The sequence below is a fragment of the Muntiacus reevesi genome, chromosome 4 (genome assembly GCF_963930625.1).
Source record: "Muntiacus reevesi chromosome 4, mMunRee1.1, whole genome shotgun sequence".
NCBI lineage: Eukaryota > Metazoa > Chordata > Mammalia > Artiodactyla > Cervidae > Muntiacus > Muntiacus reevesi.
In genome coordinates this window covers 58,831,895-58,976,073 of record NC_089252.1, presented here as the reverse complement: position 1 = coordinate 58,976,073, position 144,179 = coordinate 58,831,895, and the positions used below count along the sequence as shown (strand labels likewise).

Genomic DNA, 144,179 nt, shown 5'->3' with positions numbered 1-144,179 from the left:
TATGTTTAATAATTTTGGTTTGCTCATTCTTGGGGATCAATTTAATAATTACTCACTGATTAAACCTGAACCAGAATCAAAAATAGTCTCATAAAAAAATGGAAACTTTGTTTAATGTAACAGGAGGCAAGATTGGGGTTGACTACATACGCACCAAGACATAAAAGCAAGCGATTTCCCTGGTGGTCCAGTGGTCAAGACTCTGTACCTCCAATGCCAGGAGTCCCAGGTTTGAGTCCTGATCAAGGAACTAGATCCCGGATGCCACAACTAAGGCCTGGTGCCACCAATTAATAAATAATTTTTTAAGACATAAAAGGGAAAACTAGTTACTGAGTATCTAGCAAATATTAAATAGGAAGAAAAATTGGGGTTTGATAGATATAATTTTTGAACCTGCAATTATTTGAGAGGCTTCCCTGGTGGCTCAGTGGTAAAGAATCTTCCTGCCAACGCAGGAGACATAAGAGACATGGATTTGATCCCTGGGTTGGAAGATACCCTGGAGAAGGAAATGGCAACCCACTCCAATATTCTTGCTTGGGAAATCCCATGGACAGAAGAGCCTGGAAGGCTACAGTCCATGGAGTGACAAAGAGTTGGACATGACTGAGTGACTAAACAAACAAAAAAATTACTTGAAATTGAGCAGTTTGGGCTTTTCCTTTTTCAGCATGGCTCTCAATAACCCCATTATTCTAATAATTGCTCCTATGCCCATCTTGATTTCTTACTACACTTTATCTGTCTTTTTCCAGGCCCTCTGTCTCTGGGATCTGAAATGCAAAACAGCTCCATTAATAGGAAGTAGTAAAATGCACCATGCGTATGAGAATCACTCATGCAGCTGTCTGGGGAAGAGTGCCTCCTGCCTCCTGGGCATGGATGGACAGTGATGGAGTAGCGTTTATCTTATATTCCCCCAACCAGTCATCTGAAAGATCTAAACAACTGCCAGGCAATGGTGAATTTGTTCTGCTGTCTCAGTTTGTGACTCTTAGAATATCATTGGTTGAATTTTCTGTAAAAAGATGTAGCTTTGCCTTAAGGGACCTTTCAGGTTGTGTTTGTGTGTGAGGAGTGTGAGTAGGGAGAAGGTTGGGAGGACTGTTCTGATGCAGGGTAAAGAGACACATATGGGAATTTAACTAAACCAGTGTTGCTATCAGGGCCTCTGTGAGGGATTTCTACTTCAAAGCCTCAGACCCCTAATTCTAGCACCATCTTATTGGCTTGGGGAGAATGGAACAGCTCAGAAACGGATATGAAAACTTATAAAGACTATTAGTATCATTGTTAGTCTTTAAATGCCACAAAGAATTGGAACCTAACCTCAATTTCTACCTCCTCTTAATCTAGGGCGATGATATGAGATGGAATGAGAGACACAAGGCAAGTCTGATATACACATTCATTCTACTGTAAATTAAAAAAGCACAAATGGGGTCTTTGCAGACATCGAGGACTATGCCTGGAAGCCTGGGTGTCATTTTCCCCAGTTCTAGGCAGTTGTGGAGCAGGAAGAGCATCAGCGCCCTTTCTCATCCTTCAGTGCCTTCAAGGATATTGTGGTTACCTCTTCCCAGCTGATCAAGTTGACTAGAATATTCCAGGGTTCGTAATTTTGCCTCACAGTTTTGTGGTCAGTTTCATTGTGACTATGATTCATCAACAGAACACTGAAATTACTAATTTAAGGGACTTCCCTGACTGTCCAGTGGTTAAGACGCCCCCTTCCAATGCGGGAGCAGCAGATTCCATCCCTGGTCCAGAAACTACAATCCCACATGCCTCTTGTATGGCCAAAACACATAAAATAGAAGCAATATTGTAACACATTCAATAAAGACTTTACAAAAGGTCCACATCAAGCAAAAAAAATCTCAAAAAAAAAAAAAAAAGAAATTGCTAATTCGTCACTAAGAAAGGAAGGTTCAACAAGGACCCTCCTTCCCATGGAGTTTATTTTGTAATCACAAGGAGAGGAAACAAAAGCATGAGTTTTATTACTTGGATTATGTTATTATAGGGCTTCCCTGGTGGCTCAGACGGTAACGAATCTGCCTGCAATGCAGGAGACCTGGGTTCAATCCCTGGTTTGGGAAGATCCCCTGGAGAAGGGAAAGGCCACCCACTCCAGTGTTTTTGCCTGGAAAATCCCCAGGTACAGAAGTACCTGGTGGGCTATAGTCCATGGGGTCACCAAGAGTAGTTTTTTTTAATTCTTACTGATGTGTAACATTCATGTTAAAAGTTTACCCCTCAGTACCCCCAGAACTGAAAAAGGAAAAGTTGCAAAGAAAAGTCTGTATCGTCAGTCACCTCAGTGGAGAGAAGCACTAACCAGCTTTTGTTCACTGAACTTGAACTTGGGTGGCCCCGTTGCATATTTCCTTTCTAAAATAAGGCCTGGAAGTTGGAGGGTCCATTTCTGTCATCTTTGAGAAAGATTTAACCAAGAGAAGGCTGGTAAAACTCTGGAAGTCATATGATTGTTATTTAATGCTATCTTTAGTAAAATATATATGGCTTTGTGAAAAAACATTTTGAATGGTGTCTGCTCCTCTGAGTTCTAAACCTTTTCCTCACTACCTCATAAAAACACCCTAGTAATTAACTTAATTAACTGAAGCTTAGCAAGGAGAAAGGAATCTTCTCTTTTTGACCAAAATTTCTGTCAGACTAACTTTTTAAATTCCTGCAGCTGTGTTTTAAAAAAAAATTCCCCAAGATCACCACTAGATAGATCAGCTATTTGAGAATATGTGGATGTACCAGAAACAGACTCACTTGCTTCTAAAACATTATGCATTTTAAATAATGAATGGAAATCTTTTTTCTTAGTTGCTAGATTGATTTTTCCAAAGTCAATACCCGTATTTATCAAAATATTGGCTTCAAGATAATTGAAGCTTTGTGATAATGTACTTTGAGCTACCTTTCAGTTTACTGACTTAGGGCAGACAGCTCTTCCTCTTGGGGATATTTGGTGGTGTCTAGGGACACTTTTTATTTTCACGATGGGGGAGAGATGTGCTGATGATATCCAACAGGAAGGGGCGGGGGAGAGCTGCAAACCCTTCTACAAAGCACAGAACAGCCCCTCACAACAAAGAATTCTCTGACCCAGAAGGTCAGTAGAGCCAAGGTTGAAAAACTCTGCTTTAGAATAAGACCTTCCTGAGTTTACTAGCACAGAGATGGTGTGACAACCCCTGCATACAACCGGGGAAATGATGCCAACTCCAGGGTTACTGTAAGCATCAAATAAGATGCGTGGGGAGCTTATCCCAGAGCCTGACCCTGATGGCGTTCCCAGCTGGCTGTTATCATTGCGTTAGCATGAGGTGCTCAGCACACCAGCTTAGAAACCACCCCAGCTCTAGGACAGCAGCATTTTTAGACTCTGGTTATTCCCTAGTATCAGTCACTGGTGGAGCAGTCCAGAGAGTGAAACAAGTCTTTCCAGCTTCTGTGATTGCACAAATAACCTTCAACACATACTTAAGCGTGAAAGGTTACAGCAGGGATCCATTCCCTCTTGCACTGGTTTATGAATTAAAATAATGGGAGGAATCAGTGGGCAGAAGGTTGGGCATCGAAGTTTCAACATGCAGCTCGGCCCTGGTATCTCACCTGCTGCTGACCCACTGAATTTCTAAGGCAAATTCCCGTGAGGAGGGAGAGAAACCATGACCTTTTTGCCTCCCTGTGGTCTCACTCAGGGTAGTGGACAGGAGTGAGTTAATAAGCTGTTTCTAAATGTGGTGGGGAGGGTGATACTGGCGACAGTGTGACAAGCATCCTGGTGGGCTGCCATCATCCAGACTGTACTATTATGTCATTTGTGGGCAGGTCACCAGGGCCTAAGCTAGGACTTCACTGGCATTTCTTTCTGGCTCTTCCTTCTCATCCATATTACTCAGGTATGCGTGCATGCTCAGTCACTTGGTCCTGTGTGACTGCTTGCAACCCCATGGACTGTAGCCCACCAGGCTCCTCTGTCCATGGGATTTTCCAGGCAAGAACACTGGAGTGGGTTGCCATTTCGTTCTCCAGGGGATCTTCCCGACCCAGGGATTAACCCAGGTCTCTTGGGTCTCCTGCATTGGCAGCAGGTTCTTTACCACTGAGCCGCCATCACTTAGGCTGAGGCTCTCTACTTCCGTGTGCACCTGGAATGTCCATCAAAGCTCAAGTGCTGGGCCCCATCCCCATAGTTTCTGATTCAGTAGGTCTGAGTTGGAGCCGAAGATTTTGAATTCCTACTGATATCTTCAGGTGAAGCTGGCATGGGAAACACACTTCAAGACCCACACTAAGGCACAGGATCAAAACTGAAGTTCTGGAAATGTTCCAGCTTAAAGAGCAGGGATTGCAAGCTGTGTTATTTCCTCCCCTGGATGGGATCCACTGAGAGGTCTTCCTTTACATGAGACCATTGCAGTGCAATGTTCTCTTGGGAAAAACAGTTCGCCCTGATGATCGATGACAGAAGTCATGGCTGGTGATGCAATCAAGACTGACCTTATCCATCTGAGAAGCGCAGTCACCCCTTGCCCCCAAACGAACCAGGGCCAGGGCAGTGAAGAGGCTCAGAGAGGAAAAGAACACGTTTTCACTTCCTTGACTGCTGTCCATCTCTCTGAACAGGTTGAAGCAAAAGTCTGCGTCTGCGGCAGCGAGGAAGGCCATGGTGAAATGGAGTACAGGCTAGAGAGGGAGAAAAGAAAGAGCTCCAAGTAGTTTTCTGTGGATATTACACAGTTTCTTTTTTCAATTAGAGTATATTTACCTTACAAAGTTGTGTTAGTTTCCACTGTACAATAAAGTGCATGCTATGTCATTTCAGTCATGTCCGACTCTTTGCGACCTCATGGACTGTAGCCTGCCAGGCTCTGTGCATGGGATTCTCCAGGCAAGAATACTGGAGTGGGTTGCCATGCCCTCCTGCAGGGGATCTCCCTGACCCAGGGATCAAACCTGCATCTCTTATGTCTCCTGCATTGGCAGGGGGGTTCTTTACCACTAGCGCCACCTGGGAAGCTCTGAATCAGCTGTAGGTATACATATATCCCCTCCCTCCTGAGTCTCCTTCCCACCCACCCTGTCTCACCCCTCCAGGTTATCACCAGACACCAAGCTGAGCTCCCATTCTGTCCAGGAGCTTCCCACTAGCTGTCTGTTTTACACATGGCTGTCTACATATAATTTTTATATTCTTTAATTTTTTAAATCTGAGGTTTCATTCTTCAACCTTGGATGTAGCTATCAAATAACTCACAACAAAAAGAAATATTTCTTTTGGCCAAGTATTCTTGCTATCAAAGCTCTAAGACTCTCTTCTGGCAACAATATTATGGTATCTTTTTTAAAAAACATTGCTCTTCTTTAGCACGATGTTTCCATATTTCTGCCTGCGCCCTCATACTCACATCCAGAGCAGAGTCTCACTGTTCCTGGAGGTGGAATTTCCAGCTTCAGCGATCTTTGATCATTCTGTTTTGAGTCCCAAGCAAACACATTTATGGGGCCTACGCTTTCTCAAATCTCCAGATTGCTAAGCTGAAATATAGCAGAAATGCTGTTGCTGTTCAGTCACTAAGTCATATATGACTCTCTGTGAACCCCTGGGCTGTAGCCTGCAGCCTCCTCTATCCATGGGATTTTCCAGGCAAGAACACTGGCATGGGCTGCCGTTTCCTTCTCTGGGAGATATTCCCAACCCAGGGTTGGAACCCATGTCTCCTGCATTGGCGAGCGTGTTCTTTGCCTCTGAGCTGCCGTGGAAGCCCCAGAAGTGATGTTACAGTAAAACAAATTTTACATGAGACAGTCTATTCAAGGGACTATATTTCAGGAAGAAAAATTATGTGTTACATTCTCTCTCTTCAAATAATTTTCAAGACTTCATGTTGGTTGCCAAAAAATCATAGCATTGAAATGAAATTAGTCACCCTTAGGAAAGTAACTTCAAAAGCAAAACCATAATAATTCTTTCTAAATATTTACAGAGGAAATTACATTTAATAAAGCATTGTAGGCACATTAACATATTTATACAAACCCTCTTGGGGGACCTACCTGAGTGGTCCATTGGGAGTCTGAAAGCTATTTGGTAGTTTCATAATCCAAAATACAAAAACACACTCTTCAGTACATTTTTCCTCAGTCAAGTCCCAACTGTTCTTGTTGTTTTATAAATGCAACTTTTACTATTTTACCCCCGGGTGGGAAAGAGACGTTTCGTGTTTTTAAAAATTATTCGTTAAATCACTTTCTAATAAAGCAATAATCACAAAATTTTATTTTCTAATTTTTTAGTCATCCTCTTGACTTTTCACAAAACTGTTGTTGTATTGAAGAGAAGAGAAGCTACACAGGAATGTGTTCATTCAAACAATTAAGTACATATTTTTAAGGCTTAGGTGAAGTCTATGGCAGAGAAACCATACTAGATAAATAATCATTACAGAGAAACATCAGCCAAGAACTTCTTAGATCTAGTCATTCTCAAGCAATAGCTTTTAAAATGATAAACTGCTCTAGGTAATATACAGTTAAATATTCTCGTACAGACATGTTCATACTCTATGAAAATAAATGCCAAGAAGTATGTTCCACTGCACATCACGGCTTTTTTTTTTTTTTCTTTATGCAAGTTCTTTGTAGTTTCCAGCAATGAAAGTAAGTTTCATTCCTCTCATCTGATGCAAAGACTGAATCATACTGGCAAATAAGTACCAATATATATGGCTGAATTACTTGGTTTTCACCCTAAATTTCTGTCAGATGACATAGAATTAATATTAGAAAATTAACATGCTACCAAAACTGATTTTCCTTCTCCTATAATTTCTTCTTCCAGCAACTTTTTAAAAAAATTAAACACGCACAAAAAAATTAAATGTAAACAAACCATCAACAAATGCCCAATGATTTGGGTCCCAGTTAAATAACTAAACTGAAGAGGAAAATTAATTACATCAAACTACAGAAGAAAGTATCAGCATGGTGCTCCCCGGTATGCTACTATGCAGATACAGCAATGAAGGAAAATTCTTTTTAAATCATACAGAAACTTAACTTTAAATTAAACTTTTATTTCACTAAAACTGCAAAAATACTTATAAAAATAATACACAGATATGGACTTAATTTATCATTTTCAAGTTAGCATGAATCAAATACTTATGAAGGTCTTTAGATCCTAAACAGCAAACTTAAGGATGTCAAAGTCCAGGGAAGACTGAAGCCTATTTACTTACTTATGGTACGTTTCAACTTAAGAAATTTTTTTATTCCTTGCTTTCTTTTGTTAACATAATTTTTGTGTCAAAACAGAAAGAAAAGATATGTTCTCAGTAAAGCTTTTTAAAAGTCTAATTAAAAAGTAAGAAAAATAAATTTTAATGCATGAGAAAAACCAGGGACAAACACTTTCAGTAAAACATGAAATTATATTGAAAATATTTCATGGATCTAAGTGTATTATACCAAATTGATAAATTGTGTGTCTTATTATTTGATCAAAATATTATTTCTTCTTAAGATAACTCTTTCTGCACAAGAAAAAGTAATCTTGTTTCATGGTACATTACTGAGGGGAAAAAAAGCCTCCTGTTTTTACTGAACTAAAGTACACATAGAGGAAAAAATTATAACTACAGTTGAACAGACTTAATTTTTACTCTTATCATGTAAGTCAAATGTAATACATTCAAATCTTTCCATTTTTTTCAAAAACATAGTTTAAAATTTTCATAAATTCCTAATCAAATAAGTAAAGATATACAATTAAAACAGAATTCAATTCTAATGTCAAGAATGTGTATACTCCAACATATAATGCCTTAAATAAGAACATCAGAATTATAGAATTCTAGACTTGTCCATTATTCCCTGATCCTATTTCTCTTCTCCAAGATGGAACATGATGTGTTGGGTGGTCTTGGATGCCCTCTGAGTGGCAGGCGCCCCGTCCACAGTGCCCTAGGGTAAGCGGGCAGACGAGCCCCAAGACAGAGAAGCCGGGAGCAGGGCGGGCCCAGGGCCACGCCGAGGACGGATCCTCGGTGCAGAGACGCACTCACTGCCCTCTCCCCAGCCCCACTGCTGTTTCTGTCTCTGTCTGTGTGTGTGTGCTTCTCCCTGTGTGTCTCTCTGTCTCTCTCTGTCTCTCTGTCTGTCTCTGTCTCTCTGTCTCTCTCTGTCTCTCTGTCTCTATCTCTCTGTGTCTTTCTGTCTGTCTCTGTCTCTGTCTCTATCTGTCTCTGTCTGTCTCTCTCTGTCTCTCTGTCTCTATCTCTGTGTGTCTCTCTGTCTCTCTCTGTCTCTCTGTCTCTCTCTCTCCTGTAAGCTGTCTGGCCAGACTTTAAGTTCTGAGCTTTGGAAATATTTACCTTACTCTCTTCATAGAGGAAGTTAGCTGCTGGTTGGATGAGTCTGAGAGAGTTCCTTGCATTACTCTGAAATATAAAGCCTCTGACTCAGACACTCCCTACTTCCTTTTGTAATGACCATGATAATTTTAAATAATGTGATTAAAATAGAGTTATGTTCAGGCCCTTTATAACGCAAATTCAAAGAAGTGTGCAGAGTGTTAGCTGCAGACTCGATTCAAAACAGTCAAAGCGGATATTTTCTAATGAATCCAAGCTAAGCATGGAATTTTATTTAGTTTGATACGAGCCCCCACAGTCTTTTCTTATGGTATATGGCGGCACGAACGGTATTCTGGGCATGGGATGGTGTCCTTGTCAGACTCACTCACTGATCCGTGCTGTTTGTTCAGTTCCTCCCCTTCGAGGAGCCGCGTTCCCTGTGTGTGAAGCTGTCGTGAGGAGCAGCAGGCAGGCCAGAGAAGAGAAGAGAGCAAGTTACTGAGGGCAGAGAGAGCGGGACAGAGACGTCGCTCTGGCCGTGCCGAGGGTTGCCGTGCTCGGGGGAAGTAGGTGAGTGGGCCCTTTCAGAAGGAAGAGGGTTTCACAGTGGCTTTTGTTTTTTGGGTTTTTGTTTTTTGTTTTGTTTTTTTTTTTTTGCTATGAACCATTTTTCATTTTTAAAGTCTTTATTGGATTTGTTACAATATTGCTTCTGGTATATGTTTTGGTTTTTTGGCCACCAGGCCTGTGACATCTTAGCTCCCCGACCAGGGAATGAAGCCACAGCCCCTGTACTGGAAGGCGGAGTCTTAACCCCTGGAATTCCGGGGAAGTCCCCATAGTGCTTCGGACCTTGCCTTACACATTATTTATACGTTTTTACCCTCCCCTCCTCTTCAGTGTGTGTTTTCATTCTAAAATGGAACATCCTAACCGTTTGAGGTCTCCTCAGGCGAATATCTTCTCAGAGGGACAGATGTGTTTGAGCATATTGAATAAGATGTTGAGTATCTGCCTCCATCATAAGAGGAATATGTTAGTGATGAGAGCATTAAAACAAAAAGTAAGAAAAAAGTAAAATGCTTAACTCCAGAGAAATCAAGATTGCACAGGGAAATGTGTATCATATTACACTTTATACCTGGGCTGTGAATAATATTCTCTTAGTTGTAATGATTTCAATAGACTTCCTTGGTGGCTCAGCAGCAAAGAATCTGCCTGCCAATGCAGGAGACACAAGTTCAATCCCTGCTTAGGGAAGATCCCCTGGAGAAGGAAATGGCAAACTGCTCCAATATTCTTACCTGGGAAATTCCATGGACAGAGGAGCCTGGTGAGCCATGGTCCATGGGGTCTCAAAGAGTTAGACATGACTTAGTGACTAAACAACAACAGTGGTTTCAATATTGAGTATTGAACTAAACAAGATTGAGGGTGTATTGATACTGAAGTGATATTAGAAGGAGGTGGTAGGGGATGGGATGGAGAACTGGACATCTAAGGAGTGCATTGTCCTTCCGTGAAAGGAAGGCTACAGATCGTCTCTAAAAGCAAAACAAAAAAGAGCCACCTTAGCTTGTTATTGGATGTCTGGAAAGATACAAGAAGCAACACCAAAAGTGACTGAGATTGGAGATAAGTGTCCACCCATGAAACCAACCCAACAATCAATCATGCTTCAATACAGTGGCTTTTTTTCTTTAAAAAGTAGTGGGGAGAATTGCTCCTGCTGAGAGGGATTAGAGTGGGAGTGGGAGAGGAGGAGCCCGCTGCTTTGCATGACAAACTGTGTGGTCTGCTTTTGACGCCCTCACCACCGAGATCATAATACACTTGAAATAAATGAAGGATAAAGTAATGGCTCTGGATTAAATCTCAACTTGGCAATTCACTGGGCTGCGTGACTTCGAGCGAGTAACTTAATTTCTCTGAGCCCCATTTTCTCATCCATAAAATAAGAGATCGTATCAATTATACCATATTCGTATTTCCATTTAAGATATGTATGTAATATATTATATGCCTAGGTTTTATATACATATATGTGTCTGTGTGTGTATATATGCCTGCCTCCCTGCGCTGTGCTTAGTCGTGTCTAACTTTTACCCCATGGACTGTACCCCACCAGGTTTCTCTGTCAATGAGATTCTCCAGGCAAGAATACTGGAGTGGGGCGTCATTTCCTTCTCCAGGGGATCTTCTTGACCCAGGGATCAAATCCGTGTCTCCTATGTATGCATATAATCACTAGCATAATATTCAGTGCAGGTTAAGTCCTCACTAATTTTAATTTCAGGGACTTCCCTATAGCTCAGATGGTAAAGAATTTACCTGCAATGCAGAAGACCTGGGTTCAATCCTGGGGTCAGGAAGATCCCCTAGGGAAGGAAATGGCAGCCCACTCTAGTATTCTTGCCTGGAGAAATCCATGGACAGAGGAACCTGGTGGGCTGCAGTCCATGGGATTACAAGGAGTCGGACCTGACTAAATGACTAACACACACACACACAGTTTTAATTCTCCCCTACCTGCCCTCCACCCTCACTTTGCCTTTGTTACATTTTATTATATATGTTAATACCATATAACGTAAGAAGTCAGATCACTTCAGCAGTTTTCATGCAGGATTTTACCCTCCAAAATCAGGAAGTTTATCTCTCTAGTGTGTTATCTCCCTTCCTAAGGCAGATAATACAATAGCTTCTTCACAGGGATTTTTGTCACAGGAGGAGTGTGGAGGGCCTTTAGGAATAATGAGCAGCCATGAGTAAAAATTCCAGAATTAACACAGTAGACAGAGAACCCAACTGGAGGTGGATCTGAGGAGGCAAGGACCCAGGTTACCCACTGGTCCACATTTACCTGGGATTTTCCTGGTTTTAGCACTGAAAGTCCCACCTCCAAGGACTCCCCTCGGTCCTGATGTGGTGTCCACTAGGATGCATCCTCTCCCTTCAGACAAAGTGTTCCCAGAGCTTCTCCCGAGACCAAGGTGTGTCTAGTACACCCAAAACTCTGCTCCACACCAGGTCATGGTCACTCAATCTAAACTATCATAAGACACCCAGGACATATTCTGGACACCCATAATTCATCTTCATCTGCTCACTGATGCCCAAAATCACCATGCAGGAGACCTGCAGTCCCACCCACAGTTAGAAGTAATGCTCAGGGAACCAAGTAAGTCAGGAAAAAAGAATGCACACAACACGACTTCCTTGACGAAATGGTCCAACCAAGTGGTCATGTGTGGATGTGAGAGTTGGACCAAAAAGAAGGTTGAGCACCAAAGAATTGATGCTTTTGAACTGTGGTGTTGGAGAAGACCAAAGCAGTCCATCCTAAAGGAGATCAGTCCTGGGTGTCCATTGGAAGGACTGATGCTGAAGCTGAAACTCCAATACTTTGGCCACCTGATGGAAAGGATTGACTCAATGGAAAAGACTCTGATACTGGGAAAAATTGAAGGCAGGAAGAGAAGGGGACGACAGAGGATGAGAAGGTTGAATGGCATCAATGACTCAATGGACATGAGTTTGAGCACGCTCCGGGAGTTGGTAAAGGACAGGGAAGCCTGGCGTGCTATATGTAGTCCATGGGGTCGCAAAGAGTCAGACATGACTTAGCAACTGAACAACAGCCAAAGCAAAACTGGATTCTTAAGGATGCTGACTTACACTGGTAGGCAGACTGTCCTGAAGAAATGATTGCCTCTAGTGGGAAGAGAAGAGGGTTTTTTGTTGGTGTTTTGTTTTTTGCTAATAAGGGAGGGAGACTTCAGAGATTCTGATCAGGTTCTGTTTGCATATACTGAATGCACTTTTATGGATCCAAGTTATCTTTCAAAATTTTTAAAAACAAATCAAAATATAAAGAAAGAAAATGCCTCAGAGATAGGATCACAGCTCACTGTCTATAACTGATAGTTGATCTATTCCTAAAAGCACACTTTGGTGGAAGATGGGCTGGGACCCTGAGCCAAGGTTGAACAGGGTGGCCCCGAGGTCAAGCGTGTGCTGCGGCCAGGAGCACTGGCGCAGTGCACTCGGCAGAGACCAGGGACCCCAGCGCTTCCCAAACAAGGTTTACCGAAGGTAATACAGGCTGATTCCCCAAAGGGCAATTTCCCAAAGATGCGACTAGAGAGATTTCAGGCCTCTGAGTGTGACCACCAGCTGTTTTCTCCACCTTTCTCCAGACTCAGTCAGGAGCTAACCTCTTGCTTACAACAGCAAAGACAGGAGTGGCCTATTTGAATATGCAAAACCATAACACAATTCACACTGCCATCCTGGTACACAAAAGCAGTGATGAGAATCTGATCTCCTTTCTCACTCACAAAGAAAATATTCCCATATTGTTCAGAGTCTAGACTATTCACTTTTCCCCATGCACTTAGGAAGGTGCACGGAATTAAATAGAATTTAATACAATATTTTTTGTCATTCTTTAAACTCAGTCGTTCATCTGGACTCTAAGCTATTTCAGCTGGCTTCTCTTTGTACTCTTCTCAACTCCTTTCCCATCTGCTCTTATTCCCAATTTTCTCTTCTTGGAATTTTCCAGAAGTATATTCGTTGGGTTAGTCATCTCACCTGGCTTCTATAGATGCTTACCTGAATGAAGCAGCTTTAGCTAAGAGCTGAAACTTGGGACGTTAGTTCATTCTTGGCACCCTGCCAGCCTCTTCTCCACCCTTCTGATCTGGTAATGGAAAGTTATATCTATAACACCCAGATCCTCTCTGCTGGAGTACAGGCTAGAGCTCCTTCAAGGGGGTTTTACCTTTGAAAAGTGGCCAGGTATGGGGAAAGGTAGGTTAGGACTGGCTGGTTGCTGACACCTTGGCCATCAGAACGCGGGCCAGCGTCCGAGGTCGGCATCATGTTGCGGAGCGCTGTGTTACACCCCTGCATCTGCTGTGCACAAGCGTGTGCGTGCTGTCACTTCAGTCATGTCCAACTCTATGTGACCCAATAGATGACAGCCCTCCAGGTCCCTCTGTCCATGGGACTCTCCAGGCAAGGGTATTGGAGTGGGGTGCGTGCCCTCCTGCGGGGGGTCTTCCCGACCTGGAGACTGAACCCACGTCTTTTCTGTCTCTTGCCTTTGCAGGTGGGTTCTTTACCACAAGTGCCAATTGCAAACCTGGTTCTTCTGGCTGAATATTTTCTGATGTAAAGCCAGTGGTTAGCCTAATGACTGAGTCCTCTGTTGTAAAAGCTATTAGAATCATAAGGCACCATCACTGTATGGTTGCTTGTCAATTTTATGAGTTTTGCCTCTTTCCTGCCAGTTTATACATAGCCAGTGCTCATTTCCATGATGATTCATAAGTAACATAATAGCAGAGGAAACTATAGTCACAAATAATCCCTGAAACTTAATTTTGATTTAGCATTTGCAGTCAATTTTCTGATGCTTATTGTGAATACGGAAAATGCAAGCTTAGAAATGGATTGTGTCTTCTGTGTTCTGATGACTGTGATAGCTAACTAGAGCAAGCTGAAGCATTTTTAATTTCCCATCGTTTCTGCTGTAAAGAAATATAAAGTAGGGATAACGTACTTTCAGGAGATAAAATGGCTAGGAGGTAAAAGGCAAATGATCCGAGTGATATGCAGACTGGATAAACCTCCTAGAATTACTAAGAGTCAGGCACATTTAAAATTCTTCTCTCCATCATTTTCTTCTTCACTTTAATGCAGACAAGCCTCCCACAACTGTGTTGGCAATAGTTTATTCAGAATTAACCAATCCCAAAGTGACATCTGTCCAGGAAGGAAACTCAGCAGCGGGTCCTTCTCTTTGAGCGTTGCCAAGGAAACAAGATTGCCCATTAACTGCATCCATCACATTGCCTTCCACATTTTTCCTCTGTTCTGGTTCCCCCATCAGTGTCACCCCTGAGGACTCCTCACCTTTGTCACTGCTACTGCTGCTCACTGGGATAGCACTGCTTCCTCGTTAAGAATACCATTTCCTGAGATTTCTAAGCTGGTCCAGTGGCTTCGACTACACACTGCTAAAGCAGGGAGCCTGGGTTCCCTCCTTGGTCAAAGAACTATAGCCTACACACTGCAATTAAGAACCAGCATAGTCAAATAAATAAATAAATATTTTAAAAGAATACCAATTCCTGACCCCTTCATAGATGCCAAGCAGGAAGTCAACACCTGCGTTTGGTCCTGTGAAGAAATGGGAAGAAGGTCCATTCCCCCACTCTTACTTCCTTTACTGACAGACAGCCGGAAGAGACACTACACTCACCATATCTTCCAGAGCTTCTCGTCTAAACAGTTTCTTTGCTTTATGCTCTCCTTGGGAACAGATGAAAAACAGAGATTCTTCCATTCATTCCAAGGAAGAGAGTCCTTCATTCACCCACTGTACTCAGAGATACCCATGCATAAATGTCCTCTGGTAGATTCCTTGTCTCAATTAAAATAATGATTTTAAATAGGCACTTTGGGGGGACTACCAAACCATCATTTGACCCAAATAGATCTGCATTTTCTCTACTATTATCACTGAAATTTTCATCTTTAACATTTTCTATGAAGGCTTTATCTAAAGACTATTCCCCTGTTCTTATCCCTAAATGAACTGCTACCTGTTTCTTCTTTTTAAAAGCATGATACAAAGTGAATAAAAATGTCCACCTTGCACAACAGAAAGATGAGAAATAAAAGAAAGTGGCCTGCCTAAACCCAAAGTCATTCTTTACTCCAAAATTTCAACATCTTACATAACTAGGGAGCAATTGTGTAAACAAGAGGAACCTCTTGTTCCTCTATAAATAGAGGAACCTCTCAGTATCTGGTGGAGCATACATTGTTTTCACACATGCTTTATCTTCATGCTAAATCTACAAGGAAGTGGGGTTTTTTCCCCACATAGCTTTGATGTCATGGCCTCCAATCTCAGAAAGTTTTGATTCTCCAGCTACCTAATGCAGACAGAGGAGCCTGGAGGGCTATGGTCCATAGGGTTACAAAGAACCAGCCATGACTGAGCGCACACAGACAGACAGACATTGTTATAAGAGTCTGAGTCTAAGAAGTCTTCTTGTACCACGACTGTGTTAGATTTTACTCTAGGACCTGCGGTCAGGTGAGTCCACACCACAAACACGGCATGCAGAGTTTCTGTTTTCATAACTTGAGAAATACCACACAATTGTAATTGTCTTGTAATGCAGTTCTATAAAGTGACCCATTTAGAAACACAGGTCAAGCTTGTTCTTTTCTGGGCTCCTTGACCTGAAATACATTCCCGTGTCATGGAATTCCCAAAGTGTGGCATAGTGAGATGTTAGGATTTGCCACCAAAAATAGTCTTTAATTTAGAAAAATCAGAGTGAGTTCATAAGGAACATGATCTTTTACAAAGGGAAGTAGCTATGGTAGTCTTGGTCCAATTGCCACTAATTTCTACCACAAACCAAAGATACCACTGAAATCTGCAGTTCACCTAGACTATGGGTCATACGCCTCTAACCTCCTTCTCTGACTTTCTATTATTTGAAGTACTCTTCACAAATGCTTTATATTCCCAGGGCACCTGAACATAAACTGCTTAAATCTTGGACCAGCAATCAACCCTTTCGGTCATGCATTTAATGAATCTGAATGTTATCAAATTTAGCTTCTGGCTGTGACTTCACCAGGATTATTTTGAACCATAATGGAAAATAATATGAAAAGAATATATAATATATATATGTATATATACATGAATATATAACTGAATCACTTTTATGTATAGTAGAAATTAACACAATATTATAAATCAACTGTACTTCAATAAAATAAATTTTAAAAAATAAAATGAACAAAGCAAACCTATTTTAGACCTGATCATAAATTTAAGTGCATTGTTTCCTAATCTTTAAATTATTAAAAATTAGGCCAACTCAAACATAAAATCATTTTAGGTTGAATTTTTTAATATTTAAGTAATAACAGAAACCCTATAGAACACTTTATTCTAATCACCAAATTACTTTCTGGATGATGTCTTAATTGTTTCCACTTGTTAGCATATTATTTATGCTTGTTAAAAAAAATTAGTAGCAAGGAAATTTGAAACACAAGTTTGCATGGAGGAGACAGAAAATCTTCAACAACTCCCTGTAGCAATTCAGAAAAATTATGTCAGTATTTTGATAATGAAAAACAAAGTTTCTTGTAATATTAGTTAGGGTTTTCAATCTCTTTCTTGAGCACAATTTTCATCCATTCTTTGATTTTTTCCCACAAGCAACTATAAAGCAAGTCTATAATCGCAATTCACCAAAAGCCCAGAGTGATGCGATATGTTTAATGTAGACTACAGAAGTTGGATCCCCCACCCTTTCTTGTTTTGTGATGTGATCTAAAAAGAGGGATATGACCTAACCTCATATACATCTCATCAACCTTTTAATTCAGAATTCTGCTTTCATTACGGGCATGAGGGTAATTCAGTGTTTAATTTTAAATGTTCTATTGTTGTATGTATGAAACTCATGATCAAATACAATCATATTGTAATGATTGATAAAGAAAAATGAATCTAGAATGTGTCGCTGAATACAGTGAACTAAGTCATCATATTAAACAACTCTTCCTCTCCTAAATATTTGTACTCGAATAGGCAAAGATTAAGAAAGCCCTTACTTAGAAAACCAATTTTTAAAGGTAATAGTTTTCATAGCACTTGGCTTTAAAGACAGCAAATGCTCAAACCACAGAACAAGTAAATGTCAAATGTATTCAAAAACCAGGCCTTCTCACTCTCCATCTCCTATACGTGCCAAGGCTCCACCCACATTTTCTTCTGAGATGGATGAGAGTCAAATGGAGCCTGGACCACACCCTCTCAGTCTCCTTCACTGGCTTTTCCTGTTCACTCTGTGCTCTAAATTTTGATCCCTTTTTTCGCTCCACTTTTACTTCCAGAGACTTTACCTTTTCTCATCAAGTCCAAGACTACCTACCACTGAGGACTCCCATATTTGCATTTCCAGATCTCATTTGACTTCATATTCCAGTACCTACTTGACATCTCAGAGGCATTCCCAACTTCACCTTAAAATTTGCCCTCACCATCTTTTTCTCAAACCTGCTTTCCTCTCCAGCTTTCTGCATCTCAGCAAGTGGGCCTTCCAATGGCCCAGTTAGAATGAAACCTGAGATTGATCTTTGACACCTCATCTGCCTCATATTCATGCAATCCGTTGCCAAGTGCTACTGATTCCTCCTCCAAAATATAGCTCAGGTGTCCCCACCTTCCATCATCTCTCCATGGAGAGATGAATCATGGACAGATGAATCACCATAGTCTGAATCCCCACTGGCTTTCACCTGAACCCTGAAGTGGTTGTCTCGTGGCTCTTGCCTCTTTCATTCTTATCTCATGCAGCCTATTTTCTACTATCATCCAGAATGACTGTCCTTAGACATAAGGTGGATCATATTACCCTCCTGCTGAGATCGCTTCAAAGACTTTGTGTTGGCTTGATATTGCCTAAGAGACCTTCCATAGTCTGGACATGCCACCTGTCGACCTATTCTTCACTACTCTTCAGTAGGGGTTGAATTATATCTTCCCAAATGATATATCTAATTCAACCCCCAGTAGCTGTGACCATAACATTATTTGGAAATAAAGTCTTTGTAGACTTAATTAAGTGAAGATTTTCAAAATGAAATAATCCTGACTTGCCCAGATACACTCTAAATTCAATGACTGGTGGTCTTATGAGACAAATGAGAGTGAGATTATAGACCCAGAGAAGGAATGTGAAGATGGAGACAGGGAATGTAACAACGCATCCACAAGACAAGGTAGTCTAGAGCCACTAGAATCTGGAAGAGGTGAGCAGGATTCCCCAAGGCCTTTCCAGAATGAGCACTGGCCCACTGACTCTTTGATTTTAGAATTCTGACCCTCAGAATTGTCAGAGGACACGTGTGTGCTGCTTTAAGCCACCAGGTTTGTGGTAACTTGTCACAGTAGCCCTGCATGTTAAGCTGCTTCAGCCATGCCTGAGCCTCTGCGACTCTATGGACCGGAGCCCACTAGGCTGCTGTCCATGGAGCAAGAATTCTTTAGGCAACAATATGGAAGTGGGTTGCAGTCTCATCTCCAGGGGACCTTCCTAACCCAGGGATCGAACCCGTGTCTCTTCTGCCTCCTGCATTGGCAGGTGAGTTCTTTACCACTAGGACCACCCGGGAAGATCTAGGAACCTAATACACCCCCTAAACTCCCATATGCTGATCTCTCAATTATTTCAGAGTCAGATTTTTCCTGCTGAAAGATTTTTTGCAAATTTCCACCACCAGGAATTAAGGCAGTTTTTCAAAGAGATTTCCTCAAGACCTAATCTAAATCAGGCCCTCCCCCCTGTACTCAGAGGTCTTTCTTTTAGCATTTATAAGAATTTATAACTACATATTTGTGTATTTGTTAAATGTCTTCTATTTTTTACATTCATGTCTCCATGAAGGCAATGACTGTGTCTTTTATGTCACTACAATAACTCCTATCCTGGCATAATAAGTACTAAAAATGTTTCTCCAATAAATCACATTACAGGGATAAAAGGGGACTAAATGCTTTCCTTCTGCTGGTGGGTATTTTGAAAAGTGGCTTACCTTGTGTTGAGTTAGTGGAAATCCACCAGCTGTAATCCACCAACTCAGTTAAATTTTAACTGAGTTATTGATTAAAGGATTTATACTCCATGGATTAATCCATCAAATCCATAGAAAATTAGAAATCACAATGTCATTACAAGGGAAAATACTTCCTGTTGATACATGATCTGCTAGAGAACAGGGCTAAATGTTTGCATGCAGGCACCAACCACCTCATGAACTAGTTGAGATGCCAAGAAACACAATGAAAAGCCATGCCAGGGGAAGCCATGCAAATCGGCTCCTTGGCACCTACAGTTTTCATGAATGTGCCTGAACTGCAGATCCTTGTACATATCATCTCCTCCCATTTCCTTTCATCCCAACAAACATGTCTCAATGCTTTCATCCCAATAAGCAAGGCCCTCATGCCTCCTAACACCTGACACACACGCCCACTCACAGAGCAATCTGTGAGTCAGAGCTCGGCCACAGAGGAATGAATGTCTTGGGTGGGTGAACTCTAAATCAGGGCACAGGAACCACATTTCCAGACACAGGAGAAATGCATCTCAATCTTATTTCAGAAGAAAATTTCATGGACATTGTGCCAATGAAGCCGAAGAAGAGTATTAAATAAGTAAATCTGCCTATTCAAATCCTTCATGTACTGGCATTTCCCCCCTCCAGTCAGTAGTTTCATTCATCTATTCATTGATCCAACAACTTATCACTGAAGGTTGACTAGACACTGTGCCACCTCTCGAGCTATAGCAATACTATGTAGGTAAACATAACCCTGCACTCAACAGGCCCAAAGTCTGATAAGGGAGACAGTGTATGAGCAACTACAAGGCAACATCAAAACAGCCATGAGGAGATGCTGTTTGAACAACCAGAAGACAGAATTCATTGAGTACTAGAACAAGCAGGAAATACTTCTCAGGTAAACTTAGACCCATCAGATAATTTGGGACTGACCACTCATAAGCTGATGCTCAGGGTCCCCTGAGCATAAATGGCCAGTCACTGGATGATATGCAGGAAAAGGTTTTCTCAACCCATTTGCTGAAATATTCCACACACCCACACAGAGTGATGATTCTAGTGGAGTTCATAATTTGAGACAGAAACAGGTAGTAAGATATGTGAGAAAACCTTCCTGGTCTTTACTTTGCATCCCATGAAGTGTATTCTCATTACACAACATCCTTGTGAGTAGGAAACAGCGCCTTCTACTTTTAAACTTCAAAAGTTGGTGTGTAAATCCCTGATCTATTTCTCAATAGATATTGTTGCTATTTGTTTCCACTTTTGGCAATAGGTAATAAAGAACTGGTAAGCCTGGGGACTCCCTGAAGAGTCAGTGGTTAGAACTCAGCTCTTTCACTGCCTGGGCACAGGTTTGATCCCTGATCAGGGCACTAAGATCCCAAAAGCCATGTGACACAGCCAAAAAAAAAAAAAAAAAAAGAATTCTTGTAAAGACTTTATATAGAGAAATTTATATTTTTTATTCATGAAGTGGTACAATTCTTGTCAATAGTTGAATAAAAATCTTTAAAATTCTTCAAAATGCAGACCTATTAAGCACAGCTTGCCTGACTAACTCATCTTTTTAAATAACTTGGGGAGTTTTTATCTATTTACTGGTATTCTTGTTAGTATTACCTGTGGCAACACAATCAGGTTCAGACAGGAAAGCATAATCCAATTAGTTCTCAAAGAATAAAGAAGGAAATCTGTGTTTACTTTGTAGCAAGCCCAAATCTTGTCTTCAGTCTTGAAACTGAATAAAACTTCATGCTTCGCTGGTGTGAAACTTAGTTTTCCATTCCACCCTGTAAGACATCTCTAAAGCACTTTTCAGGCAAGTGGGAGACTTACTTCCTTACAAGAAAAACTTTCAGAACAGTTTTCCTTAATGCCTGCAGAGAAATCAATGTGATTTTGTTTATCAATACAAATATCAATTTCTCTGTTCATATGTTAGTATTCCAAATCCTACCATGATTTTGCATCAACATTTTCCAGACACAACTATAGTTACTGCAAGTTCTCCTCTTGTTAGCACTTCGTTCCTAACCTCCAGACGTACCGTGGCACCTCGCAAATGTCAATCATCCTTCCCCGTGCCCTCTCCTGTGTCATCCCTTGTAAGAGAGCCCCATGTGAAGCCCACTTTTCAGTTATTTTTATTGAGCACAAAAATACTAGCAGACGTGTCCAGGCTATAAATTATCATAGAAGAAAACAATTATAGTACAGAGATATTCTAAAACTTCACCATAACCAGCTTTGGAATCTGGGGAGAAACTATGGTTTGAATAAGTTTGCCAAGCACTCAGAAGTGCCTACTATTTCTAAAAGCAATAGCAACAACAAACTCAAGCCTCTCACCATTATGTTAAAGCTGACAAATACCATTGATATTAACTGAAATATCGTCAATAAGGAGCATCTAAAACCTAGCAGGCTTTTTTTATTTTTTGAGAATTATCATCATTATATTGTGGTCTCTAGCTTTTGTTTTTGACTAGAAAGCTGAAGAACTTTGGATTACTCAAAAACAAAAAGAAGTAGAAAAAGATGATCTAGTAAATACCCATGCATTCATTCACATGCCTTTACAGCAAGTCCCCTACATGTGAATGATTTCTGTTTCGAGAGTGCCTTTGTAAGTCCAATCTGTTCCAAGTCCAACAAAGTTAGTTTAGGTACCCAACCAACACACCTGGATATCTAGTACTGTACTATAAAATGTTTATAATACTTTCACACAAACAATATTTAAAAAACAAACACAAAAAATAAAGAAAACATTTTTTAATCTTACAATACAGTACCTTGAAAAGCACAGTACAGAACAACAGCTGGCACACTGGGACTGGCACACACATTGGCGTCTCTGAAAGTTCGCAACTTGAAGGTTCACATGTAGGGGACTTACTGCATTCAGTACTGTTGTGAAGCCCGGGGTAGAAAGCTCAGATGCAAGCCTTAAATATATTCAGGACTTGTTCAGCAGTTGAAGGGCGTTTTTCATACAAGGTCAAGAATAAAGCTGGTTTTCCTGTATCCAATGCTACCCGTGTGATCACCGCTGCCACCCAGTGCCATTGTAGCCTCAGAGCCCATGGCACAGCCCTCCTGTGCAGGATGGAGAGAGTGGGGGGAGCTCACGGTGTGCTCAGGGGCACAGGAGGCCTCAATGTTACCAGGCAAGGAGATGTCTGACTACAGGACCCAGACGCTAGAGGCGAAGCCATGACAAAGGCAGATGAATGCTCACGACAAGCCTCGGGCTCCAGGGCTTCCCCATCCATCCTGAAAGTCTGAGAGCACTTAGAAGCCGAGAAGAAGCCAGCATGCACGAGGACAACACTTACCTCCTCCCAGTGCCTCTTTGGCCTTCACTGCTGAGTTCCAGTTCCTCCTGCCTCCTCTCACCTAAGATTCCTCACTCCTCCCACCTTGCTTCTGCCAAGGTTCAGAGAAAACATCCCAGACTTCCCATTGGCTCAACCTCCAAGGGAGAGATTGGGATCGACCGTAGCGGCGGTAACAGCAACACAGGAAACGACCTACCCCCCCAGACTGGACTAGGAGGAAAAGTGTAGAAGGAACACCAAGGAGGGACCCCAAATAGGCTTCCCTGTCCAGCTCAGGAAGGCGTGTAAGGGCTCCCTTCTCAAAAGAAATCACAAGGCAGTGGCCTGAGGTCTTGTTTTTCATCGTACTGCTTGATCACAATGAATGAAACCCAACAAACCACAAAACAAAATATTCTAACAGTCTTTTCACTTTCCCTCCTAAACTGTGTGCCTGGATGTGGGGCAGGTCATAGGTTAGGAAGGGGGAAACAGAGCCCGCAGAACTGAAGGCAAGGAGCAGATAAACATGAGAGCAGGCCACAGTCAAGAGGGGCCAAGCTTCGGGTGCAGGACTCAGACCACACTGCCCTCCGTCCAGGACTGGGGTCGAATGCCTGAGTTTTCCCCACTCCCAGGGCAGTCATTATCTAGGGCTCAGTGTTGTCCTGAAAAATTAAGTGACTCAAGTCCCAGATCTGATGATAAGCTTGCAACATATGGTTTTTACAAATAGCATATGGCGATACATAATTCTGGAGAAATGCTGACAATCCACATACACAGTGGAGATTACATGTGATGAACCACACAGCAGGATACGTCTTCAGGGAGGTGCACTTTAGGTGGCAAAATACAGAAGGTGTGGTGTAGACAGAAATTCCAGTTCCTCTCCTTGTACCCATATGACTTTCTGCAAGCTGCTTAGAATCTTTATGTCTTGATTTGTTCACTTGGAAAAAATTGGAATAATTTCAACAAATTTATGGTTGAGAGAATTATATGTAACATATATGTAAAGTACTTAAAATATAGTTCAGTTCAGTTCAGTTCACTCGCTCAGTCGTGTCCGACTCTGCGACCCCATGAATCGCAGCATGCCAGGCCTCCCTGTCCATCACCAACTCCCGGAGTTTACTCAAACTCATGCCCATTGAGTTGGTGATGCCATCCAGCCATCTCATCCTCTGTCTTCCCCTCCTCCTCCTGCCCCCAATCCCTCCCAGCATCAGGGTCTTTTCCAATGAGTCAACTCTTCGCATGAGGTAGCCAAAGTACTGGAGTTTCAGCTTCAGCATCAGTCCTTCCAATGAACACCCAGGACTTATCTTCTTCAGGATGGACTGGTTGGATCTCCTTGCAGTCCAAGGGACTCTCAAGAGTCTTCTTCAACACCATAGTTCAAAAGCATCAATTTTTCGGTGCTCAGCTTTCTTCACAGTCCAACTCTCACATCCATACACAACCACTGGTATTTAATAAATGTAGTTACTATTATAACAATAGACCGGGACAATCCTGGAAATTCAGGATGTGTGAGAACTCTACCGATTGTATTTTTCTATCTCTATATAATTATTCAGGGTCAATCTCAAGTCCCACCATTTCCAACACCTTCCGTATATCATGAACCCATATTGATTTCTTTCTTTCTTGATAATATGCTTTTATTATATATTCTATGAATTTTCCTTTTATTACATGGAATATTATATAGTCACTACTAAGTCACTACTATAAGATTTTTTCCACACTGTTTTAAAATCCCCTTTGTATTCAACACACTATAAGACATCTGGTAAGCATGTGATAAATAAGAACTTAATTCACTGTGGTTCAAATAGTATTGTTGGTTGGACAGACTGTAAACATAATTCATAAATACCTAGGCAATGCCCAAATTATCTCTTGGGGAAAAAATGTTTTGTTTTCATATTGTACTATCATCTGTGTAGAAAATGAAAATCCTAGCTACCTCAAAAAGTTTTTGTCACTTTATCTTTGTTATTAAACACAGTCGTAGCCTTCTGACAGATGGCACAGTAGTAAAGAATCTGCCTGCCAGTGCAGGAGTTGAAGGTTCGATCCCTGGGTCTGAAGATGCCCTGGAGAGGGAAATGGCAACCCACTCCAATATGCTTGCCTGGGAAATCTCATGGACAGAGGAGCCTGGCAGGCTACAGTCCATGGGGTCACAAAGAGTTGGATACAACTTAGCAATGAAACAATAGCATCTTTTATAGAAATGACATCCCTTTAATCTCCCTACCACACATACACACTATGGACACTGAAAAAATCAGGATCATTGCCAAGGCTAGACTTAGGAAATAATGAAACCCATACCCTTCCCCTCATGCTCTCTCATTCAAATGCCCAGCACTCCCACTAAACTCCCCTTCTGTTTTGACCCCCTGACCACTAACAAAAGATGTTCTTTCATAAAGCAAGAAGTGATATTTGTCACTATTTCTGAATCTGTTTCTCAGCATCACTTTCCCAGAGAAACTTTCCTTAGTCATCCCTCTAATTGCAAATAAAAGAGTTTGTCCCTCCGTTAAGGATTTCAACATCAGAAGTAACCGGACAAGTTTTTGAAGACATAGCTCATTATATCTTAATGTAATGACTAGTAAAACAATTTCAAAGCTTTGTGAAAAGATGAGATTTGAAGACAAAAACTTAATTCTCACCCCCTCATCTCTCCCCAATATAACCTTAATAGAAATGACACTTTTAAAATTTAATGAGAAAAACCTCCATCACAATGATAAGGACATTGGTTATATACATAAGTACCAGAAATGTTAAGACAACCAGAGTTTACATGCAAACAGCTGTCACAGAGAGTAGTGAACTTGAGAGAAAAAGAGATGGAGACCCTGCCGCCCTCCCAACCTGAACAGGAAAGCAGAGGATAAAAGTGGAGGGCAGACAGGCAGCAAGCCTGGCCGGGAGCAGCTTCACGTAGGTTCTCTGGTTGCTGCAGACTGGTGGAATTCAAGGACAGAGTGACAGTGCAACCTAGAAATTCAGCCCCCAAGGGGGACTTCCTGAGATAACAAGACACGTCTTTAGAGTGAGTAGTTGGCTGACAAAAACATGGTCTTGAAAGCAAGGGGTTACTAGAAGTTAGACGTAGAAATGAATTATTGGCAAATTTTTGGAAGAATGAATTCCCAAAGTGGCCCTGTTATTAACTGGTGAGTAACAGTGTTTTCCTGCTTCCAAAACCCATTAAATGCCTGGCCACAGAGGATCCTGCATCAGCTTCAGGGCTTCGGAAAGCAACCACCATCAGAGGAGAAAAGCAAAACAAATAGGTCAAAACAGAAACGACTACACAGAAATGACTTCTTACTAGGGCTTGTCCGTGAGAGCGAATCTCATTTTCCGCTCAGACATTTGCATTGCTGAATTAGTAAATGTTAAATGTTGATGACATTTATAAAAGGGATTCAAAAATCAAAGTATGTGCAAGACTTTCTCATAGAATATTAAAGAATATAATTGGGAGAAATGAAAGACAATTTAAATAGCAGGATTTATCATGCATATGGACTGGAAAACTCTAAATACTACAAATATATCGATTCACCCCAAATTTTTCATTGATTTTTTTTTTTGCTATGCCAATCAAAACCCAGCATTTTTATGTGTATGTCTTTGTAAATCTACAGGTTGATCCTAAAATTTATATAAAAATAAAGAAGGCCAAGAAGAAAATTTTGAAGTATTTTTTTTTAAAAGTTGGCCCTCTTTATTTTTATATAAATTTTAGAATCAGCCTATCGATTTATAAAGACATACACAAAAAAAATGCTGGGTTTTGATTGGCATAGCAAATGTAAACTATAAAGTTACAGCAATTAAGAGAAGTGCAAGGATATACAAATAGACTGGTAGAACAGAACAGAGGTCGTGGCTCAGTCGCTCAGTCATGACTGACTCTTTTGTGACCCCATGGGCTGTAGCCCTCCAGGCTCCTCTGTCCGTGGGATTCCCAGGCAAGAACACTGGAGTGGCTGCCATTTCCTCCTCCAGGGGATCTTCCCGACCCAGGGCCCGAGCCCAGTTCTCCTGTGCTGCGGGTGGTCTCCTGCATTGTAGGCAGAGTTTTCACCAATTGAGCCACCAGGGAAGCTGCCCCGACAGAACAGGGAAGCCAGAAGTAGATCAACCAACTTGGTCCTGATTTAAAACAATGGCATCATTAGGTGAGTGTCCAGGCAGGAGCCTCTCTTCTCAATAAGTGTTCTGGATCAACTGGGTATCCATAATTTTAATGACGTCTGACCCCTATATAACAGGAGTCACAGAATAAATTCAGATAATAGATCTTAAGGAAAAGGGTAAAATACTAAAACATCCAGAAGATTAAAAGGAGAATATTTTCATTAACTTGGTTTAGACAAAAATTTCTTGATCACAGAAAGCCTTAGCTATAAAAGAAATGATTGATAAATAGGATTCATTAAAATTGAGAACTTCTGATCTTCAAAGAGACACATTGGAGAAAATGAATAGACAAGCCATAGAAATGTAAGAGCTACTTGCAATAAATATTTCTGACAAAGAGCTGTTATTCATTACATTTAGAGTTCTATGAATTAGTAATTGAAGAAGGACATGGCAACCCACTCCAGTGTTCTTGCCTGGGAAATCCCATGGCAGAGGAGCCTGGCGGGTGTCCACAGGGTCACAAAAGAGTCAGACATGACTGAGCGACTAAACAACAACAAATCAGTGATACGAGGAAGGACAACGCAACAAAAAGTTGTGCCATAGAAGAACAGGTTCTTCACAAAAGAGGAAATCCAATTGTTCAAAGTGTGTAGAAAGTGTCTCAACACTATTAGACAATGGAGAAATGCACATTAAAACCACAATAATGTACCTCTACCCACCCACTAGAGTAACTGCTGTGAAAAGGACGAATAATACCAAGAGTTGTTCAGGAGACAGAGCATCTGGAAGGCCCTCTGATTGCTCATGGAGAACGAACTGGAAAAGCTATTTTGGAATGGCCTTTGGTCACATCTTCTGAACCTGGTCTTAAGTCTGTACCATAAGCCAGCTGTTTCGGTCTGATATCAACATGCATATACCTGTTACTAAAGTAACAGATTACTTAAATCTGTTTTACTAAAGTAACCACATATTCTGTTTCTCTCATCATTTGCACCCTCTACATTTAGTGCTAAATTCTCTGGAAATTCAGAGACCCTAATCTATTTTAAGTTCAACTATATGCAAGCAAGAGCTTGACTTTCAAGTCTACTGTCACCACTGTGAATCTAGAAAATACACTGAGAAAATTCAACAATGTCTTTCCCACATAGTACATGAAGACAGGTACATGGAAACCCAAGAGAGAAAATAACCCTCAAAAATTATCTCAAAATAACCACCTCACCCTAATTCCAAAACCAGACAAAGATGCCACAAAAAAGAAAACTACAGGCCAATATCACTGATGAACATAGATGCAAAAATCCTTAACAAAATTCTAGCAAACAGAATCCAACAACATATTAAAAAAATTATACACCATGACCAAGTGGGCTTTATCCCAGGAATGCAAGGATTCTTTAATATCCACAAATCAATCAATGTAATACACCACATTAACAAATTGAAAGATAAAAACTATATGATTATCTCAATAGATGCAGAGAAAGCCTTTGACAAAATTCAACACCCATTTATGATTAAAACTCTCCAGAAAGCAGGAATAGAGGGAACATACCTCAATATAATAAAAGCTATATATGACAAACCCACAGCAAGCATTATCCTCAATGGTGAAAAATTGAAAGCATTTCCCCTAAAATCAGGAACAAGACAAGGGTGCCCACTCTCACCACTACTATTCAACATAGTGTTGGAAGTTTTGGCCACAGCAATCAGAGCAGAAAAAGAAGTAAAAGGAATCCAGATAGGAAAAGAAATGAAACTCTCGCTGTTTGCAGATGACATGATCCTCTACATAGAAAACCCTAAAGACTCTACCAGAAAATTACTAGAGCTAATCAACAAATATAGTAAAGTTGCAGGATATAAAATTAACACACAGAAATCCCTTGCATTCCTATACACTAACAATGAGAAACAGAAAGAGAAATTAAGGAAACAATACAATTCACCATTGCAACAAAAAGAATAAAATACTTAGGAGTATATCTACCTAAAGAAACAAAAGACCTATACATAGAAAACTATAAAACACTGATGAAAGAAATCAAAGAGGACACAAACAGATGGAGAAATATACCGTGTTCATGGATTGGAAGAATCAATATTGTCAAAATGGCTATACTACCCAAAGCAATCTATAGATTCAATGCAATCCCTATTAAGCTACCAACGGTATTTTTCACAGAACTAGAAAAAATAATTTCACAGTATGTATGGAAATACAAAAAACCTCGAATAGCCAAAGTAATCTTGAGAAAGAAGAATGGAACTGGAGGAATCGACCTGCCTGACTTCAGGCTCTACTACAAAGCCACAGTCATCAAGACAGTATGGTACTGGCACAAAGACAGAAATATAGATCAATGGAACAGAATAGAAAGCCCAGAGATAAATCCACAAACCTATGGACACCTTATCTTCGACAAAGGAGGCAAGAATATACAATGGAGAAAAGACAACCTCTTTAACAAGTGGTGCTGGGAAAACTGGTCAACCACTTGTAAAAGAATGAAACTAGAACACTTTCTAACAGCATACACAAAAATAAACTCAAAATGGATTAAAGATCTAAATGTAAGACCAGAAACTATAAAACTCCTAGAGGAGAACATAGGCAAAACACTCTCTGACATAAATCTCAGCAGGATCCTCTATGACCCACCTCCCAGAATATTGGAAATAAAAGCAAAAATAAAGAAATGGACCTAATGAAACTTAAAAGCTTTTGCACAACAAAGGAAACTATAAGCAAGGTGAAAAGACAGCCCTCAGAATGGGAGAAAATAATAGCAAACGAAGCAACAGACAAAGGATTAATCTCAAAAATACACAAGCAACACCTGCAGCTCAATTCCAGAAAAATAAATGACCCAATCAAAAAATGGGTCAAAGAACTAAACAGACATTTCTCCAAAGAAGACATACAGATGGCTAAAAAACACATGAAAAGATGCTCAACATCACTCATTATCAGAGAATTGCAAATCAAAACCACAGTGAGGTACCATTACACGCCAGTCAGGATGGCTGCTATCCAAAAGTCTACAAGCAATAAATGCTGGAGAGGGTGTGTAGAAAAGGGAAACTTCTTACACTGTTGGTGGGAATGCAAACTAGTACAGCCACTATGGAGAACAGTGTGCAGATTTCTTAAAAAACTGGAAATAGAACTGCCATATGACCCAGCAATCCCACTTCTGGCCATATGCACCAAGGAAACCAGATCTGAAAGAGGCACGTGTACCCCAATGTTCATCGCAGCACTGTTTATAATAGCCAGGACATGGAAGCAACCTAGATGCCCATCAGCAGACGAATGGATAAGGAAGCTGTGGTACATATACACCATGGAATATTACCCAACCATTAAAAAGAATTCATTTGAATCAGTTCTAATGAGACGGATGAAACTGGAGCCCATTATACAGAGTGAAGTAAGCCAGAAAGATAAAGACCATTACAGTATACTAACACATATGTATGGAATTTAGAAAGATGGTAATGATAACCCTATATGCAAAGCAGAAAAAGAGACATAGATGTACAGAACAGACTTTTGGACTCTGTGGGAGAAGGTGAGGGTGGGATGTTTTGAGAACAGCATCGAAACATGTATATTATCAAGGGTGAAACAGATCACCAGCCCAGGTTGGATGCATGAGAAAACTGCTCGGGCCTGGTGCAATGGGAAAACCCAGAGAGATTGGGTAGAGAGGGAGGTGGGAGGGGGGATCGGGATGGAAAATACATGTAAATCCATGGCTGATTCATGTCAATGTATGACAAAAACCACTACAATATTGTAAAGTAATTAGCCTCCAACTAATAAAAATAAATGAAAAAAATTATCTCAAAATATCATTTGGTAAAGTAAACCAACTGAAAACCATACAATCATTAGGAATTGTTTGTATAAATCCTATTATATTCTGTAAATGAATACCAAATATACTGAATACTGGATATATATCCAAAATATATAGAATGCAAAAACTGAGTTTAACATAATATAGGAGATATGATAGTTTTTAAAATGAAACCTAAGCATATATGTATTATATTCTGGAAGGATATTGGCACAATTTTAACAAAAGTTAGAGTTAAGGGAAGAATTATTGAGTTTTTTTCATTATGATTACCTATAATTTCTAATGTTTATGCCACTGGGTAAATTTTTGTAACTACAGATTCTCTTTATATTTTCATTGGATTTAGGAGTGTAGATTCTATTCCATTAGGAGTCTTGGGTTCCATCCCTGGGTCAGAAGGATCCCCTGGAGAAAGAAACAGCAACTGCTCTAGTATTCTGGCCTGGAGAACCCCATGGACAGAGGAGCCTGGTGGGCTACAGTCCACGGGGTCGGAAAGAGCTGGACACGACTGAGCGACCGAGCACACGAGTACGAGCGTCCTCTTCCGTTGGTGAGTGTTGACATTTACTTCTAACATGTTTTTTCAGAAGATAGCCTCTCACTTTAGAAATATTCAGGGAGGTCTGGTTAGGGAATACAATTATACTTCAGTAAAAAAAAAAAAAAAAAGAGAGAGAGAAAATTATCCAAAAACCCATCAACAGGTGGTAGCTGTACATTCTTCTTTCCTCTATGCCCACTGCAGTAGAGGAACTGGGGGTCATATAAGCATGAAAAATGAGGCCAGCAGATGGGAATTTGGCCAAAGGGATAATAGACATGTCAGAGCAAAGACGAACGCTAAAGTCTGTGGTCAAAAGCTTGAGGAGACACAGGATTTGCATAGTCTCAACAAATCTCCTCGACAATACTTAGTAACTACAAAGGAATAAAAAAGTAACTTAACAGTGGAGAAACCTAACAATTATCCAAGCGACCAAGGTAAACATCACCAGCAATAAGACAAGCGAACGTGATGAGCCCCCTGGCAAGCTGTACGAAGGACATGTCACTTTTCTGGTTATTTTGCCCAAAATGCATAATCTCACTCCAATTAAAAAATACACTGGACAAATGCAAATTAAGAGATGTTCTATAAAATAATGCATCACTCTTCAGAATATCAAGGTTACAAAACGTTCACAGACTGAGGTAGACTAAGAAGAAATAACATCTAAATACAACATGAAATGCTGGGCATAAGAGGACATTAGTGGAAAAAAATGGGTAAAATTCAACTAAGATTTGTAGTTTAATAAGTAAGGCTGTCCCAACGTTAATCTCTTATTGTTGATGTCTATACTATGGTTTTGTAAGATGTTAAAATTATGGGAAATAGAGTGAGCAATATGAGGGAATTCTTTTTTCTGTTTGCAACTGTTTCATTCAGAATGAAAGAGATTTCTTAAAAAATAAGTGCTTACAACATGATGAAAAGAAAAGAAAATCTTAAAATTTTTGAGTCCCTGCTGTAAGCCAGGTACTGTTTTAGGCACAGTGGTGAGTGAGGCAGCCAAGTTCCATGCCATCCCTTCTTTGGTAGATCATGCACACACTGATCAAATAAAGAGGAAAAGTAGAACTGTTAAATACAAACTGAAAACATTTAATAAGTCAAAATTTAATAAATATTTATAATGCTCTTTGAAATAACTCGTAAACTATTTTACCAGTAGGATTCACGATTCACAAAATTAAAATCTGTGGTAAACTCCCCTCTCTCCTGCGACAAAGCCTTCTATCTAGTGGTGAGATGGGGAACTGCAGCAATATATCTACAGCCTCGAGGTTCGAGCCGGTTCTCTTAAAATGTTTAGGGATTAAAGCATTTTAAGAGGATCTGAAGCAGAAGTTGTGTTAGAACCTAGATCTCTCAACTGCCAGTCTAACCCCTCTTCCAACGTCCACAAATGTGCTGAGTAGAATTACAGCAATAGTGCAGAGGATGGCACTTGGACGCTGTTTCGGACCCAGGGATGCGTCTCCTACCACTGCACCACCTGAGAAGCCACACAGCCAAGCTGATGAACTCAAATCTTGGCTCTCCAATTAACAGCCTTAGCAAGTTACTGACATTCTCTAAGTCTTGCTCCAAATGACCCAGTAACCTGGCATCACATAGAGTTGCAGGGATCCAACTGGTTTTTAAAAATACTTCAAACAGTGTCTGGCAGCCAGTAACTCTTCACTAAACCTTAGCTCTCCTTGCTCATGACAATCTTCTCACAACACCCAATTGTCGTTACTATTCTGAAGTCTGTCTTCTCTGCTAAAAGGTAGGATTTTGAGGACAAAGATGGAGGCTCTTTGTTATTCACTCTGTATATCTATGGCTTAACATGGTCCTTGGAACCCAGTCGGTTCCCAAGAAATGTTTTTTCAAGAAATGAATCAGGATATCCATGAATAATGAAATGACAAAAATCTCTTAAAATCATTTACTCTGAGCAGCAAATTTGGCATTGGCCAGAGGTACATGCGCCTTTGGGCTTCCCCAGTGCATCAGCGGTAAACAGTCCACCTGCAATGCAGGAACCGAAGGAGATGCGGTTTAGATCCCTGGGTCGGGAAGATCCCCTGAAAAAGGACCTGGCAACCCACTCCAGTGTTCTTGCCTGGAGAATCCCATGGACAGAGGAGCCTGGTGGGCTCGTAAAGAATTTAACACGACTGAGTGACCTAGCACAAGCATATACTCTGTATCAGGACAGCAGTACGAGAGCTGTATTTCGAGCTCAGGATGCCCAGAAGCAGGCATAAAGGCAGCCATATGTAGCCAGTTGTGTTAGCTGGATACCTAAGCTAACTTTGTTGGACTTACAAATAAATTGGACTTACGATTGTGCTCTAGTAATGGAGTTTGTTCGTGTGTAAGGGACTTGCCATAGTGTTGAGGTAGGGAAATCACAAAACTTATCATTGAAACCAGAGCACAAAGACAGCACAAGTGAGCCAGGATGCGGCCGTCACACTAGGATCAAGACTGTCCGATCACCCAGGCTCTGCAAGAAGCAGCACATGGAGAAGGAGACAGATTCCTCAAACGCAGGACTTGGACGGGGCATTTCTCCAGTAAGAAGCCTTTGTTACTGCCACTCCATTCAGCTCCTGAAATTTTCTGAGAAAAAAAGTGACAAGTCAAACATAAAGAGGAAAAACCGGATTTATCGGTAAATACGCAAACAAATCTCTCATTCACCACTGGCCCGAATAGTGCTGGGTTTTGTTTTGCTTTGTTTTTCTCTCTCACTTTGTCATTTAAATTTGCAGCAATTTAACCTGGAGGAGACACCCTGAGCAGAGATGCCTGTCCACGCTGACCACTGATGCACTGTGACTCAGAACCTGCTGTGATGCTACTTACAGCGCGTGGTGGGTACCAGGCTTCCCAGGGCTGAAGGGTGTGGATGTGAGTGCATTAAGCAAGCAGCAATTTTGTCTGAGTCACTGTGACATCTTGTGTCCCAAACACCAGTCTGGAGGCTCAGTGTTCTTGCAACAAGAGGGGGAATAAAAGACCATTGATAAAACTCAGAAGAACGTCTAAGTATCAGAAGGAAAAAAGACAAGAGAAATGAAAATGAAATACCGTCAGAGAACACTTGATGAAAATGTAGAGACTTTCTGGGTTTTTTGAAAGCCAGGTAAAGGATATACCCCTTCCTACTTTGCTCCCCAATTCTTTTATTTTTAAACTCGTAGTCTTTAGCTTTTAATTAATAGTAGTGTTTTGGAGTCGTTTCAGATTTTCAGGAAAATTGAGCAGAGAGAATACAGAGCTTTCACGCACTCTCCTCCCCTCCCCCAGTTTCCTCAGCTGTGAACCCTGCCATTAGCATGACACATGGGTTACAAATCGTAAGCCTGCATTATTTTAGTTATTGTTATTAATTAATTTGATTACTTAACTACATTATTGTTAACTAAATTCCGTAGTTTGCGTCATGTCCGCTCTGTATTTCACATCCTCTACACTTGGCCAAATGCATAACGACAGGTGCCCTCCGGTCCGGTGTCACGCAGAATGGTTTCGTAGCTTGAAGTGCTGGACACAGGTTGTTTCTGTGTCTTGGCTGTTGTAACAAATACTATACTGAGTGCAGGAGCACAGATAGCAATTTCATTTCCTTAGGATATGTAACCAGAAGTGGGATTGCTAGATAATATGGTAGTTCTACTTTCGATGTTTTTGAGGAACTTCTCTACTATTGTCAATAATGGGTGAATCAACTTCCCACCCATGGTGACCAAGAGCTCCCTTTTATTTGAACTTTTGCCTCTTGAACTTCTGTCTCTTTTCAATGACGGCCGTTCTAACAGGTGTGAGGTGATGGTGCAATTTTGATCTGTTTTTCCCTGATGATCAGCAATGCTGCACATGTTTGTGTACCTGCCGGCCACGTGTGTGCCTTCTTTGGAGAAATGCATATTTAAGTCTTTTGCCCATTTTTTACTGAGGTATAATTGACATATAACATTAACTCTTTGAAAACAAATATCACTTATCAATGCATAAATGTGGAATCTAGAAAAATGGTATAGATAAATTTATTTGCAAAGCAGAAATAGAGACACAGTCAGAGAGAACAAATGTGTCAACACCAAGGGAGGGAAGATGGGGTGGGGTGGATTAGGCAATTGGGATTGACACAAATATATTATTGATACAAGGCATGAAATAGGCAACTAAGAAGAAACTACCGTATGACTTGGGGACTCTACTCACTGCTCTGTAGTGACTTAAGTGGGAACGGAATCCAAGGAAGACGGGATATGTGTGGATGTATGGTCGATGCTGGGAAAGATTGAAGGCAGGAGAAGGGGATGACAGAGGATGAGATGGTTGGATGGCATCACTGACTCAATAGACATGAGCTTGAACAAGCTCTGGGAGTTGGTGATGGACAGGGAAGCCTGGCGTGCTGCGGTTCATGGGGTCACAAAGAGGTGGACACAAGTTGGTGACTGAAAAACAGCAATGGCTGGTTCACTTCACTGTGCAGTAGACGCTAACATACTCTAACATTATAAAGCAACGACACTCAAATTTTTTTAAAAAAGCTCTTTGAGAGAGTGAAAATAGCCATGTTCTCCATCCCCAGCACTGGGTGCTCGAGGAGCTCCTGGCTTCTCACAGCAAAGGCTCAGGAGCGCGACCCCCCTCCGCCGTGCCCAGAGGCTGGTTTGGCCACTGCCTCTCCAAGTCCTGTGTCTCTGCCCGGGGCCCATTGGTGCTTTTGAAGCCCTCTCTGTAGTGGTGACCATCAGCTCAATTCCCACCCCTTCAGGGGACTCTGAGATTCTGGAATGGAGGCTGTGACTGGACACTCACTCTGAGCCTCTGTCAGGGAGGGAGGTCCTACAGCTCAGCGTGGTCATCCCCCTGCCCAAGCCTGGTCCCGCGGCTCTGCTGAGCTTCTGCACAGCACGCACCAGGGGCCGTGGAGAAGGACCCAGCATCCACCAGACACTGCCTTCGTTGTCTGTCCTAGATGTGTAAAGTGAGCAACTCATTTTCCACACCCGTCATTGCTGGGCTGTGGCTCTCAGAGTCCTGCAGTTAAACTTGCCGGGTTGTCCCTGGGCTGGGCCAAGGTGGCTCCTTGGCTTTGTGCCGTGTGACACTTGCAGGCAGTAAAGGACTAGTAGAGCACGTGGAGCCATTCCAGTGCCGTGAGGCAAGTTCACACGGCATTTTAAGGAGATATTCTTCAGTCTTATACTCTCTGGAAATCATTGCTTGCTTGCTACTTTACATGTTACTATTAAACAATAAGGGCTTCCCTGATGGCTCAGCCACTAAAGAATCCCCCTATAATGCAGGAGATTGCCTGCAGCACTGGAAACCCAAGTTCGATCCCTGGGTCTGGAAGTTTCCTGGAGAGGGAAATGTCAACCCACTCCAGTATTCTTGTCTGAAAAATCCCATGGACAGAGGAGCGTGGTGGCTACTGCACAGGGTGTCACAAAGAGTCAGATATGACTGAGCATGCATGCATCCTTCAGGGTCCCAGTGGGGAAGCTGAAAACCCATCCTTGTCCGCCACCACTGGCAACAATAAGAAGGTGGCCCATCCCTGCAGGAGGGAATCAATGGCGGTCTTGGACTGACTGTTCTAAGACAGTGTAAGAGAAGGGGGATTTGAGGGACTCTTCTGTGTTCAGCCCTCTGAGAGAGTTCTGGAAGGAAACATTCATCAAGGTGACACTGAGAAGGCAGTGAATGTATTATGGACACTATTATCTGATCATCACTTCATGTTGTCACAAATAGAAATTAAGGAGGATTTCTCTCTTTTTAATTATTTTATGTTGTTTTTTTTGGCCACATCTAACAGCATGCAGGGTCTTACTTTCCTGACCAGGGATCAAACCCCATGCCCCTCGCAGTGGAAGCTCTGAATCTTAACCACTGGACTACTAGGGAAGTCCCTAAGAAATTTTTCTAATAAAATATTCTGATTGATGTCTGGTTTTTTCTGTTGTGAATTTTACTCACTGAATTATTGTGAATATTGAGGGCTTTCTGTTGCTTAGAGGTAAAGAATACACCTGCCAATGCATAAGACACAGGTTCTGTCCCTGGGTTGAGAAGATCCCCTGGAGAAGGAAATGGCAACCCATTCCAATATTCTTGCCTGGAAAATCCCATGGACAGAGGAGCCTGGCGGGATACAGTTCATGGGTAGCAGAAGAGTTGGACACACTTAGCGACTAAACAACTAAATACTATTGAGAAAGAAAGAGAAGGATGGAAGGAGAGAGGGAGGGAAAGTAAAATCTGATTCAATTTAGAGCCTAAGAAGATTTAGCCAAAGATTCTACTAAAACGTGCACTGAATCAGACTTCACTTATCCACAGTCTTTTCTCATGTGTATTGAGCTGCTGCAGACTACTAACAATCCTCCAGGAACCCAAGGCATTTCATGTGTTTATTATAGTCAATACAGAATTCATGATGTTATAGTTACATATACAAGGAAAATAACAGATTTTAAGACCCAGCTAAAGTTGAAGCCCTTACACTGGTCTTCCGAAAGTAAAGTGGCCACTTAACCAAGAGCTCACTGATACAAGCAAGTCAAGAAAATCTAATCTTCTAAACTATTTCCCGCTAACTGGATCATATCACCTGTATAGCACTTAAACAAGGCCCCAAAGATAAAAGAGGCAGAGAGGCTTGTTTGTAGTGATAGCTTCTTCCATGATGGCTATCATCTGAGGCTTCACCAACTCGTGGGATAAGCTGGGAGGTGTCCTAGACCCATTCTGCAGAGGAGCAAACTGAGGCATGGAGGAGGGTGAGGTATGGACCACTTTTAGTCCTGGTTGGTTGCCACATCTCCTCTGTGACCCTGAGCCTTGCTCCACCCGCTCTGCTCAGGGAGAGGCCAGCTTGCCACAGAAGAGAATCATGTTGGTGTGAAAGTGCCTGATGAAGAGCAGGAAGGGGCGGTTCGCCAGGAACTGAGTTCGGACGGGAAGTCGTTTTATTGCCAGGACGTCGCCAGTGGCCGCGGCTGCCTCCGTGCCCTCCTCGTTGACCTCCACGTAGGACTTGTGAATGACCTTTGATACAAAGAGGCCCTTGACTGGTGATATTCCAGAAAGATCTGCTTTGACCTGGCTGAAGATGTCTGTCATCCCGAGGGACTCTAACAAGGAATTGAGCTCGTACTTGATCTCCAGTTTGAATCTCGGGAGATGCACTTCCACGTCCCTCTCCACCATGTTGGATGGGCTGGTCCATTCCTGAAAGGTCTTCGAGTTCAGCTGCTTTTCTACCTAAGAGACAAAACACGAGTGACCCAACGAGAGCTGAACACACGCCCTCCATGTTAAATGCTATTTGTTTTCTAATTCTTGGTGTCAACAATTCAACATCAGTTTCTTCTCTGCCTTTAAAATGTGCTCAAGTCCTGTCTGAAAAAAGCAAAAATGTCACGTGCAGCCACACCTTCCCTCTTCTCCTGTCTACTTCTCATTGATGCTTCATAATTAAACTTCCCCGTGTGTATCCTACACTCTTTTGCCTCATTTCCTCAGCAGGTAGGCATCTCTCAAATGCCCTCTATTGCCGTGAAGTCCTTGTGCCCCATTTCCTGGATGAATTCAACCATCTCTTCTGGGCACGTACATCTGAAACATGAGTCACGTCTCCTTTATGAGCTGGTTTCTCTGGGTCACGCTCTAATCCTCCCGTGTCCTGCCCTCATTGTGCTGGAAGCTTCTGAACCCTGGATGCCCTCTGCCTTCACCCAGCAATTCAGTACCTGTGTCTGTGCTCCGATTTCCCCCCAGGCAGCCTCACAACTCAGACATCTCACCCTACATCCAGTTTCAAGAGTTTCTGAAGCCCTTCAAATTCTACCCTTGGTCATTTGAAACTCTCTGTTCAGACCTCCCTGCAGCTCCAAACCAGTATGTCAAATCCCATCAATCTACTACAGGAGTTGAAAACTTTTTTGTCGTGTTTTTCCCCATCCTGACAGTATAAAATCAGACATAAAATAAAGGCGGTTTTAATTCCTAAGCCCATTTTCCTTCTGTGCTTTTCTGCCCTGATCCAAGCTACCATGACTTCATGTCAGACCCACCTCGCTCCCTCATACTTCTAAGGCATTTGCACTTGTCCTTTGCTGTGGTCGGAGCACCAGGTACTGCCTTTGTTCCACTTCATCTCCTACTTATCCAGTGAGGCTGGCATCGAGATTACCCAACTAGGATACCGTCCTGATCTCCTCACTCAAATTTGGACTCTCTCTGCTTCCACATGGCTTTCTGCAGGGCCTATCTCAGCACTCCTGACACTTCACCTCTGTGTTGTAACCACACATTCATCTTTGTTTCCAGAACACAGCAGAGTTTCCAGCATGCTGTAGACATTCAATGTTTGGTGTATGAATGAATAAATGAACAATTAAATAAATGAATCACAATTTAATAAAAGCCATTTCTGGGACATCCCTGGCAGTCCAGTGGTTAAGACTCCAGCCTTCCAATTCAGGGGGCACAGATTTGATCCTGGTTGGGGAAATTAAAATCCACATACTTCACAGCACAGCCCAAAGGCAAAAAAGACCACTTCTAAACTGCTTCCAACTGCTCCATGCCTCCAAATATCTTCCGCTGAAGCCCACAGACCTCCAGAGACCTGAGCCCCCCCTGCAGTGGCCACACCTCTGACACGCATGCCGGCACAGCCCGCTATCCAGAGCACACACCCCACCCAGGCGTGTCCAGAAGGCTTCCTTGCTCACCCAAACTAGGGTCGAACGCAGGTCTCCCACATGCAGGCAGATTCTTTGCTGTCTGAGCCACAGGGGAAGCCCGCTGTAGAAAGAGGTTTCCCAGATGTCCAATGGCCAGTGCGCGCATGTATGTGTGCATCTGTATGTCTGTGTGTACTGGTACCACAGGCACTTCTGCCTCCAGCTGCCCTTTCTTTAAATGTAAGAGTAGATTGTTCTCCCTAAATACATCATCCTGAAGTCACGGACTTCAGGAGGTCCACCCTTTGCTCTCATAGCACCTGGGCAGAACTGCTGAACCTGATAGAACAAGTGACTGGCAACACTGTGTGGTCATGAAATACGCATTGCGTGTGTGTGTGTACACATACACCCACGTCTTCGCTGCACTTTAGCATTCTCATAACCTCACCTGGTCTACGTCAGCCGTGCCCACTGGAAGCAGAATGATCATACCAAGTGTGTTGTTGACATAGGGCAGCTCCAAAACCTGCATCTGTGGTTCCTCGATGAGGGCCAGTTTAAACTTCCCAGTCTGATACATCATCTCCACAGTTACACTTTTACCCTATGTTTAAAAAAAAAAAAAAGTTGTAATTAGATGGTACAGTTACATATGTGTGTGTACAGGTATGCATGCTGATTTTCCTCTCAGAATAACAAGGATAACTGCATTAGCACCAGAAAGGCAGGGGTAAAACAAAAATGACAAAATACACCCTGTATTACATTGCTTTGCAAAGTTTATAAGTTTTTTTTAATTTTAAAATGTCTGTGTTAGAGCCTGACTAGTTCAGATTGTATACATATTAACAAAAATGATAGCATATATGTTTCCCCAAAACAAAAGCAAGGTCTCTTAATAAAGTGATTTATGTGGGAAAAGAGATTATAGGATAATCTCCTTTTTTTGGATCTGATTAGAGACTTTCTGGGAGGAAAATCTACAACCAACTTTGCTGTGTTTCTAGAGAAACTATTTGCTAGAGAAAGCATGTCTGGGAAGAATGTAGACCCAGAAGAACAGTAAAAAAAGGACAGACTTTCTTCTAGTCCTGAACATCCCATTAGGTGCCCTTTGAGAAAGGTTACCGTCACTTCATGGGAGCAACAAAAACAAAATTCATGGAAGCACAAAGCCTAGAACCAGTATTTTCACTGAAACTTTCTAAATTGTCTTTAATGAAGATGGCATTCTCCAAAATTGATCATCCATCCGAAAATAAAATACTCACCTTACTTAACTGAAAAGGGGTTTTAAATGTCTCTCGTTCCTGAAATTTATTCTGCCATTGTCCTTTGAAATATATGGCATTCACCAGGACCATGACACAGGAGGGCTCAATCGTGCCTTTTCCAAAGAGGTTAGTGACTTTTCCTTGTAATAAAAAAAAAGAATAAATAATGTATTTGGATTTGAACTTATTGATAGTAGAGAGTTGAAGAGTTACAAGAAATCTGGAGCCTTTGTTAAGACTAATTATAGATTTGAGATGCCAGAAGAATTCCTTCATCTGTGGCCATAAAGCATGTCCTTGTCAAATGATGTTTATTTCAAAGAATATTGAATGCTTTGTTACTTCTAATCAGAAGTTGTCATTCAAGGAATACCAAGCATATTAGCTATGAATCAACCTGTCTTGTAACTAGTCATATCCAATGCTTTCTTATACGTAACTGCTTTTTTTAAAAATTCTATAATTCTTTTTTAAAAAATTCCTATAGTGTGTTAGCCGCTCAGTTATGTCCCAATCTTTGGGACATAGCCCGCCTAGCCCGCCAGGCTCCTCTGTCCATGGGATTTTTCAGGCAAGAATACTGAAGTGGGTTGCCATTTCCTTCTCCAGGGGATCTTCCTGACCAAGAGATCAAACTTGAGTCCCCTGCATTGCAGGCATATTCATTACCATCTGAGTCACCAGGGAATCATCTCCTGTGGCTTAATTTTAATATCTATCAGACTTTATAGTTACTAGTACCTCACCAGTTGCAAATATGTTACATATTCGAAAGATTCACTGGTCCTTTCAGTATGCTAACTTTAGTGTATCACAAGCATATATGAAAATACTTAAAGTAAAAATGTATCTGAAAAGTCAGGATTTATAAAACTATACCAATAATTTCTTACTGTAAATATATTGATCAAAATGGAACACCAAGACCTCTTGGAGCATTTTAGAGTGCTGCAATTTATAGCATTTTTTGGAATATAATCTATCATATAATATGAAACAGGGGTATATGAAATATCAGACTTTAAGCTTGATGAGAGCTTTCATTTTTATTGAACTTTTGGACCAAACACAATACCTAGCATGTAATAACCATGATGAACATCATTTGATTATATATATACATATATGTATACATACATATATGTGCATACATATACACAAATTAATGAATAAATAAATAAATACACAAATTAGTGACAAAATAACAATAACAGTCTAAACAAATATACAGCATGGGGATCTGTAATGACAAACAACACTAATCAACCTACGCTCAAAATATTTACAAAACTTTTATGTGCCAGGCATTATTCTAGGCACAGAGCCCTAAATTGAGGCCAGAACACTAACCTAAACAAACACATCTAGTTTCCCCCTTAACGTCAACTCAGCAAGTTTATCAACACAGCTCAAATAAAGTTTGGAGACACGTGGTTGACTTATCCTCACCACCAGTTTTGCTTTCAACCCAAGCATTGATGGTTTTCCTTGTTTCTTCAGCAGACCATTCAAAATCAACAGTTTGCAGCCTGGCTTGATACAATTTCTCAGAACAGTCTAAGTATTGCTGTAAAAGAAAGGACAGTTGCATAACACCCAAAAAATAGTGTAAGGAAAGTTATTGCTTAACTGGATTCTTTTGTGCCTGAATCCAGGGAAAGCTTAATTGAGAGTAAAATCTGGCCCTTGACCCAGTTCTTGCCCTGAGCTGCGTCCAGCTGCGGCTGGAACATGCTTACGTGACTGCTCACAGCCCACGCGGTGGGAATTTTTCCAGACGAATCCTGGGATATCAGTATCTTCTGACACAGACTGAGACAACCTAATGAAACTAATGGGGAGCTTCTCAAGTCAGCTTCTCACATCAGATGTAATCATCATGGTCTCAAGTACAATTACACCCAGATCATGGAAGCTTTGAGGGAGACCAAAGAACAAGAGAGGGGCCCACGGCTGTTAATCCCCTCACTTCAGGTCCTCTCCACAAACGTTCTCATTACGTTGCTAGGGCTATAGAAGGAAATACCTCTGAAATATCTGTGATACCAAGATGGGCCACACTAAGTTGCCAAAACTCTGACAATCCAAATCTTGTATAAGTATAAGACGTGGCCTGCACCTCCAGGCTAGGGAAGAACATTAGAAAGTCAAGGTTGTGTCTCGCTTCACCCAGCTGACGTTTAAGTTGTTGTTGCCCAGTTGCTCAGTCAGGTCCAACTCTTTGTGACCCCATGGGCTACAGCATGCTAGGTTTCCCTGTCCTTCACTATCTCCCGGAGTTTACTCAAACTCATGTCCATTGAGTCGGTGATGCCATCCAACCATCTCCTCCTCTGTCGTCCTCTTTCCTGCCTGCCTTCAATCTTTCCCTGCATCGGGGTCTTTTCCAGTGAGTCGGCTCTTCTCATTAGGTGGCCAAAGTACCAGAGCTTCAGCTTCAGTCCTTCCAGTGAATATTCAGAGTTGATTGACATCTAAGTAACACTGGTCAATCCAAAACTGTGTCACTGAATCTAGGATTTCACCTCAATCATTGCAGGATAATGTAGTATTTAATACACAGGAAGATGGGCTTAGATAGGGATCAAATCTAGGCTTTGTCACCTTATGTCTGTGGCCTTTAAAGAATCTGCTTCATGATTGTAGAACTGATAACAATTTTATAACTATATCTTACAGGACTGTGTAAGGAATATATGAGATTAAGTAGAATGACTGGCATGTAATAAACACTCAGTAAAACTGTATATGTTAATGCCATTGGAAAATGGCATCATTAGTGTTAGAATTTGGGAACTAGAAAGAACATAGTCTAATCCTCTCATTTTACAGGTAGAAGGGATTTGTCCAAAGTCATGCCTCAATGTGAACAGCTCTCTTGGCTCCCAGCCCAGTTTACTTTCCATTAACTCTCAATATTCTGCCATTAAGGACCTTTGAAAAAGAGATGAGAAATATATTTTATTTTCTTTCTGTTTCATAAGGAATAATTATTACCAAATTTGCTTTGTGCTTCATCCATGACCTTACTCTTGGACAACATCAGTGATTTGCAGGAAGTTATGTGACATTTCACAACCTTAAATAGGAGTTTGGTAAAAACCATTTCACTGAAACTCTAACTCTGCTCAAATGCAATCTCTTAAAGATCAACACCATGTTACACTTCTTATCCTTCATTTTATTTTATAATGTGAAATTCAGAGGATGCCAAGAAAGCTGCTAACCGCTGTTCCAAAGGGACTTACCTCATGGAATGCCATCGCCTTTGTCCCGTAGAGTCTGTTGGCGATGCTGAGGATATAGTTAGAGTCTGACCGATTGATCTGGGAGAAAAGGACTCCTAACTCTGAGTGAATCCTTCCAGCTCGGCTGCACTGAAGCACCAGTAAATAAAGAATGGAGTATTAAGTTGCTTGATTTCTTGCCAGTAGAGAGTATAAATAATGTAAAAACAATAACCAGACAGCAAGATGTTAGCCTCTGAATAGAAGGGCCGTGAATATGAACAAAGCCAGAGTTGGCAAGCTGAGAGCATTCTCCTTCTCTAGATTTCCTCTCCCAACAATCTTGGCACTCTGGGACTTTGGCTACAGACCGTGTGCAGAACTGTAAACCACTGCAAATACACGTGGACTTGTCAGCTCTCATGGTTTAATTCAAAACCAGACATTTTAATGAAGAGATCCTAGTTGGGGATCTTTAGAGTGATCATCCAAGTTTGATTGTTGCCTTTGTACCTAAAGAATCATTTTCCTTCTCTATCTATCATGCTCCTTTCAATGTCTCCATTTTCTATGTGATCATTTAATCATATACTGAGCTCTTTATTGAACTGAACTGACACACCCATCTGTCCCTCACAGAAGCAATTCATTTAAGCATGTGGCTTTTTTTTTAATTGAAGGATAATCACTTTACTGAATTTTGTGTTTTCTGTCAGACCTCAGCATGAATCAGCCACAGGTATGCATATATCCCCTCCCTTCTGAACCTCCCTCTGTTTCCCTCCCCATCCCACCCCTCTAGGTTAATACAGAGGCTCTTGTTTGAGTTCCCTGGGACTACAGCAAATTCCCTTGGCTATCTCTTTTGCATACAGTCATATAAATTTCCATGTTATTCTCTCCATATATCTCACCCTCTCCTCCCCTCTCCCCATGGCTTTGATGCATCTGAATTCTTGGAAATTGTAGTGTTTATGCCTATATTCCCCAAAGTGAAAGTTCCCAAACCATGGGCTCTAATCTCCTAACAATAAGGGTTCCATGAAGCAGGTATTCTATGACTAGGCATTTATGTCTTTCCTCAATCAATCACAATCAACATACATATATTTTCATGTGGCAGTTCTATTTAATTTTGATGTCAAAAGGCATCCTTTTATTAGAAAGAACAGAGACCATAGTCCTGGAACACGTGGGCTGGGTGACATCAGGCCCTGTTTTCCTGCTATAGAATTAAAAGGTAAAGCATCGGGTTCTTTCTCAGTCCCCTCATTAGACTGAGGACCTGACCCTGCATAAAAGAAGCTGGCAGACTCACCATGGGGCACAGTCCATAAGAGAACAGAAAACTGAATGAGGATGACAAAACTCAGATGATGAAATCTGGGGGACTTTATTATTAATTTTATTAATAAGGTTGTTATTATCGCTGTGTCAAACCCTATCGGCCATAGTCACCCTCAGGAGGATTAAAGGAGGAACCGGGGTTCACCTCTCGCTCTCTTATGAATCAGTGAGGTGCTCTGCCACTCAGCGCCTGGACTGTGCTGTTTCTTGGTGCTTTTTTATCAAAGAGCACGCGACAGCCAGCAGAGAGAGTATCATACCTTAGCCAAGTCCCTGAACTCTGGTCCTGATGACTCCACAATATGGTTAAAGTGAAGCACCTAGAAAAGAAAAATGAGATAGATTGCCATCAAAAGAAACATATCGTCTACAGAGGCTGACAGTTACAAGTTTTTCCTCTTCAGATAAAGACCAGTGGCGAAAGCTAATGTTTAATGATGTTATATTACAAATCCTGAACTAAGCCTTTGCATATCTTACTTAATCCTCCCGACAACTTTTAAAGTTGATACTGTCTACTAAAGTAGATACTACTATCTTCATTTTCTGTTAGGGAAATTGAGTTCATGAGGTTAGTCCACTTGGCCCCAGACTCTCATTGCCTGTCTGGCCCCAGGCCCTGAGCCTTGGTTCCCAGACTCCTCCGCTCCCCCCGCACTGTTGCCAGGCCAGCACTGACAGTGCTCTTCCGGGCTTGTGCAAAGCGCCACATGGTCTCCCGCTAAGTCATTTATTTAAATGCAAGAAAATCCTAAAAGTGCATCAAAATATGGAATAAAGGACAAACAATAATAATATGTGCAAATACCCTGGGAGTTGTTAACTGACATTCTTCTAGACTTTTCAAGGAAAAAAAAAAATGCTACTCTGTCCATGGAATTTTCCAGGCTAGAATACTGGAGTGGGTTGCCATTTCCTCCTCCAGGGGATCTTCTCTGGCCCAGGGGTTGAATCCGCATTTCCTGCATCTCCTGCCTTGGCAGGTGGATTCTTTACCCTTAGTGCCAGCTGGGAAGCCATATATACATATATATGTACACACGTGTATAAGTGTATACATGTATGTATGGCGGAAAAACCACTGCATGTCAGCTCATGTCACCCGTTCAGTCTCTGCTTCCCCACCTGTAAAATGGAGATAACAATTCCTACCCCTAACGCACAGGGCTAGTATGAACTTCAAATGCATAAAGGAGCACTGGAAAAAGCTAGACAACTTTTAAACAGTCATTTTTTACTGAATTTGGTCATTTTTTTTAAACTTCATTCTTTTTTCATTGGGGTACAATTATTCTACAACATTGTGTTAGTTTCTGATAGATACTCATTTTATTGTAAGTTAAAATTGTAGAGGGCAAGAATCATACCATATATGTGTTCTCTGGCATGTTTAAATCACTGTGAGGATAAACTGTGAAGGTAAATTTCAGTCACTCATGTGTGAAAGCATTGAAGGCAAGAAAGAGATGGAGCAGGCATGCACTGTGTTATCTGCATTATAAGGTATAGCCTTATCTAAGCCATTAGTCCTAAGAAATACGCTTTGCCCACATGTGGCTCTTCTTTCACGAGATGGCAGCGTTTTCTGGCTCTGGAGGTGTAAGTCCTTCTGAGGAAGACCCCAGGCCACCCAGCACTCCTGCTCCCAGTACCTTCTGCATCTGCCCTGCGCTGTTTCCTCTGGCTCCCAGGAGGATCATGCTAAGAGCGTAAAGAAGACTCAGCGGGGAGAAGAAGACATTGTCTCCTGCGTGGTTATCGCTCAGCTCCTTGAACACATCCAGACAAAATTCAACATTTGCTGTGCTGAGGGCATCCATTTTAGGCAAAACCCTACCTGAGAATGGAAGGGGAAAAAAAATCTCAGACTTACCTGGAGGCACAGATTATATCGAGCATTCAGTTATGACATTCCGCGAATGTAAGCATCTGAGCCCACTGGTTCATGAAAAGTTACAGCCTGTTGTCATACTTTCTGAGGAGCTAATAAATGCTGGGATGGGGGAAGGGCCTTCATAGTAGTTTTTTATTCTCATGAAGAGAAGATTTACTGTTCTCTTCAACCAGTATTTCAAAACTCTCTCTCTATTATTTGTGTACATTTAAGAGTGATGGCTAATATTTCTGGAACAAAAACACAGAAGAAATTTGATCTCTTGGCTCTTACTTTCCACGCTTTAGGTACTTTACTCATCCTGGAATTTGTACAGAAAAGTCCTTGAGCTACACAGCCCCGCCAAAAGAGATCCTCCCAAAACCAGCTCCCGTCTCCACAGTCTCCATCCCGTCACTCCTGCAGAACCAAGGTGAAAGACGGTGGGCAAGCTTGGTCTCTCTTGATATTCTCTGCACATTTCTTCTCCTTGCTGAGCTTTATCTCCTGTCTCCTCCACAAAAGTAAGGGGATCCTAGCAAATAGGTCATGCCATCCAAAGGTGGCCAAAGCCCTCAGCCTCACAAGACATCAAGAAAAATGGAGGAAAAGAGGAGGAAAATTTGAGAGGAAAGAAAAGATGCTGGGAATGAGTGTTCTCTAAGGACAGCGGCACGTCAGGAAGGAGGAATTTATTTATTGGATCCCCCAAACATTCACTGAGCACTGCCAAGTGCAGAAACAGTCGAGCATCCTTCTTATGCTCGGGAGTGTTTCACTTTCTAGGACCCTCCATTGCCAACAAACACTTTCTTCCTTTAACTTCCTGGTCATCATTCTCTCTTGCCCATCACTGGATCATCCATCCACACCTTTGGAGCCACCTCAGTCTCTTTCAGGATTTTTCTCACATTCTCAACCTCTGGACACAGTGAAACCTCAGGATGCAAATCTGTGCCTTCTGTACTGTTCTAGTTTCATTGCTCAGTCACGTCTGACTCTGCAACCCCATGGACTGTAGCCCTCCTGGCTCTTCTGTCCATGGGATTCTCCAGGCAGCAATACTGGAGTGGGTTGCCATTTTCTTCTCCAGGGGATCTTCCCAAACCAAGGATCCAACCAGCATGTCCTGCATTTCAGGCAAATTCTTTGCCACTGAGTCACCAGGGAAGTGACCCCCTCCCAGCCTTGTATTACATTTTTAATATATTTACCACATATATTATAAATGTGTGAATTTTATACATTATATATACATGACTTTATGTAAATATAAGCAATGTTTATATTTATTTACATAAATAAAACACATATATGTAGTATACATGTATCTACTGCCTGACCTTCTCTCTAGAGTACAATCTGCATTAGAGCAAGGAGCTTGCTTTTTATGCTTTATTCCAGCACCAGTCCTGACCAATTCACTAAATATCTATGATACACGGATGTACACAGTATACTGAGGAAGCTCAGGGGGGACAGAACTAACCCAAGAGTCACAGGAAGACTTCCTGGAGGAGGTGATGTCCTACTCCCCCTGGAAGAATGAAACAGGTCACCCAGGCACACACATAAAGGAAGATCATTACTGACAGAAGGCAAAACATGAGCAGGGACTCAAAATCCTGAAAGAGAAATTTGTATCAGGAGAGTGCAACATAGGAAGCCAAAGGTGGTGATTGGTAGGGCCGGAGAACAGGCAGAAATGTCCCGGAGGCCTTGCACACCCCACTGAGGAGAGATCGGAGGGAGCCCCAGAGCTCATGAAGTTGGGGCTCCAGGCTACCTGCTCGGAGCTCCCGTTGGCTTTGGGAGCTCCAGCTCTTGGTCTCCTGACTTTGATTCTCTTCTCAGAGGTCTCCCTCCCTCCCTTTTGCAAGCTGCTCTAACAGCCACCACTGAAACTCTCACCCACAATCACTCCAGCAAGCACGTCTCCCCTCTTTTGAACACTTTCAAATTCTCCCCACATAGCACATTTTTTTAAATGTTATTTGCGTGCTATTTAGTCCTTCCCTTCCATTCCCCTATTCTGTGCTGAGAGATGGATTTCAAGGTACAGTTTTCACATAGAATGTCCTTCAGGAAAGCCTTCCCACTCCTCAGGAATAAGCCATGATTGGTTTAAGGCAACTGAGGCATTCTGTATCCCACATCAGTGAAAAAATAATATGAAAGTGTAAGTCGCTCAGTTGTGTCTGGCTCTTTGCGACCCCATGGACTGTAGCTCCTCCATCCATGGGATTCTCCAGGCAACAATATTGGAGTGAGTTGCCATTTCCTTTCTCAGGGGATCTTCCCTATCCAGGGATCAAACCCACATCTCCTGTATTGCAGGCAGATTCTTTACCATCTGAGCCACCAGGGAAGCCCTAAATGGTAAACTTTCACTTATAAGAAGAATAAGAGCTAATGTACAGCATGGTGACAATGGTGAATAATACCGTACTGTGTGCTCAAAAGTTGCTGAGACTAGATCTTAAGCTCGTTCATCAAACACCAAAGAAAGGTTTACCTCTGTGAGGTGCGTGCGTGCATGTGTGCTAAGTCACTTCAGTCGTGCCTGACTTTTTGCAACCCTATGGACTGTAACCCACCAGGCTCCTCTGTCCATGGAATTCTCCAGGCAAGAATACTGAGTGGGTTTCCTCCTCCAGGGGGTGCTCCTGACCCAGGGGTGGAACTCCCTCTCCTGCACTGGCAGGCAGGTTCTTTACTGCTAGCACCACCGGGGAAGCCCCATCACTATATGTTAAATATATACAGTTATTCTTGTCAGTCATCCCTCAATCAAGTTAGGAGGGAATAAATGAATAAAATCTTAAAAATCAGAAGGTATGGCAAACCTTGCCAGTAAGACAGCAGACTTTGCTGCAAGATTTCTGGAAAATTCCTTCTGATAAAAAGAGACTCTCAGAAGGAAATCAATCCTCTTCTCTGTCTTAGGGTTGTTTTGCTTTCATGTGGCCACTGATGCAGCAGCTACTTTGTAACCAAGCCAAGGTGTCAGAGAGCATGACGGAAAGAATCTGAGTGTCTGGTGACACACCTTTGAGTGGATGCATTAACCCACCCGGATCTGCCCTGTCTTGGGACTTTTTTTGTCCTGTAAGATAATAACATCCTCCATCTTAGTTGAGTCTTCTGATTCTTGCAGCTAGAGGCGTTTCAAGTCTCTTTAGGAATTTCTTTACACATCCTTGTCCACCTGGACCAATTAGACCGCTGACCTCACATGCGTGCTTTTTGATATTTTTTCCTTCATTAGCCCCACAGGGAGATGGAATAATTTCTTTCTTCTTTGTCTCATCTTCTAGATCAGTGGTTCCCAACCTTTTGGGCAGCTGGCATTCTGGCTAATGCCAGGGACTGGCTTCGTGGAAGACGATTTTTGCATGGACCAGGGTGGGGGTAGATTTCAGGATGATTCAAGCACATTTATTGTGCACTTTATTTTGATTATTATTACATCAGCTCCACCTCAGATCCCCAGGCATTAGATCTGGAGGTTAGGATCCCTATTCTAGATTACAGTTGTGCCTTCCTTTGGAATCCTAGTTTAGGTTTATATTCTCTAGGCTATTAAGACAGGTGAACAATCTACATCTCCACCTGTGTGTATTTATTTTAGTTACTAACTTACCTTGTTTGCCACCCATACCTACCTGAGCTGAGCTCTTTGGAAGAGCATTCTCTGGTTGTTGATTTAGTCACCGCATATAGTTTCTCACTAACACAGCACTCCATGCACTGGGAGCCAAACAGATCCAAGGGCCAAAGCCTCAGAACTGGGACAGGGAGGAGAGTGCCTGGCTGAGCGTTAATCAGGCAGAGAGACTGAAGGGAAGTGTGTCTCTCGTGGGCTTTCAGAATAATGGCCCATAACATTTATGTGGTTAAAAGATGACCATACATCCCTGTCATCAAAACTCATTGTCCTAACGTAATCATTAAGGAGTAGATGCTGCATGCTCCAATCACCAGCCCACCCAGCCTGGCAGTTACATTACACCGAGCCTAGACCATACACTTCTCTGCTCTTCCCAGTTTTTTAAAGGTTTGGTTGATCTTACCTAATGAAAATACTAGTACGTGCCTTTAACTAGATGCTGTTCCGCAAGTTAATTTCAGTATTGCTCTCTGCAACATGCCTGATAATAACAGTATCTCCTGAAGCTCTTTGTTCAGTTACTTTAATAGCATTTTAATAACGAAAGCACATGCCATAATGAGGCATGTCCAAGCCAGACACGCTTCATAAGGCATTCTGGCGAACGCCAGGTTCTGGGATGCAATTTCTGATTTATAAGCAAATGTGAGTTTATTCTTCTTAAATCTTTGTCTTGTTTTCATTATAAAACATTATATGTTTTCATTATAGCATAGTTACTGTAGCCCAACAGTTACTGGGACACCTAGGAAGAGTTTGGAATATACTGACAGAGTACCTACTGTGCTGTTTTTGCTGCTGTTCAGTTGCTAAGTTGTGTCTGACTATTTGTAACTCCATGGACCACAGCCCAGCAGGCTCCTCTCTCCACGGGATTTCCCAGGCCAGAATAACGGAGTGGGTTACCAATTTCTTCTCCAGGGAACCTTCCTGGACCAGGGATCGAATCTGCGCCTCCTACATTGGTAGCGCTTTCTTTACCACTGAGCCCCCAGCGAAGCCCTTATTATGTACAGGCACCTTCCTTTCATTAAACATTTTGTGTTTGTGTCTGCTTTTTTATCCATAAGCATAAAAAATTGAGGTAATCACATCTCTCCGTTCTTAGCATGAGCCATCATTGGGCTACAGAAGTCATCCTCTCCTTGGCTTATTAACTTCAATCCACAGTTCCCCTTTCTCCTCCATTCCTATAGAAGACAAAGTTTGTTTAAAGCATGTTCTTCTATTTATGTGTTCATGTATAATATTGATTTCTTTATATATGCATTTTGTATTTTCATAAATGAGCTTATGTTGATTTTTTACTTAGTGTTATGTTTTTTTAGATTCATCCGTGGGAACTTCCTTGGTAGTCCAGTGGCTAAGACTCCGAGCTCCCAGTGCGGGCAGCAGGCAAGTTTGAAATCTGGTCAGGGAACTAGACCCCATATACCTCAACTAAGAGCTTGCATGTAGCAAATGAAAGATCCCATGTGCTGCAACTAAGACCCGTGCAGCCAAATAAATGAATATTTTTTAAATGATTCATCCATGTTACTCTGAAAACATAATCTGTTACTTCTGGGTAACTGAGCTTTTATGCTTTCACCACATTTGGTGTATCCACTCCTCAGGGACAGGCACCCAGTGGCTTCCTAGGCTACACCATCAGAAACACTGCTTCAGGCCTCGCCTCCCGCACACTCCCTTACCCACCTGGGTGGGAACTTCTTTGTAATGGACATGGCTGGATCACAGGGCTCAGGTATGCGTCAATCACCACAGACACATTACTCAGACTCTGTCTTGCAGAATGGGTCATGTTACCCTGGTGTTGCAGATGAGACAGTAAGGACTTGGGAATTCACACACTGCCACCATGTAAATATGGGCCCATCTCTTCTGAAGCCTACGCTTTTTCCACATGCTGTCATATACTATTCATATTAGCATTTCTGTGTGTGTGCATGCGTGGGTGCAAGTGCATGCTAGGTTGCTTCAGTTGTGTCTGACTCTGCGACCCCATGGACTGTAGCCCACCAGGCTCCTCTGTCCACGGGACTCTCCAGGCAAGAATGCTGGAGTGGGTTGCCATGCCCTCCTCCCGGGGATCTTCCCGACCCAGGGATCGAGCCTGCGTCTCTTGTGTCTCCAGCACTGGCAGGCGGGTTCCTTACCACTACAGCCGCCTGGGAGGCCCCCATGAAAACTTTTTCTTGAGATGAAATGATCTGATTCTTATTGCGCTGTGACTATTATAAAATAGGGATAATTGTTAACATTTAGGGATAAATGATAGCATTCTACCAGAAAAATTATGTAATTTGTCCATGATGTTAAGCATTAATAGGCTTAATCTGATAGTTAATTAAACAGTATTATTTACCTTACTTCCCAGTTAGATTTTATCATTTTTCAAACATTTAGAGCACAGAACTAAGAAGGAAAACTTCAGGCTCAAGCTTTTCTTAAAAATTATTAGGAATATGTAATTAAAATTAATCAATGAGCGGTGGTATTTGTTTATTTGCAAGACTGAGTTTTAACTATTGTTAACCCAGCACTTGAGAATTCTACTTCCTCCATTTATTTTCCAAAATTCAGCCTTTCTAGCTGTTCAAAGAGTTCTTTCACAACAGAGTCTCCGTGGTAATCTTACATCCAACTGATTTTATGCGGTTACCTTAACTGAACAATTTCCTCTACACCTGGTGACCGTGTGTACACAGGTACTCGTGGATGAGGTCACAGGTTCTCGCTCATTACATAGGCTCGTCTTCATCACTAGATTTAACATTTATTGAGAGGAGGGAAGATTTACCTGGAAATTATCAGTGTCTTGCACAGTCACCCAGGAATCAATATGTGTTAGCAAAAGGGACATTCTACACATTTTACAATTTCTGGTCTCATTAATATTACCCAGTCAGTTTCAGGATAGAGGAACCCTTGGAACACAGAAGCTCCAAGGCGTGTGGATCCCACCAAAGATATAAGCTGCAGTCCATGGAGTCACAAAGAGTCATACACGACCGAGAGACTCACACACACAGGGAAGATGCCACCCAGGCGGGAGGGCAAGCTGGAAGTGTCCTTAGAGGTAGAAGGATTTCAAATTAAACCTCAAAGACAAAGAACTGCAGACATTTTCTTTTAGAGCACCTCTCTATCTGCTTTTAGGATAAAAAAAAAATCCCTCCCAAGCAGTAGAGATGTGTTATCTTGAAGCTGTCATGGGGAAAAAGAAAAGATAGAAAAATAAAAGGATGCCCAAGGCTGCAGCTCTTCTAGGTTGAGAAAGGGAGACTTTTGTTCAGGAAGCAGGAGAGAATGCGCCTTAAACAGGGAGCCTTGCTGGTGTTGAGTCGATAGCTCGTGTCCGACTCTGTTGGCCTCATGACTGTGGCCCACCAGGCTCCTCTGTCCACGGGATTCTCCCAGACAAGAACACTGGAGTGGGCTGCCGTGTCCTCCTCCAGGGGATCTTCCAGACCCAGGGATGGAACCTGCGTCTCCTGCATTGGCAGGAAGATTCTTTACCACTGAGCCACCAGGGAAGCCCCTTAGAAAGGGAATATTGACAACTAAGAGATTGCAAGAAGCCTCAGGGTCTGGGTTTGTCCTTCTGGGGGAAGTACATCTCCCAGGGTGGCTAAGACACCAAGTTCTTAAAACCTGGTGCAGAGCCTGGCTAAATTCTTAACCATTTCATACAACAGCTTGTCTAGTGCCTCTTCTCCTTCCCTAAATCAGGGCTAATCTTATACTCTCAGGCTCTGTCCTTCAAACCTTGTAAATTTCATAATGTGCTTATTGATCCTGGAAGTAGTAGGAACTTTGGAATGGCCACCCCATCACACAAACGTAAACCATGAGATTTTACATTTGTTTACCGAATGCACTTATACCTTAAGAGACTAATGTCAAAGCCCTAGGAAGAAAAGTAGACCCAGAAAACTGAAGAATGCTTCCCCACACATAAAGTTCTTGCTAAGGCATTTCCAGTGAAGTTAAGCTCCTCTAAGGAACTAAGACGTGCTTCATCACATGGAGCTGACAGCCATGTATGACCAGCTGTGTTCTGAGTAAGAGTTATTAGGGAGTTTATAAAAAATATCCACAGAGTTCTGTTTCGCTAAACAAATCGGAAATCTGAAATCAGTTTTCCCTGCCTCAGAGACTTAAAAATGCACACTCTCAGTGACATTCAGACCAGTTAAGGAATGTAGGAACAAAAAACCACCCTCGTTAAGAGAAAGTTTCCCCTCATTTTGGATCATGGCAACCCTCTTCAAATGCCATAGTTTATTGCCTTTATCTGCTCCCCCGTGACAAGAAGCACAGCTGAAATGACAAAGCACAAAGCTACTTCTCTTTACCTTTGTTGTTTTTCAGGGGGGAAGTAGACAGTCGGGCAGATGTGCAAGCTGCGTCTCTGAAGAGGAAATACAAGCCTTTACCTTCTGCCCCTCCCTTTCCCCGTGTGCTCTTAATGATTCAGCTCTCCACCCGCCAGGCGGAAAGGATAGCTCTGAGGAGGAAATCCTTCTCAAAGGCCCCAGAGCTGCGCCGGGAGGCTCTCAGGACGGCCACCAGCCTCCCAACGCTGGAGAAACACGCATATCAATACCCCTCTGCTTTGCTAATGGGGAAGCATAGTCGAGCCTAACTTCTGTTCAGGAAGATAAGCTATCTTTCTCAAAAGAATAACTTGAACCCATTGAAGTCCATGGTGCCATATTCAGCATGGGAAGGGTAGCCGGAGTCATGAGCACGCACAGAGCTACTCCAGGGGAAGCGCTCCAGCTGTGAGCTAAGCTGCCTGACCTGAGGCACGCTCATCCTGAGATCTCCTGAGCCGTCTTGCAGAAGCAGTCTGCTGGCGGGTAACTCCTGTCCCATAAAAAGAACACAAGAATGAGCTAGACCAAGAGTTATTCTGTGGTTTTCATTTAAAAGCTTGCTAGGAGCCACAAGCCACCCCACCTCAGGTGAGTTAGGAGGTGTGATCCAGTGTAAGAGAGACTAGAGATGATGGATGAAAACTGGAGACAAAAAAACAATGTTTGGGATACACAGTCACCGGGATCAGCACTGTGAGTGAAGGCCACCTCCCCCAGGCTCCCCGGGCAGGTGGTATCCAGCCTGACGCTGACACCACTGCCCGGGAGGGCTGAGCTGCACCGCATACCACGTGAGAACGCTCTCCCCGGAGTTTTTCTCTTCATCGGCGGCGTGCAACTCGTCCTCTGTCAGAACTGCACCCTCTACAAGACACAGACGAGAAAAGTCAGGTTTGAAATTAGGCCCTTACTCTCCAATGTCCCCATGAGAGTCTCTGGAAAGTACTTGTACACAACCACCTGCAGAGAATTAAAGAGCCCCAAGCCTGCCCCATCTTCCTCTGCTCAGAAAGAGTGCTTTCTGAAGTCAGCTCCTTCCGTCATATCCAAGTTAAGGCCGATTCTCCACCTTTTCATCTTGCTCTGATCTATTTTCCCTTGTTGTTGAAATGTAGGGATGATTTACTACATCTACATTATTACAATGTAGATGTTGTTTACTATGTTGTGGTAGTTTGAGGGCTACAGCGAAGTGACTCAGATTTTATACATGTACATATATATATTCTTTCTTCAGATTCTTCTTCATTATAGGTTATTATGAGAAGGAAATGGCAACTCATTCTAGTATTGCCTGGAAAATTCCACTGAGAGACGAGCCTGGTGGGTTACAGGTCACAGAGTCGCAAAGAGTCAGACATGACTGAACACACAGAACGATAGGTTATTATAAAATACTGAATAAAGTTCACTGAGCCTATCACTTGAACTTTTTTAAATAGTTCAAGGAATAACCTGGAGGCAACTAGGAAGGCCCATGATCTTAGGGGAAGTTGCTTGAACAGTGTTCTAAGTGCGGAATCTAGGATGCAACATGTGGCAGAGCATATTGGAGAAGAGCCCTCCCTTCGGGTGAAGTTGAGATGTAAGACGATGCTGGAGGAAGCAGAGCTGAACCTCAGCCTATAGAGATGGGGAAAGACAGTGAGTGTGTGTGTCAGAACCTTCCTGCCGGCCTCCCTTCCCAGAGGAAGGAGGTCACGAGAGCAGCTACATGAGCCAGGACCCCTCCTGTGGCTTCGGCGGAACAATCGGTGAAGGGTGAGTGTGGGCACAGAACTGAGAAGCCGAAGAGCTGCCATGGGGCTGAGAGCCTCTGGAGGGATGGAACCACAACAGGAAGGGAAATGGGCAAACGGGAGCCAGTTTAGACTGAGCTAGTTGCTCTTAGCCCCCAGCAAGTGCCACTGAGAGCTGGGACCAGCCACCTCCGCAGGGCCCTGTTTGGCTTCCTGACCCACAATCACAAACAAATGAAATGGTCCTTTTAAGACACTCAGTGCTGGCATCATTTGCTGTGTGTGTTAGTCACTCAGTCATGTCCGACTCACAACCCCATGGACTGGAGCCCGCCAGGTTCCTCTGCCCATGGGATTCTCCAAGCAAGAATGCTGGAGTGGGTTGCCATTTCCTCCTCCAGGGGATCTTCCTGATCCAGGGAAAGAACCCACATCTTCTGCGTCTCCTGCATTGGCAGGCAGGTTCTTTACCACTGAGCCACCTGGGAAGCCCCACATCATTTGCTACTCGTCAACAGAGAATTAAAAGGGTCAAACAAATCAAAAGCTGCCAGAAGAAAGCAGATACACTCTCCTGCTTCTCTTCCCCATCGTGTCTGTCTCTATGCAAGTGGTGGGTATTATATAATTGATTCATGAAACACCAGACCCTGTGAGGGCACATGGCTCTCAGGTTCTGGCCATTCTGCCAGGATCTTGATTGCAGTCCTTAGGGGAGATGCACCCAGTTCAATTATCACCATAAAATTCTTTCCCCTGTAGCTTTATGAGCAGAGTCAAGGATTAGCTGGTTCCCTTCTGTGGCATGAACATGTTCAACTGGCAAACATATACAACAAAGGAGGAGGAGAGATGGCAGTTCCCAGCCTTCCTTTCTAACTCTTCTTCCTTAAAATTTGTCAAAAACCTTACTTGAATATTCAACCAATATTTATGGGATCCTATGGATAGAGAAGCCTGGTAGGCTACAGTCCATGGGGTCACGAAAGAGTTAGTGACTAGACAGCAACAACTAGGTGCCAGCCATATTCTGGAATGCTGCAGGGAAGCGCCCTCTCCCCCCAGATTCCCTGCTTTTTCAGGGGTCTTTCCTGGACCACACTGATCCTCTTGAGACTTTCAGGTTTTGCTTCTGTCCCTCGGCTCTTGTTCCAGGTAGGTCCTGATGTTTTTGTCACAAAAATAAGTAAAGAGTAACAGAGGCACCCTTATTACTTATTAACTGTCAGAAATTCTGAGTTTCCAACTGTATTTTCAATTGTCAATGCATCAACATTGACATGAAGATTGATGTCAATCTTCATCAACAATAGAGATGAGAGGTTTTCCCCCCACTTGCCTAATGTCTGCTACCAGTTACCCTTCGTACTAGAGAGTAGCTCTCTTTCCATCTACAGGCCCCACAGTCCTGTTTGCATCTGTGGTTTTTCAATCGGTTGTCGCTCACTGGAGCGGAAGAACACTGCGTCAGAAGTGAAATGGAACATGTGCATGTGTAGTCTATCAGTCGTGTCCGACTCTGCGATCCCATGGACTGTAGCCCACCAGATTGCTCTGTCCATGAGATTCTCCAGGCAAGAATACTGGAGGAGGTTGCCATTTCCTCCTCTGGGGAATCTTCCCGACTCAGGGATGGAGCCCATGTCTCCTGTGTTGCCTGCCTTTCCTGCAGTGGCAGCTGGATTCTTTATCACTTGAGCCACCTGGATGGAGCATTGACGGTATGCTTAAACTGCAGATATCCAACGCCTCTGTGGAATCCCAGCATAGCCTCCTCTGACAGCCCGGGGCCCTGAATTTTTGCCAGTTTGGCTTACCAGGGTTGATCTGCTTCCTGAATTTCTCAGTCTTTCAGCAAATCACCTCCACCCCAGCCTGGCACCAGCCTCTGGGTTTCCACGTTCCTTAGAGACTACAGTCCGCAGGGTTTGTGTTACTGCATGGGGAGGCAGAGGTCAGCTTCTCCAAGAGAGGCTTACCCAGGAGATGCACAGCCAGACAGGTGGGAGTTACCGTACAGTAGCCACACTGTTGGTTTTAGGTTCCAACTTGTGCATTGACTGTCGCTGACAGCAGGAAATAGTGAATGTTATGTGCGCTTATTATCTGAGGTTTGTGTTTACAATAGAGTCTTATTTGGAGAGGTTAAAAGAAAAGAAACTTTTCCAGGGCTAAGATCCAAAACGGAACATTTGGGGCAGGAATAGAAGTTGTTTTTAGGGGATGTGAGGGGTGGAAGTTGGTATACAAATCACAGAGTAAATGCAGAGTCACTAAGCAGTTTAATTAATGGACTCTTCTGGGGAGCTTCCCAGGTAGCTTTATTGGTAAAGAATCCACCAGTCAATGCAGGAGACGCAGGGAATGTGGATTCGGTGCCTAGGTTGGGAAGATCCCCTGGAGCAGGAAATGGCAACCCACTCCATTATTCTTGCCTGGAGGGTCCCAAAGAGTTAGACAGAACTGAAGCAAACTAGCACATGCACGCACTCTTTTTTAAGTGAGATAAATATAAAATATTTAACACATCCACTTGTAAAATAAAAGAAGATTCAAAACAAAACACTAGATTGAATAAGCATAAGTATACTAAAAATTTCTATAGTTGTTGTTCAGTTGCTCAGCCGTCTCCAACTCTTTGAGATCCCATGGACAGCAGCATGCCAGGCTTCCCTGTCCTTCACGATGTCCCAGAGTTTGCTCAAACTCATGTCCATTGAGTCAGTGATGCCATCCAACAACCTCATCCTCTGTCTCCCTTTTTTCCTGCTGCCCTCAGTCTTTCCCAGCATCAGGGTCTTCTCCAGTGAGTCGGCTGTTCGCATTAGATGGCCAAAGTATTGGAGCTTTATACTAGGCAATAAAAGAAGAGGGGAAGGAGTCAGAAGTCAAGGTGGGGGCTAGAAGCAGAGAGATAAGGGGGAGGGGAAAGATGTGGGTGTGTGTGCTCAGTCCCGTTGGACTCTTTGCGACCCCATGGACTGTAGTCCGCCAGGCTCCTCTGTCCATGGGATTTCTGAGGCAAGAATAACTGGAGCAGGTTACCATTTCCTCCTCCAGGGAATCTTCCCAACCCAGGTATTGAACCCATGTCTCCCAGGTCCCCTGCATTGCAGGTGGATGCTTTACCACTGAGCCATCAGAGAAGCCCAGAAATGTTATGGGAGCCAGAGGAACAGAGGAAACAAACGGAGAAACTGCAGGCTGGCAGGAAGGGAGTGGGTGGGGGTTGTGGAGGAAGAGGCCATGGCCCTTGTGGCCCGCTGATTGAGGTCACGTGACTAGTCCCATCTCCTGGGCCATCTTGAGAAAATGTTCTTGGCCTCATTTTCCTGGGTTGCAAGTCAGGCAGGTGGAGCAGATGGTTTTCTGGAGTCCCTTCTCTGTGCTGGTCGCGCCCGCCTCTGAGGCCTGAGGCTGGCTCCGTGCAGAGGCTCTAACACAGCAACCCTACTGAAAACGCACTGCTGTTCATTTTGCTGAATGTTTAATCTGCTTGTAGATTTTTAACCCTTTAAGTATATTCTGTAATTTATTATATGCTTGCTGCTGACTTCACTGCTAAGGGCCTTCTTAGTTCCAGGAGGCTATGAATTCTTCCTTTGCTGAGATTTTGGTACCAGCTATTATTAATTCTGTGAACCAGGCAAGAAGGTCTATATGGTGTTGAGCCCTGAGATTCCATAACCATCCTAGGCAGGAATGTCAGAGGTCTGCTCTGTTGCCTAACTGGTTGCTCCTCAGGGAAGAGACAAACTAGGGTTTCTTCCTCCAGTTACACAGCACAAGGCGGCCACACTTGTTCGTGCTTGCTCAACTTATTAGAGAACAAAAGCTTGCAGAATCGCTGGAGCTTGTTCATGGGAACCAAGCAGTGCAGAGTGCTAAGGTTTTGAGATTTACTGTACTTAAACAATGCTCCCAGATTCCTTAGGCGGCCTCACAGAAAATCAATGTCACCCTATTGAATGTTAAGTCTAACCACAGCCTATGTCTTGGCCCCAAAAGTTACTTGTTCACATTATTGAATGTGTGCTTATTGGAAGAAATTTCCAAAGAAGTGGTTGAGTAACATGGGAGGGAGAATCTGTCTCTCCTTTTTACATTTTATCTTGTACAGGACCTCAGACAAAACTGGTACTGAGGGAGCATACAGAACATACTTGTTTAATTAGTGACGCTGGATCAAGTTAACCAATAAATGATTAATATACAAATGACTGGGGTTTGCTTGATGCCAGCAGAGATACCAGAACGGGTTTCTATGTCCAGTCTTCCCTGAATCCAGCTGCCTCAATGGTTGGGAGAAATTTATGGGGCAACTTGGCTCATCATTCTAATTTAACTAAGTGTGAAATGGATGGATTTCAGCTTGTACATATGAGAGCTGGACAACACCTCCAAGTTCACTGAGGACAAACTGCTCCTCTGACAGAAGAAAAACCAGGGAAGCTTAGATCTTGTGTGTCTGGTTACGGTCTGACTAGGACTAGGTCCGGCCAGTGGTCAGTCTCCACCTGGACCATTGGAACTCTTTACCTTGTTGATATCTGAATCATCCTTTCTTTTAGCTGCTGCCTATGCCCAACCAAATAAGTCCTGTACGAAATTCTGGGGGATGTTTTTCTGCCTTTCTCAATGAAATATATCAACATATTCCAAAACTTATAGCCTCTCCTTCTGGGGAAGAACCACCAAAGGAGTACTCTAGAAGTTGCCCATACGACTCCCCTGGGAGTCCAGGGGTTAAGACTCCCACCTCCAATGCAGGGGGCACGGGTTCACCCCTGGCCAGGGAACTAAGACCCCACATGCAGTGTGGCCAAAAAAAAAAAAAAAGGTAAAATTTTCCAAGAGAACAGCAAGCTGGTTTGTGACCCCCGGGATTGGAGGAGCAGCACAGCAGTAAAGCATCTTATTCCCTCCCCCAGACAGAAGGGAGCCAGGCCCAGCAATTCCTGATCTTGCCCCCGAGTAGGCTCACTCTTCATGCTTACTGGACAGGGGCCCGTGGAACACTATTCGCTGCATGTCTGGTACGGGGAACTACTGGGAGCTTTGCCAGGGAGAGTATTCTTTTCTGTGGGGACTGCGACCCACCTGCCCTTTCAAGAGATACCACATAGGGACTTCCCTGGCGGTCCAGTGGCTAAACTCCGCTCTCCCAGTGCAGGGGGCCAGGGTTCAATATGTGGTCAGGGAATTAGATCCTACATGCCACAGCTAACAGTTCCTATTCCACAGCTAAGACCCAGTGCAGCCAAATAAAAAAATAATTTTAAAAGAGATACTGCATAACCAGGCAACATCAGCAAGGAGGATCCACCATAACATGGGACCAGTCCTGTGAAGTAACCTTCATCCCTATTGGTCAGAGACGCTTCAGAAATTTCTTTCTTTCATCTAGTGGAACCAAGAGACTCTGCCTCAGAAAACTCCCTTCAGCCTCTGCAGTGGCACCAGTCATGACTAGTCATGACCACTGGGATCCACAGCTTTATCAAGCATCACACAGACCAAAATAACACAGCAAATGCTCTGACAATAGAATTTTCATTGGAACCACAACCCACAAAAATTTGATGCTATTATAAATGGATATGTTTTCTTAATCTCCTTTTCAGGTTTTTCTCCTTTAGGGCATGCAAATACAAACCATTTTTGTGTATTGACTTCATATTGCAGAAACTTCCTGCAATTATTAAATTATCTGTTAGAGCTAACAGATTGTTTTTTAAGAGCTAACAGATTTTTGTGGCCTCTTTAGGGTTTTCTATATATAAGATCATGCCATTTGTGTATAGAGACCATTTTATTAATACTTCTTTCTTTCCAATCGGAATTCCTTTTATTTCTTTTTCTTCCCTGACTCCCTAGCTAGAACTTCCAAAACTATGTGAGTAGAAGAGGAAAAAGAAAGTGCCTGTTCTTAAGGTAGCCACTTTAAGTTTTCACTCTGCAGTGTGACACGAGCTGTGGGTATTTCACAAATATCTTTTATCATGTTGAGGAAATATCCTTCTATTCTAATGTGCTAAATGCTTTTATCAAGAAAACGTATTGAATTTGTCTGATGATTTTCTACATAAATTGAGATGATCACGTAGTGGTTTTTCCTCTTCAGTCTTTGTTTCTGTGCTATTGGTGGTGGTAGTTTAGTTGCTAAGTCGTGTCCGACTCTTTGCGACCCCATGGACTGCACGCCCACCAGGCTCTTCTGTCCATGGGATTTCCCAGGCAAGAATGCTGAAGTGGGTTGCCATTTTCTCCTCCAGGGGATTTTGCTGACCCAGGGATTGAACCTGGGTCTCCTGATTGGCAGGCAGATTTTTTACTACTGAGCCGCCTGGAAGCCCTAATGTGCCATAGAAGCTGATTATTTCAATGTGTTGATGTATCCTTGCATTCTAGAAATAAATCATACTTGGTTATGATATGTAGTTCTTTTAATATGCTGCTGAATTCAGTTTGCTATTATTTTATAAGGACTTTTGCATTAGTATTTATGGGAGATACTGGTATGTAGCTTTCTTTTTTAGTGTCTATTTAGCTTCGGTATCAGGGTAATGCTGCCTCTATGGGATGAGTTAGGAAATACTGTTTCCTCTTTGATTTGTTTGAAGTGTTTGAGAAGGATTGGTGCTGTTTTCTAATATCTGGTAGAATTCTCCAGTGAAAGCCATTAGCACAGGACTTTTCTTTGTGGGGAGAAACAATAAATGTTAGTGAACACAGAATAAGACCACGTCATTTTCATGATCAGATGAAGTATAATCCATCCACCATTCTGTCAGTTAAGCATCATTCTCTCTCCCTGGAGCGTCCCTCTCCTAATAACTTTAAGAAGCCCAGGGTGATCCCAAGTTGAGATATACAGGAGGTTCATCAACCTTACACTTGCTTTAAAGAGGAAATACCAGAAGTCTGTGCTGTCCCGTGAGTCCTGTCCTGCTGAGTTGCTGCTGCTGTCACTGCCACACGGTGTCACCAGTGGTCTGGCCAGAGAGAGGCCGCGCTCGGCCACACGGGTCACCAGTGGTCTGGCCAGAGAGAGGCCACACGGTGTCACCAGTGGTCTGGCCAGAGAGAGGCCGCGCTCGGTCACACGGGTCACCAGTGGTCTGGCCAGAGAGAGGCCACGCTCGGCCACACGGGTCACCAGTGGTCTGGCCAGAGAGAGGCCGCGCTCGGCCACATGGTGTCACCAGTGGTCTGGCCAGAGAGAGGCCGCGCTCGGTCACACGGGTCACCAGTGGTCTGGCCAGAGAGAGGCCACGCTCGGCCACACGGGTCACCAGTGGTCTGGCCAGAGAGAGGCCGCGCTCGGCCACACGGTGTCACCAGTGGTCTGGCCAGAGAGAGGCCGCGCTCGGCCACATGGTGTCACCAGTGGTCTGGCCAGAGAGAAGCCGCGCTCGGCCACACGGTGTCACCAGGGGTCTGGCCAGAGAGAGGCCACACGGTGTCACCAGTGGTCTGGCCAGAGAGAGGCCGCGCACGGCCACACGGTGTCACCAGTGGTCTGGCCAGACAGAGGCCGCGCTCGGAAGCACACAGCCACACGCCGGCCTGAACCCGGCCGCTGCAACGGTGTCCGAACTTTTTGTTCAAGAACAGCTCAGGACGTATTTCCAACCCTCCCGTAGTATCTAGTTGACATCTAAAATTTGTCTGCACTGTAAATAGTTATAAAGGACAGCTCATGGCATACTCTGAGTGTTGCTGTTTCATAATAAAACTGTCACATCACATTTTAAAATGCATCCACTGGAATCAGCCCTAAGATGCTCACTATCATCCATTTCCAAAATACATGACAAGCCCTGAGGCTTTCTAATATGTTACAGTATTCCTTCTTACATGGAGACTATATTTCTACTCCACTTTCTCCAAAAAATTTTACCTTAATTTTATATTTTAAAGTCTTTTACTGATAACTTTGTCATCTTTGCTTTCAAATGAAAATATTTATAAATTTAAAAAATGAAAGATTCTTATTTTCTATGATGATATTTCTCTAAATTTCATAGGTCTCTTTTGGATTGAATTATCCCTACACTTACCTTTACCATACAACTGAAAAAAGAATACATTAAAAATTCAGTAAATGATTATTAAAACAAAAGCTAATTTTTTATTGGAACAGCATTCTCATTCTTAATGAGAGTCAGACCAAAATTATCCATATTGTAATTTAAGGTAAAAATGTAAACTACTAAAAATTCATTGGTTCTGCATCTAACATAGAATTTTGGACTTTCTTAATAACTAACTGGTGGAGTCATTTAACACTTTTAGAGATAAAGTAAAATGAGGAGTCCTTTCACAGGAGAAAATAATCATGATGAGATTTGATGAATTAATTGAATCTTTGATAATATTGATAATTGATAACTGACAATTGATAAAATTAATTGGATGATGCACACCATATCTGAAAAAAAATTTCATGCATTTTATCCAATGAGACTTGAAAATAAATCATCCAGTAGAGCATTCCAGTTGGTTTGGTATTTTCTTGTCACTGACATTAAGTATCAAGAACAGCAGAAAAGAATTTACTACACATAAACTCACTGGTAGAAAATTCATGTTTAATTTCAGTAGATGCCCTCTGCTCTGGTCTCCAGAGGGGCTCAATCTTGACCATAGTCAAAGCCTAAAAGAGGCTAATATTATGAACATATATCATTACTCCCACCTTTCCCATCTTGATTTATATGTACTCTTAATTCAGAACAAGTCAATATGAACTAAAACACCCACCACCACCCCCCCTTTTTTGACCATTCCACGTGAACTGTGAGAACTTAGTTTGAACTTAGTTAAGTTCAACCAGAGATTGAACCTTTGTCCTCTGCAGAGGAATTGCTGAGTCTTAATCACTAGCAAGCAGGCAAGTCCCCGAATACTGTCTTTCTGACCCCCCCATACTTCACATGTTATAGAAAACTGTATGAAAAGGGGGAAGGCAGAAGCCTATGTGTGGGCCTGCACATCTTGATTAATCAGTAGAAGAGTTTTGTCTTTGTTGCTCCCGGGCGTTTCTCATCAGGAAGATCTGAGCGAGGTGACAAGGTCACTGTTCTTTTGTGAAATGTTGACAGGTTAGGAAACCTGTCCCTGTGAACGCAGGAGACTCTCGGGTAACTACATTTGGAGACGAGAACCCATGCACTTGAGATACTGAAAAGCTAGAGCAATAGAAACATCCCTGTAGACACCTCGAGATTTACTCTAATAGAAAAACCACTGTTTTAGAAGATGTGTGGGCAAGGGGAAGGGCCCCACCATCAAATTCCTGTCTCATAGTTATGGGAAATAGCCGGGTGGTTTCCCCTCAAACCATTAAAGTGATTCATCTTGACTAATGAGATCATTATTTGTAGTGGGTTGAATATTATCCCTCAAAAATGTATGTCCTTGGAGAAGTGCAGCGTGTAGACTTACTTAGAAATAGGTGATTTATTAACTGGGTGATGTAACAACTGGGCTTCCAGGTGGCGCTACTGGGAAAGAATCTGCCTGACAAGGGTGGGTTCAATTCCTGGGCCAAGAAGGTCCCCTGGAGAAGGAAATGGTAACCCACTCCAGTGTTCTTGCCTGGAAACCCCATGGACAGAGGAGCCTGGTGGGCTACAGCCTATGGGGTCACAAGAGCCAGACACGACTGACTGAGCACAGCTGCAGCAGCGTGGGTGGAGCTGGTTAAAAGATGGTCAAACGAGCTCAGGGCGGGTCTGAATCCAATGACTGGGGCCTTATAAGAGGAGACACACAGAAAAGAAGGTCATGGAAAGACAGAGGCACAAGCCCAGGAATTCCAGGAACCACCAGAAGCTGAAAGAGGCCGAGAAGCATTTTCCCCTAGAGCCTTCAGAGGAAGTGTGACTGACTTCAGACTTCAAGGCTTCAGAAGCGGGATAGAATGACTAGTGTGAGTCGCTCCACTGTGTCTGACTCTTGGCGACCCCATGGACTGAATGCCTGTCCTTTTTAGCCTTAGTTTGGGGTCCATCACGATAGCAGTTCTAGGAATCGAACACACTGTTTGAGAGCAGAGAAGAGTGCCCTCCCACACTCCCTGCCTGCATTGCTAAACAACCTTAATTTACTAGAGCAAAACTCAAGGATTTTAGCTGTTAAAACAGTACTTCCAGAGAAGGATGTGCATATCATTGGAAAAATACTGTAAATCAAAACAAATATAGACCAAATAAATAATTGAATGTACTGAGTTTCAGGAAAAATTCTTTTACATAGAGTTATGTCATCAGTACTTTATCAAGAGATCCTTGTACTTAGGGAGACACCTCTGGAATCATTTCAAGGTCAGAAGTTTCTTGTGCAGTAATAGACAATTACTGGTACCTTGGGGGATGAATGCTCTCATGCTTGGGCAACTGGGAAACCGAAGGACGTGATAATAACTATTCCTGGCAGTGCTGGGAGATGACTCCCAGAATCATTTCCAGAAATGCGGAGGGAAGAATCACTTCCAGAAATGCAGAGGCTAGTTTCAGAGACAGTGAGATGGAAAGTGCATGCTAATGGAGTAGAGTCTGGCTCAGAAGACGAGGTTTAGCAAGTCACTTGTACCTCAAAGTAAAGGATCCTTGGCAAACCTCTCTCATGAATAAGTCCCTGCTTCTAACATGGATGGACCTAGAGATTATCACAGTAAGTGAAGTCAGACTTGGGAGGGAGAAAGGGAAGCTAAAGGGGTAGGGACGACATATACAGCTATGACGGCTCTGCATGGCTGGACGGCAGAAGCCAATACAGCACTGCAGAGCAATTATCCTCCAATTTTAAAAAAAAGTGAAGTCAGACAGAGAAAGGCATATGACACCACATGGTATCACTCATATGTAGAATCTAATTTTAAAAGATGATACAAATGAACTTATTTACAAAACAGAAAAAGGCTCACAGATATTGAAAACAAACTTATGGTTACCAAAGGGGAGACATGGGAGAGAGGGAGAAAATAGGAGCTGTTCCTCCTTCCCCATGTGCATGCTTCTCCACTGGGTATTATGTCTGAGGATCTAGCCTATCTGATACATGAATATCCAGCTCATTTATGTTCACTGCTGTAGGATATTCCATTATATAAACCTAGAGTATTTATTTCCTTTATTAGCCTATTAATAAATGTCTAAATTGTTTCTATTTCTTGCCACTGTAGACAGTACTGCAATTAACCCACAATGTATGTCTCTTTGAGCACAGCATGTGAGAACATACAGGGTATATGGTTGAACAGAGAATTGCTGAATTTCAACCACATACCACCAAGTATTACCAAGTTACTTGTATTAACAAACATTTTCATCAGTAATTTATCAGTCATTCTCTTCTTCTACATCACACCATCCTTAATTTTTAAGAACTGACAAAAATTAAAGACAAAGATAAAATATTAAAGCAACAAGGGAAAAAGACAAATAACATACAAGGAAACTCCAATCAGGTTATCAGCTGATTTCTCAACAGAAACTCTACAAGTCAGAACGGAATGACAGGATACACATAAAGTGATGAAAGGGAAGAAACTACAACCAAGAATATTCTACCCACCAAGACTCTCATTCAGATTTAATGGTGAAATCAAAAGCTTTCCAGACAAGCAAGACATGCTAAAGGAACTTCTCCGGGCAGGGAGCACAAGACAAGGAAAAGACCTACAGAAAATAAACCCAAAACAACTAAGACAATGGTAATAGTATCATATATATCTATAGTTACCTTAAATGATAAAGGATTAAATGCACCAAATTAAAGACAGACTGCCTGAGCTGATGAAAGCATGTGCATGTGTGGCCTTCCACTTACCACACCACTCTGCTTGACACCCCCCAAGTTGTATGCAATTATTTTATATTGTTAGCTTAACCATGTTCTCATTAAGGCTCATGATTATAATTATCTTTTATTTTTTGCCAGGCTATTGATTGTGAAAACTGATGAACATCTTTTACTATTGTGATTATGTAACTGTTACTCATTAATACCATTATATCATGATTGAGCAACAGAAAAATAATAAAATCATAAAGCACCAAAACTGTCATTTAATATAAAAGCTTGTAATCACTTTTTAAAATCCAGATGCATATTGGAATTATCTTGGAATTTTTTGAAAAATGCAAATGCCCGGTAATGCCTTTTTTCTCCAAAGTTCTTGATGTGTTTCTAATGAGCAGCCACACTTAAAAACTACTGGACTATATGATGACCTTTTACTTTTATCTAGTATGTTTCATTTTTTCCATTTCATATTCAGGGCTCCCATTTCATTTAGTTTATGTTTTCTAATTTCTCCATCTTTTTTCTTTTTTTTAGAAGTTCTTTCTCAAACTTTTATCAAGCATGAGTACGCGTGCACGCATGATCAGTCACTTCAGTCGTGTCCGACTCTTTGTGACCCCACGGACTGTAGCCCACCAGGCTCCTCTGTCCATGGGATTCTTTAGGCAAGAATACTGGACTAGGTGGTCATTCCCTTCTCCAGGGCATCTTCCCAACCCAAGGACTGAAACTGCGTCTCCTGCATTGCAGGCAGATTCTTTGCCACTGAGCCACTAAGAAAACCCCAAGCTTTTGTGTACGTATATATAAATAGTATGTATAAAATGCATATTTTAGAAAATTATGAACTTTTGCCTAACTAAAAGATTTATGACATTTTTTATTCCTTTTGCTTGATTTAGTATGAATAGAATGCTAGATTTCTAATTTAAAAAAATCAATATGCAACAATCAACAAAGGTTTACTGTATAGCACAGGGAACTATAGTTAATATCTCGTAATACCCCATGATGGAAAATAATCTGAAGAATAGCACATGTGTATATGTATAACTGAATCACTTTGCTGTGCATCTGAAACATCATAAGGCAACTACACTTAATATTGTTTTATATAAAGAAAATATTCAAATAGAAATTAAACATCATGGATCCAACTTTTAAGGGTCAAGAAAAGCTTTTGGGGTAAATTCATCTAGAATAGAGATGTAAAATGAAACAAGAATCAATTCAATTGTTGTGACAAAATGAAGGTTTTGCAGTTGCCCAGCACTGGAAGGAGCTGGGATGAAGTGGAAAACCTAAAGGGCACAGAGGTAACAGATCACTCAGTGAATATTAAGGAGTAACGTACAAGACGGCAGGTAGGCACATCCTGAAGTACCTGGAGGGCCAAACACTTAAAATAGGACGCAAGGACAGAGAAAGAACAATGGCAGTAGGAATAAAAGAAAGAGAAGACCATGTTTCCTGGAGTCATGGTGTGAAGAAGGTAGTAAGGAGTTGCCCTTGAGAAAAGATCAGGAAAAGATCAAGATCATGGGAAAATTCATACTTCACATAAAGAAAGGAGAAAGAGGGACAGTCATACTAAAAGGGAGTGCCTTATTGATTTTTCCAGATGGCAAAACAGAAATGCCAGGGTGAACCAGGAAGAGAATTATAAGAGATCAACAAGGAACAGCTTTGAATTTGTTTGAAAGCATAAATTAGGATGACTGTCAAGGGTGGGAATGGAAATGTGGGAATGAGTGGAAGGCTGGAAGTTTTATGCATTTGTCTTTGTCTTACTTGATAAGCCTACATAGGAGACTAATTCGCTAGCTAATATCTTTTTATATCTTACTGTAGTTGGTTCTCCTTTGAGAAAATTAAAACAAAGCTTATTAACCCTATTCTGATGGCATTCAATGTGTGCACATTTGTATCAGTATCTGTAGGGAACATTGCGATCGGCAGGTATCCTACTGATGGATGTTTGAACGATCTTCCCTCCTAACCATTTTCACTAGGACAGGCACAACCACATAATTGGTAAAAAGGAAGGCATAAAACGCTCCCTAGGATGTGCAACTCAGTAACACTGACAAAACTTCACGCCCTTCACAAGGAAGTAAGGTTTAGGAAGACAGAGGAGCTGCTTCTTAACCAACCAATAATGGTATTAGAAAGAGCAAGATGGTTCCTGAAGGTGTGATTGCCTCTTGAGTTTTATTAGGTTCCTTGATTCCTAAAGACATAAATTAGAAAATACAGACTTGCAAAATCCTCTGAGAATTGCTGAGTCTTTTGTAACACTTTTGTGACATCAGGGTGTCATAACCTTGTCTATGAAGTGCCAGGAGCACTTTTCAAAGACAGGCGGAGGGATTGGGGTGGGGAGGATGATGTAGTTTCTATTCGCACCATCCTGAGAGCTCTGCATATTTAGTCAAGCTCCTGGTCTTTACCAGTGAGTGCCTTCTCCTCCAAGCCATACGCTGCGTGACAAATCTTTATAAAGTTTATTCTCAGAATTCAGTCCTGGTTGAAAGTTCCCTTGAAGACCAACTTATCTTACTTTGTCCCCTGGGCCTCCTCCAGGCCCAGCCAGGGCTCCTTGCTTCTGTCTCTGGGCTCAGAGCCCTTTCTCTTTGAGCCCAAAGACGTCCACCCTGCTCCGGCCCGGGGCCCTCCGCTCTCTGGCAGCGCGCGTGACGCAGCGCTGACTGGGCGCTCTCATTCCTCATGTCTGTCGTTTTCACCCTGGGTCTCCTCTCCTGCTGTTTCCTTCTTCTTTAGACTCAGCTCCCCCATCAGACTCCAGCAGACTCCACCCTCGCTCAGCCCACCCGTCTCAGCTCAGGGGTGTCTGACAGGGTCAGGGCACACGTAACCAGGAGGCGCCCTAAGAGCAGCAGGGCTGAGCTCAGGAACCGTCTCTGCGGTTTCGACACACAGGACTCCGCTTCCCCCAGCTCGTGGCTCCATCCCTGTGCTTCCGGGAGCCTGTGGTGGGCGGGTCTTCCTGAGAGTGAGTGACGTGCTGGGACTGCAGACTCGGAGCAGGCACAGTACTGAGCGCGGGGTGAGGGGAGAATTGCAGCCCACACACGCGTGCTCTCTCCTAGCCTGGTGGGAAAGCAGGACGGTGCAGCTGCTGGGGAAGGCAGTCTGGTAGTTCTTCTAAATCAATCATAGAGGAAAATCGACCAATCAATCGATCCAACATAGACTTATCATTAACCCAGAAATTCCACTCTTTGGTTAATGCCTAAGAAATATGTCCTCAGTGAAATTTCTACATGAGAGTTCATGTTGGCTTTATTCCCAACACAAAACCCAAATGAATATCCACACATGAATGGATTTTTTTATTTTTGTTTTCTTTTTTTTTTAATCTTTTATTTTATTTATTTTTTTTTATTTTTTTATTAGTTGGAGGCTAAAGTGATATTTCATATGACGGAACATAATGTAGTCATATAAAGTAATGCACCATTTATTCAACAGCGTGGATGAACCTTGAGAATATCATGCTGAGTGAAAGAAGTCTGATTAAAAGAAGCCACATACTGTGCAATTCCATCTATACAAAATGCTCAAAATAAACAAACCCATGGAGACAAGAAGCAGATCAGTGGCTTCCAAAGAGGGGAAGGAAGAATTGTGTAGGGATCTTGTTGGGGAGTAATGAAATTATTCTGGAACAGATCATGGCCATGGTTGCATAACCCTATCTGTGGGCCAAAAGCCAATGACTTTTACAGTTTTAAAAGATGAAATCTACACTACAGACTGGAGAAGGCAATGGCACCCCACTCCAGTGCTCTTGCCTGGAGAATCCCATGGACAGAGGAGCCTGGTGGGCTGCAGTCCATCGGGTCGCTACGAGTCGGACAGGACTGAGCGACTTCATTTTCACTTTTCACTTTCACACATTGGAGAAGGAAATGGCAACCCACTCCAGTGTTCTTGCCTTGAGAATCCTAGGGACGGGAGAGCCTGATGGACTGCCGTCTATGGGGTCACACAGGGTCGGATACGACTGAAGTGACTTAGCAACAGCACACTGCAGACATTTCCTGAGACCTGTAGGAGACTGACTCAAGGATACCTCAATTATATAGAAATACTCAAATACCTTCTATGAAATGACATATAACCTACATACATTCTCCTTTATACTTTACATCCCCTTTTGATTTCTTATAATACCTAATACACTTAAAGGCTATTTGAAGAGTAGCAAATACAGTGGGAAGTAGTTCCTGGTGTGGGGCAAATTCCAGGACTGTTTTTTGGAACTTTTCAGAATTTTTTCCAAATATTTTCAATCTGCTTGATTGAGTCTATGGGTGCAGAACCCTTGGGTTTGGAGGGCTGACTATGTTAGTGTGACTCGGTTGGAAAGTCAGTCCACAGTACAAGCACTCCACACCCTTTCAAAGGGGAAATATTGGACCAAATGCCATGGAAATGCAACCCTTCCACTGACAGCCATGCCTCCAGGAACAGTGTACTCTGGAGAAAAACACGTTCTTTTGTCCACCTTTATTCCCTTCCCACAGTGACTCATTTCTGCTAATCCCCAGCTGGACAGAGCAGTCTGGGGGAGTGCTGAGTAAGCACAGTTTGACCTTCTCTGTAAGCCACATCCCCAGAGGAAACTGCTCCAAATCCATTCCCCATTCACTGTGATGGTGTCTCTGGGTGGACCCAGCGTTCTCTCTAGTGACTGTGGGTCCCACAGAGAACATGGAGACCCATTCCCACCCTTTCAGATTTTGTGGGATGAAGTGATATCTCTTGAGAGGGCAGAAAAACAGGTTCTTTGCATCTTGACACAAGGAGACAGGTCAGTAAAATCCCAGAGCCTGTCTACACTCTTGCCTGTGCGAGTGAGTACACACGCAGCCTCCTTGGACCAGCTACTTGCCTGGAGAAGTCACGAGAAATTCACTGCCTTCTACACCTGGGCTTCTGCTCTGCTGCTCTGTGCCTTGCTTCTGGCGCTTGTGAAATGGGGAACACAGAGGCAGCATCCTGGGAAAGGTGGCAAAGAGGAAAATGGGTCAATACATACTCCCTCCGTAAAAATCATATTTTCTTGGGCCCCAAAATCACTGCACATGGTGACTGCAGCCATGAAATTAAAAGATGCTTGCTTCTTGAAAGAAAGCTATGACAAACCTAGACAGCATATTAAAAAGCAGAGAAACCACTTTGCCAACTAGTGATAAAAGTCTGTCTAGTCAAAGCTGTGGTGTTTCCAGTAGTCATGTATGGATGTGAGAGTTGGACCATAAAGAAAGCTTAGCGTCGAAGAATTGATGCTTTCAAAATATGGCACTGGAGAAGACTCTTGAGAGTCCCTTGGACAGCAAGGAGATCAAACCAGTCAATCCTAAAGGAAATCAACCCTGAATATTCATTGGAAGAGCTGATGCTGAAGCTGAAGCTCCAATACTTAGACCACCTGCTGTGAAGAGCTGACTCACTGGAAAAGACCCTGATGCTGGGAAAGATTGAGGGCAAAACGAGAAGAGAATGGCAGAGGATTAGATGGTTAGATAGCATCGTCAACTCAATGGACATGAATTTGAGCAAACTCTGGGAGTTAGTGAAGGACAAAGAAGCCTGGTGTGCTGCAGTCCATAGGGTCACAAAGAGTCAGGCCCGCTTGAGCAACTGAACAACACCAACAGTATAAGTCTGCAGTTTTTTAATATTGCTCTGTTATGAGAATGAAGCACCCTTGTGGAGAAGATAGCTCCAGTGACAAGATAGAACTGTAGTGTTCAAAGGACAATTTTTATCTTTTTTTTTAAACCGGCATTTGATTCTATTGTCCTGACCATGAATCAGAAGCTGGTTTGTTACAGTTCAAGCTGATGGAGAAATGTCATGAATCTGGAGCTCAAACAATTTATTTTTCTGATACATCTTTGTGTAAAAATCAGAAAACTGCCGCCCAAATGCCCCCTGTTTATCCATTTTTCTCCTCACTGAGAGCAGGTGACTGCAGGGAGACAAGCTTCGCTCTGACCTTCGAACGTGGGGACCCTCAGGACGGGCTGCCAGGCAGGCAGTAGGGGCAGGAGTGGAGATCACGGGCACCGAGGCCGCGGTCCTGCCTTTAGGGGAGGGCGAGGAACACCTGTTCTCCAGGCTTCCCAGGGGGCGCTAGCGGTAAAGAACCCACCTGCCAGTGCAGGTAGAAGTAAGAGGCCTGGGTTCGATCCCTGGGTCGGGAAGATCCCCTGGAGGACGACATGGCGACTCACTCCAGTGTTCTTGCCTGGAGAATCCCATGGACAGAGGAGCCTGGTGGGCTACAGTCCCTGGCGTCACAGAGTCAGACACGACTGAAGTGACTTAGCACGCGCGCACCCGTTCTCCACCTACTGCTGCTAAGACACTTTGCCAGCATCTCTCAAGCTGAGAGTCTGAAACATTTTCCTAGTGATACAGAATAATTGTTAAGGAAATGGTGGTCAGGCTGGACAAACTCTTTCAGAATATAGATTAGAAAATGTAATTTTCTAATTGTACTTTTTCATTAATTACTAGAATTGTACCAGAAGTGGCCTTGAAGACAATTCAATGTGTAAGAGAAGAAAGACTTTTTAAGGGTTCTCATTGGGAATAGTAGCTTAGGACACATGAAGGAGTTGGAGTTTAACTTTATTCTTGCTGGTCTTGGAAAGACACGTACATGCATGTCATATGAGCTAATGATTGCAGGTCACAATTTCTTCCACAAAAGAAAAGGACATACAGGAAAAGAACAGTAACTTTGTCTTTACTCATAGAGACTTCATGATCATGAAAGTGATGGATAGCCTGCTGAAGAAACCAAAAGTTGATTTACTTGAAATACCAGCTTCTGTGAAAAAAGGGAGGAATCGCTAGAGAGGCATATATTGAGGGACTGAGTGCTCACAGCACAGGCTTACAGACCGCCCGCCCACCTCCGCTCACCAGGAACACAGGTAAGCGCTTCCAGCAGCTCTGCTGAGCCACATGAACCTTTTCTGAAAATAACAATGATCTGTTATTTATCTATACAATTGTACCTCATTTATCTGTTTCATTTTGTCTGATTGTATTTTATTATTTAGCCAGGGCAAAAGCAAAACAATTTTTCATCTGCTTTAATCTTTAGGTAATTCATTTATTTCCAAAAACAAATGCTTCTTTAAGAGGAAGTGTGATGAGGGGTAGGAGGTGCAGCACACACAAACCCTTCAAAAAAAATGCAGGGCTTCCCTGGTGGTCCAGTGGATGAGAATCCGCCTGCCAATGCAGGGGACTCGGGTTCCATCCCCGCTCCGGGAATATCCCACATGCCAAGCAGCAACTAAGCTCGGGCACCACAGCTAAGGAGCCGTAACTCTGGAGCCCGAGCTCCGCAACAGGAGACACGCCGCAGAGAGAAGCCGTGCATCTCACCCAGAGAAGAGTCCCCATTCTCCAAAAATTAAGAGAAAGCCCGCTCACTGCAACAAAGACCCAGTGCAGCCAACTTTTCTTTTTTTTTTTTTTTTTTTAGTTTTCTTAAATTAAAAAATGGCAGAGAGGTGCCTCATGATAGATGGCTGGATGTTATCACATCAATCTTTGCTTTGGTATCTGATATAAGGTCTTCTCTACCCAGTCTTAGTACAGCAGGTAAGGAAGAAAAGATACAGATATTCTATTAGTTTTTACAAAAGTTTTTTTATAGTCTTCTAAGTATGAAGTTGAAATTGAAAACAACTTTAAAAGTAAAAGGAAAGAAGCTATAGTTCCAGACGGCGCAGTGGTAAAGAATGCACCTGCCAGTGCAAGGGACATGAATTTGATCCCTGGGTCGGGAAGATCCCCTGGGGAAGGAAATGGCAACTCACTCCAGGATTCTTGCCTGGAGAATCCCATGCACAGAGGAGTGCACCAGGCTACAGTCCCTGGGGTTGGAGAGTGGGACACGACTGAAGGGCTGAATACGTACACACAGAGTTGGCAGAATCCCACAACCCACATACAGGACATTACTTTTAAGAAAATTTTATTATAGACTAACAAACTTCCCTTCACTAGAGTGATTATAAAATGCATCTGATGCTCTTCCAGGACTTCCAGACCACATCCGGCCACCATGAGTTCCCTCGGTGAAGCAATCATCCACCTTGCAATCGATCTGTTCCACCAGATCAGAAAATCAAAGAAGGAAAACATCTTCTATTCCCCTTTCAGTATCTCGTCAGCCTTAGCCATGACTTACTTAGGGGCCCGAGAAAACACCGCATCAGAAATGCAGAAGGTAGGTGGCAGCTGCCTTTCCGTCACAGGTTTGCATGGTTTGTCTGCTGGCTGGAGTGCAGATGACCACAGGTCTGGCTGTCCCCGGGGGTCCCACGGGAAGCTCAAGCAGCCCCACGACGGGGTGGGCGCAGAGAGGGGCACACACTCTCCCGCAGGGCTCCCCACCGCCTTCCTATGCCTGGACTTCCTCTGGGGGCTGGGATGACCCCCCACAATCGCCCAGCAACCAGAGGTGAGGCTTTAAAGGAAGAGTTCAGTAGAAGTGAGGCATTGACTAAAACCCATGTTTTTAGTGTTTTTTTAACATATTTCCTCAACAATGGTTACAAAATAGACCAGGATTCTTTGAAGTGACTTGTTATAAATTAGTTTTGTGCTTTGTGCACACAGTTTGTGTTTCCAAAGGAGCAGATGCTTGTATTGAACATTTCTTTGATTCTCTTTGGTTTTTTTCCCTTGGTTTTTTTGTTTGTTTGCTTTGTTTTGTTTTTGTTGTTGCTTAGCAATTCGTTTTGCTTATTTGGATTCATTCTTTCCTTCCTTCTTTATTTCTTTTCTTATTTACCCTGAGTACGTAGGTTTCTAAAGTTTCCTTGTCCCACTCCCTGTCTCCTCCAGGTCCTTCACTTCAGTGAAATCACAGCCAACACAAAAGGAGGGGCCACAAAAAATCCCGTGAGTCACACAGCACTGGATCTAGAGGGAGGTCATATATCCAAGAGGGTTATTGGTTAAACTGGGAATTTCAGATAAACTGGGAAAAGTCAATTTTTAGAGGACATCCTAGGCTAAAATGCTCTCCTGTTGGCTCAGCGGGCAAAGAACCCACTTGCCATGAAGGAGACACGAGTTTGGGTTGGGAAGGTCCCCTGCAGAAGGCGATGGCAACCCACTCCAGTGTACTTGCTTGGGAAACCCCGTGGACAGAGGAGCCTGGTGGGCCACAGTCCGTGGGGTTGCAGAGTCAGACACGACTGAGCGCACGTGCACAGGGCACCTGGCAGAACAGACCAAGCAGAGTCATTCCTGACGTCACATTGCATATCAGACGCTTGGTTTCTGCAGAGAAGCCTGTGTTTCAGAGCAGAGGGTCTAAGGAGCTTCATGTTGAAGGGCTCCTTTTGTGTGCTGACCATGCCGTCTGCACGATCTTAGTTCCCCAACCAGCGACTGAGACAAGCACTGGCTCTGTCTCCATGGAGAAGTCGCTTAGTTCTCTGAACTCTCTTGTTTTCATGTGAACTGAACTAAAGACTTAGAGATGCTGGTGTACAGCTGCTAGTGGTATACCGGGCACACACTCTTCCTACACCGGAAGTGTGACCACTATGTGTGATCATAGTGAACAGCCATAGAGCACAGTCAACCGGTCTTAGAAGATAATCTCACCAAGGAGTATAGCAGGACTTCATGTCGTAATCTAGGACAATACACAAATTGCATGTTCTCATACAGTTGATGACTCTTAGAGATGCAGTACGATGCATTAGGCCTCAAGAAGCTCAAGTTTAATTGATCCCTAAACATTCAAGGGGCTTAACTGGTGGCTCAGATGGTAAAGAACCTGCCCGCAATGTGAGAGACCTGGGTTTGATCCTGGGTCAGAAAGATCTCCTGGAGAAAGGAATGGCTACCCACTCCAGTATTCTTGCCTGGGAAATCCCATGGACAGAAGAGTTTGGCAAGCTGCAGTCCACGGGGTCACAAAATGTCAGCAATGACTGGTGACTAACACACACACACACACATTTAACACAGTGAAGACACAAGGCAAGGGTGAAATGGTGCTGCACGTGTCGTTCAAACGAGGAAAGATTGGAGTCTATTGGAGAAGGAAGAAAGAATTACCTGAAAGATTGAATGTAAGTTTATGAAGTATATTTCTGGTAAAATACACCAAATATGAGGAAAGAACAACAGTCATCCACAGAAATACCAAAAACTAGGTACTGATCAAGTAGACTTCTGTGGGTGCAGTATTTATATTGTTAGAGAATCCAGTGAGCTCACTTTTTGATGTTTGAAGGTTGAAAAGCCAGAAAACGTTCATCATCACTTTCAAAAGCTTCTGACAGAATTAAAGAAATCCACTGATGCCTATGAGCTGAGTGTCGCCAACAGGCTCTATGGAAGAAAAGATTTTCCATTTCTCCAGGTGAGTTTCCTGGTCTGTCACACCTTTAGTCTGCATCCCGGGTCCTTGGGCCCCATCTCCTAATGTGGGGGGGGCAGGCAGAGGGGCCTGGGGACCCACACAGGGCATTTCCCCCAGGGGCGCCGGGCTCCCCAACCACAACCCCACCCACTGGAGTGTCCCAGAGGCTGATAGCACACCGATGAGGGGGGGCTAGGCATTGGCTTATGAACGCTGCTTGATCAGGATTTAACACATTTAATTTAATTTGGGGATATCTACATAGTTACTGATAAATTACTCTTCATTCTTCCTTTCTTCCTGCTCATGTCATAGGAATACATGGATAATGTTCAGAAATACTACCTGGCCAGTGTGGAATCTGCCGATTTTGTCAGTGCGGCAGAAGAAATTCGAAAGATGATTAATTCCTGGGTGGAGAGCCAAACCAATGGTAGGTTATGAGAGAGTCACCCATTAAAAGTCACTGCTGAGTCCCTGCTGTGTGTGAACACAGTGCAGGACCCTGACGGGGCTGCCAGGAGCGAGGTGAGACGAGATTGCTGAGGGTGGGGAGGCCCTGCAGGGAGTGGACGGTCCACGTCAGTGCGGAGAGAAACGGGCCCGGGGGTGGGGGGGTTCCCAGGACCAGCCCCCTGCAGGCACAGTTGAGTCTGGATGACAGTGTCTTTGTGGATCCCAAGTCTCTGCTCAAACATTAGGTTGATTCATAAGTTTTTCTTTTAATTAGAGGCTTAACTTCTGGATTATGATCCCTAAGAGAAGATATTATAAAGGGTCCCTTTGTTAATTGGGAAACAACCTTCTCTCCCCCAAACCACCCTTTTTGAAGAAATGACCACATGCCGGAGGAGCCTCCTGGCCCACGTCCCCCTCCCAAGGCTGTCACAGGTGTCCTCCCCACCCGGGAGGGGGCTGGGCAATATCTCCATCCCATGAACCTTATCCTATCTCCTTTTCTAAATACATGTCTAACCTATAGCAACTCAAAGTTGAGAATAAAGACAAATACACCCCAGGGAATGGTGTCTGGGCACGTGTTCTAGATTTTAGTGTTCCTATCATTTGTCCTAAAGAACATTCAGGCCCATTTCCTCTGATTGCTAAGTTCAAATTTGAAAATAGCAATCAAACAATAAAGTGAGGAAGAGCAGAAGAATAGAAGGAAGAAAAAAAAGAATAGAAGGAAGGATTGAGTAAACAAGAGATAAAGCTATTGAGCAAACAGGAAGGGAGGAAAAGGAAGAAAGAAAACTGACCAGTAAAATCAACTGAAATCAGTTCATCAGGATTCCTTGTGAGATGACTGATGCTCCCACACACACAAACCGAACACCTTCCCAGTTAGGAGCAGGAGCGTCTCCATGATGACAACTCCATCAGGCTGGAGCCATGAGCAAAGACTCGCCTGGTGAACCACTGGGCATGGAGTCCCTCAGGGGGTGATTTGTATGAATATTTAATCATCACTTGTAACTTTCAGAGCATCTTACAGACAAACCACTTGTGCCTTTCATAATTTATAATTTGTCTTTGCAGGAAGAATCAAGGATCTATTTCCCCAAAACTCTCTTAGCGGCTCTGTACTGATTCTGGTGAATGCTGTCTATTTCAAAGGGCAGTGGCAAGAGGAATTTAAGAAAGAAAATACTGTGCAGGAAAAATTTTGGCTGAACAAGGTATTGTCTATAAGTTATGCATATAATGTAACTACATATGCACTGTGAAATGTAAATATGTATTGATTAATATATAACTGCAGGTAGAAGATAGAATTCATCAAGGCTTATTTTTTGTCTTTTTTTTTTTAACTTTATTTAGTTGGGATCCCCCGAAAGAATTCTTGTCTCTAATTCACAAAATTTCCAGATCATCTCTTAGAAGGAGGATATGTTTGGTATCTGAACAAGATTATCTTTCTTTATGACTTATACCCATTTAGCACTTTTTGCCACATGAATTTATTGCAGGATACAAGCAAACCTGTGCAGATGATGAGACAAACCAATCATTTCAATTTTGTGTCACTGGAGGACGTGCAAGCCAAGATCCTGGAAATACCGTACAAAGGCGGAGAGCTAAGCATGATGGTGCTGCTGCCCAATGAAGTAGATGGTCTCCTGGAGGTAAAACCTGGTATTTACAGTGCTTCGTGCTATTGCTTAAATTTCTAGTAATGCAGTGCTTGTCTGGCCTGCTCATAGTATGATGATAGTGATTGGCAGAGCTCAAGCACATAAGCATCACAGTACAATATGAAGAATGTATAAAAATCTGCACACGATGGGTCAGAATAATATTCTGATGAAACTATTCAATGTCAGTTGACAAAACAATACACCTAGGTACAAGCATGAGTATCTTGTAACTTGTATCTTGTAACTTGTAAGAGTATCTTACAACTATAAGAATCTCCGTTGTAATCCAGGTGACTCATCTGAAGATGAAGAAATTAACACATATATAATTGACACATGGAAATATTTGCAAGTTTATTCACAAACAAAACAAGAAAATTAAAGCAACAGAGTTTCCATCGTACTCATGCTCATGCTCCATCATGTCCAACTCTTTGTGACCCCATGGACTGCAGCCCACCAGGCTCCTTGTCCATGGGATTCTCCAGGCAAGAATACTGCAGCCAGTTGCCATTTCCTCCTGCAGGGGAATTTCCAAACCCAGGGATCGAACTCGAGTCTCCTGTGTTTCCTTTGCAGGCAGATTCTTTACTTGCTGAGCCCCAGGGATAGCAAAGTTTCCTTATAGCCCACTAATTCACAGAGGTTTCTTAGACTGTGAGCAAATGGATTTATCTTGAATCCCAGTTTTTAATTTGGAAGTATTTGGTTTCTAAGTACTCAAAATTCATTCACAGTCTCATTTCTAGGAGTTCAAAGGTGGGAGGAGGGGGAATTATACAATTTTCTTCTTAACATTGCTATCATAAAGCTAATATATAAAACGACCAATAAGACCATCTGTCAAAAAAGGACATTCCATGAAAGACCACCTATAAATATTATAACAGCTGATAATGATGCAGAAGAGGCAGTAAATTTGCCACACTCAAAACGCATACATGGTAACAATGGAAATCAAAACTTCACAGGGAAAGTAAAATTGCAGTCAGTGTGAAGAGTCCTCAGAGTACTTGTCTCCTGCTCCAAATTCCCCATTATCAGTGACATTGTGAATATCTGTCCTAGGATTTTATCCTATAGCAACAAGTTGAAACAAAGGAAAAGTTGTTGGACATAAGTGACTCAAAATAATGAAAAATTTTAAATAAGAAACAATGGTATGTATTTGTATTATCTTATCTTTGTTTTGAAACTGACATGTAGTGAATGCTTAAAAGATATTACTTAAATAAATAAAGGTGTATACTGAGTATCAATTTAATGACAGTATTATGTAGCAATGTAAACTTGATTAGAGAAATATTTATTGAAAAATTTTACAAGTAGATCAAGCAAGAAAAAGGAATAAAATTAGGATGTAAGCTGTAAATGCACTATGTAAAAAATTTTGGACAAAAGAAATTAACAAGAGAAGTCTACTGAAAGCAAGCATGCCAGAGATAAACAGCATAAGCAATGGCAGTTCATCTTCTACAAATAATTCTATTTAGCCATCCTGTAGCTGCATATACACGTGTATATAGACACATTTGCATCTTTATGTGCATTGCTCTGCTGTGCTTAGTCACTCAGCCATGTCAGACTCCTGGCGACCCCACAGACTGTAGCCCGCCAGGCTCCTCTGTCCACAGGATCCTCTGAGCAAGAATACAGGAGTAGATAGTCTATCCCTTCTCAAGGGAATCTTCCCGACCCAGGAATAGAACCAGAGTCCTCTGCATGGCAGGTGGATTCTTTACCAGCTGAGCTACCAGGGAAGTCCTGGGTATTTATACATATGGATGCATTGAGTACATAAATAAAGGGGCTTCCCTGGGAGCTCAGACAGTAAAGAATCAGCCTGCAATGTACAAGACATGGGTTCTATCCCTGTGTTGGGAAGATACCCTGGAGAAGGAAATGGCAACCCACTCCAGTATTCTTGCCTGGAGAATCCCGAGGACAGAGAAGCCTGGTAAGCTATAGTCCATGCGGTCTCAAAGAGTTGGACACGACTGAGCAACTAAGCACGCAAGCACCCATGTAGATAAAAATGGCAAAGTCATGAGTATATCAGTTCAGTTCAGTCACTCAGTCATATCCGACTCTGTGTGACCCCATGAACCACAGCATGTCAGGCCTCCCTGTCCATCACCAACTCCTGGAGTTTACCCAAGCTCATGTCCATTGAGTCGGTGATGCCATACAACCATCTCATCCTCTGTCATCCCCTTCTCCTCCTGCCCTCAATCTTTCCCAGCATCAGGGTCTTTAGAAATGAGTCACCTCTTCGCATCAGGTGGCCAAAGTATTGGAGTTTCAGCTTCAACATCAGTCCTTCCAATGAACACCCAGGACTGTTCTCCTTTAGGATGGACTGGTAGGATCTCCTTGCAGTCCAAGGGACTCTCAAGAGTCTTCTCCAACACCACAGTTCAAAAGCAACAATTCTTCGGTGCTCAGCTTTTTTTAATAGTCCAACTCTCACATCCATACATGACTACTGGAAAAACCATAGCCTTGACTAGATGGACCTTTGTTGACAAAGTAATACCTCTGCTTTTTAATATGCTGTCTGCTGCTGCTAAGTCACTTCAGTCATGTTTGACTCTGTGCAACCCCATAGACGGCAGCCCACCAGGCTCCCCCATCCCTGGGATTCTCCAGGCAAGAATACTGGAGTGGGTTGCCATTACCTTCTCCAATGCATAAAAGTGAAAAGTGAAAGGGAAGTCGCTCAGCCGTTTCTGACTCAGCAACACCATGGTCTGCAGCCTACCAGGCTCCTCTGTCCATGGGATTTTCCAGGCAAGAGTACTGGAGTGGGGTGCCATTGCCTTCTCCGAATATGCTGTCTAGGTTGGTCATAACTTTCCTTTCAAGGAGTAAGTGTCTTTTAATTTCATGGCTGCAATCACCATCTGCAGTGATTTGGGAGCCCAAAAAATAAAGCCAGCCACTATTTCCACTGTTTCCCCATCTATTTCCCATGAAGTGATGAGACCAGATGCCATGATCTTAGTTTTCTGAATGTTGAGCTTTAAGCCAACTTTTTCACCCTCCTCTTTCACTTGCATCAAGAGCCTCCTTAGTTCCTCTTCACTTTCTGCCATAAAGGTGGTGTCATCTGCATATCTGAGCTTATTGATTTTTCTCCCGGCAATCTTGATTCTAGCTTGTGCTTCTTCCAGCCCAGCGTTTCTCATGATGTACTCTGCATATAAGTTAAATAAGCAGGGTGACAGTATACAGCCTTGATGAACTCCTTTTCCTATCTGGAACCAGTCTGTTGTTCCATGTCCAGTTCTAACTGTTGCTTCCTAACCTGCATACAGGTTTCTCAAGAGGCAGGTCAGGTGGTCTGGTATACCCATATCTTAAGAAGACTTATTTGATTGTATAATATATATCGAGGACTCTTTTTGCCTCCTAGGATAAAACCTAATAAACTGAATCTCCTGTATTCATGTGTACTGTGAAGATAATTGTTTTCCAGACATTTCAATCCAAGGTTAGGTGAGCTCCATGACCACTGAGAATCCTGACATTTGTTCCTTTCCCACTGTTACAGGTTGAAGACCAGCTCTCTGCTGAGAAGTTAATAGAGTGGACGAGCCCACAGAATATGGGGAAGAGACAAGTGGATTTATACCTGCCTCGGTTTAAAATGGAAGACAGCTATGAACTCGTGCCCACACTGCAAACCCTGGGGATGGTGGACGCCTTCCGTGATGGGGTGGCCGACTTCTCGGGCATGACCGAGAGGCGTGATCTGGCGGTGTCGACGGTTGTCCACAAGTGCTTCGTGGAGGTGACCGAGGAGGGCACGGAGGCCGCGGCTGCAACCGGTGGGAGCATTGGTACCACATCATTACCATTTCATGAGAGTTTCCGCTGCGATCACCCTTTCCTGTTCCTTATCAAGCACATCGAGACCAGCAGCATCCTCTTCTGTGGCCGCGTCTCTTCCCTGTAGACGTCCTTGGCCAGCAGTCACACTCGGGGACGTTCAGGGAGCTGGTCCCGGAGCTTGAATGCTGGCGTAACAGGTTCCCTTGGATTCATTTTCCTTTCCAATCTCACAGTCACCACTGAGCATGTATTGGATAAAATATTATGTTTGTCTGTCTCTCTCTTTCTACAAACACATGTAACCTACTCTATTCCCCATGAAAACTCCTTGGACAAAATGTTCACTATATTTTAAAAAGTTATTTCCATACTCTATCTTCTACTAAGTTTGAACTATCATAACTCCTATTTCAAAAGTTATATTTACTTTTCAAACCTAGACATTCACATTTATCTGAGTTCAGGTGGTATGTGGGACCCATACATGTCTAAATTTTTTAGTTGTCTGAAATGCATTATCAATAAAACTATGATTTATTCATGTCGGTTGTTGCTCATCTTTTTTTTCTCTTCTCAAAAAACTACAAGTGACCCACAACACATAGAAAAGATCATATAGAAAGATATTATCATATATAGAAAATCAAAAGAGTACAGCATGATGAGGTTAAAAAGGTAGACTGTTATCAGAACATGAAAGACTTGGTAACCCATGTTAAGAGCTTAAATATAAGCGTCAGAACTCAGAGATGGGATATGAACTGAATCTCTAAATAGATAAGACAGATGATATAAATTTTAGAGTTACTGAGAGAAATATGGTAATTGTAGCTGAAGAAAAGATGGGATAAGACTGGGAGAGCATATGGTGAGAAGAAGGGCTGACATATGACCCTGAAGTCCACCAATCCATAAATGTCAAGAATCAACAAATTTTATTTCCTAAACATAACTTTTCTCAGGGCAAGAGGAATCATTTGGAGGTGATATGTTTATTACATAGATTGGCATGATGGTTTCACAGGTATATACTCACCTCAAAACTCATGACATTCATACATTAAATATGTACATCTCTTTATACATCATTCGTACATGAAGAAAGGTATTTTTGAACAGAAAGTAATAAAAATCAATATGTGATTTTGAACATAAAGATAATAGATGCTTAATAAAGAATATAATGCATATACAACACAGGACAGGCTTCCCTGGTGGTGCAGTGGTAAGGAATCTGACTGCCAAGCAGGAGACCTGGGTAAAGAAAGAGTTGGACATGATGTAGTGACTAAATAACACTACACCACAGGGTACCAACTTGTCCCCATTGGCTTGGAGACAGCTAAAATTAAAAGACTGGTCAAACCCTGTGTGGAGAAAATGTGGATCAACCGGAACTCTCCCACACCACTGGTAGGAACATGAAAGCTGCAACTATTTAGGAAAACAGTCTTGCAATTTTATTTTTTCCATCTTTATTAAAATATTATTGGCCCACAGCATTGAGTAAGTTGAAGGTGAACATGTGGTACGCTCCTTTTCTACATACCAATCTGATACACTCATTTCCTACAAAGTGACCACCAGTGCAGTTTGCACTAACACCACTCTCCCATCACAGTATTGTCATTTCTCTTCCAGGAGGGATGATGCTCAAGAACAGCTGCCACACTGCTGATCTCTAAGGGAGAGGGGAAGCTGGGGTCTCCTCTGCTGCCATCTGGGCGATGTCTCCAGAAAACCATGCATCTCCTCGGCTGAGCGATGCACGTCTAGAGAAAGTCTTTCTCAAGTATACAAAGTGGCACATATCAGTACTTGCTTACAAAGTTAAAAGCATGACCAGACGATTACCAGACCATTAATTCCACATCCTGATTTTGCCCAAGAGATATGAACACATCAACCACAAAAAGACTAGGACACAAATGTTCACTGAAGCCTTATTCATAATGGCCAAAAAGCTGGCAAAACCTCAGATGTCTAACAGCTGAACAAAACAGGTGAATGAAATACAAACCAAAGAATTGTACTGAGAGATAAAAAGGAAAAAACTACTGAAGCAACATGAGTTAAACTCTTACAGGCTATGCTGTGCAAACAGGAAACAGAAAAGAATGAGTACATAGTATGTAATTCCACTTACATGACAATTTTATACTATGAACAGATGCAGTTGGGCTTCCCTGGTGGCTCAGTGCTAGAGAACCGCATGATAATTCAGGAGACATGATCCCTGGGTTGGAAAGATCCCTGGAGAAGGGAATGGCTACCCACTCCAGTCTTCTTGCCTGGAGAATCCCATGGACAGAGGAGCCTAGCGGGCTACAGTCCACGGGGTCGCAAAGACTCAGACACGACCGAGCTACTAATCAACAACAAATGTAGTTATATCTCAGTACAAGAGACCTTTGAAACACTTAGAACAATACGGTCACAGGAAATAATAGTAAAAAATACAAAAAAGTGATAGACAATTATAAACATGAAGGCTAGTATTCTATTGAATGAGATGGATCAGAGCATAATATCCCTGTGCTATTTCACTTAAGATAAAGATGTACACTCCTAAACACTCGTTGATTGTATGGCTAGCATAGCGTCTTGAGCTTTGCTACTGGCAGTTTGAATACCTAAACATTTCCAGAGATGAAGTAAATGAGGAATCTCCTTCACAAGAGAAGACGTTTATGATCGGATTAATAACACAAAGTTTATATATAATTGAATACTACACACTGTATTGGCAAGAAATTTTATAAGTTTCATTCACGGGTTTAACCCAAAGTATCTTTAAACTATATAACCACAGAACACTCCAAGTTTTGGTATTTCCTTGTGTCTGAATAAATATCAGGAATAACATAAAAATGTGTCCAGTGTAAACTTAGAGGTAGAAATATCACATTTAGTTTCAGTAGATTTCCAGATGCTCCTCTGGTTGGGTCTCGAAGAGAACCCAATCTGAAAACAGTGAAAGATTTGAGAAGTTATTAGTGAAAAGTTGTCATTACTCCTTCTGTCACCTTGCCTTAACTTATCTCCAGAACAAGTCATTCTGAGCTAAACTACTATTCTTCTGATGCTGCACTCTTCTAAGCTTACAGGAATCTGTATGAGCTAGGGAAGTAGAGCCCTGTGAGTGGGCCTGTGCATCTTGATCCATCAGTAAATGAGTTCTGTCTTTGTTGCTCCCGGGCATTTCTCATCAGGAAGATCTGAGGGAGGTGACAAGGTCACTGTTCTTTTGTGAAATATTGGCAGGTTGGGAAACCTGCCCTTGAGAACACAAGAGATTCTCAGGTAGCTAAATTTGGAGACAGAACACAGGCCCTTGAGATGTTGAAGCTTCATACAATAATAATGCCTCCATAGGCACTTCGAGGCTCGCTCTAAGGTGTGTGTGTTGGGGGCAATCTTCCAGCCTCAAGCACTCAGCTGTGATGGTTCCAGGACCCCCTTCTGCGCAGGGGCCTCAGTCTCTCCACCTCCCTCTGCACCGCCCTCCCTTCCACCTCTCTCCCTCTTTCTCCCTCTTTTCCTCTCCCTGCCTCCCTACATGATCTCTCTCTCTGTCTCACCAAACACACAGCATCTAAACAAGGGAGCTCGGTCAGAAGGGCTCCACCATTAAATACACCCCAGATTTGGAACTAACCCTCTGGGAAGGCCTCGGGAAAAGCCACTCCCAAGGCAGCCAGTTTCCCGTGCTGCCCTCCCATCTCCACCCTTGAAACTGGGACTTTACCTCCTGGGGCTCTGAACTGCTGCCATGAGAAGTGGCCCCAAAACCAGGAACAAGACAGAGTGCATCTCTCCCTCACCCCTCTGGGTTCTGGGAGGAGAAGCACCGCAGGAGCCACGACACAGCCGCCCTCACCCTCAGGCTGGCCCTGCGAGGCTGCTGAGCCCGCCTCCTGCGCGCCCCGCCGCCCGGCCCGCTGCTCCAAGGTAGTCGCCAAGAGGATGGCCTCGTGTCCATGGACCTCTCAGTGTCCACGCTGCGCAGGCTGGTTCAGGATCGCATGGATACCGATAAATGTCTCGTACTCATGGAAAAATACTGCCATGGCTTCTCTCCAAACTCTTACAAATGTTCAGTTTGGCTGATGGGATTGCTGATTGTAGGGACTGAAGAGAACTTCCTCTGCCCGTCCCCTCAGTTTATTTCTAATCCCAGAGTGGACCTTATTTGTAAATAGATCATAAACATAACTAGTTAACATAAGATCGTATTGACTCAAGCTGGGTCCTAATCCATGACTGGACCCTTATATGAAGAGAAGAGACACAGAGAAGACGGTCATGTGGAGACAGAGGCACAAGCCCAGAAACTCTAGGAACCACCAGGAGGTAGAAAAGGTAAAGAGAATTCTCCCCAAGAGCCTCCCGAGGAAGTGTGGTCCTGAGAACACAGGTTTTACACCTCAAGCCTTCAGAAGCGGGAGAGAACAAACACCGGTGGCTTTAAACCTCAGTGTGGGCAGCTCAGGACAGAGGTCCTAGGAACCTAACACAGTGCCTCCAGAGCAGAGGAGAAGTCCCATCTCACACTCCAGCCTAAGCTGTTAAGTCACAATAGTTTACTAGAGCAAAAAATCAACCACTTCAGCAGTTAAAAATACATTCAAAGAAGGGCATGAACCTCATCAAAACAACATTGTAAATCAACATTCAATGAAATACCCTGAATTTCAGGAACAAATCTTTTACCTGAAGTACAGGTAATCAGGATGTTTTGTCAAGTGGTCATCGAATGCAGGGAGGAAATCACTGGAAGGTGTTAGAGTCGGGCGTTTCTTGTGCAATAATAGATATTTCCTGGAGTCTATGGGAGTTGATGTTATCTTGCTTGGATCACTGAGAAACTGAAGGTGCTGATGACAGCTGTCCCTGTCAGTCTTGCTGAGATATGTGCTAAAGCCAGAATCATTTCCGGGAACACAGAGGCTGGTTGCAGAAGTCACCAGGTGGGGAATGGATGGTGCTATCATGGTCTCAGAGTCTGTCTCAGAGGATGAGGCTTAGGAAGTCAGTTGTCACCAAATGTAAAGGAGCCTTGGCAAACCTCCCTTGTCATTAAGTCCCTGCTTCTTGCACTGTGATAGAGACCCTTCACTAAGCTCAGTACTAAGTCATAGAACATAACTAAGAACTCAATGAATGGAGAGTGAATCATTAAGAAAGTTTAAAAATAGATAATCAAACACATTATGTGATCACCCCTACATTCAAATGAAATCAAGAAGCCTTCATTCAAATGTAAGAGACCAAGAGTCAGTGATTCCTAGTTCATGCACAAAGAAAAGCCTCTCTCTCTCTGCATTCTACCAAAAAATTAAGAGACCCACAAAAGCAAATCTGGGAGGCAGTGCGATTTTTCTAACATGATAAGAAGTTATAAAATAAAATTGTGACTAAGAAAGGACTTACTCAGTCCTTCCTTAATATATAATATTATTCAATTCAAGGGACTTCCTAGTTGGAACTGGTGGTAAAGAACCAGTTTGCCAACACAGGAGACATAAGAGACCCAGGTTCAATCCCTGAATTGGGAAGATCCCCTGGAGGAAGGCATGGCAACCTACTCCAGTATTCTTGCCTGGAGAATCCCATGGACAGAGGAGCCTGGTGGGCTACAGCCCATGGGGTCACAAAGAGTGGAAAACGACTGAAGTGACTTAGCTAACACACGCAAAATCAATTGGAATGTTAAATGTCAATCAGACTCTGCTGAAAGGAAGGGTTGTAGAAATGGTTCTAGAGACAGGAGATGTGAGAGAGGGTTGGATGGTGCTAAGCATAGAGTAGGATGACTGTCCCAAGAGCAATTGGAGGCATGGGAATGGGGAGACAGGTGGTGATGAATGAATTGTCTCAATCTTCCATGACACACCTACAGACAAGACCATTCCCCAACTAAGGGAAATTAAGGTAAATCTGATTCATCCTGTTCAGATGCTATTTACATTGTACAGATTTGTATCTGTAGGGAATGTTAAAACAGTAATTGGCAGATATTCTATTATTGAAAGCTTGAAGGATTACTTGAGAGTAACCAATTTACCTGTAGATCTGTATAACTGCGTGGGTATTAATAAGGAAGAGATAAAATGCCCCATAGGATGTGCACCTCAGTAAAGCTGATAAGTCTTCACGCCCTTCACAAGGAAGGAAGAAAACAGTAGGAAAACAGAGGAGCTATTTTGAAGCTGCCTACACAGGTATTAGAAATAGTGGGATGGTTCCTGGACATGTCATTTCCTCTGTTTTATTGGATTCTGGGATTCATGATGCCAATGATGTTGGTATATTTAGAAAATATCCAAAGACAGGTTGGCAAGTACTGACTTGCAAAATGGTCTGAGAATTGCTGAGTGTCCTGTGACACTGTGTGACATCACCGTGTCTTCACCTTGTCTAATACATGCCAAGAGCACTTTTGAAAAGGAGGGGGAGAAAGCTGTGATATGGTTTCTTGTTTGAACTAACCAAGTTCACTCTAAATCTAAGCAAAATCCTTTGTTTTGCATATATGCCCAGTCGTGTCCCACCCTTTGCCACCCTCCGAACTGACTGTTGCCCTACAGACTCCTCTGTTCATGGGATTTCCCAGGCAAGAATACTGGAGTGCGTTGCCATTTCCTCCTCCAAAACAAAATCTTGATCTTCATCAGTTAGTGCCTTTCCCTCAAAGCCAGCCTCCGCAACACCAGCCTCGGTAACTCAGTCACAGGAGGAATCAGCTCAGTCAGTGGTTCCCTTGAGTCCTCGTCTCCTGCTCTGTCCCCTGGGCCTCCTCCAGGCCCAGCCGGGGCTCCTTGCTTCTGTCTCTGGGCTCAGAGCCCTTTCTCTTTGAGCCCAAAGACGTCCACCCTGCTCCGGCCCAGGGCCCTCCCGCTCTCTGGCAGCGCCCGTGACGCAGCGCTGACTGGGCGCTCTCATTCCTCATGTCTGTCGTTTTTCACCCTGGGTCTTCTCTCCTGCTGTTTCCTTCTTCTTTAGACTCAGCTCCCCCATCAGACTCCAGCAGACTCCACCCTCGCTCAGCCCACCCGTCTCAGCTCAGGGGTCTCTGACCGCCAGTGTCGGGGGTCAAGGCACACGTAGCCAGGAGGCGCCCTAAGAGCAGCAGGGCTGAGCTCAGGAACCGTCTCTGCGGTTTCAACACACAGGACTCCGCTTCCCCCAGCTCGTGGCTCCATCCCTGTGCTTCCGGGAGCCTGTGGTGGGCGGGTCTTCCTGAGAGTGAGTGACGTGCTGGGACTGCAGACTCCGAGCAGGCGCAGTACTGAGCGCGGGGTGAGGGGAGAATTGCAGCCCACACACGCGTGCTCTCTCCTAGCCTGGTGGGAAAGCAGGACGGTGCAGCTGCTGGGGAAGGCAGTCTGGTAGTTCTTCTAAATCAATCATAGAGAAAAATCGACTAATCAATCGATCAACTGTAAACTTACCGTTGACCCACACATTACGTTCTTAAGTATACGACTAAGAAATTAAAACACACGTCCACAATGAAATTGCTAGATTTTACACAACCCTCAAAGAGTGTCTGATACCCTGCCTTCCTCTGTAATGACTATGGCGTCCTTGGAGGAGAATTTAGGGACCCGTTCCCACCCCTTCGGATTTTGTGAGAGAACATGATCTCTTCTGAAAGGGCAGAGGTCACAGGTTCTTTTCATCCAGACACAAGGAGATTTGTCAGTAAAGGCCCAGAGTCTGTCTACACCTCCCTGTGGGAAGTGGATACACACGCAGCCTCCTGGAACCAGCTACCTGCCTGGAGAGCTCACCTGGGCAATTCACCCCCTTAGACACCTGGGCTTCTGTTCAGTCACTCTGTGGCTCATTTCTGTTATCTGTGAAATGGGGGAAACAAACTCACCAACATAAATATGCTGTTAAAGCAGAAAATGGGTGAATACAGAACCCCCTCAGTAACTAGTCAGTAGTTTTTAATATTTTTCTATTACAGGAACACCAGATGCTTGAAGAGATGAGACTGCAGTGATGAGACTCAACCATGACATTCAAAGAACACATTTTTTTCTTTCTTTTCCTTATAGACATTTGACTCTGTTGTTCTGGTCATGATCAGAAGTGGGTGTGCTGCAGATCAGGATGATTGAGAATGTTATAATTCTGGAGCTCAAGCTATTTACTTTTCTGAGAAATCTTCATACTAAAACATTAGAAAACTACCCTTAAAATGGGTCCTGTTTGTATCCCTTGTTCTCACAGAAAATGGGCTGCCCTCTGACCATAGAAATCAGGGTACAGCTGGAATTAACTGCAAGGACAATGGGGTCACGGGGAGAACCACGCCAGGGTCCAACCTCGAGAGGAGGCAAATCTCCACCTACAGCTGACACACTTTGCCAATCCCTCTTAAACTGAGATATTGAGCTATTTTCCCAGGTATACAAAATATTTTTAAAGAAACAAGCCTTTTCAGAATTAAAACAATGTCAGCTTTTCAATTGTTTGTGTTAGAAGTGGTCTTAAATAGGAGTCAACATGAATTAACAAGAGAAGAAAGATTTTTAAGGGTCATTTCTGGCTGGGCCTAGTTCCTAAGGGCAGGTGAAGAAGTTGAAACATAAGTGTACTGTCATTGCTGTCAGAAAGGCACGTACATGCATTCATATGAACCAAGGATGGTAGGTCACAATTTCTTTTGCAGAAGAAAACAACGTACAGGAATTGGTCAATAACCTTGTCTTTCCTCATAGAGACTTCTTGCCCAAGAAGTTGAAGATAACTGGTGAAGAAATCAAGAGTTGATCTACTTGAAATGTCAGCTGCTTTGAGGCACGGGAGGCGGCTGGTAGAGCTATATATTCGGGGCTGATCACGCCCGGCACACCACCTCTGCTTCCTCCAGGAACACAGGTGAGTGCTTCCAGCAGCACCGCATACCTACAGGAATCCTTTCTGGAAATTATAATGAATGTGATGTTTTATTATGCATGTATTAAATATCTCATTTAATATGATGGTATTTTACTTATTCTGCCAGAGTAAAAGAACTTTTTCTCCTGATTTAATCCATAAGTAATTTACTTCTTTCTAAAAGAAAACCCACACTCCTCTGGGAGCATGTGTATCAGGGGTAGGCTGTCCAGCATCTACAGATCCTTCAAGTAAGGCAGGGAGGTACCTGATGGGAAATGGCTGGATGTTACCACATCAGTTTTGCCTTCAAATCTGTTATAAACTCAATGGGAAAGATGTGGAGGCTGGGAAAAATTGAAAGGAAAAAGAAAAAGGGGCAGCAGAGGATGGGATGGTTCTACAGCATCACGGACTCAATGAATATGAATTTGAACAAACTCTGGGAGAGAGTGGAGGACAGAGGAGCTTGTCCATGGAGAGGAAAGAGTTGGACACTACTTAGCTACTGAACAACAACAACAAAACATCTGTCATGAAGCATTTTTTACCCACTCTTGTACAGTCAGTAAGGAAGAAACAGTAAAGATACTCTTATTTTTTAGAAAATGTTTCTTTAAATACTAATTTCAATAGTCGTCTAATTATCAGATGGATACAGGTACACCTCCTAATTATGAAATGTATAACATAAAGTTTCTATTATATTTAAGAAAAATTTTCTATAAATAAGCCTTCCCAGGTGGCACCCGTGGTAGGAAGAGAGAAAGTCTACCAATCCAGGAGCTGCAAGAGATGTGGGTTCAGTCCCTGGGTGGGGAAGGTGCCCTGGGGGAAGGCATAGAAACCCACTCCAGTATTCCTAATTTCAAAAGTCTTCCAATTACTATAGGTATACAAAGGAAAAATCTTAGTTGCCGGAAATCCACAACCCACACATAAGGCATTTCCTTTAGAAATTCTCGTTACAGACTAGCCTTCCTTCACTAGAGCGATTATAAAATGCATCTGATGCTCTTCCAGGACTTCCAGACCACATCCGGCCACCATGAGTTCCCTCGGTGAAGCAATCATCCACCTTGCAATCGATCTGTTCCACCAGATCAGAAAATCAAAGAAGGAAAACATCTTCTATTCCCCTTTCAGTATCTCGTCAGCCTTAGCCATGACTTACTTAGGGGCCCGAGAAAACACCGCATCAGAAATGCAGAAGGTAGGTGGCAGCTGCCTTTCCATCACAGGTTTGCATGGTTTGTCTGCTGGCTGGAGTGCAGATGACCACAGGTCTGGCTGTCCCCGGGGGTCCCACGGGAAGCTCAAGCAGCCCCACGACGGGGTGGGTGCAGAGAGGGGCACACACTCTCCCGCAGGGCTCCCCACCGCCTTCCTATGCCTGGACTTCCTCTGGGGGCTGGGATGACCCCCCACAATCGCCCAGCAACCAGAGGTGAGGCTTTAAAGGGAGAATTCACTGGAAGTGAGACACTGACTAAAATCCATGCCCCCATGGAAACATCTTCCCATGTTTCCTCAATGATGAATGAAAAACGAGACATGATTCTCTAAGGTGGATAGCGATCAAGCAGCTTTGTGTTTTCCACACACAGATTGTGTTTTTTAAGAAGCAAGTGTTTGCACTGAATATTTCTTTCTTCTTTTCTTTGTGCCCTATGGTTTGGGTTTTTTTGTTTGGTTTGGTACTTGGTTTGCATTTTCTTTCTTCTTCCTGACTTTTTTCTTTCTTTTTTATTGACTGTGATGCACACAGATATATATAGGGTAACACTTCTTTGCCCCACTATCTGTCTCCTCCAGGTCCTTCACTTCAGTAAAATCACAGAGAACACAAGAGGAGCCACAAATGATCACGTGAGTCACAGAGCTCCGGATTTAGAAGGTCATGTATCCAACTGGGTCATAGTTTAAACTGGGGATTTCAGACAAAGTGGGAAAAGTCCATCTTTAGGGGACATCTTAAGTGAAATACAGTGGACAGAGTTGTTGCTCATTTCATGTTACATATGTACTTCACATCTTTGTTATCCTGAGAGGAGAGCAGCATGTGCTTCACAGTAAGGGCTCTGAAACCCAAAGGAGCTTCAAATTGTGCTCTGTTGTTCAGGAAGGAAAAATGTGGAAAATACAACTGCTCTGAGCCACAGTGACTTCATCCCAATTAACTGGGGACAATAAAATGTCTGCTGCAATACATGCAAATCCATGTGAAACAGAATAGCAGTGCCAGGAAAATGAAAACTCTGATATAATTATGTATTTTATTATTATTTTTATAGAAAAATAATGATTACAGTATTTATAACATGTTTCTAACATTGGATAGTATTAATTAACTCATAATATTAACTTTATTATTGGATAATATTAAATCATGATGTTAGTTCATATTATTAAGACCAATAGGTAGGCATCAAAATATATGATGGAAAGTGATTAGCTGAGAGCTATTTTTATGGACTAGTACAAAACTCTTAGGTAGCAAGTTTAAGGTTCTGGATTGAGACAAGCCTGAGTTGAAAACCTGGCTCTGGCTCCTTGGAGAAGTTTCTTAGCTCTCTGCATTCTCTTGTTATCATGTGAATTCAACTAAAGACTTAGAGATGCTGGCGTACAGCTGCTAGCAGTGTCCCAGGCACACACTGCTCCTACACTGAGACATGTGACCATCAGTGTGAGGATATGTAGGTCAGAGTCACCGGGTCTTAGAAGACAGTCCCACCAGGAGTATAGCAGGTCTTCATGTCATAACCTCGGACAGCACACAGATTTACTTTCTCACACAGTTGATGACTGTTAGAGACGCACTGTGGGTCTGGCCCTCAAGAAGCATAAGTTTAGCTGAGAAGTTTACCCTAACCATTGCAGACAACTAAGACACAACGCAGCGGAGGAATGGTGCTGCATGGGTAGTTCAAAAGAGAAAAGAGTGGAATGTGTTTGAGCAGGAAGAGAGAATCACCTAGAAGACTGACTATAAAGATTAGGAAGGTTATATCCAGTAACACACACCAATTAGGGGAAAAAACAACAACCATCATCCCTGGGGATACCACCCTCTAACAGGGATCTAACAGACCTCTGGGGGTGTAGAGTTTACATTGACAGAGAATCCAATGAGCTCACTTTTTGGTGTTTGAAGGTTGAAAAGCCAGGAAAAGTTCACCATCACTTTCAAAAGCTTCTGACGGAATTAAAGAAATCCACTGATGCCTATGAGCTGAGTGTCGCCAACAGGCTCTATGGAGAAAAGGAGTTTCCGTTTCTCCAGGTGAGTTTCCTGGTCTGTCACACCTTTAGTCTGCATCCCGGGTCCTCCGACCCCATCTCCTAATGGGGAGAGGGGCGGGTGCAGAGGAGCCTGGGGACCCACACGGGGGCATTACTCTCAGGGGCACCGGACTCCCCAACCACAACCCCACCCGCTGAGTGTCCAGAGGCTGACAGCCCACCAGTGAGGGCGGGGCTAGACATTGGCTTATGAACTCTGCTTAATCAGGATTGAACACATTTAATTTAATTTGGGAATACCTACAACCAGTTCGTTCTAAAGGAGATCAGTCCTTGGGTGTTCATTGGAAGTATTGATGCTGAAGCTGAAACTCCAATACTTTGGCCACCTCATAAGAAGAGTTGACTCATTGGAAAAGACTCTGATGCTGGGAGGGATTGGGGGCAGGAGGAGAAGGGGACGACAGAGGATGGGATGGCTGGATGGCATCACCGACTCGATGGACATGAGTTTGAGTAAACTCTGGGAGTTGGTGATGAACAGGGTGGCCTGGTGTGCTGTGTTTCATGGGATCACGAAGAGTCGGACACAACTGAGTGAATGAACTGAACTGAATTGAACATAGTTACTGATAAATTATTTTTCATTCCTCCTTTCTTCCTGCTCATGTCATAGGAATACATGGATAATGTTAAGAAATTTTATCTAGCCAGTGTGGAATCTGCTGATTTTAAAAATGCTGCAGAGGAAAGTCGAAAGATGATTAATTCCTGGGTGGAGAGCCAAACCAATGGTAGGTTATGAGAGAGTCACCCATTAAAAATCACTGCTGAGTCCCCACTGTGTGTGAACACAGTGCTGGACCCTGACTGGGCTGCCGGGAACGGGGTGAGATGAGATTGGAGAGGGTGGGGAGGCCCTGCAGGGGGTGGATGGTCCACGTCAGTGAGGAGAGAAACGGGCGGGGGGGCTCCCAGGACCAGCCCCCTGCAGGCAGAGCTGAGTCTGGATGACAGTGTCTTTTTGGATCCCAAGTCTCTACTCAGACTTCAGATTGATTCGTAAGTTTTTCTTTAAATTGAAGGCTTAACTTCTGGATTATGATCCATAAGAGAAAATATGAAAAGAGTTCCCTTTTGCTTTCTTAACTGGGAAACAAGCCGCTCTCCTTTAAACCATCCTTCTTGCAGAAATGACCACCTGCCGGAGGAGCCTCCTGGCCCACGTCCGCCTCCCACAGGCTGTCACAGGTGTCCTCCCCACCCAGGGAGGGGGCTGGGCAACGTCTCCATCCCACGAGCCCACCTCCCTTCCGAAATATAGGCTTAACCTACGGCAACTCCATGTGCAGAATGAAGAAGACAGGGAATGGAAACAAGAGACAAAGCTCTTGAGGGAGCAGGAAGGGAGGAAAGGGAAGGAAGAAAGCTGACCAGTAAAGATCAGCTGAAACCAGTTCTGATGCACAAGGTATTGTCAGAATTGATGACCCAGAATCCCCGGGTCAGGAAGAGCCCCTGGAGGAGGGCCCAGCAACCACAGTACTCCTGCCTAGAGAATCCCTTGGACAGAGGGGCCTGGCGGGCTGCAGTCCGTGGGCTCGCAGAGTCGGACATGACTGAAGAGGCTTGGCACAGCATGGCGTCTCAAGGGTCAGAAATCAGTTCATGAGGGTTCCTGTGAGGTGACCGATGTCCCCACACACACAGACTGAACACCTTCCCAGTCAGGAGCAGGGGCGTCTCCATCAGGCCGACTCCATCAGGCTGAGGCCACGAGCAAAGCCTCACCTGGTGAACCGCTGGGCATGGAGTCCCTCACGGGCTGACTTGTGTGAATATTTCATCATCACTTGTAACTTTCAAAGCATCTGACAGATAAACCACTCATGCCTTACATGACAGACCTTTGATTTTCTGTCTTTGCAGAAAAAATCAAGGACCTGTTTCCCAAAGACTCTCTTGACAGCTCTACTGTTCTGGTTCTGGTGAACGCCGTCTATTTCAAAGGGCAGTGGAACCAGGAATTTAAGAAAGAAAGTACTGTGGAGGAAAACTTTTGGCTGAACAAGGTATTATCTGTAATTTATGTATATAACAAAGTGTAGCTACACATGCACTGTAAAATTTAAATACATAGTAATTAATATATAACTGCATATATAAGATAGAATTTGTCAAAGCTTATTTTCTTGTCCTTTTTTGAACTTTATTTACGTGGGATTCCTTGAAGAAACTCATCTCTAAGACACAGATTTCCCAGATCATCTCTTAGGAGGCTAAGTTTGGTATCTAAATAAGATTATCTTTTTTTGGACTAATGCTCACTTGGCATTCTTTTTGCACACGAATCTATTGCAGGATACGAGTAAATCTGTGCAGATGATGAAACAAACCAATCGTTTCAATTTCGTGTCACTGGAGGACGTGCAAGCCAAGATCCTGGAAATCCCGTACAAAGGCGAAGAGCTAAGCATGATGGTGCTGCTGCCCAATGAAGTAGATGGTCTGCAGGAGGTAATACCTGGTACTTACAGTGCTTCATGCTGTTGCTTAAATTTCTAGTGATACAATGCTTGTGTGGGCTGCTCATAGATTGGTGATACTGGCTGGCAGCATAGAACAACAACAAAAAAATAGCATCAATATCTTAAATATCTGTGGCTCAATGGTAAAGAATCTGCCTACAATGCAGGAGCACAGGAGACGTGGGTTCAATCCCTGGGTCAGGAAGATCCGCTGAAGGAGGAAATGACAACCCACTCCAGTATTTCTGCCTCGGAAATCCCATGGACAGAGGAGCCTAGAGGGATACAGACCATGGGGTGATAAAAAGAGTCAGACATGACTTTCACATTAAACGAATGCTCTTTCATTAATGTGTGCATGTTCATATACATACACATCTATACATTTCTATAGACATTTCTATATATGCATATATATGTGTGTGCATAAATACATAAAAATAGCAAAGTTATGAATATATAAAAACATTTATTTGATCATATGATATATATTCAGGACTCTCTTATTTTTTCCTCCTTAGAGAAAATCTAATAAACTGAATCTCCTATATTCATGTTTACTGTTCAAATAAAGGTTTCCCAGATGTTTCCAACCAAGGTTAGGTGGGCTCCATGACCACTGAGAATCCTGACAGTTGTTCCTTTCCCACTGTTACAGCTTGAAGACCAGCTCACTGCTGAGAAGTTGATAGAGTGGACGAGCCCACAGAATATGGGGAAGAGACAAGTGGATTTATACCTGCCTCGGTTTAAAGTGGAAGAGAGCTATGACCTCGTGCCCACACTGCAAGCCCTGGGGATGGAGGACGCCTTCCGTGGCATGGTGGCCGACTTCTCGGGCATGACCGGGAAGCGTGATCTGGCGGTGTCGACGGTCGTCCACAAGTCCTTCGTGGAGGTGACCGAGGAGGGCACGGAGGCCGCGGCTGCTACCGGTGTGAGTGTTGCTTTAACATCAGCACAGTCTCGTGAGAGTTTCCGCTGCGATCACCCTTTCCTGTTCCTCATCAAGCACGTCGAGACCAACAGCATCCTCTTCTGTGGCCGCGTCTCTTCCCCGTAGACGTCCTTGGCCAGCGGCCACACTCGGGGACGTTCAGGGAGCTGGTCCCGGAGCTTGAATGCTGGCGTAACAGGTTCCCTTGGATTCATTTTCCTTTCAATCTCACAGTCACCACTGAGCATGTACTGGTGGAAATATGAATACTACGTCTGTGTATCTCTCTACTTCTACAAACATATGTAAACTGACTCTATCTCCCCGTGATAACTCCTCTTTGCATAAAATGTTCAACATATTGTAAAAGATTAGCTGATTCATGTCAATGTATAGCAAAAACCACCACAATATTGCAAACTAATTAGCCTCCAATTAAAATAAGTTAATAGAAAAAGATTATTTCTACACTCTATCTTCTACTAACCTTGAAATATCATAGCTCTTACTTCAAAAACTACATATACTATATTATATATACTGTAAGTCATATATACTCTTCACCTAGGCACTCACATTTATTTGAATTTAGGTGGTATGTGGGACACTTACATGTCTAAAGTTTTTGGTTTTGTGAAATACATTATCAATAAAACAATGATTTATTCATGCCATTCATTGCTTTTCCTTTTTTTTCCTTATCAACAACATGTAAGTGAACCACCACACATAGAAAAGATAATTTAGAAAAATATTATCATATATAAAAATTCAAAATAGTAGAGCATGATGAGGTTGAAGAGGTGGACTGTTACCAGAATGTGAAAGGCTTTATAACCCATGTTAAGAACTTAAATATAAGAGTCTAGAACTCAGAGATGGGATATGTACTGAATCTCTAAAGGTAAGGCAGACAGTACCAATAATAGATAATAGTTACTGAGAGAACTATGGTAATTGTAACTGAAGGCAAAGATGGGATCAGACTGGGGGAGTATATAGTAAGAAGGGCAGGCCTACACATGACCCTGAAATACACTAATACTTAAATGTCAAGTATTAGCAATTTTTATTTCCTAAAACATAGCTCTCCTTAGGGCAGGAGGAATCTTTGGGAGGTGACAGACATGTTTACTACATAGATTGGAGTGATGGTGTCACAGATGTATGCTCATCTCAAAACTCATGAAGTTGTATACGTTAAACATGTACAGCGCTTTCTACATAGGTCATACATCAATAAGGTTATTTTTGAATGGAACATAGTGAACATCAATATTTTATGTGGTTTAAAAAATAAACATAAAGATAACAAGTTTAATAAAGAATGTTCATACAAAATACTTCTCCCCAGGATACCACCTGGTCCCTATTAGGTTGGCCAAAGCTAAAATGACTGTTCAAACTCCATGTGGAGAGAACGTGAATCAGTCAGAACTCTCCTATACATCTGGTAGGGATACAAAAGCTGCAACCACTTCAGAAAACTGTCTTGAAATTTTAATTTTTCCATCTTTATTAAGATATAACTGACCTGTAACATTGAGCAAGAAGAAGGTGGACAACGTGTGGATCTGACCCACTTATTTTCTGCAAAGTGATCACCATCCCAGCTCACACTGATACCTCTGCCACATCACATCATTACCATTTCTTCTTTGTGAGCTGTTTTTGTTCAAGAAGAGTTGTCTATTCTCGATCTATTGGGGGACAGGAGGCTAGGGTCTCCTAACACTGCTATCTAGGTGATGTTCCTCCAGAAAACTTTAAAATCTCCATGGCTGAGCAATGCCCTTCTAAGAAGTCTTTCTCAAGTGTGCAAGATACTCATATTGGTACTTTCTCATAAAGTCAAATGTGTAGTGACCAGACAATCTAGTAATTCCATGGCTTGATTTTATCCAACAGATGTCAATACAACCACCACAAAAGGACTAGCATACAAATGTTCATTGAAGTTTTATTCATAATGGCTGAAAAGCTGGCAAAGCCTCAAACTTTTATCAGAACTTTCATGGAAACAAAAGGATAGAAATCTCTGATTCCTACAACGACACAGATGCAACTACACAGTACACTGTGCAAAACAAGCAGCTGAACAGAAAGAGTGCGTGCTATGTCACTTCACGGATGCGGCAAGAGCAAATGTGCTTACATCGCAATACAAGAGACCTTTGAAGCACTTAAAGCAATATGATCATGGGAAACAAAGACAAAAATACCAAAAAAGATAAACAATCACTAAACATGGAAGCTAATATTTTACTCCAATATCGTCTGTTAGTGAGATGAATCAGAGCTTAATTAGGTCTTCCGTGGAAGTTCAGATGGTGAAGAATCTGCCCGCAATACAGGAGACTCGGGATCGATCCCTAGATAGAGAAAATCCCCTGGAGAATGGAATGGCAACCCACTCCAGTCTTCTTGACTCGAGAACTCCATGGACAGAGGAGCCTGGCTGCCTACAGCCAATTGGGTTGCAAGAGTCAGACACGACTGAGCAACTAACACTTTAAAAGCATAATTTCTCTCTGCTTTTTCATTTATGATAAAAATGTATACTCCTAAACATTTACTTGTTCTGCATCTAACAGAATATTGAACTTTGTTAATAGCAGTTTTTAAATCGCTATTAAAATAACATTTTTTTAAAACTTTTTATTTTTTATTGTGGTATAACCAATAAACAATGTTGTGATAGATACAGGTGAACAGCAAAGGGACTCCGCCATACATGTACATGTGTCCATTCTCCCCCAAACCCCCCTCCCATCCAGGCTGCCAGGCAGCAGTGAGTAGAGCCTCTGTGCTGTGAAGTAGCAGTCAGCTGTGTACCTCTCTCCCAAACTCTCTGACTGTCCCTTCCTACACCTTCCCACCTGGGACCGTAAGTTTGTTCTCTAAGTCTGTGAGTCTGTTTCTGTTTTGTAAATAAGTTTATTTGTATTGTCTCTTTTATGTTCTGCATAGGAGGTGTCATCCAGTATTTCTCCTAGTCTGCCTTACTTCACCCAATGTGATAATCTCTAGGTCCATTCATGTTGCTGCTAATGGCATAATTTTATTCTTTTTAAGAATCATTAAACATTTTTAGAGATAAACTAAATGGAGAATTGGAGGAACAAATGGCAGCCCACTCCAGTATTCTTGCCTGGAAAATCCCATGGACAGAAGAGCCTGGTGGGCTACAGTTCATGGGGTCACAAGAGTCAGACCAAACTTAATGATTAAACCACCACCACCACTAAATGAAGAGTCTATCTATCATAGGAAAAAATGTTTATGACAGGATTTTTGAAATACATTTTGTGCATTAATTGATTAATACACACCAAAAATACCTCCATGACTTCTCTCCAAACTCATACAAGTTTTTACTTTGGCTCATAGGATTGCTGATTGTACTGGATTGAAGAAAACTCCCCACTTCCACATAAGAAAATTCATGTCTAATTATAGGTTGTGACCTTATTTGGGAATAAGTCACAGACATAACTACTTAACACAAGATCATACTGACTCAGGGTGGATCCTAACCCAATGACTAGGATCCTCAGAAGAGAAGAGACGTTCAGAGAAGAGAGTCATGTAAAGATAGACACACAAGCCCAGGAACTCTAGGAACCACCGAGCCTGGAAGAGGCAAGCTTTCTCCACTAGAGCCTTCAGAGGAAGTGTGTGCTGAGAACACATTGATTTTAGACCCCAGACCTTCAGAAGCGAGGGAGAATGAGTACCAGTGGTTTTAAGCCTCAGCTTCAGGTACACCATGGCATCCGTCCTAGGAATCCGACTTGCTGCTTGAGGGCGGACGGGGAGCCCCTCACACTCCCCTGTCTAAACTGCTGGATGACCTTAATTAGCTAAAGCAAAACTCAAGTGTGTCAGCAATTTTAAAAAATATTTTCAAACAATCACATACATATAAATGAAATAATATTATAAATCAACATTCAAGGAAATTCTTTGGATTTGAGCAATAAATCTTTACATGAAGTACAGGTAATTCGGACGTTCTGTCAAGTGACCATCATACCCAGGGAGAAAATCACTGCAACAAGTTAGAGTCAGGCGTTTCTTGTGCAATAACAGATATTTACTGGAGTCTATGGGAGTTGATACTATCTTGCTTGGATCACTGAGAAACTGAAGGTGGTGCTGACAGCTGTTCCTGGCAGTCCTGGTGAGATATGTGTTAAAGCCAGCATCATTTCCAGGAACACAGAGGCTGCTTCCGGAAGCCATGAAGTGGGAAATGTATGGGGTTGTCATGGCCTCCGATTCTAGCTCGTGGGATGAGATTCAGGAAGTCAATTGTCACCTAATGTGAAGGAGCCTTGGCAAACCTCCCTTACCACTTAGTCCCTGCTTCTACCACGGTGGTCCACACCCTTCACTAAGCCCAGTACCAAATCATAGAAAATAGCTGAGAACCCTTTCTATGTAGAATGAATCACTAGGAAGCCATAAAAATGCGATGATTAAACACATCGTGTGACCATCCCTACATTCAAATGGAATCAAGAGCCTTCGTCCAAATGTGAGAGGCCAGCAGCCAGTGGTTCCTAGTTGATGCACAAAGAAAATGCTCTCTTTCTGTTCCAAAGATACACTCATCCTCCTGAAACAGTAGCAGAGACCCATAAAAGTAGAGGCAGGAGGCAGTGTCATTTTTCTGATAAGGCGAGAAGCTATAGAATAAAATTTTAACTAAAATGACAACCCACTCCAGTATTCTTGCCTGGAAAATTCCATGGGCTGAGGAGCGTGGTAGGCTACAGTCCATGAGGTCACAAAGAGTTGGACATGACTGAGCGACTTCACTTTCTCTTCACTTTCAAGGAATTAATCAGTCCTTCATTAAGGTATAATAATCCATTAGAATGCTAAATGTCAATCCAAAACTAATGAAAGGAAGGTCTACAGGAATGGTTCTGGAGATGGGAGCTGTGGAGAGGATGCAGTCCAGAGCTGGGAGGGAGAGGAGAGAAGGGTGCTGAGCTGAGAGAAGTGGACCAGGGATCCTCATCAGAAGCTGCTGCGGGAATGGATGAACACTAGGTAGAACATAGAGAGTGCCTGAGGTTCATCCCCAGGAAATGCAGAAACCTGGTGGCTTCCCTGGTGGCTCTGATGGTAAAGAATCCACCTGCGATACAGGAGACCCAGGTTCGATCCCCGGGTAGGGAAGACCCCCAGGAGAAGGGAACGGCAACCCACTCCACTATTCTTGCCTGGAGAATCCCATGAATGTGGAAGCCTTGGGGGCCACAGTCCGTGGGGTGGCAAAGAGTTGGACATGACTGAGGGACTAACTCTAAGGGTGGCCGCAGAAAGTGAGTTTGAGACAGAAAGTCAGAGGTGTGGAGGACAGCTGAAGTCAGGATTCCAAGAAAGAGGACTCAACAAGTGACAAGTCTTTCAAAAAATTCACGGTAAAGACCGAGAGGCCCCATCAGGAGGTGATGAGGAAGTCACTGCTGGGTTCCAGCAGGAAGGTTTCAGAGGTGGGATTGGTTAGACTATAGTGGATAGAGGGGCACATGAGGAACCTGCCTGAGTAAGCCTCAGCCTGGAAGGCAAAGCACAGATGTCATCAGTGTCTCAGTGTTCTGCAGACAAACCATATGTAAAGCAGATGATTCTCAATGCAAATCATCTATCACAATAGACGTTATATAGCACCCAGCCCATCTCTACATTTCTCCAGCAAGCAGGTCCCCTACGTTCCCAGGATTACATTTCAATAATCAACTGCCCCTCTTTCCCACTCAAAAGCAAAATGATAACTACTCATCACTTTGCAACATGCTTTTTCTTCACTGGACACTCTGTTTGAAGATGTATCCTTTTTGGCACATGAATATCTGACACATTTATGTTCATTTCATTTATGAATATAAATGAACAATTACGTTCAGATTAATTTTTGCCCTTTCCGTCTCCAGGAGATCCTCCCAACCAAAGGATCAAACCCGAGTCTTTCGCATTGCAGACCAAGTCTTTACCATCTGAGCCACCAGGGAAGCCTATTTATGTTCACAGCTGCTGGATATTCCATTGTGTAAACCTTTATTTCCCTTCTTCTTTAATATATGTATGTTTTCTACTGTCATGATCAACAGTTCTGCAATTCATCTTCTCAAATATGTCTCCTTCAGCACAGTATTTGTGTCATCACAGGGTGCATGTTTAAACAGAGACTTGGTGAGTCTTAATTATACTGCTGGGAGAAATATCAATAACTCCAGATATGCAGATGACACCACCCTTATGGCAGAAAGTGAAGAGGAACTAAAGAGCCTCTTGATGAAAGTGAAAGTGGAGAGTGAAAAAGTTGACTTAAACCTCAACATTCAGAAAACTAAGATCATGGCCCATCCGTCCCATCACTTCATGGCAAATAGATGGGGAAACAGTGGCTGACTCTATTTTGGGGGGCTCCAAAATCACTGCAGATGGTGATTGCAGCCATGAAATTAAAAGACACTTACTCCTTGGAACGAAAGTTATGACCAACCTAGACAGTATATGAAAAAGCAGAGACATTACTTTGCCAACAAAGGTCCGTCTAGTCAACGCTATGGTTTTTCCAGTAGTCATGTATGGATGTGAGGGTTGAACTCTAAAGAAAACTGAGCGCCGAAGAATTGATGCTTTTGAACTGTGGTGTTGGAGAAGACTCTTGAGAGTCCCTTGGACTGCAAGGAGATCCAACCAGCCCATCCTAAAGGAGATCAGTCCTGGGTGTTCATTGGAAGGACAGATGCTGAAGCTGAAACTCCAATACTTTGGCCACCTGATGCGAAGAGCTGACTCATTTGTGAAGACCCTGATTCTGGGAAGGATTGTGGGCAGGAGGAGAAAGGCAGATTGTGACAGAAGATGAGACGGATGGATGGCATCACTGACTCAGTGGACATGAGTTTGTAAAAGTCTTGATGACTGTACCTTTGTAGTATAATCTGAAGTCAGGAAGATTGATTCCTCCAGTTCCATTCTTCTTTCTCAAGACTGCTTTGGCAATTTGGGTTCTTTTGTGTTTCCATGCGAATTGTAAAATTTTTTGTTCTAGTTCTGGAAAAATGTCGTTGGTAATTTGATAGGGATCACACAGAATCTGTAGATTGTGTTTGGTAGTATGCTCATTTTCACAGTATTGATTCTTCCTACCCAGGAGCATGGCCTATCTATCCATCTGTTTATGTCATCTTTGATTTCTTTCAATAGTGTCTTATAATTTTCTGTGTACAGGTCTTTTTTCTGCTTATTCCTAGATGTTTAATTCTTTTTGTGGCAATGGTGATTGGAATTGATTCCTTAATTTCTCTTTCTGGTTTTTCATTGTTAGTATATAGAAATGCAAGTGATTTCTGTGTATTGATTTTGAATCCTGCAACTTTGCTAAATTCACTGATTAGCTTGAGTAATTTTCTGATACTATCTTTATGGTTTTCTATGTATAGTTTCATCTCATCTGCAAACAGTGAGAGCTTTACTTCTTCTTTTCCAATCTGGATTCCATTTATTTCTTTTTCTTCTCTGATTGCTGTAGCTAGGACTTCCAGAACTATGTTGAATAATAGTGGTAAAAGTGGACACCCTTGTCTTGTTCCTGATGTTAGGGAGAATGCTTTCGGTTTTTCATCATTGAGAATAAAGTTTGCTGTAGGCCTTTACTATGTTGACATAGGTTCCTTCTATGCCCATATTTTTAATAATTTTAATCATAAATGGTGCTGAATTTTGTCAAAGGTTTTTCCTGCATCTTTTGTGATTATCATACAGTTTTTATCTTTCAATTTGTTAATTGGTATATCACATTAATTGATTTGTATATATTGAAGAATCCTTGCATCCCTGGAATAAACCCAACTTGATCATGATGTACAAGCTTTTTGATGTGTTGCTGAATTCTGTTTGCTAAAATTTTGCTGAGGATTTTTGCATCAACGTTCTTCAGTGATATTGGCCTGTAGTTTTCTTTTTGTGTGTTGTCTTTGTCTAGTTTTGGTATCACAGTTATGGTGGCCTCATAGAATGAGTTTGGAAGTGTTCCTTCCTCCACAATTATTTTTAAAGAGTTTTAGAAGGATAGGCATTAGCTCTTCTTTAAATGTTTGATAGAATTCTCCTGTGAAGCCATCTGGTCCTGGGCTTTTGTTTTTGGGAAGATTTTTTATCACAGCTTCAATTTCAGTGTCTTCTCTTTGGGTTGTTCATAACTTCTATTTCTTCTTGGGTCAGTCTTGGAAGGTTGAACTTTTCTAAGAACCTGTCCATTTCTTCAAAGTTATCCATTTTATTGCCATATAGTTGTTCATAATAGTCTCTTATAATCCTTTGTATTTCTGCATTGTGTGTTGTAACCGCCTTTTTCATTTCTAATTTTGTTGATTTGTTTCTTCTCTCTTTGTTTCTTGATGAGTCTGGCTAAAGGCTTGTAAATTTTGTTTATCTTCTCAAAGAACCAGCTTTTAGTTTCATTCATCTTTATGATAGTTCCTTTCATTTCTTTTTCATTTATTTCTGCTCGGACCTTTATGATTTTTTCCTTTTACTAATTTGGGGGGGGGTGTTCTTTTTCCAGTTGTTTTAGGTGTAAAGTTAGGTTGTCTATTCAATGTTTTTCTTGTTTCTTGAGTATTGCTATAAACTTCCCTCTTCGAACTGCTTTTGCTGCATCCCATAGGTTTTGAGTTGTCGTGTTTTCATTGTCATTTGTTTCTAGAAATTTTTTTATTTCCCCCTTGCTTTTTTCAGTAACCTGTTGGTTATTTAGAAAGATATTATTTAATCTCCATGTGTCTGTGTTTTTTTGCAGTTTTTTTTTCTCATAATTGATATCTAGTCTCGTAGCATTGTGGTCAGAGAAGATGCTCGATACGATTTCCATTTTCTTAAATTTACTGAGGCTTGATTTGTGACCCATAATGTGGTCAATCCTGGAGAACGGTCCATGTGCACTTGAGAAGAAGGTGTATTCTTCTGCATTTGGATGGAAGGTCCTTATTAATTTTCTGTTTTGATGACCTGTCCATTGGTGTCAGTGGGGTGTTAAAGTCTCCTACTATTATTGTGTTACTGTCAGTTTCTCCTTTTATGTCTGTTAGTGTTTGTCTTATGTATTTTGGTGCTCCTATGATGGGTGCATAGATATTTACAATTGTTATGTCTTCCTCTTGGATTGATCCCTTGATCATTACATAGTGTCTTCCTTATCTCTTGTAATCTTCTTTATTTTAAGGTCTAATTTATTTGATATAAGGATTGCTACTCCAGCGTTCTTTTGCTTCTCATTTGCATGGAATATATTTTTCTATCCTCTCACTTTCAGTCTAGATGTGTCTTTAGGTTTGAAATGGGTTTCTTGTAGACAGCATATATATGGGTCTTGTTGTTGTATCCATTCAGCCAGTCTGTGTCTTTTGGTTAGAGCATTTAATCTATTTACATTTAAAATAATTATTGATATATATGATCCTATTGCCATTTTCTTAATTGTTTGGGTTGATTTTGTAGATCTTTTTTTCTTCTGTTGTATTTCTTGACTATATAAGTCCCTTTAACATTTGTTGTAAAGCTGGTTGGGTGGTACTAAATTCTCTTAACTTTTGCTTGTCTGAAAAGTTTTTTACTTCTCCATCAATTTTGAGATCCTTGCTGGGTACAGTAATCTTGGTTGTAGATTTTTCCCTTTCAGTACTTTAAATATATCCTGTCATTCCCTTCTGGCCTGCAGAGTTTCTGCTGAAAGATCATCTGTTAAACGTGTGGGGTTTCCCTTGTAAGTTACTTGTTTTTCCCTTGCTGCTTTTAATATTCTTTCTTTGTGTTTAGTCTTTGTTAGATATGTATGTGTCTTGACATGTTTCTCCTGGGTTTATCCTGTACAGGACTCTTTGTGCCTCTTGGACTTGACTGACTATTTTCTTTTCCATGTTGGGGAAATTTCAACTATAATCTCTTCAAAATTTTCTCATACCCTTTCTTTTTCTCTTCTTCTTCTGGGACCCCTATAATTTGCATGTTGGTGCATTTGATATTGTCCCAAAGGTCTCTGAGGCTATCTTCAGTTCTTTTCATTGTTTTTACTTTATTCTACTCTTTAGAAGTTATTTTCATCATTTTACCTTCCAGCTCACTGATTCATTCTTCTGCTTCAGATATGATGCTATTGATTCTTTCTAGAGTATTTTTAATTTCAGTAATTATATTGTTTGTCTCTGTATGTCTATTCTTTAATTCTTCTAGGTCTTTGTTAATTAATTCTTGCATTTTCACCATTTTGTTTTCAAGGTTTTTGATCATCTTTACTATTATTATTCTAAATTCTTTTTCAGGTAGCTCACCTATTTCCTTTTCATTTATTTAGACATCTGTGTTTCTAGTTTGTTCCTTAATTTGTGTGGTATTTCTCTACCTTTTCATTATTTTTTTTTAACTTATTGTCTGAGTTCTCCTTTTCCCAGGCTTTAAGGTTGAATTCTTTCTCCCTTTTGGCTTCTGCCCTCCTAAGGTTGGTCCCGTGGTTTATGTGAGCTTTGTGTAGGGTGAGATTGGTGCTGAGCTTCTCTGTTTGTTTTTCCTCTTAGGGGCAAGGCTGAAGTGGTAATCCTGTCTGCTGATGATCTGGTTTGTATTTTTGTTTTGTTTGTTGATTAGATGAGGTATCCTGCACAGGATGCTACTGGTGGTTGGGTGATGCCAGGTCTTGTTTACAAGTGGTTTCCTTTGGGTGAGTTCTCACTATTTGATACTCCCTGGGGTTATTTCTCTGGTAGTCTATGGTCTTGGAGTCAGTTCTCCCACTCCAAAGGTTCAGGGCTTGATCTCTGGTCAGGAACAAAGATTCCACAAGTGGTTTGTTATGGCATGAAGTGAGATTAAAACAAATACCCAAAAATGAGAAAGCAAAGATGAACCCCAAACAAATGGCAGTTACAAAATCAGGCAAATAATAATTAAAATGATGGAATATGCACAATACATATACACCCATAAGCAAAGTCAAAACAGTCCAACAATTATAAAGTACAGTAGATTGACCTGGTGAGCAAAGGAAACCAAAAATTACATTTACCAGTTAATACTAAAACTAACTAAATCACAAACTGGAAAATAAAACTAAAGCAAGGTGCCAAATGGGGAATAAAGCAATGAAAACAAAACTAACAAATATGTTGAAAGGAAAGGAAAGAAAGAATAGATATGCAAAGTTAAGTAGGGGTAGATGAAGAAAATTTATATACATCAAAGATTAACTGTAAGGGGAAAAGAACAGTAGAAAAGGCAAACAAAGGAATAAATATACAAGAAATATAATAGGTTCAAAAAATTAAAATTGCATAAAAAAGAAAAGACAAAAGGGAAGAAGAAAGAAAAAGGGGGGGGGGGAGGAAAATTCCACTGAACTGCAAAAGCCCAACATAGAGGCGGAGGTTTATAACAACAATAAAAAGTATGACTGAATATACACATATACCCTAACACATAAGCAAAAATAAAACAGTCCAACAAAAATAAAGTACAATAGATTGACCCGGCAAACAAAGGAAACCAAAAGTTATATCTACCAGTTAAGAACAAAACTAACTAAAGCACAAACTGGAAAACAAAACTAAAGCAAGGTGCCAATTGGGGGATAAAGTAATGAAAATAAAACTAGCAAATATGTTGAGGGGAAAGAAAAAAAGAAAAAATAGATATGCAAAGTTAAATAGAAGCAGGTAAGATTTATATACAGTGAAGATTAACTGCAAGGGGAAAACAACAGTAGGAAAAGCAAACGAAGGTATAAATGTATAAAAATAATAATAGTAATAATAAATTTTTTTTAAAAAAGAAGAAAGGAGAAAAAAAAAAACGGGGTTGGGGGGGATGCCACAGAACAACAAAAGCCCAATGTAGAGGCAGAGATTTATAACAACAATAAAAAATGTGACTGAGGAATAAAAAAAAATTCAAAAGCTTAATTGGATTTCATGGTGTCAATAAAATCAACAACAACAGAGGGCAAAGGAAAACAAAGCATCCAAAAGAATCTACAGAACAAGTCAAAACATAAGAATAATAAATGTTCTTCTTGAGTCACTGCTATCAGAGTCCTTTCCCTCGCTGGGAGTCGCAGTCCCCCTCACCTCCCTGGGATGCCCTCCAACACTGTGCTGCTCTCTGGACCTGCTGTGGCGGCAGCTCAGACTCTAACCTGGTCCTGCTCCTGTGTGTTCTTGCCTCCAATGTCCACAGCTGTCAGAACTAGTGCGTTTTGGGGTCTTCTTCCTTAGTCACACAGCTCCTAGGTTTCAATTGTGGTTTTATTTCCACTTCTGCATGTGGGTCATCCACTGGGGTTTGCCCCTGAGGCTGCCCTGGAGGACTTGGGTTTTTCCCTGTGAGGGCCAGGTGTGGAGGTGGTGCAGTTGCTTGGGCCTCAGGGGTTCTGGCAGCACCAGGTACTCAGGGAAGTTTGCAGCTAGGGCAGCAGGAAATATAGTGCTCGAAAAAGGTATGGCAACCATTATTGGCCACTCCAGTATTCTTCCCCGGAGAGCGCTCCTGACAGAGGATCCTGGCACGCCACAGTCTACAGAGTCGCGAAGAGTTGGACACAATGCAACCCTGCACACATAGATGCAAGATTTTTTTTTGCCTGTCAGCTCTGCTGAGAGTTGAGCGTGAAGGTGGCACAGCTGCTTGGCTTTCGGGGACCCTGGCAGTGCCAGGGTTCAGGGAAACAGACTGCATCTGCCGCTGGAGTTATGGCCCTGAAAGTGAAAGTCATTCAGTCATGTCCGACTCTTTGCAACTCCATGGACTATAGAGTCCATAGAATTCTCCAGTCCAGAATACTGGAATGAGGAGCCTTTCCCTTCTCCAGGGGATCTTCCCAACCCAGGTATTGAACCCAAGTCTCCTGCATTGCAGGCAGATTCTTTACCAGCTGAGCCACAAGGGAAGTTTAAGAAGGCTGGAGTGGGTAGCCTATCCCTTTTCCAGCAGATCTTCCCAACTCAGGAATCGAACCGGGGTCTCCTGCACTGCAGGCGGATTCTTTACCAATTGAGCTATCAGGGAAGCCCTATCAGAGTCCTTCAGAGTCTTTTTTGAGCCTCCTGTAGCTGGCGATCAGAAGGCCTCTTCGGCCAGTCTTTCTCCATAGCTCCACCTGGTCAGGCACTTAGAGGGTTCCCTGGCTGGGGTCCTTCTCTGTAGTGTGGCACATCAGGCACTTAAAGGGGCACCCTGGGTGGGGCCCTACTCTGTAGTTCTGTGAGTCAGGCATTTGATGGGCCAGCCTCTCTATTGTTCAGGAGCCAATGCTGGTGTATGAAGAGAGGCTATGGTGATGGCTCCACCCACTACGTGTGACTCAGCAGTATCGCCTTCCTTCCATGGCTGCCTGGCTTGCCTTCACAGGCATTTTCTACCACGATCTCCTCCCTCACATCCCCTCAATCCGTCTCTCCGCAGTCAACAGCAGCCCTCACCCTGGGATTGCTCCACAATCCCTAAACTCCAGCTCCCAGCCACTGCACCTTCCAAGGGATCTGCATCCCTGCCAGGCACATGTATGGCTGTGGCAAGGACTGTCTCACTCTCAATACATTTAGGCTGTCACAGATCAGCTGTTTCACTCTCGCCTTAAATGTGTCTCCTCTGACTCAGACAATTGCCCAGATGTGGGGATTGGACCCCTGCTTCAGTTCCCCAACCTGCCGAGGGCAGGTCCAGTCCTACTAACACTCCTGTTTTTCCCCCTAGTTCCTTCCTCTTACCGAGTTTTGCACGGTTCTACATATTCTTTTGCACTGGTCAGGTCCTCCTGGCCACTCTTAGCTGGTGTTCTGCAAGCACTTCTGTGTCTGAAGGTGTATTCCTGATGTGTCCGTGGAGAGAGACATAGTCCACGTTCCCCCACTCCTCCACCATCTTGTTCTCCCTCCAACAATCACATATCATGAAGTATTGCTAAATTACTTGTACTATCTAGCATTTTTATCAGCACTGTATCAGTAATTCTCCTCTACATCACACCATTTCCTACATGATACCAATACTTAGAATTTTTTTTAATGTCAGCTTCATTGCTGTTAATCTCACTGTGGTAGTAAGTGCATTTTGCTGACCTAGAAAGATTAAAAATCTTACTGCTGTAAATATATCTATTTTTATTTAAGATTTTCTTGTCAAGATCCTTGAAAAATGTCTTTCAGACTTCTGTTGGATGACCTTCCTATCCCATCATAAGAAAGCAGCTGATCCTACACATTGTCACAGTAGCAACTATGTTCCACTTGCACTTCATGCCCCGCCTCCATCACTGATAACTTGATGCTACACGTGCTCTACACCTCTGCCCTAGTGCCTCTCAGCATGTGCCTCTCAGTATGGGGCAACTGTTGTCGCTGTCGACAAGTCACGTCCAACTCTTTGTGACCCCATGGACTGCAGCACGCCAGGCCTCCCTGTCCTTCAGTATCTCCCAGGGTTTGCTCAAACTCATGTCCATTGAGTCATCCAACCATCTCGTCTTCTGTCATCCTCTTCCCCTTCTGCCTTCAATCTTTCCCAGCATCAGGGTCTTTTCCAATGAGTCAGCTGTTTACTACCTCAATATGGGATAGATCCAATCCCAAAATCCCTGTCAAAGATGTTTCTTCTAAAGTCATTTGCTCACTGTACTAGTCAAGGGTCTAGCAGAAGACAAATGACTCCAGTCAAAGTGGGTGATTAAGGAAAGTTGAATAAGGAGATTATACAAAGTACGCTCAGGGCTTCCCAAGTGGTACTGGTGGTAAAGACCAGTCTGCTAATGCAGGAGCTGTAAGAGACTCAGGTTCAACCCCAGGGCCAGGAAGATTCCCTGGAGGAGAGCATGGCAACCCACTCCAGTATTCTTGCTGGGACAACCCTGTGGACAGAGGAACCTGGCGAGCTACAGTCCAAGGGGTCACAAAGACTCAGACAGGACCAAAGCAACTTAGTGCGCACACACACATGCACGAAGTATGCTCAGGGCTAGAAGAAACCAAGAAAGAGTGGGGACGCATGAGGGACAGCAGCTGGGAAGAGATCCTGCCACTCCTAGGCATACATCAAGGGCAGGAACGGTGGCAAAATCAGGAGAAGGTAGCTGTGGCTGCAGAAAAGCTGCCCAATAATGTCCCCGGGCTTTGGTAAAGAAATGCAGCCATCTCTTGACAACCCAGCTGAGAGGAGTGGGGTGACTGAGCAGCCCGACCTCACCCAGCTGCGGGTCTACTCTTGGTGCCCCCCACAGACCAGACACAACATTCCCCAGAGGACCAAAACCCTGATTATGTCTCCCTGCATCTATGCCTCCCGGGGACACCAGAGGTTGAGATAGTGAAAGATGAAACTAAAGAAGCAAAATAAAATCCCGAGTATATCCATGATTTCCCATATAATCAAATTTCTTCTTCCCTCTGGAACTTTATCACTTCATTAATGCTCCAGTGACAGGCATTAGCAATAATTAGCATTGCTTTAAATAAAGAGCATATTTAAATAGATAAGGAAGACCATGGATCCAAATAACAAAAGAACAACAGACGTGACTGTATTTTCACAAACAAGGAGATTGGACTGGAACAGAGCTGGAACATAGAGTGAGCATGGCTTCCACCCATTACCTATGGAATACAAGGTTGGAAGACACTGAAAAGGCTGAACACGCTGAGGATGAAGAGCAAAATCATAACTGAGGGAGAGGCGATCAATTAGTGAATACTAAGGAGCAATATACAAGATGGCAGGTGGGCACATGGTAAGATACCTGCATGTCAGAAACTTGACAAGGGGCATCAAGACAAAGAAAGAACAACGGCTGGGAAAGAGTGGAAACAAGAGGAGGAGAAGGCCATGTTTTCTGGCTTCACAATATGAAGTAGGAGAATGAGGAGGTGACTCTAAGAAAAGATCAGAGGACATGCAATCATGGGGAAGATCCACATTTCAGATGAAGCAAGGAAGAAGAGGGACAGTCCTAGGAAAACGGACAGCCTAGAAGATTTCCTGGCAGCAGAACAGGAAAGCCAAGATGAAGCAAAGCACGACTTCTAAGAGACCCGCAAGTGACAGAGTGGAATGGTGATAAGCAGAGAGCAGAGTGACTGTCTTGGGTGGAATTGGATTTGTGGGAGTTGGGGGAACAGTGGTGATGAATAGATTGTCTCAATCTTTCACGGCACACCTACAGATGAGAGCATTCCCAACTAGGGGAAAGCTGTAATCGGCAGATACCCTATTATTGGATGCTTGGAGGATCTTTCAAGTAGCCACCTTACCTGCAGGAGGGCACAACCGCACGCTTGCCCCCTAGGTTGTGCAACTCAGTAATGCTGACAAATCACTGTACTCCTCACAAGGAAGTAGAAAACAGTGCAAACAGGAACTATTCTTAACCAACCTACATAGGTATTAGAAATAGTGGGATGGATCCTCCAAGTGTCATTTCCTCTTCAGCTTTATTGGGTTCCTGGACTCATGATGCCAGTGACCTTAGCGTATTTAGAAAATACCCAAAGACAGGTTGGCAAGTACTGACTTGAAAAATCGTCTAAAAATTGCTGAGTCTCCTGTGACACTGTATGATATCACAGTGTCTCAGCCTTGTCTATTACACTCCAGGAGCACTTTTCAAAAGGAGGGAGAGAAAGGTATCACATGTCTTCTTATTTGAACTAACCCAGGTTCACTCTAAAATTTTAGCAAATATGGCTGATTCATGTCAATGTATGTCAAAACCCACTGAAATGTTGTAAAGTGATTGGCCTCCAACTAATAAAATAATTAAAAAAAAATAAAATAAAATAAAATAAAATTTTAGCAAAACCCTGGTGTTTATCAGTGCCTTTCCCTCAAAGCCAGCCTCCGCAACACCAGCCTCGGTAACTCAGTCACAGGAGGAATCAGCTCAGTCAGTGGTTCCCTTGAGTCCTCGTCTCCTGCTCTGTCCCCTGGGCCTCCTCCAGGCCCAGCCGGGGCTCCTTGCTTCTGTCTCTGGGCTCAGAGCCCTTTCTCTTTGAGCCCAAAGACGTCCACCCTGCTCCGGCCCGGGGCCCTCCCGCTCTCTGGCAGCGCGCGTGACGCAGCGCTAACTGGGCGCTCTCATTCCTCATGTCTGTCGTTTTTCACCCTGGGTCTTCTCTCCTGCTGTTTCCTTCTTCTTTAGACTCAGCTCCCCCATCAGACTCCAGCAGACTCCACCCTCGCTCAGCCCACCCGTCTCAGCTCAGGGGTCTCTGACCGCCAGTGTCGGGGGTCAGGACACACGTAGCCAGGAGGCGCCCTAAGAGCAGCAGGGCTGAGCTCAGGAACCGTCTCTGCAGTTTCAACACACAGGACTCCGCTTCCCCCAGCTCGTGGCTCCATCCCTGTGCTTCCGGGAGCCTGTGGTGGGCGGGTCTTCCTGAGAGTGAGTGACGTGCTGATAGCCACTCTGCTCCTGGCAGAGGCTAAAAAAGGAGCAAGGACAGTAGCAAACCTGGAGACGAGCAGAGAATCAGTGCCGCACACACGTGCTTCCATCCCAGGCTGGTGGAAAAATAAAGCGGAGCAGCTGCTGGGGAGGGCAGCCCGGCGGCCGTAAATCATCGACTTTCCCTGTGACCCAGATGTTTCACTGTTGGGTAAATGCCTGAGATATTAAAACAAATGTCCACAGTGAAGTTTCTAAATTTTACGCCGCCCCAAGAGACCATCTGAAACCCAGCCTTCACTCCTAGTGACTGTGAGGCTCACAGAGAAGAATCTGGAGACCCACTTCCACCCCTCCAGATTTTGTGGGAGGACGTGATCTCTCTTGAGAGGGCAGAAGACGCAGGTTCTTTTCATTTAAACACAAGGAGATTTGTCAGTAAAGGCTGGAGAGAGTCTGTCTCCACACCTCCCTCTGGGGGGGATACACATGCAGTCTCCTGAGCCAGGTTCCTGCCTGGAGAGGTCACCTGGACAATTCACCGCCTTAGACACCTGGGCTTCTCCTCCCCACCACGCTGTGCCTCATTTCTGTCTTTGTGAAAGGGGGAAAACAGCGGATCTGCCTGAATATGGTGTTAAAGAGGAAAATGGGTGAATACACAACCGCCCTTAGTAAACGTCAACAATTTATGACATCATTCTGTTATTGGAACGCCGAGCGCATGAAGAGAATGTGGCTCCAGCGTAAGAGACTTAACCATGACCTTCAGAGAACACGGTTCCCTGTCTCTCCTTTTACAGGCATTTGACTCTGTCCTCCTGAGCATGACTCAGATTGGTGTGCTACAGAGCAGGATGACCGAGAAATGTCTTTACAATGGACCTCAATTTATTTTTCTGATACATCTTTGTGTAAGAATGTGAAAACTGCCCCCCAACTGGCCTCTGTTTATTTACATCTTGCTCCTCCTGAGAGCAGGCGACTCTGCAGGAAAGTGAGCTTCCCTTTGGCATTAGAACTCAGGAACCAGCTGGGTGGCTGTCAGGAGGATGGGGTCACAGGAGGACTGCAGCCAAGCTCCCGCTTTTAGGGGAAGGCCAGTGATACCTATTCTCCACACATGGTGAGACACTTTGCCAGTATGTCTTAAGCTGAGAATTCAAAATATTTTCCTAGTTATGCAGAATAATTCTCAAAGACATCGTCAGGTTGGACCAGCTCTCAGAGCATAAAATAGAAAATGTAAGCTATTTAATCAATTTTGTTAGAAGCAGTCTTAAGGACAATTCAACATGTGAGAGAAGACAGATTTTTATGGGTTATGTCTGTTTGGAAATAGTAGCTCAAGGGATGTGAAGAAGTCAGAGCTTAACTACTGTCAGTGGTCTTAGACACCTACAGGTATTTCACATGAGCTGGTGGTTGCACTTCTCGGTTTCTTCTGTGGATGAGAAGGAAGTACAGGAATTGGACAATAATCTAATCTTCACTCACAGAGACTGTGCTTATGAAGGTGACAGTACCTGGTGAAGAAATCGGAAGTTGATCTACTTGAAATACCAGCTGCTTTGAGGCACTGGAGGTGGCTAGAGAGGGATATATTCAGGGCTGAGCACTCCCGTCACACAGGCTTGCAGACTGCCTGCCCAGCTCCTCCAGGAACACGGGTAAGTGTTTCCAGAAGCTCTGTGTAATTCCATGAATCCTTTCTGAAAACAATAAGGATTATGGTCTGTTGTTATCCTGCTTCTATTAATATTTCTTTGTTATGGTGGTACTTCACTTATTCTCCAAGAGCAAAAGTAAAACACCTTTTTCTCCTGATTTAGTTCTTAGATTATTTATTTCCCAAAAAACTTTGCTTCTTTGGAAGCACATGTGATTAGGGGTAAGATGTCCAAGACCCACAAATCCTTCAAGTAAGATCCTTCTATAGAGGAAGGTGCCTAACAGGAGATGGCTGAATGTTACCACATCAGTCTTTGCCTGGTGTCTGATATAAACCATTTTTTACCCAGTCTTAATGCAATCACTAAGGAGGAAAAGATAAAGATATTCTATTACTTTTTCACAAATTTTCTTTAAAAACTAATTTCAATAGTCCTCTAATTAAGAAATGCATACCAGTTCATTTTAAAAGGCTTGAAAAGTAAGAAGAGGAGAAATGTTGATTGCCAGAATCGCGCAACCCACATAAACAGCATTAAAAAAAAAAACTTATTACAGTATTGCAGACTAACCTCCCTTCACTAGAGTGATTATAAAATGCATCCGATGCTCTTCCAGGACTTCCAGACCACATTCGGCCACCATGAGTTCCCTCGGTGAAGCAATCATACACCTTGCAATCGATCTGTTCCACCAGATCAGAAAATCAAAGAAGGAAAACATCTTCTATTCCCCTTTCAGTATCTCGTCAGCCTTAGCCATGACTTACTTAGGGGCCCGAGAAAACACCGCATCAGAAATGCAGAAGGTAGGTGGCAGCTGCCTTTCCGTCACAGGTTTGCATGGTTTGTCTGCTGGCTGGAGTGCAGATGACCACAGGTCTGGCTGTCCCCGGGGGTCCCACGGGAAGCTCAAGCAGCCCCACGACGGGGTGGGCGCAGAGAGGGGCACACACTCTCCCGCAGGGCTCCCCACCGCCTTCCTATGCCTGGACTTCCTCTGGGGGCTGGGATGACCCCCCACAATCGCCCAGCAACCAGAGGTGAGGCTTTAAAGGGAGAATTCACTGGAAGTGAGACACTGACTAAAATCCATGCCCCCATGGAAACATCTTCCCATGTTTCCTCAATGATGAATGAAGAATGAGACACGATTCTTTAAAGTGGATAGCGACCAAGCCTCTTTGTGTTTTCCACACACAGATTGTGTTTAAGGGTGAAAGCTTTCACTGAACATTTCTGTGCTCTTTTTCTTTGTTTCTTCTTGAGTTTGTTTCTGTGAGGGGTATTTATTTGGTATGTAGTCTTGTTTGTGTGTATTCTTTTCTCCTTCCATTGTTTCTTTTTTACTTACTCTGATGTGTACAGTTCGTTACAGACTCCTTGTCCCACTGCCTGTCTTCTCCAGGTCCTTCACTTCAATGAAATCACAGAGAACCCAAGAGGAAGAGCTACAAGAAATCTCGTGAGTCACACAGCATTGGATGTAGAGGAGGTCATATGTCCCCGAGGGTCGTAGTTCAGACTGGGGATTTCAGATAAACTGGGGAAACTCCATTTTTAGAGGTCATGCTGGGCAAGATAGACTGGAGAGAGTCGTTTCTCAGTTCACGTGTGTGTGCGTGTGTGAAATCATTTCAGTCACGTCCTACTCCTTGTGACCCCGTGGACTGTAGCCCACCAGGCTCCTCTGTCCACGGGCTTCTCCAGGCAAGAAGACTGCAGTGGGTTCCCGTGCCCTCCTCCGAGGGATCTTCCCGCCCCAGGGATTGAACCAGCATCTCTCACGTCTCCGGCTTTGGCAGACAGGTTCTTTAGCACTGGCACTGCCTGGAAAGCCCTCTCATTTCACATTACATACTTATTTGCTTCCCTGGTGGCTCAGATGGCAAAGCATCTGCCTGCAATGAGGGAGACTTGGGTTCGATCCCTGGGTCAGGAAGATCCCCTGGATAAGGAAATGGCAACCCACTCCACTATTCTTGCCTGAAAAATTCCATGGACAGAGGAGCCTGGTGGGCTACAGTCCGTGGGATCACAGAGTCAGACACGACTGAGCAGCTTCACTTCACTTCCCTTCACTTCTTTACTTCACATCTTTGTTTTTCTGAAAGTAGAGAAGCATATGCTTAAAATCAGGGGCTCTGAAACCTGAAGGAGTTTCAAATAGTGATCTGCTGTTCAGGAATGAGGAACATGGCAAAAATACAATGGCTCTCAGCCCCAATGACTTCATCCCAATTAGCCAGGAGCAATAAAAGGTTTGCTGCATCGCATGAAAATACATTCAAGTAGGACAGCAGGGCCAGGGTATGGAAACTCTGATAAAGGTTATATATTATTATTATAGAATAAAAATAAGTATGTTAATCAAAATATGTTGCTACAATTATATACTTTTAATTAACTCTTAAATTAGATTAAGAGCAGTAAGCTTATGATCAAGTGTATTTTGGAGTATTTTGGGAAATGAATGAGAGCTACCATTTATCTAAATAGTCTAAAACTCTTAGCCAGAAAGTGAGAGATTCTGAATTGAGACAAGCCTATGTTGAAAAAGTTATCTGTATCTCCTTGGAGAAGTTTCTTAGCTCTCTGAGCTCTCCTGTTTTCATGGGAATGGCACTGAAGACTTAGAGATGCCGAGGGACAGCTGTTCCCGGTCTGTCTGGCTCCCACTGTTCCTACACTGGGAAGTGTGGCCGTCACAGTGCAGAACCACAGATCACAGTCAACAGGTCTTAGAAGGTAATCCCTCAAAGGAATATAACAGGGCATCAAATCACAACATAGGACAATATACAGATTTCAAGTTCTCACACAGCTGATGACTGTTAGAAGTTCTCCATGGCTCTAGCCCTCCAGGAGCTTACGTTTAGCCAAGACCTTTCCCCTAACCATTGGAGACAACTGAGAGACGATGCGGTAATGGAATGCTGATGCATCTCTGGTTCAACAGAGAGAAGGCTGGAGTGCGTTAGAGCAGGAAGAGAGAGTTACCTGGAAGATATAATGTAAAGATTAGGAAGGCTAATTCCAGTAACACAGGCCAGTTAGGAGAAATCACCACAAACATCATCCCTGGGGATACCACCCTCTAGACAGGGATCTAACAGACCTCTGGTGGTGTAGTGTTTACATTGACAGAGAATCCATTAAGCTTACTTTTTGATGTTTGAAGGTTGAAAAGCCAGGAAATGTTCATCATCACTTTCAAAAGCTTCTGACGGAATTAAAGAAATCCACTGATGCCTATGAGCTGAGTGTCGCCAACAGGCTCTATGGAGAAAAGGAGTTTCCGTTTCTCCAGGTGAGTTTCCTGGTCTGTCACACCTTTAGTCTTCATCTCGGGTCCTTGGGCCCCATCTCCTAATTGGGGGGGGCAGGGAGGGGGCAGAGGAGCCTGGGGCCCCCACCTGGGGTATTTCTTCCAGGGGCGCCGGGCTCCCCGACCACAACCCCACCCGCTGCAGTGTCCCAGAGGCTGATAGCACACTGATGAGGGGGGGCTATGGATTGGCTTATGAACTCTGCTTGATCAGGATTTAACACAATTTAATTTAATTTGGGAATACCTACATAGTTACTGATAAATTACTTTTCATTCCTCCTTTCTTCCTGCTCATGTCATAGGAATACATGGATAATGTTAAGAAATTTTATCTAGCCAGTGTGGAATCTGCTGATTTTAAAAATGCTGCAGAGGAAAGTCGAAAGATGATTAATTCCTGGGTGGAGAGCCAAACCAATGGTAGGTTATGAGAGAGTCACCCATTAAAAATCACTGCTGAGTCCCCACTGTGTGTGAACACAGTGCTGGACCCTGACTGGGCTGCCGGGAACGGGGTGAGATGAGATTGGAGAGGGTGGAGAGGCCCTGCAGGGGGTGGACGGTCCACGTCAGTGAGGAGAGAAACGGGCGGGGGGGCTCCCAGGACCAGCCCCCTGCAGGCAGAGCTGAGTCTAGTTGACAGTGTCTTTTTGGATCCCAAGTCTCTGCCCAGACTTCAGGTTGATTCATAAGTTTTTCTTTTAATTAGAGGCTTAACTTCTGGATTATGATCCCTAAGAGAAGATATTATAAAGGGTTCCTTTGTTAACTGGGAAACAACCTTCTCTCCCCCAAACCACCCTTTTTGAAGAAATGACCACATGCCGGAGGAGCCTCCTGGCCCACGTCCCCCTCCCAAGGCTGTCACAGGTGTCCTCCCCACCCAGAGCGGGGGCTGGACGACGTCTCCATCCCATGAGCCTTATCCTACCTCCCTTCCAAAATACAGTCTTAGCCTACAGCAGCTCAACGTGCAGAATGAAGAAGACTCCTCAGGGAATGGTGTCTGCCTTCTGCTCTAGATTACTGGGTGCATATTGGTTGTCCAGAAGAACATTCTGGCTACTTCTTCAGAATATTGAGCTCAAATTTCAAAAGACAGAGAGGGAGTAAGGAAGAAAAGGAGAATGAACACAGGGTGGAGGAAACAGGAAAGGACACGCAGGGAGGCAGTGAGGGAGGGATGCAGAAAATTTGACTTGTGGAAAACTTATCTAAACTCAGTTCATCAGGATTTCTTGTGAGATGACTGATGTCCCCACACACACAGACTGAACACTTTCCCAGTCAGAAGCAGGGGCATCCCCATGAGGGCAACTCCATCAGGCTGGAGCCATGAGCAAAGCCTCACCTGGTGAACCACTGGGCATGGAGTCCCTCATGGGCTGACTTGTGTGAATATTTGATCATCGCTTGCAACTTTCTAACCATCTTCCAGACAAACCACTCCTACCTTTCATGACAGACTTTTGATTTTCTCTCTTTGCAGAAAAAATCAAAGATCTGTTTCCCAAAGACTCTCTCGACAGCTCTACTGCTCTGGTTCTGGTGAACGCTGTCTATTTCAAAGGGCAGTGGAACCAGGAATTTAAGAAAGAAAATACTGTGGACGAAAAGTTTTGGCTGAACAAGGTATTGTCTGTAATTAATTTTTAATAATGTAACATAGCTCTGTGTGCAATGTGAAATTTAAATACATATTTGATCATTTCTTCTATAACTGCTAGTAGAAGTAGGATCTATCGAGGCTGTCTTTTTTTCCCTTTTTTTAGTTGGTAATAGTTGAAGAAACTCTTGTCTCTAATTCACAGATTTCCCACACCGTCTCTTAGAAGGAAGATGAGTTTGGTGTCTCAATAAGATTATCTTCTTTTTTCTTTTGGACTAATGCCCATTTAACATTTTTTGCCACATGAATTTATTGCAGGATACAAGCAAACCTGTGCAGATGATGAGACAAGCCAATCGTTTCAATTTCGTGTCACTGGAGGACGTGCAAGCCAAGATCCTGGAAATACCGTACAAAGGCGATGAGCTAAGCATGACGGTGCTGCTGCCCAATGAAGTAGATGGTCTGCAGGAGGTAAAACCCAGCAGCTATGACACTTCGTGCTGTTGCTTAAATTGCCGGTGACACAGGGCCTTTGTGGGCTGTTCACGGAAGCAGTTCTCACAGATTGCTGGTGATGCACCATAAAAGCAAAGTACTAAAGTGTGTTACTTCTTCTCTATGTTGAGTCTAATGGAAAATCATGAAGGAGAACTTGGCATCCTGTCACTTTCCAAAAAAATAAACCTTCCAGTGTGATATGGAAGAGTATGTAGAAAATCTTAACTTCACAGGCCCAGTAATATTCTGAGAAAACTAGAATATCAGTTCAAAAAATAATATGCTGGGCTCACATGTTAATATTTTGCAACCATCAAAACCTAACCTATTCCAGTCTATTCATTTGAAGACAGGGGAAACTAAGAGTCAAATGTAGATGACTCATGGAAAATATATGCAAATTCACACATGAACAAAATCAAACAAAGTAAAACAATGCTGAGCTCCATTCTGCAGACTGAATCACATGCTTCATAGAGAGGAGACAAACCAACCTATCTTGATGCTCACTTTCTATTTAGAAGTATTCTCTCAGAGTTATTTGGAGCCTCGTTGCTGGGAATTTTAAAAAAGTGAATCTTCCTTTTAGCATTGTTATGTTGGTTCAAGATAATTTATAAAGAAACCAATAACAATATCTGGCATATAAAAGTCATACCATAAATGGCCATCTGCAATTACTATAATAGCCAATGATGCTGAATTTGCAGTGAACTTGCCACACATTAAATATATATGCAGTAGCTTAGGGACTAACACACAATGCTTAAAAATATTAATTAAGTAAACACATACACTGAATCTCTACTTAATGGTGGTATTATGTAACAATTTAAACTTGGTTAGAGAAACACATCTATACAGGAAAAGTTTTCAAATAGGTCAAGCAAGTAAAAGGAATAATAATGGGTTGTACACTATAATTATATCATGCAAAAAACTATGCACAAAAAGACATTAACAAGACAAGACTATTTGAAAATGAAACATGTAGTGCTCTGGCAACTTAAGAAGTGAAGATATATAGTTCATCTTTTACAAAATAAATTTATTTAATGGTTCTGCTGTTATTTATGGGTATATATATACATATATATACAGAAGGCTCAGTTTATCACATAAATATTACAAAATATTCAGCTTATAATATATAATGAGATTACATGCAATACATAAATATTATATGTATATAGTATAGTAAGTTTATATGTATAATATAACTGAATCTCCTGTATTCATGTTTACTGTTCAAATAAAGCTTTTCCATACATTTCAATCCAAGGTTAGGTGGGCTCCATGACCACTGAGAATCCTGACATTTGTTCCTTTCCCACTGTTACAGCTTGAAGATCAGCTCACTGCTGAGAAGTTAATAGAGTGGACGAGCCCACAGAATATGGGGAAGAGACAAGTGGATTTATACCTGCCTCGGTTTAAAGTGGAAGAGAGCTATGACCTCGTGCCCACACTGCAAGCCCTGGGGATGGTGGACGCCTTCCGTGATGAGGTGGCTGATTTCTCGGGCATGACCGGGAGGCGTGATCTGGTGGTGTCAAAGGTCGTCCACAAGTGCTTTGTGAAGGTGGCTGAGGAGGGCACGGAGGCCGCAGCTGCTTCCGGCGTAGAAATTACTGTAAGAGCAGGAAGAAATTCTGAGAGTTTCCGCTGCGATCACCCTTTCCTGTTCCTCATCAAGCACGTCGAGACCAACAGCATCCTCTTCTGTGGCCGCGTCTCTTCCCCGTAGACGTCCTTGGCCAGTGGCCACACTCGGGGACGTTCAGGGAACTGTTCCCGGAGCTTGAATGCTGGCGTAACAATCTCCCTTGGATTTATTTTCCTTTCCAACCTTATAGTCATCTCTAAGAATATAATCGCTGAAAGAGCATGTCTGTCCTTCTCCCTCTTTCCACAAACACATGTAAACCTACTCTTTTTCCTCATGGAAACTCCCATTTGGACAAAATGTTCAACATATGATAAAAGGATATGTCAGTATTATATCTTCACATAACTTTGAAATAATATATCTGCTGTTTCAAAAATCAAATCTATGATTCAAGTCTACTCAGCTAGACCTCCACATTTATTTGCGTTTAAGTGATATGGGGGACGCTTATAAGCTGAAAATGTTTGCTCTTATGAAACAGGTGATCAATAAAACAGTACTTTTTCAGTTTACTTGGTGTTTTTCTTTTTCTTCCTTCTTTCTTTTCAACGAAGTGCAAGGGGCCTGCCACACATTGGAAAGATAATTTGGAAACATATGAATTTATTAAAAAAACAATTCAAAACCAGAGTGGAGCATGATAAGCCTGAAGAAGTAGGCTGGAACCAGAATGTGAAAGGATTATAGTCCATGTTAAGATCTGGCCGCCTCAAATATTGGAAGGAAAGTGAAGAAAGGAAAATTCTCATACCTTACTGGTGGGAATACAAGACGGTATGACTTTGGGCTTCCCAGGTGGTGCAGCAGTAAAGAATCCACCTGCAAATGCAAGAAATGCAAGGGACATGGATTTGATCCCTGGGTCAGGAAGATCCCCTGGAGGAGGAAATGGCAATCCACTCCAGTGTTCTTGCCTGGAGAATCCCATGGACAGAGAATCCTGGCGGGCTACAGTCCGTGGGGTCACAAAGAGTTAGACATGACTGAACACCTGAGCATGCAATCTTAACTTGGAAGTGAAAACAAATAGGACCGAGTGGGACCTTCCTGGTCACCAAATCCTTTTCTTGTCCCAGTTTGTTACTCATAAGAAAAAAGGTTTTAGTCTCCTGGGTTTTCCTGAGTACCAAAGTGAGTCGCTCAGTTGTATCTGACTCTTTGTGACCCATAGACTATACAGTCCATGGAATTCTCCAGGCCAGAATACTGGAGTGGGTAGCCTTTCCCTTCTCCAGGGGATCTTCCCAACCCAGGGATCGAACCCAGATCTCCCACATTGCAGGCAGACTCTTTACCAGCTGAGCCACAAGGCAAGTCCAACAATGCTGAAGTGGGTAGCCTATCTCTTCTCCAGGGGATTCCTGACCCAGGAATTGAACTGGGGTCTCCTGCACTGCAGGCAGAATTTTGACCAACTGAGCTATGAGAGAGGCCCCTGAGTACCAAAGGGCAGATTCAAACAGTTGCTTGCTCAGGCAAGGGAGGAAATGCAGAAACAAAGGAGGAACAATTAAGAAACTATAGTGCAACATTAAAGTGGGATCCTGGTTTCCCCTCAAGGGATATAACATGTTTGAGCTTTTCTGCAGGAACTAAGCCCCCCCAACCCCAAGTGGAGGATGGTAACTTCCTTCTGGCTGAGCAAACTTTTCCTAGAGCACCACCCTGCTAACAACCAATTGGAAGAGAATCATATGCCCTGCAGCGCTCACCCCAAATTTTGCTTATAAAAAGTCCTCCTTCCAAATCATCGGAGAGTTCAGAGTTTTTTGGTTTTTTGTTTTTTTAGCACAAGCCATTCATTCTCCTTGCTTAGTCCTGCAATAAACCTTTCTCTGCTCCAATCTCTGATGTTTCAGTTTGTTTGACCTCTCTACATGGGGCACACAAACTTGTTTGACTCAGACAGTAAAGAATCTGCCTGCAATGCAGGAGACTCGGGTTCAATCCCTGAGTCGGGAAGATCCCCTAGAGTAGGAAATGGCAACCCACTCCAGTATTCTTCCATGGAAAATTTCATGGACGGAAGAACCTGGCGGTGTACCATCCATGGGTTGGTAAAAGAGTTGGACACGACTGACCGATTGATACACAAACTCACACAAAAGGATAGAAACTGTCAGACTATATTTACAAAGCAAGACCTGGTGTAATAAAGAGTCTGACTCATTTTTTATAATTAACTATTGACAACATCCTCTGATTTAGTCGCTCACTCATGTCCGACTCTTTGTGACCCCACGGACTGTAGCCCACCAGGCTCCTCTGTCCATGGGGCTCTCCAGGCAAGAACACTGGAGAGGAGTGCCTTTGCCTTCTCCTGACATTCTAGTCCCACCACTTTTTGTTTCCCTCTAACCCGCCCCCTCTACTCCCCACCCGCCCCCCACCCCCTCACACACACACACACACACACACACACACACACACACACACTAAGCCAGCTGACGAGGAAAGGCCTGGCGCTCCCTCCCCGGTACCTGCAGGAAGTGCAAGCCAAGCAAGCCCGGCCGCGCCCAGGAGCCCTTCCCCGGGCCCAGCTCCTCGCCACGGTCAAGCCCTCCAGGGTCTCGGCAGCCAGGAACCCTGCCACAGGCTCCCCAGAAGCCTCATTACGCGAGGAATTAACATTCGTGGGGCAGGTGTGGAATCATTAATCTCAATATCCAACCTTTTTTTTTTTTTGGTGGAGAGTCCATTTTACACCCATGGGATGACCACAACATCCCAGTCTACGATGTCTACTTAAGACAAAAAACAGGACCTCCCTGGTGGTCCAGTGGTTAAGAATCTGCCGGCCAGTGCAGAGGACACGGGTTCGATCCCTGGTCCAGGAAGACTCCGCATGCTGGGGAGCCACAGCTGCTGAGCCCCTGCACCCGAGAGCCTGTGCTCCACAGCCAGAGAAGTCAGCGCCTGAGAAGCCCGAGAACCGCGACTGGAGAAAGCCGCGCGCAGCAGCAGAGACCCGGAGCAGTCAGAACTAAATAAACAAATAAACAAGTCTTTTTTAAAAACCTCACTTAAGAACACGTATAGGTTAACTGCAAGGAGGGCAAAAGGCACAGCCTGCCACAATGACCATATGAAAGCCTATTGGCTACATTATTATTAGGGAAAGTAAACCGCAGGAGGGGGCTGTTCTCAGGGATGCAGAGGTAGTGACATGTGATAGAAACAGATCAGGGGACCAGAAGAGGATCTAGAAACAGACCAAGCATGTGCACATGTCACAAAGATTCCAAGGCACTTAAATCACTGAGGGTGAATGTAGTCTTTTCAGAATACAAGTGATGCTGGAATGATTGAATGTCCACATTAAAATTAATGAGTCACTGAAGAGGAAAAGTTAAAATTTTACATAACCTTCTCCTGCTGCCTCTGTAACTCAGCTTGCCCCTTGCAAAGTCTGGATCACGTAGGTGACATAGTCTCAGAAAGCGGGGACTTACATACTAGGAACTGGAGTTTATCTCACTCACGCTTGTCCTGCTCTCTGCAATTGCCCAGCCCCTGCAAACCTGCTTAGTTGTGCCTGTCCATGTAAAGACCAGGCATCCCCCTCCCCATCTTGACCACTGTTCCCGCGCGTGAAATCCCTTGGTTTAAACCAGCCTGTTAACAGCTAGTGTTGCCACTACAGTCTGTCTATAAAAACTCTGTAATCCCTTTGTTCAGGGCTCAGAGCCTGGAGTGTTAACTCCTCTGGACCTGCCAGCGTAATAAACACGAGTCCTCCAACTCTACAAGTGTGGCGCTTGGTTTCTCGAGTACTGGTTTCTGCAATACCACACGCATATTTCACAAAAATTAATTCAAAGTAAATCATAGAACTGCCATATGACCCAGCAATCCCCCTGCTGGGCATACACGCCGAGACAACCAGAATTGAAAGAGACACATGCACCCCAATGTTCATCGCAGCACTGTTTACAATAGCCAGAACATGGAAGCAACCTAGATGCCCATCAGCAGACGAATGGATAAGGAAGCTGTGGTACATATACACCATGGAATATTACTCAACCATTAAAAAGAATGCATTTGAATCAGTTCTAATGAGGTGGATGAAACTGGAGCCTATTATACAGAGTGAAGTAAGCCAGAAAGATAAAGACCAATACAGTATACTAAGGCATATATATGGAATTTAGAAAGATGGTAACAATAACCCTATATGTGAGACAGCAAAAGAGACACAGATGTATAGAACAGTCTTTTGGACTCTGTGGGAGAAGGCGAGGGTGGGATGATTTGAAAGAATAGCATTGAAACACGTATATTAGCATATGTGAAGTGGATCGCCAGTCCAGGTTCAATGCATGAGACAGGGTGCTCAGGGTTGGTGCACTGAGATGACCCTGAGGGATGGGATGGGGAGGGAGGTGGGAGGGGGGCTCAGGATGGGGAACACATGTACACCCATGGCTGATTTATGTCAATGTATGGCAAAAACCACTACAATATTGTAAAGTAAGTAGCCTCCAATTAAAATAAATAAATGAATAAAAAAGACTATTGGGTATACAAAAAAATAAAAATAAATCATAGATCTAAATGCAAAAGCTCAATACCATAAAAGTTCTAGGAGAAAGTCTTAACAGACTTGAGATAGACAAAGATTTCTCTAATAAGACAGAAAAACAGAAATCATAAAAGAAAAAATTAATGAATTGGATCCCATTAAAATTTAAAACTGCTTTTCAATGACACCATTAAGAAAAATACATCTGACAGAAAATTTTTATTTAGAATATATTAAAAGAAATTACACATCAATAATGAGAAAGCAATCTAATAAAAATGGGCAAAAAATTTGAACAGACATTTCACATAAGAATATACATGCAGGGTCAATATGCACATGAAAAGAAGCTCAACATTATTAGTCAAAAGGAAAATGCATAACCACAATGAGATGCCACCTCACATCCATGAGAACGGCTATAATGAAGCGGACTGGCCACACCATCCACCAGTGTGTCTTCAAGGCGACTGCGATGTTCACTCACTGCTTGTAGTAGAAAATGGTACTGCCATTTTGGAGACCATATTAGCTGTTTCTTATACAATTAAACATGTATTTATCATCTGACCCAGTAATTTCACTCCTGGCTATCTACTCAAAGAGAAGTGAAAACATACGTTCACACACTTATGGGCATAGTAGCATTATTCATTGGCTTCCCTGGTGACTCAGTGGTAAAGAATTCACCTGCAATGCAGGAGACGTGAGTTCAACCCCCGTGTTGGGGTGATCCCCTGGAAAAGGAAAGGGCAACCCACTTCAGTATTCTTGTCTGGAGAATCCCAGGGACCGAGGAGTCTGGCAGGCTACAGTCCACGGGATCACAAAAGATTTGGACATGACTTAGCAACTAAACAACAAGCATTGTGTACAGCTGCCATACACTGGAAGCAACAAAAATGCCCGTCAATGAGTAAATGGATAAACAAAATGTGGTTTATCCAGATGGTGGAGCACTGCTTGTCAGTAGATAGTAATCAACTACTGATGTCCCAACTAGTCTCATGAATCTGAAAACACAGTCCCGAGCGACAGAAGCTAGACATGAAAGAGGACATAGAGGACATAGTCCGAATCCATCTGAATGAAACTAGAAATGACAGATCCACGCTGGAGTGATTGAAGGCAGATCAGCTGTTGGCTGAGCAGGGTTTGTTCAAGGACTGCTGACTCAGAAGCAGAGCAAAGAACCTCGGAGGATGATGCAAGTGTTCTGTATTCTGGGTGTGACAGTGTTTTCATGTGCACATTTATCAAAATGTGTCAAGTTCTAGGCTTAAAATGGTATATTTTATGATCACATTTATTTCACAATATCAAAATGCTCATGAAACTGACAATGGATAATCTACTATTTGAACAGAGGATGAAAATATGGGAATCCTCTCTGCCTGGTAGATTGCTTTATTTTGTTTTGGTTTTTGAGTTTTAATTTATGTTTTGCTAACGTGTTTCTCAATTCTCTTTCCTAGGTTCAGTTTGCCACACTATATGCTAAGAAAGAAAAAAGCAACACATGAACTGAATATAAATCTTTGTTTTCTTTTACTCCTGTGTTATAAGCTACCAAAATATTAAGACTGGTGGGAGTCTCAAAATCACTAGTGCACGGTCTTCACAAAAGAGACTGCTTCTCTCCATTAGTGCACAAAGCGTTGCACTTTTGTAGATTCCTAGAGGAAATCAGTGGAAGACTATTAAGGAGCCTTGATCCGACTTGCTATCTGCACGTCACAGACAAAGCATTTCAGTTTCAGAGAAAATTGTAAATATATACACTGTTGCAGTCGTTAATCATTGATTTTCATGGCAAGGCTGGGATTCAAGCAAAGCAGTTTTTTAACGAGCAGGCTGTTTCCATAAGCCTATGAGCACCCCAGCACCGGCGGTGGTGGTTGTTCTCCACCAAGGCAGGGAGCGTGCTAAGGAGAAGAAAATCGGCCAAAGAAAAGGACGCTGTCGGACTCGTTGTGCCTGATGAAGAAGAGGAAAGGGTGATCGCAGTGAAAGCGTTCCCAGGCTGGGGCCGCCGTGACGGCGAAGCCCACGGCGGCGGCGGCCGCAGCCTCCGCGCCCTCCTCGGTCACCTCCAGCACCGCCCTGTGCAGCAGCCTGCGGGCCCGCAGCCCGGCGCCCCCGGGGCTCCCCGCGAGGCCGGCGGCGCACAGCCCCGCGGAGGCGGCCGCCAGGTCGTAGCTGCCGGCCGCCCGGAACCGGGGCAGGCGCAAGTCCACGGCCCTCTCTTCCATGCGCCCCGCGCTAGTCCACTCTATTAACTTCTCAGGAGTTATTTTATCTATGATCTGTTAAGGAAAAAAAGAGAACGGCCTGATCACCAGTGCAAATTCAAAGCAGTGCAATACCAGCGTATGTCAGTCAGAAGTTATTAACATTAGCTTTAGTAACAAATGAAAGCAGAAATTTTATTTCACTCAACTGCTATATATATGTATACACACACAAACACACACACACACACACACACACACACACGGCTCTCCTCTTATATTTCTATATTTAAATTATCTGTATATGTTTGAAAATCTATTGCATGTAAATACATTTTTAAGTCATTTCTTATTCTATCAACTTAATATATATTATTTCATTTTTTACCATTCCCTTTTAATCTTTGTCTATATATGTATTATATAATTTATATACTATCTTATATAATGAATATTATAATATAGCTTATATATTACTATATTATAATGAATTTAATTTATAAAATTATAATGAATGCAATTTATATTATATTAATATATAATATATATTTATATAGTTGCAATTACACTGAATATCCACTTTCTTTTTTTTTCTTTTTTTTCTTCTTTTTTTTCCCCATTTATTTTTATTAGTTGGAGGCTAATTACTTTACAATATTGTAGTCATTTTTGCCATACATTGACATGAATCAGCCATGGATTTACATGTATTCCCCATCCCGATCCCCCCTCCCGCCTCCCTCTCCACCCGACTCCTCTGGGTCTTCCCAGTGCACCAGGCCCGAGCACTTGTCTCATGCATCCAAGCTGGGCTGGTGATCTGTTTCACCCTTGATAATATACATGTTTTGATGCTGTTCTCTCGAAACATCCCACCCTCGCCTTCTCCCACAGAATCCAAAAGTCTGTTCTGTACATCTGTGTCTCTTTTTCTGTTTTGCATATAGGGTTATCGTTACCATCTTTCTAAATTCCATATATATGCCTTAGTATACTGTATTGGTGTTTTTCTTTCTGGCTTCCTTCACTACAGTATCTATTAATAATAAAATTATGATGATTATTATTATTATAAACTTCAAGCCCAGCATCCTAGTGTCTGACTCTTTGCAACCCCATAGACTCTAGCCTGCCAGGTTCTTCTGTCCATGGAGTTCTCCAGACAGCAATAATGGAGTGGCTTTCCATTTCCTTCTCCAGGGGATCTTTCCTACCCAGGGATCGACCCTATGTCTCCTGTATTGCAAGCAGATTCTTTACTATCTGAGTCACCAGGTATTTAATGAAGATGCTACTGATTTGGCTCAGAAAGTAAATTTTATTCTCTTGAATTATTTCCCTACAGCAATTCCCACAACTGCGGTTTTTGAGTCAGATTATGAATACTTTACAGCTTGCAGATAAATGCCTTGTTAGAACAGTAAGTAGTATGTCCATCTCATAAAGCTTGCATACATACTGTCATTTTGCTTTCCCAAAATATTTGCCAACATATGATTCTGCTAAACATGTTTCACAGAAGCAGCACAGCATCTAGTATCTTAATAATACAGCATCCATTGATTTATTGAGCACTTTCCAAGAACTGGACCCATTCTAGGCAAGTTTTTTTCATGTCCTAGACCCATTCTAGGAGATATCTTAGAGTTGGTCCAGAGTGTACATGTATATGTATGTGTGTGCATATATATATGTTATATATATATATTCTAATCATTACAACACACACATTAAGAACTATGGAACCCATTTTATAAATGAGAAAATTCTGAGGTTCAAAGAAATTAAGAAACATCAAAGGGTAGAAAGCTACTAAATAGAAGAACAGGGATTTGAAACAACCTTCCTGTTCTCCAAAATACAGGCTACTCACCACATCAATATTTTGACTACAAAGTAGCTTTAGTTTAAGTATTAGTCACTCAGTTGTGTTTGACTTTTTTGACCCCATGGACTATAGCTTGCCAGGCTCCTGTGGCCATGGGATTTTCCAGGCAAGAATCCCGGAGCAGGTTGCCATTCCCTTTTCCAGGGGACCTTCCCACCCCAGGGATCAAACCCAGGTTTCCCCCATTACAGGCAGATTCTTTACCGTCTGAGCAACCAGTGGACAGGCCTAAATCAAGGGATTTATGATTAAGGGTCCTATGGACTTTCATTATGAGTCAAGGTAGGTTTATTTGGGGTTAAAAAAACATACTGGTAAGTGACGCTGACTATGGGGAGGCTATGGCACGTGGGGCCCAAGGTGTACTGGAAGTCTCTGTACCTTCCTCTAAGTTTTGCTGTAAACATAAAATTGCCCTTTAAAAGTCTTTTAAAAAATGAAATGTCTAAAAAAGGAATTCAGAGAGTCCAACAGCCTGTGAATAGAATTCAAAATTGCTGTCTACGTGCATAGGTGATTTTCTTCCCTGGGAAAGAGGGTCCACAGAGATCAACCACTTTGGAGAATGGTGGGTGATCTTTAGAACTCCTGTGTGACCTCAAATGTTCATGTTATCTCATCCCCAAATATTTTAGTATTGGTTCTTCTCAATAAACCTGACACCATTTAATGCTCCTCTTTAGATACCCATCTTTACCTGCTGCAGACACAGAAATATTTTCTATTTCACCAGCTCCAGATCAGAACCCTAACTCTAGACACACCCAGAAACAAGCTCTAGGATAGAGAGCCTCAGGAGATGAAGGCAGAACGAGGAAGAAGCAAGGCTTTACCTTCTCCAGACCGTCGATGTCATTGGGCAGCAGCACGAACATGCTGAGGTCATGGTTTCGATACGGAAGGCCCAGAATTTTGGCTGGCACGTCCTCCAGGGTCTTGAAGCTAAAGGACTGGCGCTGTGTCATCATCAGCACAGACTTGCTTGTGCTCTGCAATGAGTCAGCAGAGCTCACGGTGTCAAGGGGGCTCCCCAAAATAATTCCCTCAACCTAAGACCATACTAGAGACCAGAGCCTAGGAGTCAGCATTTTATATACATACATATATATATCACACTGTTGTTGTTTAGTGGCTAAGTTGTGTCTGACTCTTTGTGACCCTTTGGACGTAGCCTGCCAGGCTCCTCAGTCCATCGGGTTTTTCAGGCACGAATACTGGAATGGGTTGTCATTTCCTCCTCCAGGGGATCTTCCCGACCCAGGGATCGAACAGGCATCTCCTACATTAGCAGGCAGATTCTTTAACCCTGAGCCACCTGGGAAGTCATACACCATGTACATTTGCTCAAATATGACTTCAGATTCTACATTTTATCTGTAAGCATATCACATAAATTAATTAAAGAATATACCTTATTCAGCCAAAATTCCTCCTCCTTGGTATTTTCTTTCTTAAACTCACTGTTCCATTGCCCTTTAAAATAAATTATGTTCACCACCACCAGCTTGATGGAGCTGCTTAAAGAGCCGTCTGGAAGCAGGTCCTTGATTTTTTCTGCAAATGAACAGCAACAAGAACACAATGGGTCCATCTTCAAAATTACAAGTGCTACACATGGCAGATACAATGAACATGGACTTGACCGATCGTTTCAAACTCAGCCAGGTCAGCACCTGAAGACTTTGCCGACAAAGAGTTTGCTGGCAGAAATCATAGGAGGTTCTCACTTTGCCCATCGCCAGTTTATCCCACGGGATAAACTGAGGTGTGAGGGCTAAGAACTCAGGCTCTGGAGTCAGATTGCCTCTGCTGGCATCCAGCTTTGCCTCTCATTGGCTGAGGGATCTCAGGTAAGTTATTTAAGCTCTCTGGGCCTCAGTTTCCACACCTGTAAAACAGGAATAAAACCTGCCTCACAGAGCTGCTGAAAGCAGTCAATGATTTCCTGTGTAGAAAAGCACTTAGAATATTATCCAGCTCATAATAAGTACTCGGAGTTAGCTATTATTATTTTTAACCCATTCAATATAGCTGCCACCTGAGGTTTAGAGATCTCTTATTTCATTGCAAAGGAGCTGATGTTTTATCTCTGGGTTCAGCCCATTCCACTGAAATTCTGAAGAAGACTGCCTTCAACCAACCCTTTGATAGATCCTCTTTTATCCCCCTTTTAAAATTTTCATTTCCTTTGGACTGAGTATGAAGAAGAACTACAATCTAAAATAACAGATGTCTTCCTGATTACTGGAATTTTTTTTTTTTTTAATGTATTCTCCCTGGTCAGAGAGCTCGATCCCAGAGATTGCAGCTAAGAGTTTGCATGCTGCAGTTAAAGACCTCGCGTGCCACCACTGAAGATTCCACAAGCCAAAACTAAGACGCGGTACAGCCAAATCCATAAATAAATCTTTTTTTAAATGTATTCTGAAATGCTAGCACTAAAGCGTCAGCACCGCTCTTGCAGAGAACCTTAGCGTTCTCTCTGGTATTTCCTGCGAGTTTGGTTCCTACCAGGGCGTGAGGGCGGGGCGGAGGAGGCGGGGCGGAGGAGGCGGGGCTTCGTTGAGTCCCTCCCTGGACCAGGCTCAAGGCTGCAGCCGTCCCTGCAGGAGGCCCAGGCGCGGCTTTAGTGAGAGCTGATGCTTCTCACTGACCGAGAGAAAGGAGCCCTCTGACATTTTTACTTATGGTGCTCACATAAAAGTCAAATGTGACCTCACGACAGACATGAGCAGGTATCAGGAGCCCCAGAGTCACTGTGATCCCCAGCTATGCGCAGATTCTCCACTCCGTGTTTCCACAAAGTTGGCTTCCTGTGCTCCCCTGCCCAATTCCCTTGGCTCTCTCCACACCTGCTGAGCCCATTTCACTGTGCGGTGGATGCTCCCACTCCTCGGCTCCAATCCTGCCCTCCAACCTAGAATACCCATCTCAGGCCCCTCCCGAAGTTTGTGCACCCTTATGCTCTCTGCAGCGTCCAGCACAGGGCTTCACTCACAGCAGGTACTCAGAAGTGTTTTTATGATGAACGATTCATCCATACACTACCATTTGTTTGGCTTTCAACCCAGGAATTAATCTTCTTTCGACTTTCATCTGCTGCATTTACAAAATCAACAGGTTCCAGAGAAGCATGGTAATGTTTTTCAACATAATCTAAGTATTTCTTTAGGAGAAACAGGGAAGGAATAGAAATAGCTTTAAAATTCAATTTATCCATTGCCATCATTTCTAAATAAATTTATCTGTACATGAAGATGATTAACATTATAAGAAGAGATCTTTTTAGGGACTGGGTGAGTTACATTGAGTACTTCCATGCATATTTTTGTGCAGGTTCAATAGGGTTAAGGCAAAAATGAGATTGTCAAGATGAAAAAGAAGCTCCCAAAAGGTCTGGGTATCTGGAGGACAGGTCGGGAGGGAGTGTGGTGGAGGGTGAGAGGAAAGGGTGGGAGGGTCACCCCCAGTGATGTGGGGTGAGTCAGGCACTCAAATTAGGCAGCTTGCCTCCAGGATCCCAGTCTTAACAGAGTCCTTTGGCCATTCCTGAGTACCAGTCACAGATGTTGTGAACTCAGCAAAACTCACTTGAAGGAAGAGGTATGTCTTTTCTCCAAACAGCCGGTTGGCTATTTTCAGTTCATAATCATCGTTGGGTTTGCTTATCTCACTCAAAACACTTTGGAACTGGTGATGTACGTCTTCTGTCTTCTCTAACTTCAAAACCAAAACAAAAACTCAGTGAGTTATCTTGGCACGAGTGAAGCTAGATTCACCACCCTCCCCACCAAGAAGACACGGCAACCTTGGGGGGTGCCCATGAGCTAGGTGTAGGTTCTGGATGCCATTCTTCCCCCACTGGGAACACCGACTTAACAAGAATCCAGAGACCAGATGCCTTTGGAAGAAACCCCGAAACCAGCTCAGAGCTTCCTGTCGCCCAGAGAAGCATGAAGCCCGGGAGGAGACTGCACCAGAGCCCAGCCGGACAACTCATGACGTGCACCTCATGGTGTGATTGGGAGACAGCTCTCAACCCCAGCTCCCTGAGAAACAAGAGTGGAATGTGTGGCCAACACTCTGGCTTTTCAGAAGCTGCCTGAGGGACTGGTTTCCGTCTTGCCTGAATCTAAGTGTCAAGAGGAACAGGCACCAGGCTGGTCACTGAGCACAAAGGCCATCAACACACATCCTAGTCTGCAGCACTACAAACAGACACCAGGGGGCGCGCCTGAGTAGAAGCTAGCAAAGCAGTGAGGTCATCACTGCACTTCCGTGCTGGCTCAGCAGTAAAGCGCATGCCCGCCAATGCAAGAGACCAAAGAGACTCGGGTTCAATCCCTGGGTCAGGAAGATTCACTGGAGGAGCGCGTGGCAATCTACTCCAATATTCTTGCCTGGAGAACCCCATGGGCAGAATCCCATATGTGAAAAGCCCACAGATAACATCACACTCAATGCTGAAAGATTAAGAGCTTCTCACCTAGGAGTGGGCATCTGTCACCCAAGGTGTATCTTTTTCTAGTTTGCACCGAGTCTCTGCATGGGGCCATGCTTGGGAGAAAAAGTGCCTGAAAGCAGCTGTGAGCACCGGTGGACTGACTGGACCGCTGGGTATAAGCTGTCGGACCCAACTGCGCCGTACATGCTCCAGAGGAAGCCTGACTCCCCATGCATGCATCTGAGCGGTGCAGACAGCCTGGCCACGTGGGATCGTGAAACGAATGGCTCGTGCTGTTGGGGGGCTTGAGCCGCAATTTTATGAGGGCCTGGGAAAAGGGCCGTGACGTCGGTCATGGCAGATGTGACCTCCCGGGCAGCTCTGTTCATCTCTGAATGCCAGCCCTGACCTACGGACTCTTTGCCATGTTTGTACAGACTGTCCTGTGAGTAAGGTACGCTGTAACCCTAGAGCTGGACGAGATCTCAAGAAGTCGTTGGTCCTGCGCTAATATTTTTTTTAAATAAAACATCAACAGAGTAGGAAAAGGTCCTTAAAATAAAAATGGAATGTGGTAAAAGTGTTAGTCACTCAGTCGTGTCTAACTCTGCAATCCCATGGACTATAGCCCACCAGACTCCTCTGTCCCGGAATGCTCCAGGCAGGAATACTGGAGTGGGTTGCCATTCCCTTCTCCAGGGGATCTTCCTGATCCAGAGATCAAACCTGGGTCTCCTGCATTGTAAGCGGATTCTTTACCATCTGAGCCACCAGGGAAGCCGGTAGTAATAATATCGCCCACTACTACCACAGCGCCCATGTGGGTAAGTCACCAGTGTGTTCCAGGTGCTCTGCTAGGCACCTTACAGGGGCTTAAAGAAGATGGACAACTTGCCCAAACTGGCACAGCTATTAAGTGATGAAGCCAGGATTTGAACTCTTAACTCCAAAATGGGCTCCCCAGGTGGTACTAATGGTAAAGAACTTGCCTGCCAATGCAGGAGACAGGAAACACGGGTTAGAAGATCCTCTGGAGAAGGAACTGGCACCCCACTCCAGCATTCTTGCCTGGAGAATTCCATGGACAGAGGAGGTTGATGTGCTACAGTCCATGGGGTCGCAAAGAGCTGGACACAACTGAAGTGACTGAGCACACACGTGTGCTAACTCCAAAACACATTCCCTCTGCTACAAGGACTCTGCAGTCTATTAGCCCTTGTGGATATATATCCTAGTGGTTAGTGAGCATTAAAGCTGAGGTCTCCTCTCAACACTAGGGTTTATTATTGTATGGTACTCTGTAAGCCACATTATTTGGCTGCTATTGTTACTATTGCTTACCAATAAGTATCACATCTTCTACAGGTTTCCCCAGGGAACCCACATCTACAAAGTCATCACTGGACGCTATAAGACATGTCCTGATGTTTGTTGTTTAGTTGCTAAGTCGCTCTTTTGCGACCCCGTGAACGGTAGCTGGCCAGGCTTTTCTGTCCACGGGATTCTCCAGGCAGGAACACTGGGGTGGGCTGCCATGTCCTTCTCCAGGGGATCTTCCAGACCCAGGGATGAACCCGCGCCTCCTGCTCTGGCAGGGGGGTTCTTTACCAGTGCGCCACCAGGGAAGCCCTTGTCTCCCCACCTCTTTTTCTTCTTTGATTCTTGAGCTTTCTGTGTCTTTTTCAGAGAAAGGCACCTAGGGGAAAAAAGTACTATGGCAGTGGTGAGAGCAGAGAAAAGCTCACAGGGATCCAGTAAAATGGATGTCTGTTAAGCAGACCTCTGTGGTACACAGGAAACAGTCCTGTCCTTGCAAATCATGAAAAGGTCTGGGCTGCGCACTGATCTCAGCTCTGCTGGTTAGTCCCTTCGTTCATCCGTCCTTGATGCGTCATTTACACCACACTGGGGATCATGACATTTCCCCCAGGAGACTCTGTCCTTCTTGCTCTACCTTTAATTATGAGCTTAATGGCTTTGCCACTTCATGGCAAATAGATGGGGAAACAATGGAAACAGTGACAGACTTTATTTGGGGGGGGGGGGCTCCAAAATCACTGCAGATTGTGTCTAAAGCCAAGAAATTAAAAGACGCTTGATCCTTGGAAGAAAAGGAGCAAGCTATGACCAACCTTTAAAAAGCAGAGACATTACTTTGCCAACAAAGGTCTGTCTAGTTAAAGCTATGGTTTTTCCAGTAGTCCTGTATGGATGTGAGAGCTGGACTATAAAGAAATCTGAGCGCCAAAGAATTAATGCTTTTGAACTGTGGTGTTGGAGAAGACTCTTGAGAGTCCCTTGGACTGCAAGGAGATCCAACCAGTCCATCCTAAAAGAAATCAGTCCTGAATATTCATTGGAAGAACTGATGCTAAAGCTGAAACACCAATATTTTGGCCACCTGATGCGAAGAGCTGACTGACTCATTTGAAAAGACCCTGATGCTGGGAAAGATTGAGGGCAGGAGGAGAAGGGGATGACAGAGGGTGGGATGGTTGGATGGCATCATCGACTCAAAGGACATGAGTCTGAGCAAACTCCGGGAGTTGGTGATGAACAGGGAGGCCTAGCGTGCTGCAGTCCATGGGGGTCACAAAGAGTTGGACATGAGTGAGCGACTGAACTGAACAGAATTGCTTTGGACAAAGACACTCTCCCAAAGGAATCTCAAGCATTTGGGAGCAGAGGGCATGATGGTATTGGAAGCGGGGAAAGGACTTCACTGATAGACCTGAAATCGCTCCATTCAGATGCTTCCTGTTTCCTGGCCCCAGATCAAGGGAGGCAGGTTTTCGAGGTAATGGCAGAGCGCTGCCCCAGAGACAAGCCTGTGGCTGGAAAGCAAGGAAAGCCCACTCCACCTCCTGCACCTGGGTGGCAGTGGCCCCCGGGGCCACCGGGGGCAGCATTCCGATGGTGGCTGAGATGCCCGCAGGGGAAAACAAGACGTTGCCTTCATCCGCTTTACTCAGGTCTTTGAAAAGATCCAACCCAAACCAAGTGCTTGCTGGGGCCAGCGAGTCCATGATGATTCCAGCAGGATCTGCAACAACAGCAGTCAGAACCCCGCGGGCAGGGTCCACTCGGCCACAGGCTCCATGTCAGGGCACCCTCTCCCCTTCGGGCACTGAGCCAGGACGCAGGGAGTTTCACCCTTGCAGCAAAAGGTCACTTCCCAGCCCTGCTCTTGACGGGACGTGAATCGAGGGGCGTCACCACGGCCTCTGGGTTTCCGTGTCCCAGGGAGCAGGGTGAATCCCCAAGAGGCTCTGCTATCTCTCCTTCTGTCGGAACCGCCCACACCCAGCACCTGCCTGCCCGCCGCCTCTCCCGGGCTGGCCCAGCCTGGCCCTCCGATGTCGGGCATGTCCCGCCGCCGAGAACAAGGCCAGGGGCTGTAGGAAGGGTTGGCCTCAGGTCCAAGCAGAGTTCTCGGATCCAGCCTCGACAAGAGCACAGTGGCCTTCTCTGACACTCTGTTTTCTCAGTTGCTTCAAATCCAGCACAAAATGGCCAGATACATGAGTGCTCTTAAACCCCAACCCCTAGTTGCATGCAAGCCTGACCCTGGGCTAAATGTTCCTTAAAGGGCAGTGACGTATCTCTGGTCATGGATTATTAACTGGGGGCAAAAGAGCTTCCTTTTTTATAGCTTTCTATATTATTTCAAGCTTAGGCAGTGAGTTCACATTTTGTTTATCTCACAAAAATTAAATTTAAAGAGCAATTAACATTTATCAAAAATAACTAGAACATGTTTTGTATTTTCTTCATCACCAGCTAAATCTGCCTGCAATACAAAAGACCCGGGTTCA

At 43.2% G+C, this 144,179-nt stretch overlaps 6 protein-coding genes across 9 annotated transcripts in view; 3 read left to right on the top strand and 3 right to left on the bottom strand.

Annotated features, from left to right (window-relative positions):
* SERPINB7 (serpin family B member 7) overlaps positions 1-8,422 on the bottom strand; it is a 21,723-nt gene extending 13,301 nt beyond the window's left edge. The window contains exons 1-2 of the mRNA XM_065935205.1: positions 8,403-8,422; positions 4,528-4,713 (exon numbers count right to left, since the gene is read on the bottom strand). Of these exons, the coding sequence (XP_065791277.1) occupies positions 4,528-4,695 (168 nt within the window). The 5' untranslated portion in view covers positions 4,696-4,713; positions 8,403-8,422. The remainder of the gene's footprint in view (positions 1-4,527; positions 4,714-8,402) is intronic.
* Positions 8,423-37,870: 29,448 nt separating this feature from the next.
* On the bottom strand, positions 37,871-47,373 carry SERPINB11 (serpin family B member 11). Of its 2 annotated transcripts, XM_065935203.1 has the most exons (7): positions 47,206-47,373; positions 45,814-45,873; positions 44,228-44,356; positions 42,429-42,546; positions 40,977-41,119; positions 40,154-40,309; positions 37,871-38,275 (listed from the first exon to the last, which is right to left on the bottom strand). In XM_065935203.1, the coding sequence occupies exons 1-7, from the start codon at positions 47,371-47,373 to the stop codon at positions 37,871-37,873; spliced, it is 1,179 nt and encodes a 392-aa protein (XP_065791275.1). The 2 variants fall into 2 exon arrangements, with proteins under 2 accessions (XP_065791275.1, XP_065791276.1); XM_065935204.1 differs by lacking the exons at positions 40,977-41,119; positions 42,429-42,546.
* A 29,780-nt stretch (positions 47,374-77,153) lies between these two features.
* Positions 77,154-85,571, top strand: LOC136167411 (serpin B3-like). Its single transcript, XM_065934999.1, has 7 exons — positions 77,154-77,318; positions 77,939-77,995; positions 79,347-79,475; positions 79,791-79,908; positions 81,015-81,154; positions 81,446-81,601; positions 85,167-85,571. The coding sequence occupies exons 1-7, from the start codon at positions 77,154-77,156 to the stop codon at positions 85,569-85,571; spliced, it is 1,170 nt and encodes a 389-aa protein (XP_065791071.1).
* An 8,687-nt stretch (positions 85,572-94,258) lies between these two features.
* On the top strand, positions 94,259-101,179 carry LOC136167693 (serpin B3-like). Its single transcript, XM_065935202.1, has 8 exons — positions 94,259-94,342; positions 95,366-95,555; positions 96,158-96,211; positions 97,500-97,628; positions 98,265-98,382; positions 99,518-99,660; positions 99,950-100,105; positions 100,775-101,179. Exons 2-8 carry the CDS (start codon positions 95,391-95,393, stop codon positions 101,177-101,179), a joined length of 1,170 nt encoding a protein of 389 aa, XP_065791274.1. The 5' UTR covers positions 94,259-94,342; positions 95,366-95,390.
* Positions 101,180-120,810: 19,631 nt separating this feature from the next.
* On the top strand, positions 120,811-127,354 carry LOC136167692 (serpin B3-like). 2 transcript variants are annotated; one of them, XM_065935201.1, is made up of 7 exons: positions 120,811-120,975; positions 121,575-121,631; positions 123,348-123,476; positions 123,800-123,917; positions 124,987-125,129; positions 125,488-125,580; positions 126,950-127,354. In XM_065935201.1, exons 1-7 carry the CDS (start codon positions 120,811-120,813, stop codon positions 127,352-127,354), a joined length of 1,110 nt encoding a protein of 369 aa, XP_065791273.1. The 2 variants fall into 2 exon arrangements, with proteins under 2 accessions (XP_065791273.1, XP_065791272.1); XM_065935200.1 differs by having other exon boundaries at positions 125,425-125,580.
* Positions 127,355-133,726: 6,372 nt separating this feature from the next.
* On the bottom strand, positions 133,727-143,390 carry SERPINB13 (serpin family B member 13). Of its 2 annotated transcripts, none has more exons than XM_065935198.1 (7): positions 143,226-143,390; positions 141,973-142,060; positions 139,512-139,636; positions 138,969-139,086; positions 137,332-137,474; positions 136,754-136,909; positions 133,727-134,107 (listed from the first exon to the last, which is right to left on the bottom strand). In XM_065935198.1, exons 1-7 carry the CDS (start codon positions 143,388-143,390, stop codon positions 133,727-133,729), a joined length of 1,176 nt encoding a protein of 391 aa, XP_065791270.1. The 2 variants fall into 2 exon arrangements, with proteins under 2 accessions (XP_065791270.1, XP_065791271.1); XM_065935199.1 differs by having other exon boundaries at positions 139,512-139,640; positions 142,007-142,060.
* Between the last annotated feature and the right edge of the window lie 789 nt (positions 143,391-144,179).

Bases quoted from the DNA above. Each gene is read 5' to 3' on its own strand.
- SERPINB11 (XM_065935203.1), bottom strand. From the start codon at position 47,373: ATGGATGCCCTCAGCACAGCAAATGTTGAATTTTGTCTGGATGTGTTC. The intron at 44,357-45,813 runs GTATGATACTCT...CTGGTGCTTCAG, and splicing joins AGTTCAGGGACTTGGCTAAG to TGCAGCCGAGCTGGAAGGAT. The intron at 42,547-44,227 runs GTAAGTCCCTTT...TTTCTTTTACAG, and splicing joins AGGCGATGGCATTCCATGAG to CAATACTTAGACTGTTCTGA.
- LOC136167411 (XM_065934999.1), top strand. From the start codon at position 77,154: ATGAGTTCCCTCGGTGAAGCAATCATCCACCTTGCAATCGATCTGTTC. The intron at 79,476-79,790 runs GTGAGTTTCCTG...CTCATGTCATAG, and splicing joins AAGATTTTCCATTTCTCCAG to GAATACATGGATAATGTTCA. The intron at 81,155-81,445 runs GTATTGTCTATA...AATTTATTGCAG, and splicing joins AAAAATTTTGGCTGAACAAG to GATACAAGCAAACCTGTGCA.
- LOC136167693 (XM_065935202.1), top strand. From the start codon at position 95,391: ATGAGTTCCCTCGGTGAAGCAATCATCCACCTTGCAATCGATCTGTTC. The intron at 96,212-97,499 runs GTGAGTCACAGA...TGGTGTTTGAAG, and splicing joins GAGGAGCCACAAATGATCAC to GTTGAAAAGCCAGGAAAAGT. The intron at 98,383-99,517 runs GTAGGTTATGAG...CTGTCTTTGCAG, and splicing joins GGTGGAGAGCCAAACCAATG to AAAAAATCAAGGACCTGTTT.
- LOC136167692 (XM_065935200.1), top strand. From the start codon at position 120,811: ATGAGTTCCCTCGGTGAAGCAATCATACACCTTGCAATCGATCTGTTC. The intron at 120,976-121,574 runs GTAGGTGGCAGC...TGTCTTCTCCAG, and splicing joins CCGCATCAGAAATGCAGAAG to GTCCTTCACTTCAATGAAAT. The intron at 125,130-125,424 runs GTATTGTCTGTA...AATTTATTGCAG, and splicing joins AAAAGTTTTGGCTGAACAAG to GATACAAGCAAACCTGTGCA.
- SERPINB13 (XM_065935198.1), bottom strand. From the start codon at position 143,390: ATGGACTCGCTGGCCCCAGCAAGCACTTGGTTTGGGTTGGATCTTTTC. The intron at 142,061-143,225 runs GTGGAGTGGGCT...TTTTTCCCCTAG, and splicing joins CTGCCACCCAGGTGCAGGAG to GTGCCTTTCTCTGAAAAAGA. The intron at 139,087-139,511 runs GTGAGTTTTGCT...TTTCTCCTAAAG, and splicing joins AGACATACCTCTTCCTTCAA to AAATACTTAGATTATGTTGA.